Source organism: Culex pipiens, chromosome 3 (genome assembly GCF_016801865.2).
Source record: "Culex pipiens pallens isolate TS chromosome 3, TS_CPP_V2, whole genome shotgun sequence".
Taxonomy (NCBI): Eukaryota; Metazoa; Arthropoda; class Insecta; order Diptera; family Culicidae; genus Culex; species Culex pipiens.
This window is the reverse complement of record NC_068939.1, coordinates 165,969,224-166,091,119: the sequence shown is the minus strand read 5'-3', so window position 1 is coordinate 166,091,119 and position 121,896 is coordinate 165,969,224. Positions and strand designations below refer to the sequence as shown.

Sequence of the window (121,896 nt, the reverse complement as noted above, 5' to 3'; positions counted from 1 at the left end):
TGGAGCTTTGGTGTCTTCAGAAGAGTTGTTGTAAATGAAAAGGGGCAACTTTGGGGTTTTTTGTCTTCTTGAAAGTTGTTGGGCTTGCCAATCCAAGCAACATTGTCGAAGACACCAAAATTTTATCTCGTAATCTACGCCTTCTACGACCAAATTTATAGAAAGCATCTGAGCAAACCTTGAAAAATCAGTTTTTTGAACGTGGCAATTCAGGGTTAAGTTTGAGAGAAAAGTGATATTCGGGACTTTTAGAGCTCTAAAAAACAAACATTTTTTTTTTGACTTGTCAATTTGGTCTTAAGGGTCAAAAGTTACAGTCATTTTAAAGTAAAAAAGATGCAAATTTAAAACTCAAATATTTCGAAAAAGGGCAAGCCAAATTTTAAGCGCAATGTTGCGTTTAAAAGGGGAGATCCAGCGTATTCATTCTATGTAATTTTGCCCGTTGAATCTGAATCTGCCCTCACAATTGAGCTAAAGTGTCGAAAAATCGATTTTTGGTCATATTTTGGGTTTCCATGTAAAATTATCATTTAAATCATTTTTTTTTCTTTTCTCTCAAACTTAACTGATTTTTAAGGTTTGCTCAGATGCTTTCTATAAATTTGGTCGTAGAAGGCGTAGATTACGACATTTTTTTCGGATTAAAATGAAAACCTTCACCACCAATTTCGTTTATTACTCCACTTTATTGCAGTCACTCTCTATTGTTTCACCCTTATCTGTCTAGCAAATGTACAAATAAATACGAATGGTTTGTTCCTATAATTTACCTATGTACACAAGAAATCACTGCTAAATTCGCCACAAAAGAAAAAAACACTGGTTTGAAATTCTAAAGTCGTTGATTTTCGTTGAGGTTCGCTTACTTTCGTCTTCTTCTTATTCTCTACCCTAACGCCTAAGGTTACCAGACCCACACTGTTTTTATTTTTATTCGTTCGTTCGACTATCACTACACAGACCCTACCCTAAACGATGTTTAAATTGTTCGCATTGGCAGCACGATTCTCTCGGAATTCGATTCGAGACATTTCAGGATATTAAGTTACGTTTAAAAAATGCCAAGGTTTTTCGCTCCTCTCACGCAAATCCTCATTCTTACGGCACACTGACCGGCAGGAACCGGCTCGGATCGCCGGCCTGGGGCCGGAAGTTGATGACGACCTTGTTGGGGTCTTCGCCCACCTCGAGGAACGAGTTCCAGTCGGCGAGGAAGTAGAACCCGTTGCGGCGGGGCTGGGGCAGGGGTTCTTGGGCGACCGGGTCGACGCCGCCACCGCCGAAGGAGTCCTCGAGGGCGGAGAGGCGCGCCGATTGCTCGGTGGTTGTTGTGGTGGAGGTTGTGGTTGTGGAGGTCGTGCTTGAGGGGGGGTCGGCTGGGGATTCAACGTCGACGATTGGGGTGCGCGGTTCGGTGTTGGTCGTTGAGATGATCTCGAAGGAGACGTTTTTGGCGTCGGAGGTCACTCCGAGGTCCAGGGAGATGCGGGTTGGGGTGTCGGTTGTGGATTTTTCCGGTTGTTGGCGCTTCTTCTTGACTTCGTTGGCTCGGGTGAGGTCTAGGCTTTCGAGGGGGTTGGGGCCTTGGGCGAGGAGGGACTCGCTGAGGTTGAAGTTCTTGAGGTTGAGCGCGTCCAGGGAATCGTCCGTGAGGGTCGTGTTGAGCTTCTCCAGCTCGCGGATCGTCTCCCAGAGCTGCTCCAGCTTGCGGTAGTCTTCGTTTTCGACCTTCTTTTTGGATTTGGCCGCGCCGACTCCGTTGGATTTCATCTCGGTGGACTCCTTCTTGGATTCGTACTTGCGACCGCTGCGTTCCTTCTTGGTGTTCATGGTTTGGATTCCGAGCGTGTCCAGAATGGACGCCATCTGCGGGATTTGAACCAGATCCTGGTCGATCATGGGCATTTGGGCCATTTCGGTAGCTGCCTCGGTTGCGGTCTGTTGATCCATCGACTTCTTGTTGCGGCCACTGTTGTCGAGCAGTCCGAAGGACTTGAGCAGTTCGTCCAGGTCATCGTTCAGCTTGCTGGAGTCACTTGGCAGTGGTTTGAACGCAACGAAATCGTCTGGTCTGATGTCCGGCTTTGCCATAACTGGAACCTCCGGTTCCGCCTCTTCAACCTTCAACCCATCCGTCTGAACGAGGTGCGACGGCTGAATCTCCGTCAGCTGTTCCGGAATATCAAGCTGCGGCAACGGAGCGATTCCCACCGTTTCTTCGTCATCACCCAACAACCCAAACGACCTCAACAGCATCTTCAACTCGTCATTCATCTCTCCAGGCCCTTCCGTCACTCCCATCTCCTTCGGAGTGGTCATCTCCACCGGAAGTGGCTTGAACGTGGGCGGAACGCCATCCCCGAACCCAATCGAAGCCAGAATGTCATTAATCTCCTGCTGCTTAACCTCCTCCGTCGCCACGGACTCCACCTCAAGCGGTTCCGTAACGATCTCCACCACCTCCGTCGGTTCCACATTCTGCACCAATTCTTCCGCGATCGTAGCAGGCTTCACCTCCTCCCTCATCTTGCTGGGCAACGCCGGGTGGAACGTAGTAGGCTTCGGCGTCGTAAACCGGATCGTCGTTATCGGGACAGCCGTAGTGCTAACCTTCTCCGTGGTCGTACTACGCTGCCGGAACACCGGTCGACCGGTTGTCGTACCCCCTGGCTTTGCCACCTCCTCCCCAGCCACGATCTTCGTCACCGGCGGCGTGTTATAAATGGTCTGCAAATTGTCCGGATTCATGTTGTTCGTGTGGTACGGCAACACCAGCATCAACGCCCTCATGTGCTGCGCCCGCGCGTGATCTCCCTCACGCAGCGACTTGTTCAACTCCTCCTTGGTAACGTTCTCAAACAGCTCCTCAATTTCTCCCCTAAAAAAAAAATTCAAAAAAGATCAATCAAATCACCTGTCAAAAACCCCTGAAAAAACGAACTTAGTAAGCCGTGGCAGCGACGGGTCCAGTGACAGCAGCCGCTGCACCTCGGCGATCGTCTGCCGCACGTCCAGCATGGCCTTCTGCGCCGCGTTCTGGTCCAGCGCGTTGACGTCGCGCGCCCGGAACGTCTTGTGCACGTTGTACGCCACCGGGTAGGGCGTGTCGCGGCGGGGGAAGCGCGGCCGCGCCGCCATGTCCGCGGGCATCCGCATCGGCATCTTGGCGGCGTCGACGAGGACCGTCAGTAGCAGCAGGAGCAGCGGCGTCGATCGTGCCATCTTGATCGATTTCAGCGTCTGAAAGAAAAAGCGAGAGAAAAGCATACTTTTAGGCGCTTTCAACACTATTCGCCAGTTCGTGATGAACTGCGCTGTGCGATCATCTTCATGTGAAAGCTTTTCGAAAGAAGCAACGACCGTCCTTGACTTGGATGCGTTGTGTCTCTTGCCCCCGTTCCTCTCTTTCCCCGCTGGGGTCACACGTTCGCCGGCGGCGACGTGACGGAACTGAGACGCTTGTTGCATAATCGAAGCAGGCCTTTGAGTTGTTTATGCAGGTTCGTCGCTGGGTGGTGAGTTGATGTCTCTTGGCGTTTCTTTGAATGGAGAGCGTCGTGCGCGAGCGCAAGTGCTCGGTTGGAGCAAGTGTGACAAGGGTGCAACGTTTGCGTTGTTCTTGCGCTTTACTTTTTTTAACTTGAGCTTATGTATCCCTTAAAATACAAACATATCGTAATTAAAAAATTACAACTTATGCCACGAAATAGTTTCAACGGAATATTTTAAAGGGAAATTTCCATTTCCATTTTCCATTTCAAAGCAACGGAAAATATAATTCTGAGGTTATATTGATCCAGCAAGTTGTTTGTTGGAGGTAAGAGTTTAATTTACGCTTTTAGAAGTCATTTTTGAAACGTGTTAAACAGCAAAAAATTGTGTAAATTTGGAAGGTTTAATTTTAGAAGGTTGAATATTACCTCTTTTATGATGTAATTTTACCTCAATTTAGAATGAAAAAGCGACATTACACCAGAATAGTGGTAAAATTACATATTTTCAGAGGTAAAATTACATATTTTTTCTGACATAAAATATGTACCCCTTCCCAGATGTAATATTAGCATGATTTTTTTCTGTGTAGTTACAGTGTTTTTAATTTAATCAAAAAATCACCAGGTTTAGGTTGTCAATACAAATTCCTTTGAATGAAATTTACTTCGAACAATCAAATCTTTGTATAACCGAAACACAAAAAAAACGTTGAGTTGTTCTCAATCACTATAGTTTTTAAAAAACTAACGAAAACAAAAAGTTTAGTTGATAAAAAAGTTTTTACGTTACAGTTCCTCGAAAATTTTCAAAAATTCAGAAGATTTTAATAAACCCATTTAATAAACCAAAATATATTGAAAATGATTCTAAACGCAGGGGATTGCATTTCAAATTAAATTTCCATTGAAATTTTGAATTTTTTTTGAAAACATATTTGATTTCTAGTGCCGATTTTGAGGGGGGGGGGGGCGGTGCAAAAGCTTTTTAAAGTATTTGTACAAGCCTTATAATGAAACATAAAACAATATAAGTAAAGATTTATCCAAAGTCCCATACAAACTTCTGATATTCGAAATTCGGATAATATGTTATACTATTAATTGTCATAATTTTTCTAGACTGGATTATTTTATGAAAATTCTCGTTCAAACAAATAAAAGTGATCAAATTGAATTGATTCAAATCATTTTTACACAGTTATTTGGATCTTTTTTTTTCAGCAACCAAGTTCCATGATTATGATTATGATTATTTTTAATTCTGAAAAGGAGTACATCTTTTACATCAGAAAATGTGTAATTTGACCACCATATTACAACGGCCTTATCATTAAAATGTATATTGGAATAGAAGTGAAATCATCTTTAAACAACACATTTTTTGTTTTTTTAAATTTAATTTATTTTGAAAAATATTTTTTTCAGTATACTAAATATATGGTGTATAACACAGTACACAGTAAAAAATGTGTAAAGTTGGAGGATTTAATTTTGACAGGTTGAACCTCTTTTATGATGTAATTTTACCTCAATTTAAACTGAAAAAGTGATATTACACCAGAAAAGTAGTAAAAATACACTTTTTCAGAGGTAAAATTACACATTTTCAGATGTAATGTTACCATGAATTTTTTAACTGTGTAGTACAAAATTTTTACCATTCAAGAAGACCAGCTTTGGCTAATTAAAAACCTAAGAAAAAGCTCCAAGTTTGTTTTTGGATTTTGATGAGTTTTATTAACAAATTCAAGAACTATAAAAAAAAAATTATTTGGTATGGACAGGTGTCCACGAAGGGCCCCCAGGTGGGGGTAATAACAGATTCCCAAAATAGTGTCAACGTGGTTTATGGATGGGCCCATGAGATTTGAGACCATAGATTGGAAAAAAAAAACGGAAAGTTCAAGAAATTTTTTAATAAATTATTTGATATTTTAATTTTTGTTCACAGTAACATAACTATAATGAAGTATAAACGGTTTCTGTTAAAGTTCTTCTTCATAATTTAAAAAACTATGCTCAAAATTTGAACTTTTTTTTTTGCTCCTGAAATTGTTGTGCATGTTAAGATAACACAACAAGTCTCTAATTGAAGCAAAACATCAGCTCAAAATTGCTGCACAAATTTAATCTCATCGCAAGGGAAGCGTATCAGGTGACCTACTGACACAGGTGGCATTTTTCGTTGTGTCTTTCAAACTGTTGGATTCCTCTGCCAAGCTAATCGGAGTGGAACGACCACCAAGGGTCAGCCAAGTTGTGTTTTTAAGTCAGTCAGTTTTATACATATTCAGAAGGTATGGGGAAAATGTGAGAAAAAAAAACAACTTTTCAAAATTGTCAGATTTTTCAAGCTGTTCCGAGCTTTCTTGAGACAAGTGTTAAATATGTATCAGAGACATCAGACGACAGCAGGTGGTCATCTCGTGATCGCCCAATTGATCTGCGAAGTGATTCTGCAAAATATTTGATATTCTACTTGAAGCGTCCAGCTTGATGACGCAAAGCGATTCGCTCAAAAAATGTCTTGAGTTCGTCGCTTCAGGCATTGGAGTCTCTCTTAAAAAATGTTCTTTAAAGTTATTGTCAATTCAAATTATACTTTCGAAATCAACTGCTACTTCATAATTATGCAATTTCCGTTACGCAACACGATAATCCCTCATCATCGACGGTGTTTAACCCCACAAGTGATTGCAATTACCATGATACACGTTTGATTTCTAAACGAGGCACAGCCCAACCGTTACGCGCAGTTAGTTCTAAACTTTCCAGCAAACAAAAAATCAAACAAGAAAACCGGCAACTTCTTATGCGAAATTCTATATGCTAGCGCAGCAAACCGGCTGATTTAACGCTGTTTTTCCACTTCAATAAAGCGGAAAGTGCGATTAAATCACCTGCCGAAGGCTGCCGTTGGCCCGAAAATCGTTACCAAAACCGCTATAAAACGCTATAAAACGCGCGTAACGCAATTGCTTCTGTGCGCGGGAGCTTCGGTTGCGAAAAAGTGACCACAACCACTAGCGATTCTCCGTTTTTTTTTCATTTTCGTTCAGCCGTTCAATAACTGTGGGTTATTGCAACTTGTGTGCAGTTTGAGTGTGATAATTTGAAGAAGAAATTGAACTGGCAACCTTGGGATTTATTGAACAGGGTAGTTGGTCAAATTATTAAAAAGAAATGGTTTTCTAAAAATATTACATTTTGTCAAAAGCACAATATATTAAAAACAATTAAGATATTTTATAATTTTTACAGTTTGGGGGTGAAATTAAATCATAAAAAATTTGAAAATTTGTATGTCGAAAAAAAACATTTTTCGATACTGTACATCGGAAACTAACAAAAATTCAAAATATTTTAACCCTCTACTGCCTGATTTGTTTTCGATTTTATTTTTTATTTTTCCCGTGTTCAGGAGGTCATTTTGAGCAACTTTTGTTCTACGAAAAACTTTACTTCTCTTGTTTTATGTTTTTCTTGTTTCATTTTTAATATTTTAATTTGCATTTATCTTGTTTAGTTAATGTTTGATTTTGGTAGTTTTAGGCCTATTCTACCACCTCCTAAGATTATATTTTGCCTGTCTATTTTTTCATGTTTTTATAGTCACTTTTTCTATTTTTTGCTTGTTTTTCACATTTTCTGCTATTAAATGGCACCAAAAAAAATAAATTTTTAAAAACATTGGCAAAGTCACATAAAACAATTAAAATCTCCAACCCATAAATTTTCTAAATTTTTAAAAGTTCTTCTCTCCAATGCTTTTAAAGATCAAAAATTGGTTGAAAAATTGATTTTTGGCGTTTTTTTTCAAATCGAAGCCCGTCTAAAGGCTTAGAGGGTTAAAATCGTTTCCTGTCATGTTAAATATATGTTGACTTCACTTTCCATTAAAATTTAGGATGCTTTTGAAAAAAATATATTTTACACCTTATTTTAAGCCGATTTTGGAGGGATGGGGGCAAACCAAAGTTTGAAAATATTTGCATCGGCCTCAAGTTACTTAAATAAACAAAAAAAACTCAAGATCCGTATTTTTTTATTACATTTTTTTTAATAGATTTTAGTATAATATTTAGTTTTAGTATAATATTTGATATATGGTAATTTTTTAAATGTTAGTTAGATTTCAAAATTTCCCTGATTTTTTTTCATAATTTTGGACAAAAAGGTTAATTTTTGGCCTTCAGTGTAAGACCGAGGAATAGTCAAGTTATGGAAAAAACTAACTTAATCCACCTATGTGGTTGATGCCTTCCTCACTTTTTACCAACAATGGGTAATATGCGTGGTTTGGACAAATATTTCAGCTATTTTTTTAGATCTAGAAAAATACTGGACTCGTTGGAAAGGTCTTTCAATTACCTAACCAACGATGGGTTGGATGATGGATCCGGACATCGTTTACATACATTTAAGTGAGATCCGGCTTCAAAAAAGTACATAAATATCACTTAAGTGGTCATAACTCGAGACAGGGTTGCCAGATCTTCAATGTTGTGGACTCGTTGGAAAGGTCTTTCAATTACCTGACCAACGATGGGTCGGATGATGGATCCGGACATCGTTTACATACATTTAAGTGAGATCCGGCTTCAAAAAAGTTCATAAATATCACTTAAGTGGTCATAACTCGAGACAGGGTTGCCAGATCTTCAATGTTGTGGACTCGTTGGAAAGGTCTTTCAATTTCCTAACCAACGATGGGTCGGATGATGGACCCGAACATAGTTTACATACATTTAAGTGAGATCCGGCTTCAAAAAAGTACATAAATATCTCTTAGGTGGTCATAACTCGAGACAGGGTTGCCAGATCTTCAATGTTGTGGACTCGTTGGAAAGGTCTTTCAATTACCTGACCAACGATGGGTCGGATGATGGATCCGGACATCGTTTACATACATTTAAGTGAGATCCGGCTTCAAAAAAGTTCATAAATATCACTTAAGTGGTCATAACTCGAGACAGGGTTGCCAGATCTTCAATGTTGTGGACTCGTTGGAAAGGACTTTCAATTACCTAACGAACGATGGGTTGGATGTTGGATCCAGACATCGTGTACATACATTTAAGTGAGATCCGGCTTCAAAAAAGTACATAAATATCTCTTAGGTGGTCATAACTCGAGACAGGGTTGCCAGATCTTCAATGTTGTGGACTCGTTGGAAAGGTCTTTCAATTACCTGACCAACGATGGGTCGGATGATGGATCCGGACATCGTTTACATACATTTAAGTGAGATCCGGCTTCAAAAAAGTTCATAAATATCACTTAAGTGGTCATAACTCGAGACAGGGTTGCCAGATCTTCAATGTTGTGGACTCGTTGGAAAGGTCTTTCAATTTCCTAACCAACGATGGGTCGGATGATGGACCCGAACATAGTTTACATACATTTAAGTGAGATCCGGCTTCAAAAAAGTACATAAATATCTCTTAGGTGGTCATAACTCGAGACAGGGTTGCCAGATCTTCAATGTTGTGGACTCGTTGGAAAGGTCTTTCAATTACCTGACCAACGATGGGTCGGATGATGGATCCGGACATCGTTTACATACATTTAAATGAGATCCGGCTTCAAAAAAGTACATAAATGTCACTTAAGTGGTCATAACTCGAGACAGGGTTGCCAGATCTTCAATGTTGTGGACTCGTTGGAAAGGTCTTTCAATTTCCTAACCAACGATGGGTCGGATGATGGATCCGGACATAGTTTACATACATTTAAGTGAGATCCGGCTTCAAAAAAGTACATAAATATCTCTTAGGTGGTCATAACTCGAGACAGGGTTGCCAGATCTTCAATGTTGTGGACTCGTTGGAAAGGTCTTTCAATTACCTGACCAACGATGGGTCGGATGATGGATCCGGACATCGTTTACATACATTTAAATGAGATCCGGCTTCAAAAAAGTACATAAATGTCACTTAAGTGGTCATAACTCGAGACAGGGTTGCCAGATCTTCAATGTTGTGGACTCGTTGGAAAGGTCTTTCAATTTCCTAACCAACGATGGGTCGGATGATGGATCCGGACATAGTTTACATACATTTAAGTGAGATCCGGCTTCAAAAAAGTACATAAATATCACTTAAGTGGTCATAACTCGAGACAGGGTTGCCAGATCTTCAATGTTGTGGACTCGTTGGAAAGGTCTTTCAATTACCTGACCAACGATGGGTCGGATGATGGATCCGGACATCGTTTACATACATTTAAGTGAGATCCGGCTTCAAAAAAGTTCATAAATATCACTTAAGTGGTCATAACTCGAGACAGGGTTGCCAGATCTTCAATGTTGTGGACTCGTTGGAAAGGATTTTCAATTACCTAACGAACGATGGGTTGGATGTTGGATCCAGACATCGTGTACATACATTTAAGTGAGATCCGGCTTCAAAAAAGTACATAAATATCTCTTAGGTGGTCATAACTCGAGACAGGGTTGCCAGATCTTCAATGTTGTGGACTCGTTGGAAAGGTCTTTCAATTACCTGACCAACGATGGGTCGGATGATGGATCCGGACATCGTTTACATACATTTAAGTGAGATCCGGCTTCAAAAAAGTTCATAAATATCACTTAAGTGGTCATAACTCGAGACAGGGTTGCCAGATCTTCAATGTTGTGGACTCGTTGGAAAGGTCTTTCAATTTCCTAACCAACGATGGGTCGGATGATGGACCCGAACATAGTTTACATACATTTAAGTGAGATCCGGCTTCAAAAAAGTACATAAATATCTCTTAGGTGGTCATAACTCGAGACAGGGTTGCCAGATCTTCAATGTTGTGGACTCGTTGGAAAGGTCTTTCAATTACCTGACCAACGATGGGTCGGATGATGGATCCGGACATCGTTTACATACATTTAAGTGAGATCCGGCTTCAAAAAAGTTCATAAATATCACTTAAGTGGTCATAACTCGAGACAGGGTTGCCAGATCTTCAATGTTGTGGACTCGTTGGAAAGGTCTTTCAATTTCCTAACCAACGATGGGTCGGATGATGGATCCGGACATAGTTTACATACATTTAAGTGAGATCCGGCTTCAAAAAAGTACATAAATATCTCTTAGGTGGTCATAACTCGAGACAGGGTTGCCAGATCTTCAATGTTGTGGACTCGTTGGAAAGGTCTTTCAATTACCTGACCAACGATGGGTCGGATGATGGATCCGGACATCGTTTACATACATTTAAGTGAGATCCGGCTTCAAAAAAGTTCATAAATATCACTTAAGTGGTCATAACTCGAGACAGGGTTGCCAGATCTTCAATGTTGTGGACTCGTTGGAAAGGTCTTTCAATTTCCTAACCAACGATGGGTTGGATGATGGATCCGGACATCGTTTACATACATTTAAGTGAGATCCGGCTTCAAAAAAGTACATAAATATCACTTAAGTGGTCATAACTCGAGACAGGGTTGCCAGATCTTCAATGTTGTGGACTCGTTGGAAAGGTCTTTCAATTTCCTAACCAACGATGGGTTGGAAGATGGATCCGGACATCGTTTACATACATTTAAATGAGATCCGGCTTCAAAAAAGTACATAAATGTCACTTAAGTGGTCATAACTCGAGAAAGGGTTGCCAGATCTTCAATGTTGTGGACTCGTTGGAAAGGACTTTCAATTACCTAACGAATGATGGGTTGGATGTTGGATCCAGACATCGTGTACATACATTTAAGTGAGATCCGGCTTCAAAAAAGTACATAAATATCTCTTAGGTGGTCATAACTCGAGACAGGGTTGCCAGATCTTCAATGTTGTGGACTCGTTGGAAAGGTCTTTCAATTTCCTAACCAACGATGGGTTGGATGATGGATCCGGACATCGTTTACATACATTTAAGTGAGATCCGGCTTCAAAAAAGTACATAAATATCTCTTAAGTGGTCATAACTCAAGACAGGGTTGCCAGATCTTCAATGTTGTGGACTCGTTGGAAAGGTCTTTCAATTACCTGACCAACGATGGGTTGGATGTTGGATCCAGACATCGTGTACATACATTTAAGTGAGATCCGGCTTCAAAAAAGTACATAAATATCTCTTAGGTGGTCATAACTCGAGACAGGGTTGCCAGATCTTCAATGTTGTGGACTCGTTGGAAAGGTCTTTCAATTTCCTAACCAACGATGGGTCGGATGATGGACCCGAACATAGTTTACATACATTTAAGTGAGATCCGGCTTCAAAAAAGTACATAAATATCTCTTAAGTGGTCATAACTCGAGACAGGGTTGCCAGATCTTCAATGTTGTGGACTCGTTGGAAAGGTCTTTCAATTACCTGACCAACGATGGGTCGGATGATGGATCCGGACATCGTTTACATACATTAAAATGAGATCCGGCTTCAAAAAAGTACATAAATATCTCTTAGGTGGTCATAACTCGAGACAGGGTTGCCAGATCTTCAATGTTGTGGACTCGTTGGATAGGTCTTTCAATTACCTGACCAACGATGGGTCGGATGATGGATCCGGACATCGTTTACATACATTTAAGTGAGATCCGGCTTCAAAAAAGTTCATAAATATCACTTAAGTGGTCATAACTCGAGACAGGGTTGCCAGATCTTCAATGTTGTGGACTCGTTGGAAAGGTCTTTCAATTTCCTAACCAACAATGGGTTGGATGATGGATCCGGACATCGTTTACATACATTTAAGTGAGATCCGGCTTCAAAAAAGTACATAAATATCTCTTTAGTGGTCATAACTCAAGACAGGGTTGCCAGATCTTCAATGTTGTGGACTCGTTGGAAAGGTCTTTCAATTTCCTAACCAACAATGGGTTGGATGATGGATCCGGACATCGTTTACATACATTTAAGTGAGATCCGGCTTCAAAAAAGTTCATAAATATCACTTAAGTGGTCATAACTCGAGACAGGGTTGCCAGATCTTCAATGTTGTGGACTCGTTGGAAAGGTCTTTCAATTTCCTAACCAACGATGGGTTGGATGATGGATCCGGACATCGTTTACATACATTTAAGTGAGATCCGGCTTCAAAAAAGTACATAAATATCTCTTAAGTGGTCATAACTCAAGACAGGGTTGCCAGATCTTCAATGTTGTGGACTCGTTGGAAAGGTCTTTCAATTACCTGACCAACGATGGGTCGGATGATGGATCCAGACATCGTGTACATACATTTAAGTGAGATCCGGCTTCAAAAAAGTACATAAATATCTCTTAGGTGGTCATAACTCGAGACAGGGTTGCCAGATCTTCAATGTTGTGGACTCGTTGGAAAGGTCTTTCAATTTCCTAACCAACGATGGGTCGGATGATGGACCCGAACATAGTTTACATACATTTAAGTGAGATCCGGCTTCAAAAAAGTACATAAATATCTCTTAAGTGGTCATAACTCGAGACAGGGTTGCCAGATCTTCAATGTTGTGGACTCGTTGGAAAGGTCTTTCAATTACCTGACCAACGATGGGTCGGATGATGGATCCGGACATCGTTTACATACATTAAAATGAGATCCGGCTTCAAAAAAGTACATAAATATCTCTTAGGTGGTCATAACTCGAGACAGGGTTGCCAGATCTTCAATGTTGTGGACTCGTTGGATAGGTCTTTCAATTACCTGACCAACGATGGGTCGGATGATGGATCCGGACATCGTTTACATACATTTAAGTGAGATCCGGCTTCAAAAAAGTTCATAAATATCACTTAAGTGGTCATAACTCGAGACAGGGTTGCCAGATCTTCAATGTTGTGGACTCGTTGGAAAGGTCTTTCAATTTCCTAACCAACAATGGGTTGGATGATGGATCCGGACATCGTTTACATACATTTAAGTGAGATCCGGCTTCAAAAAAGTACATAAATATCTCTTTAGTGGTCATAACTCAAGACAGGGTTGCCAGATCTTCAATGTTGTGGACTCGTTGGAAAGGTCTTTCAATTACCTGACCAACGATGGGTCGGATGATGGATCCGGACATCGTTTACATACATTTAAGTGAGATCCGGCTTCAAAAAAGTTCATAAATATCACTTAAGTGGTCATAACTCGAGACAGGGTTGCCAGATCTTCAATGTTGTGGACTCGTTGGAAAGGTCTTTCAATTTCCTAACCAACGATGGGTTGGATGATGGATCCGGACATCGTTTACATACATTTAAGTGAGATCCGGCTTCAAAAAAGTACATAAATATCTCTTAAGTGGTCATAACTCAAGACAGGGTTGCCAGATCTTCAATGTTGTGGACTCGTTGGAAAGGTCTTTCAATTAACTAACCAACGATGGGTCGGATGATGGATCCGGACATCGTTTACATACATTTAAGTGAGATCCGGCTTCAAAAAAGTACATAAATATCACTTAAGTGGTCATAACTCGAGACAGGGTTGCCAGATCTTCAATGTTGTGGACTCGTTGGAAAGGACTTTCAATTACCTAACCAACGATGGGTTGGATGTTGGATCCAGACATCGTGTACATACATTTAAGTGAGATCCGGCTTCAAAAAAGTACATAAATATCACTTAAGTGGTCATAACTCGAGACAGGGTTGCCAGATCTTCAATGTTGTGGACTCGTTGGATAGGTCTTTCAATTACCTAACCAACGGTGGGTTGGATGATGGATCCGGACATCGTTTACATACATTTAAGTGAGATCCGGCTTCAAAAAAGTGCATAAATATCACTTAAGTGGTCATAACTCGAGACAGGGTTGCCAGATCTTCAATGTTGTGGACTCGTTGGATAGGTCTTTCAATTACCTAACCAACGGTGGGTTGGATGATGGATCCGGACATCGTTTACATACATTTAAGTGAGATCCGGCTTCAAAAAAGTTCATAAATATCACCTAAGTGGTCATAACTCGAGACAGGGTTGCCAGATCTTCAATGTTGTGGACTCGTTGGAAAGGACTTTCAATTACCTAACCAACGATGGGTCGGATGATGGATCCGGACATCGTTTACATGCATTTAAGTGAGATCCGGTTTCAAAAAAGTACATAAATATCACTTAAGTGGTCATAACTCGAGACAGGGTTGCCAGATCTTCAATGTTGTGGACTCGTTGGAAAGGTCTTTCAATTTCCTAACCAACGATGGGTTGGATGATGGATCCGGACATCGTTTACATACATTTAAGTGAGATCCGGCTTCAAAAAAGTACATAAATATCACTTAAGTGGTCATAACTCGAGACAGGGTTGCCAGATCTTCAATGTTGTGGACTCGTTGGAAAGGTCTTTCAATTTCCTAACCAACGATGGGTTGGAAGATGGATCCGGACATCGTTTACATACATTTAAATGAGATCCGGCTTCAAAAAAGTACATAAATGTCACTTAAGTGGTCATAACTCGAGAAAGGGTTGCCAGATCTTCAATGTTGTGGACTCGTTGGAAAGGACTTTCAATTACCTAACCAACGATGGGTTGGATGTTGGATCCAGACATCGTGTACATACATTTAAGTGAGATCCGGCTTCAAAAAAGTACATAAATATCTCTTAGGTGGTCATAACTCGAGACAGGGTTGCCAGATCTTCAATGTTGTGGACTCGTTGGAAAGGTCTTTCAATTTCCTAACCAACGATGGGTTGGATGATGGATCCGGACATCGTTTACATACATTTAAGTGAGATCCGGCTTCAAAAAAGTACATAAATATCTCTTAAGTGGTCATAACTCAAGACAGGGTTGCCAGATCTTCAATGTTGTGGACTCGTTGGAAAGGTCTTTCAATTAACTAACCAACGATGGGTCGGATGATGGATCCGGACATCGTTTACATACATTAAAATGAGATCCGGCTTCAAAAAAGTACATAAATATCACTTAAGTGGTCATAACTCGAGACAGGGTTGCCAGATCTTCAATGTTGTGGACTCGTTGGAAAGGTCTTTCAATTTCCTAACCAACGATGGGTTGGATGATGGATCCGGACATCGTTTACATACATTTAAGTGAGATCCGGCTTCAAAAAAGTACATAAATATCTCTTAAGTGGTCATAACTCAAGACAGGGTTGCCAGATCTTCAATGTTGTGGACTCGTTGGAAAGGTCTTTCAATTAACTAACCAACGATGGGTCGGATGATGGATCCGGACATCGTTTACATACATTAAAATGAGATCCGGCTTCAAAAAAGTACATAAATATCACTTAAGTGGTCATAACTCGAGACAGGGTTGCCAGATCTTCAATGTTGTGGACTCGTTGGAAAGGACTTTCAATTACCTAACCAACGATGGGTTGGATGATGGATCCGGACATCGTTTACATACATTTAAGTGAGATCCGGCTTCAAAAAAGTTCATAAATATCACTTAAGTGGTCATAACTCGAGACAGGGTTGCCAGATCTTCAATGTTGTGGACTCGGTGGAAAGGTCTTTCAATTTCCTAACCAACGATGGGTTGGATGATGGATCCGGACATCGTTTACATACATTTAAGTGAGATCCGGCTTCAAAAAAGTACATAAATATCTCTTAAGTGGTCATAACTCAAGACAGGGTTGCCAGATCTTCAATGTTGTGGACTCGTTGGAAAGGTCTTTCAATTACCTGACCAACGATGGGTCGGATGATGGATCCGGACATCGTTTACATACATTTAAGTGAGATCCGGCTTCAAAAAAGTTCATAAATATCACTTAAGTGGTCATAACTCGAGACAGGGTTGCCAGATCTTCAATGTTGTGGACTCGTTGGAAAGGTCTTTCAATTTCCTAACCAACAATGGGTTGGATGATGGATCCGGACATCGTTTACATACATTTAAGTGAGATCCGGCTTCAAAAAAGTACATAAATATCTCTTAAGTGGTCATAACTCAAGACAGGGTTGCCAGATCTTCAATGTTGTGGACTCGTTGGAAAGGTCTTTCAATTAACTAACCAACGATGGGTCGGATGATGGATCCGGACATCGTTTACATACATTAAAATGAGATCCGGCTTCAAAAAAGTACATAAATATCACTTAAGTGGTCATAACTCGAGACAGGGTTGCCAGATCTTCAATGTTGTGGACTCGTTGGAAAGGACTTTCAATTACCTAACCAACGATGGGTTGGATGTTGGATCCAGACATCGTGTACATACATTTAAGTGAGATCCGGCTTCAAAAAAGTGCATAAATATCACTTAAGTGGTCATAACTCGAGACAGGGTTGCCAGATCTTCAATGTTGTGGACTCGTTGGATAGGTCTTTCAATTACCTAACCAACGGTGGGTTGGATGATGGATCCGGACATCGTTTACATACATTTAAGTGAGATCCGGCTTCAAAAAAGTTCATAAATATCACCTAAGTGGTCATAACTCGAGACAGGGTTGCCAGATCTTCAATGTTGTGGACTCGTTGGAAAGGACTTTCAATTACCTAACCAACGATGGGTCGGATGATGGATCCGGACATCGTTTACATGCATTTAAGTGAGATCCGGTTTCAAAAAAGTACATAAATATCACTTAAGTGGTCATAACTCGAGACAGGGTTGCCAGATCTTCAATGTTGTGGACTCGTTGGAAAGGTCTTTCAATTACCTGACCAACGATGGGTCGGATGATGGATCCGGACATCGTTTACATACATTTAAGTGAGATCCGGCTTCAAAAAAGTTCATAAATATCACTTAAGTGGTCATAACTCGAGACAGGGTTGCCAGATCTTCAATGTTGTGGACTCGTTGGAAAGGTCTTTCAATTTCCTAACCAACAATGGGTTGGATGATGGATCCGGACATCGTTTACATACATTTAAGTGAGATCCGGCTTCAAAAAAGTACATAAATATCTCTTAAGTGGTCATAACTCAAGACAGGGTTGCCAGATCTTCAATGTTGTGGACTCGTTGGAAAGGTCTTTCAATTAACTAACCAACGATGGGTCGGATGATGGATCCGGACATCGTTTACATACATTAAAATGAGATCCGGCTTCAAAAAAGTACATAAATATCACTTAAGTGGTCATAACTCGAGACAGGGTTGCCAGATCTTCAATGTTGTGGACTCGTTGGAAAGGACTTTCAATTACCTAACCAACGATGGGTTGGATGTTGGATCCAGACATCGTGTACATACATTTAAGTGAGATCCGGCTTCAAAAAAGTGCATAAATATCACTTAAGTGGTCATAACTCGAGACAGGGTTGCCAGATCTTCAATGTTGTGGACTCGTTGGATAGGTCTTTCAATTACCTAACCAACGGTGGGTTGGATGATGGATCCGGACATCGTTTACATACATTTAAGTGAGATCCGGCTTCAAAAAAGTTCATAAATATCACCTAAGTGGTCATAACTCGAGACAGGGTTGCCAGATCTTCAATGTTGTGGACTCGTTGGAAAGGACTTTCAATTACCTAACCAACGATGGGTCGGATGATGGATCCGGACATCGTTTACATGCATTTAAGTGAGATCCGGTTTCAAAAAAGTACATAAATATCACTTAAGTGGTCATAACTCGAGACAGGGTTGCCAGATCTTCAATGTTGTGGACTCGTTGGATAGGTCTTTCAATTACCTAACCAACGGTGGGTTGGATGATGGATCCGGACATCGTTTACATGCATATAATTGAGATCCGAATATTTGTGAAAACACATTTTTATACATAACTTTTGAACTAGTTATCGAAACTTCAAACAATTCAATAGCGATGTATGGGACCCTAAACCAAGTCGATTGCAACTGGTTTGATCAAAATCGGTTCAGCCAGTGCTGAGAAAACTCAGTGAGAATTTTAGTCACATACATACATACACACACATACACACACACATACACACACACATACACACACACATACACACACACATACACACCCCGTGAACCGTGGGGACAGGTGAGGGTCCCTGCGGAGCTTAGCTGCCAGCTACCGGGCGGGTTGCAGTAGGCGGATAGCTGTCGGCGATTGCATACATTCATTGCATCGCCCCCGGACCAGCAGCGGGAGGATGTCTAGGACGTGGCGGAATTGAACAAGGGCTCTGTTTAATTTCTTCGAAAAAACCACATGGGTCCGTAAACACCTCTGTCAAGCGATCGAACGCCGCTATAAGTGTTTTAGCCCAAAACCTCACCAAACCCCGAATCCAAGATGTGACGCGACCCGTGTCGAGGGATGCATGGCTGGGGGGGTTCAACAAATTCCCAGTCGATAACGGAGCCTGTGGGGCACAGGGGCGCACCCCACACGTAATTTGCCCTTACTGCGTCACGGCAGGGCACTGGCGCAGCGGACCGTATTTCCCTAGCGACTCGTGGGATTCAAAATGAAGACAAGTGAAACAAACCAACAAAAGGGTCCCGATGCGCCCCAAGCATCGGAAAACACGGAGGTAGAGGAGGACGCAAACGTCGAAATGGCAGGAGGCGAGTCAAACGGCGGCGACACAGCAAGCGGAGGGGCGAGCGCGTTCCGTGGAAGCGGGAAGGTGATGAGATCCCCAGTGTTGAACCAGGCGGCTGCTTCGAGTCAGCAGATAGGAGTTATTGGAGGGGAAACTCCCAAGTCTTCCGTATTGAACTTCGCCGGCGGTACCCCTCAGGATGGAGTCCTGCTCGCAAGGACCGCGTTGCAGGAGGTCAGGAGGAGGGTCAACGAACTCTTTGATTTCATCAAAGACAAAAACAACGTCCACACCAGAATCAAGCAGATGGTGAATGGAGTCAAGGCAGCCATGATTGCCGCAGAGCGCGAAAACAGTTCGCTTGTGGTGACGAGAACTTCACTGAAGCTGAGAGCTGAAAAAGCCGAAAAAGCGCTGGAGGCTAAACTGGAGGAGGAAGCGCTACGGGAGAAAGCACCTAAAACGCCGCCCGGCCCAAGCACAAAAAGGGACAGGGAAACGCCTGGAGAGGAGGAGGATGCAAAGAAGCAGAAGCAGGGGAATGGAGACAGTCCGGACCCAGCGAAGGAGCCAGAACCAGACCCAGGGAAGGAGGAGGAATGGGAGAAGGTCAAGAAAAAGAAGCGGAAGAAAAAAGGGAAGCAGAACGAGGACACCCAAAAACCCAAGTTTCGCAGGGAGCGTAACAAAGGCGAGGCTTTGGTGGTCGAGGTGAAGGAAGGTGTTTCGTACGCAGACCTCCTCCGGAAAGTACGAACAGATCCAGAACTCAAGGAGCTTGGCGAGAAAGTGGTTAAAACCAGGCGCACCCAGACCGGCGCGATGCTTTTTGAGCTGAAGAATGATCCCGCGGTCAAGAGCTCAGCTTTTAAGTCCCTCGTCGAGAAAGCCGTAGGCTACGAGTCGAAGGTAAGGGCGCTATCGCCGGAGACAACGATTGAGTGCAGGAACCTGGACGAGATCACGACGGAGGAAGAGCTAGAAGATGCGCTGATCGTTCTTCTGGATGACCGTACGACACCGATGGCAATCCGGTTGAGGAAAGCCTACGGCGGCACGCAAATTGCGTCGATCCGACTATCGACGCCTTCGGCGTCTATGCTGCTGGAAACCGGCAAGGTCAAAGTAGGGTGGTCGGTATGCCCACTGAGGCCTGTTCCTCGAGTGACCCAGCAGATGACGAGGTGTTTCCGCTGTATGGGCTTCGGCCACCAGGCGAGAAATTGCGACGGTCCCGATCGATCCAGCAGTTGCAGAAGGTGTGGTAGAGAAGGCCACATGGCAAGAGACTGCAAAAATAAGCCGAAGTGCATGCTCTGTAAAGAAGGAGATGGCAATAGTCACACGACGGGTGGCTTTAATTGCCCGGTATATCAGAAGCTGGCCTCGGGCAAAAAGTAATGGAGGTGTCCCAGGTGAACCTCAATCACTGCGACACTGCACAGCAACTGCTGGGGCAGTCGACCGCGGAGACGGGTTGCGACGTGGCAATTATTGCAGAACCGTACCGAGTTCCCCACGACAATGGAAACTGGGTAGCGGATACAGCAAGAATGGCGGCGATACACGTAATGGGGCGGTACCCCATACAGGAAGTGGTCTCGAGAGCATTTGAAGGGTTCGTGATCGCCAAAGTAAGCGGAACCTTCTTCTGTAGCTGCTATGCTCCCCCAAGATGGACCTTGGAGCAGTTTCAGCAGATGCTGGATAGTCTGACCGACGAACTGATCGGACGAAGCCCGATCGTCATCGGAGGTGACTTCAACGCGTGGGCAGTCGAGTGGGGTAGCAGATGCACCAATGCTAGGGGGCATAGCCTAATGGAAGCTCTGGCAAAGCTGGACGTTAGGCTGGCGAATCGCGGAACCAGCAGTACCTTCCGCAAAGACGGTCGTGAGTCCATTATCGACGTTACGTTCTGTAGCCCGCGGTTGGCGGCCGACATGAACTGGAGGGTAAGTGAAGACTATACCCATAGCGATCACCAAGCGATCCGGTACAGCATCGGGAGACGAGCCCCTGTACCAGAAAGGAGCAGCCGGTCCTACGGGAGGAAATGGAAGCTGCAGTACTTCGACGAGGGCCTCTTCGTGGAAGCGCTCCATTGGTGTGAAGGTCCCCAAAACTTGAGTGCCGACGTGCTAACAGCACAACTAGTGACAGCATGCGACACAACCATGCCGCGGAGACTGGAGCCAAGGAACTGTCGTCGTCCAGCCTACTGGTGGAATGAAAAACTCGGTACCCTTCGGGCAAGTTGCCTTAGCGCCAGAAGAAGAGTCCATAGAGCAAGATCCGAAGCAACTAGAGAGGAGTGCAGAGAGGAGTACCGGTCTGCAAAAGCCGCGCTCAAGAAAGCGATCAAATGCAGCAAGACAAACTGCTTCAAGGAGTTATGCCAAGACGCTGATGCAAACCCTTGGGGGAGCGCATATCGTGTCGCGATGGCGAAGATCAGAGGCCCATCGATGGTGGCTGAAACGTGTCCCGACAAGCTGAAGGTCATTGTGGAAGGGCTCTTCCCAAGACATGACCCAACGACATGGCCTCCTACACCGTACAACGACGAAGGGGGTAGCAACGCCGAAGGTCATCTGATCACCAACGAAGAACTTGTGGCAGTAGCGAAGAGATTGAAGGTGAAGAAAGCTCCCGGCCCGGATGGAATCCCGAATTTTGCCCTGAAATCGGCGGTTCAAGCATTCCCGGACAGGTTTCGAACAGTCCTGCAGAAATGCCTGGACGAAGGACACTTCCCCGACCCGTGGAAGGTTCAAAAGCTCGTGTTGCTGCCAAAGCCAGGCAAACCACCGGGGGACCCATCATCCTATAGGCCTATATGTTTGCTGGACACCCTCGGAAAGCTTCTGGAACGGATCATCCTTAACCGGCTGACCAAGTACACGGAGAGCGAGCATGGCTTAGCAGCGAGGCAGTTCGGCTTCCGTAAAGGGAGATCCACGGTGGACGCCATCCGGAAAGTGGTCGAGAAAGCCGACGAAGCGCGGAAGAAAAAACGCAGAGGGGACCGTTGCTGCGCAATAGTCACGATTGACGTCAAGAACGCGTTCAACAGTGCGAGCTGGGCGGCCATAGCAGCAGCGCTGCACAAAATGAAGGTGCCTGACTATTTGTGCATGATCTTGAAGAGCTACTTCGAGAACCGCGTGCTGGTCTACGACACTGCCGATGGACAAAAAACCGTTGTTGTTACCGCGGGAGTTCCGCAGGGATCCATTCTGGGTTCAGCACTGTGGAACGGAATGTATGACGGAGTGTTGACACTGGGGCTACCCAACGGCGTAAAGATTGTTGGCTTTGCAGACGACATAGTGCTGACGGTAACCGGCGAAAATGTCGAGGAGGTCGAAGTACTGGCTATGGAGGCAATCGCAATGATCGAGAACTGGATGCTCGAGATGAAGCTGCGGATCGCTCACCACAAGACGGAGATGATACTGGTTAGTAACCACAAAAAGGTGCAGCAGGCCCAGATACACGTTGGGGAACACGTAGTGCACTCGAAGAGAGCGCTCAAGTACCTCGGTGTGATGGTGGATGACCGGCTGAACTTCAACAGCCACGTCGATTACGCCTGCGAGAAGGCGGCTAAGGCGATCATGGCACTGTCGAGGATTATGCCGAACAACGCTGGACCCAGGAGCAGCAGGCGCCGCCTCTTGGCAAGTGTCGCGACGTCCATACTTAGGTACGGCGGACCGGTATGGTGGACGGCGCTGGGGACGAAGCGAAATCGGGCGCTGCTCGACAGAACGCAGAGACTGATGGCCATGCGGGTTGCAAGCGCGTACAGGACCATCTCATCGGAAGCAGTTGGTGTCATAGCCGGAATGATCCCCATCGGAATCACACTAGAAGAGGACACCGTGTGCTACACCCGAAGAGGCACGAGAGGTATCCGGGAAGCCGCGAGAGCCGAATCGCTGACAAGGTGGCAACGCGAGTGGGACACTACGGAGAAAGGCAGATGGACGCATCGGCTGATCCCGTCTGTATCCGCGTGGGTGAACAGAAGGCACGGAGAGGTCACCTTCCACCTCACACAGTTCCTGTCGGGCCATGGCTGCTTCAGGAAGTACCTGCACAGGTTCGGACATGCAGAGTCTCCGCTCTGTCCGGACTGCGTCGATTGCGAGGAAACACCGGAGCACGTGGTGTTCGGCTGCCCTCGTTTCGAGGCAGCGCGAAGCGAAATGCTGGCCATTATCGGAGCAGACACCAGCCCGGATAATGTGGTGCGAAGAATGTGCAGCGACATCGCCAAGTGGAATGCGGTCGTCGGAGCGGTAACGCAGATCACTTCGGCTCTCCAGCGGAGATGGAGAGACGATCAGAGGAGGAACGACTAGGAGTCTAGTCGAAAAACCACGAGTGTGGCTGTGAAGGAGAGCACGTTATGATGGCCGGCTCTACCAAATCGGTACACGTCTCGATGGTCACAGGAGTCGAGAACCCACGAGTGTGGCTGTGAAGGAGAGCACGTTATGACGGTTGGCTCTACCAAATCGGTACACGTCTCGATGGTCCAAGGAGAGGGCTGCATATGACTAGCCGATCAAAAGCAACGCGATTCTTGGGCGCGGTTAAACCCTCGCATGGACTCATATGTATGTGGAACAGGAAATGGTTCTAGTACCCGGCATGGATCCTGTAAGTAGACTAGTGCAGAAAATGCAACGCCTCCCCCCGAAGTTATACCGAAAGGTGGTCCCGGGGGGAAAAGGGCACGGCGTTCAAGGACTGGTTTAGTGGGTCGGGAAATCTTTTTTTGATTTCCCAACCCCACACTACCTGAGAAATGAATTCTCAGGTGTCTGGTAGCAGATTCCGACCTTGTAAAAAAAACACATACACACACACAGACATTTGTTCAGTTTTCGATTCTGAGTCGATATGTATACATGAAGGTGGGTCTTTGAGCTTTTAATAAAAAGTTCATTTTTAGAGCAGGATTATAGCCTTACCTCAGTGAGGAAGGCAAAATAAATCATAAAAACTAACTTAATCCACCTATGTGGTTGATGCCTTCCTCACTTTTTACCAACAATGGATAATATGAGTGGTTCGGACACATATTTCAGCTATTTTTTTAGATCCAGAAAAATAAGTACACAGATATAACTTAAGAGGTCATAATTCGAGACAGGGTTGCCAGATCTTCAATGTTGTGGACTCGTTGGAAAGGTCTCTTGATTACCTAACCAACGATGATTCGGATGATGGATCCGGACATCGTTGACATACATTTAAGTGAGATCCGGCTTAAAAAAAGTACATAAATATCACTTAAGTGGTCATAACTCGAGACAGGGTTGCCAGATATTCAATGATGTGGACTTGTTGGAAAGGTCTCTTGATTACCTAACCAACGATGGGTCGGATGATGGATCCGGACATCGTTTACATACATTTAAGTGAGATCCGGCTTCAAAAAAGTACATAAATATTACTTAAGTGGTCATAACTCGAGACAGGGTTGCCAGATATTCAATGATGTGGACTTGTTGGAAAGGTCTCTTGATTACCTAACCAACGATGGGTCGGATGATGGATCCGGACATCGTTTACATACATTTAAGTGAGATCCGGCTTCAAAAAAGTACATAAATATCACTTAAGTGGTCATAACTCGAGACAGGGTTGCCAGATATTCAATGTTGTGGACTCGTTGGAAAGGTCTCTTGATTACCTTACCAACGATGGGTCGGATGATGGATCCGGACATCGTTGACATACATTTAAGTGAGATCCGGCTTCAAAAAAGTACATAAATATCACTTAAGTGGTCATAACTCGAGACAGGGTTGCCAGATCTTCAATGTTTTGGACTCGTTGGAAAGGTCTCTTGATTACCTAACCAACGATGGGTCGGATGATGGATCCGGACATCGTTGACATACATTTAAGTGAGACCCGGCTTCAAAAAAGTACATAAATATCACTTAAGTGGTCATAACTCGAGACAGGGTTGCCAGATCTTCAATGATGTGGACTGGTTGGAAAGGTCTCTTGATTACCTAACCAACGATGGGTCGGATGATGGATCCGGACATCGTTTACATACATTTAAGTGAGATCCGGCTTCAAAAAAGTACATAAATATTACTTAAGTGGTCATAACTCGAGACAGGGTTGCCAGATATTCAATGATGTGGACTTGTTGGAAAGGTCTCTTGATTACCTAACCAACGATGGGTCGGATGATGGATCCGGACATCGTTTACATACATTTAAGTGAGATCCGGCTTCAAAAAAGTTCATAAATATTACTTAAGTGGTCATAACTCGAGACAGGGTTGCCAGATCTTCAATGTTTTGGACTCGTTGGAAAGGTCTCTTGATTACCTAACCAACGATGGGTCGGATGATGGATCCGGACATCGTTGACATACATTTAAGTGAGATCCGGCTTCAAAAAAGTACATAAATATTACTTAAGTGGTCATAACTCGAGACAGGGTTGCCAGATCTTCAATGATGTGGACTTGTTGGAAAGGTCTCTTGATTACCTAACCAACGATTGGTCGGATGATGGATCCGGACATCGTTTACATACATTTAAGTGAGATCCGGCTTCAAAAAAGTACATAAATATCTCTTAAGTGGTCATAACTCGAGACAGGGTTGCCAGATCTTCAATGATGTGGACTTGTTGGAACGGTCTCTTGATTACCTTACCAACGATGGGTCGGATGATGGATCCGGACATCGTTTACATACATTTAAGTGAGATCCGGCATCAAAAAAGTACATAGATATCATTTAAGTGGTCATAACTCGAGACAGGGTTGCCAGATCTTCAATGTTTTGGACTTGTTGGAAAGGTCTCTTGATTACCTAACCAACGATGGGTCGAATGATGGATCCGGACATCGTTGACATACATTTAAGTGAGATCCGGCATCAAAAAAGTACATAAATATCACTTAAGTGGTCATAACTCGAGACAGGGTTGCCAGATCTTCAATGTTTTGGACTTGTTGGAAAAGTCTCTTGATTACCTAACCAACGATGGGTCGGATGATGGATCCGGACATCGTTTACATACATTTAAGTGAGATCCGGCATCAAAAAAGTACATAAATATCACTTAAGTGGTCATAACTCGAGACAGGGTTGCCAGATATTCAATGTTTTGGACTCGCTGGAAAGGTCTCTTGATTACTTAACCAACGATGGGTCGGATGATGGATTCGGACATCGTTGACATACATTTAAGTGAGATCCGGCTTCAAAAAAGTACATAAATATCTCTTAAGTGGTCATAACTCGAGACAGGGTTGCCAGATCTTCAATGTTGTGGACTCGTTAGAAAGGTCTCTTGATTACCTAACCAACGATGAGTCGGATGATGGATCCGGACATCGTTGACATACATTTAAGTGAGATCCGGCTCCAAAAAAGTACATAAATATTACTTAAGTGGTCATAACTCGAGACAGGGTTGCCAGATATTCAATGTTGTGGACTCGTTGGAAAGGACTCTTGATTACCTAACCAACGATGGGTCGGATGATGGATCCGGACATCGTTTACATGCATATAAATGAGATCCGGATATATGTGAAAACACATTTTTATACATAACTTTTGAACTAGTTATCGAAACTTCAAACAATTCAATAGCGATGTATGGGACCCTAAACCAAATCGAATGCACCTGGTTTGGTCAAAATTGGTTCAGCCAGTGCTGAGAAAACTCAGTGAGAATTTTGGTCACATACATACATACACACACATACACACACACATACACACACACATACACACACACATACACACACACAGACATTTGTTCAGTTTTCGATTCTGAGTCGATATGTATACATGAAGGTGGGTCTTTGAGCTTTTATTAAAAAGTTCATTTTTAGAGCAGGATTATAGCCTTACCTCAGTGAGGAAGGCAAAATTGTGTTTTTTCATGTAATATTTTCAGAACAGTTTTTTATAGACGGACTCTTAAAAATAATGGCATGCTTCTCTAGTAGAGTGATAAACAAAATTAAAAAATAGTATTAGAGAGAGAGAGTGACAAAAGATTTTCAATTTTTAACCTTTTCCAAAACAATTACATTTATGGCTTTCAAACTAAATTGCTTTTATCAAACAAAGTGTCAAAAAGTAAAAATAACAAGTAACTTCAATGCCAACAAGGAAACGTACCTAAGTGAAGTTGGAATCATAGAAGTGCTATAGTTTTTTGATCAATTTGATTTATAATTAAGTGAAATTATATTTTAAAATGTCATTTTCCGATCTACACAATCTTCTTAATCTACAAAAGCATTAAAATTTTTTGGAGCGAATAATTGCACAATATTTGCTGAATATTGCTCAATCGATTTTTTCGAAACTTATGTTCTAGTTTTCCATGTGACGCGAGTAGAACCAATAACGTCATGATTCGAAATCCGGACACTTAGTAGCATATAATTTTTGTTGTAGCTGGAAAAAAAATCATGTAATAAGTTGGAAATGTAGATATATCATCAGGGTGTAGTATAAACAGTCAGTTTCAAGAAAATGCATGCAAATTATGTCTTTTCTAACAATTTTTCATCAGAATTTTAAAACTAAACTGACTTGTTGTGCTTCGAATCCCGGATACTGATAAAAGCTGATTCGAAATCCGGACACTTTTGCTTCGAATTCCAGACACTCGATTTTACTTATGAATCGCACAAAGTAAATGGCATTCTTTAGGTCTCAAATAAGCTGTTAACATCAAAACAATTGATAGTTTATATAAAAATTTGTTAGGAAATCGAAACCATAAATTTCTGCTTTTCCTTCCCGGTACTTCGAACGCCTATGACATATTTCAAGTGAAATGTTTCGCATTTTTGGTAAACTTATAATTTTATTGTATTTAATTATTTTGGCATTAACAACAGCGTTTAAACAAACTTTAAATGAAAGTTGATGTTGGAATTCATCAAATAACACAGTTTTGACATTCGTAATGCAAACTTATATCCAAATAATTGATAAAACAAGATGAAGTGTCCGGGTTTCGAAGCGTCCGGGAATTCGAATCATGACGTTATGGGTTCTCGCAAAGGTGTGAAAATTAACATTATTACGCTGCTGATAAATCTTCAGCGAACGTTAAATTTTCTCCACAGTGTTTACTTATTTAGATATAAAATTTAACGTTTTCTCAGTATTCCATTTTCAAATTTGAGATAATATTACTTTTATATTCGATATACACAAAAATCATTTATTGTTCAGAAATTGTGGCATTTTTTTAATAAAACTGTTCATTTCAAAAGTTTGATAATAGAGCAGTTCTCTAGGATTTCGGTCATTCGATTTTTTTTTGTATTTTTTAATCCGACTGAAACTTTTTTGGTGCCCTTGGTATGCCCAAAGAAGCCATTTTGCATCATTAGTTTGTCCATATAATTTTCCATACAAATTTGGCAGCTGTCCATACAAAAATGATGTATGAAAATTCAAAAATCTGTATCTTTAGAAGGAATTTTTTGATCGATTTGGTGTCTTCGGCAAAGTTGTAGGTATGGATACGGACTACACTGGAAAAAAAATGATACACGGTAAAAAAAATTTTGGTGATTTTTTATTTAACTTTTTATCACTAAAACTTGATTTGCAAAAAAACACTATTTTTAATTTTTTTCGTTTTTTGATATGTTTTAGAGGACATTAAATGCCAACTTTTCAGAAATTTCCAGGTTGTGCAAAAAATCATTGACCGAGTTATGAATTTTTGAATCAATACTGATTTTTTCAAAAAATCGAAATATTGGTCGTACTATACGTACTATAAGTTCATTATTAGAGCAGGATTATAGCCTTACCTCAGTGAGGAAGGCAAAATTGTGTTTTTTCATGTAATATTTTCAGAACAGTTTTTTATAGACGGACTCTTAAAAATAATGGCATGCTTCTCTAGTAGAGTGATAAACAAAATTAAAAAATAGTATTAGATAGAGAGAGTGACAAAAGATTTTCAATTTTTAACCTTTTCCAAAACAATTACATTTATGGCTTTCAAACTAAATTGCTTTTATCAAACAAAGTGTCAAAAAGTAAAAATAACAAGTAACTTCAATGCCAACAAGGAAACGTACCTAAGTGAAGTTGGAATCATAGAAGTGCTATAGTTTTTTGATCAATTTGATTTATAATTAAGTGAAATTATATTTTAAAATGTCATTTTCCGATCTACACAATTTTCTTAATCTACAAAAGCATTAAAATTTTTTGGAGCGAATAATTGCACAATATTTGCTGAATATTGCTCAATCGATTTTTTCGAAACTTATGTTCTAGTTTTCCATGTGACGCGAGTAGAACCAATAACGTCATGATTCGAAATCCGGACACTTAGTAGCATATAATTTTTGTTGTAGCTGGAAAAAAAATCATGTAATAAGTTGGAAATGTAGATATATCATCAGGGTGTAGTATAAACAGTCAGTTTCAAGAAAATGCATGCAAATTATGTCTTTTCTAACAATTTTTCATCAGAATTTTAAAACTAAACTGACTTGTTGTGCTTCGAATCCCGGATACTGATAAAAGCTGATTCGAAATCCGGACACTTTTGCTTCGAATTCCAGACACTCGATTTTACTTATGAATCGCACAAAGTAAATGGCATTCTTTAGGTCTCAAATAAGCTGTTAACATCAAAACAATTGATAGTTTATATAAAAATTTGTTAGGAAATCGAAACCATAAATTTCTGCTTTTCCTTCCCGGTACTTCGAACGCCTATGAAATATTTCAAGTGAAATGTTTCGCATTTTTGGTAAACTTATAATTTTATTGCATTTAATTATTTTGGCATTAACAACAGCGTTTAAACAAACTTTAAATGAAAGTTGATGTTGGAATTCATCAAATAACACAGTTTTGACATTCGTAATGCAAACTTATATCCAAATAATTGATAAAACAAGATGAAGTGTCCGGGTTTCGAAGCGTCCGGGAATTCGAATCATGACGTTATGGGTTCTCGCAAAGGTGTGAAAATTAACATTATTACGCTGCTGATAAATCTTCAGCGAACGTTAAATTTTCTCCACAGTGTTTACTTATTTAGATATAAAATTTAACGTTTTCTCAGTATTCCATTTTCAAATTTGAGATAATATTACTTTTATATTCGATATACACAAAAATCATTTATTGTTCAGAAATTGTGGCATTTTTTTAATAAAACTGTTCATTTCAAAAGTTTGATAATAGAGCAGTTCTCTAGGATTTCGGTCATTCGATTTTTTTTTGTATTTTTTAATCCGACTGAAACTTTTTTGGTGCCCTTGGTATGCCCAAAGAAGCCATTTTGCATCATTAGTTTGTCCATATAATTTTCCATACAAATTTGGCAGCTGTCCATACAAAAATGATGTATGAAAATTCAAAAATCTGTATCTTTAGAAGGAATTTTTTGATCGATTTGGTGTCTTCGGCAAAGTTGTAGGTATGGATACGGACTACACTGGAAAAAAAATGATACACGGTAAAAAAAATTTTGGTGATTTTTTATTTAACTTTTTATCACTAAAACTTGATTTGCAAAAAAACACTATTTTTAATTTTTTTCGTTTTTTGATATGTTTTAGAGGACATTAAATGCCAACTTTTCAGAAATTTCCAGGTTGTGCAAAAAATCATTGACCGAGTTATGAATTTTTGAATCAATACTGATTTTTTCAAAAAATCGAAATATTGGTCGCAAAAAAAGGGCGTAATATTGAATGTTTGGTCCTTTTGAAATGTTAGTCTTGATTTGAAAATTTTGAAAATATTATTTTCGAAAAGATCGAAAAATTTCACAAATGTTTCATATTTTAACATTGAAAATCGGACCATTAGTTGCTGAGATATCGACATTGAAAAATGGTGGGTTGTTTGGGTGAGACTTAGAAAACATAAATTTTCTTGTTTTCAAACCTTTGCATTGCAATATCTCAGCAACTAAAGGTCGTATCAACAAAGTCCGAAGAAGCAAAATATAGAGAATTTTCTCAGCTTTTCAAAAATACAGAAAAACTGCGACTATTTTCAAAAAAGTCACCTAAATATGGATTTAACTTGAAAACGGTGCACTTTATCAAAATTTCACTAAGGTACTTTTTGATTGCAAATTTGATTTTACATCAAAAAATGAAGTTGAAATTTTTTTGCGACCGATTTTTCGATTTTTTGAAAAAATCAGTATTGATTCAAAAATTCATAACTCGGTCAATGATTTTTTGCACAACCTGGAAATTTTTGAAAAGTTGGCATTTGATGTCCTCTAAAACATATCAAAAAATAAAAAAAAATTAAAAATAGTGTTTTTTTGCAAATCAAGTTTTAGTGATAAAAAGTTAAATAAAAAAATCACCAAATTTTTTTTTACCCTGTATCATTTTTTTCCAGTGTAGTCCGTATCCATACCTACAACTTTGCCGAAGACACCAAATCGATCAAAAAATTCCTTCAAAAGATACAGATTTTTGAATTTTCATACATCATTGTTGTATGGACAGCTGCCAAATTTGTATGGAAAATTATATGGACAAACTAATGATGCAAAATGGCTTCTTTGGGCATACCAAAGGCACCAAAAAAGTTTCAGCCGGATTAAAAAATACAAAAATTAAAATTGAAGAAAAATGACCGATTTCGTAGAGAATTACTCAATATACAATGCTATGGAAGTTCCACTTTTTTGCAACAAGGTGTAATTAATTGGAGTATCATCTCAAAATACCTCAAATGTTTATTCTTTTAATCATCAAATTAGCCAACTTTCAGCCGACTTTGGCATGAATTCTAGCAACTCAATAATATTTTGGATCGATTGGATTGATGTCACACATAACTTTAGACGAAGTTGACTTTATAGCTGTCGGCCACCATTGCTAGTACAACCACTAGTGTCTTCCTTTTTATCTACAAGGACGGCGCCGAATACCCATATTTACACAAATAATTTTAGAGCGCCCGCCGCGGGATTCGAACCAGCGACCTCCGGATTGTGTAACTTTAGACACTTCTGGGAATCTTCTAGAAAAGCTATCATTGAAAAGTAGAAAGCCAATCCAAGTTGAGTCTATGTCTAGTTCAAGGTGATCTGCATTCGCTTTCAGCAGCTGCTCGGCTGCTCCCTTTGAGGGCCAATTGCCATTCATAACGTGCAAAAGTGCATGACGGTGGACCAGTCACGCAAAGTTGGCCATGACCACCAGGGTGTGTGCTGAGGTTTGCGAAAGTGCGATCGGAGACGGGAAAAGTCGTTCACCGAGCGCCCCTCAGTAGGCCGTGCGCAGGTCATCGCAGAGTTTGCAGGGTGGGCGGAACAATGATTGTAATTGACTTTTCCTTGATGATAACGGACGGTTTTTTTTTCGCAAAGAAAGTAAATTTCACTGTGATGTGTGGTCTCTGGCTTGATTACGTATAGTACTTATCATTATAGTTACAGTTTTGATTTTTTTTCTTTTTTTTCTATAAAACAATTATCGGAAACATTGAACCGAAGAGGAAGGAAAAAACAACAAAAACCCCACAAGACCCCACATATGTAATTTGATTGGGGAGAGGAAAAGTGTGCAAGATTCCATAATTGTACACCTAAATTTGATTATGATGTTTGTCTGGCCGATTATTTCCACTGGCTGTGAATGTATGTCTCACAGCACCGGGCGGTGGTGCTGTAATTTGATTCGGCTCGTTACGGGGTTGCTCAATTGAACGGGGTGAAAAGTAGGCTACGACTGCCGTTGATCATCTTTTTCGTTGGTTTGTTTCCAGTTGCTTCTGAATTTTTCATCAAGTTATCACTTCACGAAAATAAATCTTGATTGTTGTCAAAATTGATCAAAAAAGTTGGTATTAAATTTATAAATGATGTAAAATATATAATGATCGTATAATTTTTGTACAGTTGTTTTGAAAATGAAAAACGAAGATTTTGCTTCCTGGATCAACCAATTTCGTAAAATTTTGTTGATTTGACAGGTACTTCTTTTCGTGACTGGACAACGCAGATATTTTGAAAAAGAGGGTTTTGCTCGCGTTGTCCCGTCACGAAATGAAGCAATTGTGAGAATCTCTACTGACTAGTCAACTTTAACTAATTTGGGTTCACTGAGCTCGAATATACTCCAAAGTATTCAGGGAATGTGCAATCCAAGATGGCGGTGCTAGAATATTCGATAGTTTTAAACAGACATGTAACCGGCAATGAACAGGCCAAACACAACTAAGGGTTGCTGAACTCGAATATGAGCCCTAGAATACTCCAAAATACTCAGGGAATGTGCAATCCAAGATGGCGGCTAATATGGCGAAGCAAGAAATTTTAATTTTTTTCAGAGGTGTAACAAAAATATGGAAATTTGCAAAGAAAAAATCTATTGCTGGTATTTTGGTTTTATTGGATTTATTGGAATTTTTATTTTGAACTAAATTTAAAAATAACACAATGGAATTTAAATTGTGGAAATTTTCTACAACTATATGGTATGGTGCTATCTTGCTCCAGTCAAAAGATACAACCTGTTCAAAACTGGTCTTAAAAGTGATTATTGCATTTTAAAATTTGAAACGAGTCGAAAACTGTTACCAAAAAATTATTAATTTTGTTTTATTACGCCCTTTTGAAATTTCCAAAATTCTCAAAATACTTTTTTCAAAGGGATTAGAAAATTTCAAATTGTTTCATTTTATAACGTTGAAAATCAGACCCGAGATATCGTCGATCAAAAAAGAGGGCAGATAGAAAAACACTTAGAAAATCTAATTTTCCTGTTTTTTTTTAATTTTTTAATTTTGCTTGGTCATAACTTAGCAACCAAAAACCGTTTCAACAAAGTTCTAAAGAGGAAAGAAAAAAAAAACAAAAAAATTATAAAATTGTATAAATATTTTGGTCAAAACGGTCAAAAAAGTTACCTTAAAAATTGCTACAAATTGAAACGTAATAAAAAATGAGGAGATTTTTTGGGGATTTTTTTTTTTTTGATAGATGGCTTTTTGCGCCCCCTAAATCATATATATTTTTTTATTTTGGCAATAGATTTATTAGTGTCAAAAAGTGATTTTTAAGCCAGCATAAAATCTTTTTTTTTCAGTGTAGTCCTCAACAATACTTATAATTTGGCCCAAGACAGTTTCTGCAATAGATAAAGATTTTTAAATTTTAGCTATTTTTTTTGTGTGGAAGGCCACCAAATTTGTATAGAAATTTATATGGACAAACTTTTGATGCAAAATGGTGCAAAACATTGACTTGCGCTTAAGTTTAAAAATTGCATCATTTCTACCTTAGTATGGCCGTACGTTTGACCAATAAGTCCAAATTCAAATTAAAAAAAACTGAAATGTTAGTTTTTCAGAGCTCTCAAAGTGTTCCAAACATGAGATGAAACTTATGGGAAATTGGACGAGCTTTCCGGTAAAAATATTTACGAGATTGAAAAATCAAGTCTGTCATATAGCAGCAATTCCCCACGAAAACAGCATGATTCGAAAAAAAAGTTCTCCGATCGGGCTCAAAATTTTTCTGGGGGTTCCTTGGCCGAAAAAATTAGACCCGTATTTTTTTGTTTGACCATTAGGGTGACCTACGCCGTGTTAGGGTGGTCCGAAAAATCGCAATTTTCGTCGATTTTCGCAAAAACCACTTTTTTCAAAAAATCATATCTCCGCGCCATTTCATCCGATTTCAGCTGTTTTAGACGCAGAAGAAAGGAGATAAGTTTGGTTATTTGGGGAAAATAGTAAGAAGTTTCAAAAATCTAGATTAACATTTGAAATGGTCGTATGAAAACTTAAAATGCTGCTTTGAAGGTCTCGGGACCAAAGAGTCTACGTCTGAAAATATTTTTATCGGATTCCTCGGAAAGTTTCACATAATATATAAAAAAAAATGGTGGAGTTATGTTTTCGATACTCTGAGATATGATTTTCTTTAAATGAAAACTGGGTTTTTCGACGCGCCACGCGCAAAAATAGGAAAATGGCAAAAACGGGAAAAATCGACCTTTTTCACTAAAACTGCGATAACTTGAAAATTTCAGAGATGACCTATATATGTAAGGGTACCAAAATTTTCGTAATAGAAATACGCAACTATTATATCGAAATAATGTTATTCCCAAGTTATTTCCGTCTGCTCGGGCTGTATCTTCACAAGAATTGAACTTGTGACAGTGGTCAATATGGAGACTTTTATATAAAATTGTCTGGGAAATCGATTCCCACTATCGGTTTTTAAAAATTTTGACGTTTAGACCACTTTTCAAAAAAACAGTTTCAGTAAATGTATTTTTCGTCAGTTTTTTTGTAACATTTTCGGCTATTTCCTCAAACATTTTGAACGAAAAAGAATCGTGACATCACCTTGAAAATTAATTTTTTAACATAAAAGTAAAAAAATCTTATAGAAGTGGCGTGTATTTTTGTTTCAGTGTATTTTTTTTTCAGAAGGCCCGTCCAATTTCCTACAAGTTTGTGTTTGACCCTTTTTTGATACGATGCAACGGCTTCGAGATACAGTGATTTTTAAATGCAAAATACAAAAATATTTGAATACCTTACGCCCTTCTCAAATGTTATTTTCGAGTATTATTGGCTCCATATACACAAAAATGGCTTATATAGGTCTAGGATAACATGTCTACAAAGTTTCATTGAAATCGGAGAGGGTCGGGTACAAAAGTACCAGAAAAAATCCTGATTTGAGCTGGAATTGCTCATTAAATTAAAAAAATGCATTTTTTCAATATTTCATCACCGCCATTTTGGCCGCCATCTTGGATTTAAAAATTCTAAATCATTTCAGAGCGGTTTAGAGATCATTTTTCGTAAAAAAAGAGGATATTTTGCTTTTTTTTTTTTTTGAAAGATGGCGTTTACGCCCCCTAAATCACATGAAATTTTTTTTAAAAAAATGCTCAAGCTCAACAATCAATTATCACAAAACAAAACAAAAATCGTGATTCGATTATCCGGACTGAATTTTTGCCAAGGCCTTCGGATAATCGAGCCTGGACTGTACTCTGTCTTCAATGACGAAATCATTCAATCAAACAAACTAAATGCTGTGTTTAAAACTGCCATGCCATGATTGATAGTAAGTTATCAGTTTGAAGTTTGTTTGAATACTCTTTTTAAATGTAGTTTTGTTAAAAAAAAATGGATTTTTATTAATATACTCGTTAATTTTCGATTTTTTTCCTTTGTTTGGACTGAAAAGACTAAATTTTGTAACAATAATTATATAAACTTCAAACTGATAACTTTCTATCAAAAAAACAACCGAATGTTACATCATTAATGATGTAACACTTTTGCACTTTTTAAACATTTAAATTTAAATGCAATTTGATGTAAATTTGCAACAAATTATACGTTCAAACATACCTTCACAGCACGAGTACGAATTTACATGTGATTCATTTATTCTGTGTCGAGTAAATTCACTTTTTTTTCTGTGTAGCTAATACCGTAAGTCTACAATTTTAAAGTCGATTTTTTCTGTTAGTATTTCGTCACATTCATTAAGAATTGGGCTCCCGGATAACGATTGAATCCATTTCTAGATAACCAAGCGCTTCCATTGGATATAATTATTTTAGAATAGATCTATCGAGCCGTAACATGTTACAATCAATACCCTTTCTTTTAATAAAAATGGTGCCAAAAATATTCAAAACGCAATATCCTTGTCTATAGAATCAATTTTTCGACGCCATTCCGTGAAAGTTTTATCGCCGCACGTTTTACGATCGTTTGGAATTCCTTTCAAATTTATTACAGTTCCCACCGGCCCTTTTACGAAAAAAAAAATCGATGCACGCACAAACTATTAACATTTTTTATGATTTAATTTAGAATATTTTATGGCACATGTAAATCAAGTAATAAATGAGAAGAATTCGCCTTTTAGAAATATTTGGCTTTAATTAATTAATAATAATATTAAGAATTTCTCGTGCTGAAGCAATCATGTTTTTTTTTAAATGGAATTCTTTTATACAAAAAATCGGTTTGATTTATTTATAGACCACCACTCAAGAGTGTGATTGGCAGTTTCGCTATTAGGTTTTATCAATCAGTGTTCAGCACACCTCAAGCTAGAACTATGGGTTCATACCTTTGCTAAGTACGTGACGCGATATCTAAGTAATTTTAAAACGCTCTGTAAAATAGGGTTGAACCGTCGTAAAAACCATCAAATTCCACCCTAAAACAATTTTATTGCCCTACCTGATTGGTTTTGTCAACGGTATAATAATGATATTTAAATTGGCAAATTCTATACCATTTTATGTACTACGCAAGAATTTTATCTAATTTGAGGAAGAGCTTGGCTCTGTGATGTCACATGGCGCCATAAAATCAATTATTTCTGCTTTTTTTTGGAATGCCATCTGGACAAGGCGTCTGATTCTTGGACTTATTCCTCCCAATACGAATTTAAAATTTTATAAATGTTTTCACATCACATCATTGAGAAGAAATTCACAAATTACAAAGAGAAAAATAAATCATATGAAGGGAAGAAGTTTCCAAACATTTCCCATCTCTTTTCGTCGAACACTGAGCTACTGAATGTGGCTACTAGCTACTCTCGAGGCTAGGTTCCTCAAGATTTCCAAGAACCACAAGTACTGTAACCCGATGACAGCATCGGGCGCCACACCTCATTCCGTATTCCGTCAGGTTGACAGGTTCCAACTCAGATAAGGCACTTTGCACGGTGGTGGGGGGCAATTTCCTGGTGGCCAGCAGCAGCAGCTTGATGCTTCGCACCTTATAAAATCTTTTTTTTTAATGGTTCCATTTGGAGATTTTTACGACACCTCTAAAAGAAGCGCGACGGCGTTGACCTGCAACCTAGAATGCTAATTTTTCCGATCGGTACTCAATCATTACCCTATCGCTTTGGTGGGGCGATTAAAATTGGGCTTAAAATCGGGTTGAAGTCGGTCGCGAGTGGTTTAGGAATCGACCAAGCAGGCGAGCAATTCCTGGAATCTTTACTAGGGTTGTTCATTTTAGGACACTGAAATTTGAAAAAAAAAAATCATAAAAATGTTCACATAAAACACAAAATTCATCAATTTCTTCGACTTACTCACACTTTAAATCGAAATTGGTTAGTTGAATTGATCGTTAGTGTGCAGAACTGTCAGCAAATATTCGGACAATTTGTCACTCTTCACACTACGAAAAAAACGTGTAATTTTGGGTCAAATTAGATGCACATAACGGGAGCATCAAATTAGACGTAAAGCTGGGTCAAATTAAACGTAATGTTACACGACTCAATCAATATCGATGGTCGTGTAAAATTACAGTAATCGTAATTTTGGTGGCAAAATATTCTAATTGGAATCATACCATTCTTATTGGGTGACATAAAACATGTTTTTTTTAAAGTCAATTCGTTTTTATTTTATCACTTCATAATTAATCACTAAATTTTCACTCATGGTCCCAAATTGTCTTCCTTGTAGCTTTTCTACGATTTTCACCGAAATTCCTCCACTATCCTCACAACCTTTGTTGTTCCACGAGCAATCTTCCGGCATGCAAATTGTTCCGTGTTTGCCATCCCGCTGAAGATGGCCGATTTGGTTCACTCCGGGAACATCTCATCTCAACATTTTCAGTAAGCATCCAGCCAGCTACATCGAAGCGGCTTGAACCGTATTTTGCCTCACGTTCCATGATGTCCGCTACCCAAACAAAAACAAAACGGGAAATGACAAACAATATTTGCGATCTGTTTCACATCACTTAAGAAAGATTAAACTTACCTTTATCGGAAATGTGATTGCTTTTATCCAAAATGTAGCAGATTCAGATCAGTAAGGAGGAAAAATTGAACAAAATCTGGACAAACATTATTTTCTCAGCGACGTTTAACCTGGCTGACGTTTTGACGTTTCCTCATTCTGACAAACGTGTAGCGGCCAAGGTGCGTGAAATCGGGTGTTATTTGATGTAACATTACATTAAATTTGACGCTCCAATTATGTGCATCAGATAAGGCGTAAAATTAGACGATTTTTGATGTAATGTTGGGTTTAGCGCGATGAAATAGAATACCAATGGGAATTCCATCGATTTACGTCAAAATAAACCCAATTTTACATTGAAAATACGTTTACATGATTTAATAATAGGTTTTATCAAAGATTAAGTCAAATGTAATATTCCAAATTTTTTAGTGTGTTGGGTCAAATTGGATGTACAAACTGGGTACAAAATTGTACTGATTTTATGTGTCAACATCAACGCATGGATTCTTGAGGTATAAAAAATCTATTTGCTTGATGAATGAGGTAAATAGCAACATACATAAATTTAACAAAAAATAGGTTGGAGGCAAATGATCTATTTTCAGCTACCTGAACTCCGATTAGCTCCGATAGCTAAAAGTGAAATTTTAATATTGGTCAATGCATCAATTAAATGAAATAAAATTTCATCAAATTTACAGCATTTTTTACTTAAAATCGAATTACAATCGAAAAGTATAATAATATTTTTAACTCACAAACAGAGTTAAGTTCAATCTCGATATAAAAAAAAATATCATTCTTTTATTTAAAAAAACAGTGCCCATAGGTACTCATTTCTAAAACATATAATTTTACACCCTTCTCATATGTTAGTAATGGCTTGGCATTTGAAAACTGGGTAATATTTGGGTGACATTTAAGAAACTTCAATTTTAATAATTCCTAATTTTTGAGCACTTTTTTGAAAAATAATAAAATATGATTTTGAAAATTAATCTAAAAGTTGTTTTTTAATCTCATTTTTTACTCAGCAATTAAGAGTTCACTGAACTCTGAAAGTTTATTTATAGGGGCAGGGGGGGGGGGGGGCAGAATGGACCAGGGGGGCAGAAAGGGCCACCCTTGGTTTTGGGCTTTAGAATGGATTTAGACCAATTGTAAGGCAAGGGTCTTATAAAGGACGTCAAAACACATCACCATACCGAAAACGACGTTTGAATTCATTGTATTTTTCGAATTATGAGCAAAAATGTAAATTTATTGAAAAACCACGCAAATGTTGTTTATTTCGAGGTTTTTAAATAAGCTTTCTGAAAAGTTGGATTATTTGAAAAAGTTTGCTCAATGCTTATAACGTTACAAGATGTTACTACCAAGGTATACAAACAACAACGGAACCTTGAAATCATTTAGAGCCTTGGTGGTGGAAGTGTTAAATTAAAATCCACTTGGGGGCAGAATGGACCACCCTTATCCTGCCTTATAAAAACAATCAAAAGTTATGAAAATTGGATTAAATGGATTATTTCACTCCAGTTAGCTTCACAAATCAATTTTCATGCAACAATAGTTGATTTTTCTGTTGTTTTGACTTTTATTTGTAAAAATAGTGTCTTATTTCAACATATGAACACTATTTTCAAAAATGTTTGTTTTGGTAAGTGACTATTTTTATAAAAGTGGTCTAACTTCATGAAAACTATGTTAGAAAGGTACCTCAAGTCATTTCTTATCTCCCTTCAACTCCCTTGTTTTCTAAGGTAGCCAATTCTGCCCCACAGGGTGGGCCATTCTTCCCCGTACCCTGGAAAAGTAGTCGAAAAAACATGTTTTTTTTTTAAAGTAGCTCAAAAATAGTTTTAAGCTAAAAATTTTCATCAACCAAGTATACAACATTGAAGGGAACATCCCAAAGCATAAGCCTACTACACTGATTTCATAAGTTTTCATGGTTTTCTATGGTTTTTGGCGCATTTTACTTAGGCGGGCCATTCTGCCCCCCCTGCCCCTCTTTGTATTTTTGACAGATGATTGTCTGAATTTTCAGTACATAAATGGATTGTCAAAACAACTGAAATTTCAGCAATAAAAATGTCAGTTATGTTTTGCTGAAATTCAGCAAAATTCTTTTGCCAGTTTGACAGATCAAGGAGCGTTCTTTTATTACGTAACGCAAAAAAATGATTGGGGGACGTAGTCCCTCGTAACAAAATTTTCATACAAATTTATCAAAATTTTGTATGGAGTGTAACACGGCCTTCCCCCCCCCCTCCCCCCTAACTGCATTACGTAATAAAAGAACGCTCCCTTATTTGCTGAATATTCAGCAATCGTTGCTGCACGCACGTTCAAAATCACTCAGTTTTCTTCAAAACCGAACCTACTCAGAAATGAGTAAAGGGGGCATCTGTCAGATTTGAGTGAATTTCGGTGTTAGTTTCGTTAAATAATAAAATATGAATTTTGTAAATTCAAAAAAGTGAAAATGCAAGTTTCCCCATAGTCATTACCATGCAAATTTCATTCGATTTGCGCCAATAGTGTGCTTAACCAATCACTCCCAAATTTTGGGGGGTTGTTTGGGACCCTAACTCGATTCCACCCTAATGGGACATAAACTTCGAAAAATGTATGAAACGGCCTTATTTGGCCTTTTCCAAAAAAAATCCTGATAAAATATTTCAAATCAAACACAACGCAATTAAAAAGTTGAGCAGGATCCAAATCCGAAATCCGAATTCAAAAATGATAATTAATGAATTTTCAGTTTTTTATTTTGCTAAAATTACAATAAAACATTTGGTGTGTAAACATCAACTGGCGTGAGCAGGAAAGACTCTTTGTTTACACTTCAACATTGGCCCATTTACATTGTTTTGTTTGGTTTGTATCTATGGTTTTAAAATTCCATTATATTGTAATTGAATTAAAAACGGTACTAAATATATTGTTTACAGATTACAATCAATTGTGGGAAATAATTTTCCTTGAAAAAAGGCTCAAACTCGAGCCAAAACGTCAAACAAAAAGATCGTTTCTGGAGGTTTTTTTTTTCAAAGGTCCAATAAACTTTTTTTTTCTTTTTGGCTGTTTTGAACACCTCTGGCTCAATGCGGTTACGAAAACACCCAAAAAGCTAAAATAAAAATTTTGTTTATTGGACCTTTAAAAAAACTCCAGGTTTTATCTCATATAAATAGATTTAAGAGATATAAATCAACCGGAAAAGGTGCACTCCCCCTTATGCGTGTAAATTGATAACATTCGAGATGTATTAATCATCACTGTGGCAAAAAAAAATAGGCTGATAATATGTTGTTTGCTAAAGTTCTTCGAGCCTCAGAAATATTTTTCCCATACTGCTTGACGCCAATCTTGGCAGTCAAGTTTATTTGCCGTACAGTAAAACTGAAATTCTTGTTGATCTCACCAGTAAATATCGTGCTTTACATCATTCGCAATTGCGAAATAAATCAGGTGACAGTCGAACCCTGACCGCATTACTGACATACCTTCTTGAATTTTCTCACCAAACAAAAATGAAGAATACGTCATTCCAGAGCTCGCTATAACAATTCGCCATAATGGCGGCGTCGGCCGCTGTCATCCCTGTTTGAAAAATGTCGCACGTCGTACGAGTTGTCGCACGGTTGTGATTTTACCGTTTTGATATCGATTGGTCGAAAGGACGACAAACGGACGACAAACACTCGACATGCTCGACATGGTTTTTTCAATCGATTTACCTTCAATTCGACGTCGATTATCGTCGACGCAAACAGTTTGACAGTTCTCTTCTGTTGATCTTGTTCGGACTTGATTACAACCGAGTCGAACCAGTTGTTGTTGCTTTTAGGCTTTTGGAGGATTTTGGACAGTTAATAGGTAAGTTGTTTACTAGGTTCAATTACTTTTTCTGCCAGAAAGTTCCGGCCGGAGTGGGCGAGTGACCGAATCAAAGTGTCTTGTATTCCAGATTTCGGTCTTCGTGGCGGGGAGGAGGAGGACGGGAAATATGGTTTACTCGGCGGGCCATTCCGGAAGACGGGACGGGAAGGAACCAGTTTGCGATCGTGGAAGCGGTTGGTGTTTGGTGTTTTACCGTCCGCGGGATGTTGCGACGCATACCTAATGGAACTGGTGAGTCATGTTTTAGAAACGATGGAGGTGTGCTGGAAGTGCGATTGGACGATCGAAATTAAAAATAGGATGAATGGAACAAAACAAATTCTCAACTTATCAATCCAATAATTCCAAACTGAAAAATAAAAAAATCAAAAATACTAAAATTTTTAAAAAACTTAAACGCTGAAATTGTAAAGTTGTAAAATTCTAGCATTTCAGAACTTAAAAATGTAAGAATTTGAAAATTCTAAATTTATTGAATATCTTGATATTGTGCAAATTGTTAGTATTCTTTTCTTAAATTCTAGAATTTATTATTTCTTAAATTCTAAAATTTATTAATTCTTCAAATTCTCAAAGTCTTCAAATATTTTTGAAAAAAATTGAAATTCAAAAATAAGATTTTTTTTTAATTGACAAAAACTTAAACACTAAAATTCCTTAATTCTTAAGTACTAAAATTCTTCAATTTATAAATACAAAAAATCTAACATTATAAAGTTCTTGAATTCCCAAAACGTTGGACGCACGAGTTGGAATTTTGAATTCTAATATTCAAAAAATTATGAGTTCTAAAATTCAAAAATTGTAAATTCTGTAAATTCTAAAATTGAAATAATTTATATTTTTAAATTCTAAAATTTCAAAGATCATTATTTTTTAATTCTACGCATTTGAAAACTTATTAAGCTTCTTAAAATTTTAAAAATAAAGAAAAACTGATTTTTTAGATCTTAATTTTTTTTAAATTTTCAATAAAATACAAATTTAAAAAACTTTAACAAACTAAAATAAAAAAAAATATTACAAAATTAAAAAAAATACAAGTTCAAGTTTTGTTTTAAGTTTTAAAAATTGTTTTTTTTTATATTTAAAAGTTTTAAAAAATTTTAAATAGTAAAAAAAACTTTCAACTTTTGAAAGTTTTCAAGGATTTTACAAAGTCAAAATTTAAAAAATATCACGAATTGAAATAAATGATTTTGGTATTGAGGCACCCTAAAATTCAAAAATTTTATAATTCAGAAAATTTTCATTTTTAAAAATTTCGAATTTCGGAACTTAAATTTTTTAAGAATTTCAGAATTTTAGAATTTTAGAATTTTAGAATTTTAGAATTTTAGAATTTTAGAATTTTAGAATTTTAAAATTTTAGAATTTTAGAATTTTAGAATTTTAGAATTTTAGAATTTTAGAATTTTAGAATTTTAGAATTTTAGAATTTTAGAATTTTAGAATTTTAGAATTTTAGAATTTTAGAATTTTAGAATTTTAGAATTTTAGAATTTTAGAATTTTAGAATTTTAGAATTTTAGAATTTTAGAATTTTAGAATTTTAGAATTTTAGAATTTTAGAATTTTAGAATTTTAGAATTTTAGAATTTTAGAATTTTAGAATTTTAGAATTTTAGAATTTTAGAATTTTAGAATTTTAGAATTTTAGAATTTTAGAATTTTAGAATTTTAGAATTTTAGAATTTTAGAATTTTAGAATTTTAGAATTTTAGAATTTTAGAATTTTAGAATTTTAGAATTTTAGAATTTTAGAATTTTAGAATTTTAGAATTTTAGAATTTTAGAATTTTAGAATTTTAGAATTTTAGAATTTTAGAATTTTAGAATTTTAGAATTTTAGAATTTTAGAATTTTAGAATTTTAGAATTTTAGAATTTTAGAATTTTAGAATTTTAGAATTTTAGAATTTTAGAATTTTAGAATTTTAGAATTTTAGAATTTTAGAATTTTAGAATTTTAGAATTTTAGAATTTTAGAATTTTAGAATTTTAGAATTTTAGAATTTTAGAATTTTAGAATTTTAGAATTTTAGAATTTTAGAATTTTAGAATTTTAGAATTTTAGAATTTTAGAATTTTAGAATTTTAGAATTTTAGAATTTTAGAATTTTAGAATTTTAGAATTTTAGAATTTTAGAATTTTAGAATTTTAGAATTTTAGAATTTTAGAATTTTAGAATTTTAGAATTTTAGAATTTTAGAATTTTAGAATTTTAGAATTTTAGAATTTTAGAATTTTAGAATTTTAGAATTTTAGAATTTTAGAATTTTAGAATTTTAGAATTTTAGAATTTTAGAATTTTAGAATTTTAGAATTTTAGAATTTTAGAATTTTAGAATTTTAGAATTTTAGAATTTTAGAATTTTAGAATTTTAGAATTTTAGAATTTTAGAATTTTAGAATTTTAGAATTTTAGAATTTTAGAATTTTAGAATTTTAGAATTTTAGAATTTTAGAATTTTAGAATTTTAGAATTTTAGAATTTTAGAATTTTAGAATTTTAGAATTTTAGAATTTTAGAATTTTAGAATTTTAGAATTTTAGAATTTTAGAATTTTAGAATTTTAGAATTTTAGAATTTTAGAATTTTAGAATTTTAGAATTTTAGAATTTTAGAATTTTAGAATTTTAGAATTTTAGAATTTTAGAATTTTAGAATTTTAGAATTTTAGAATTTTAGAATTTTAGAATTTTAGAATTTTAGAATTTTAGAATTTTAGAATTTTAGAATTTTAGAATTTTAGAATTTTAGAATTTTAGAATTTTAGAATTTTAGAATTTTAGAATTTTAGAATTTTAGAATTTTAGAATTTTAGAATTTTAGAATTTTAGAATTTTAGAATTTTAGAATTTTAGAGTTTTAGAATTTTAGAATTTTAGAATTTGAGATTTTTTTCGCATTCTTAAATCAGGTACAATTTTCAAATAATAATTTGATAATAATATTCTCGGATTTCAAAACTAATTGCAATAATTTTAAATTTAAATCTATCATCTATCTAGGCATCTATTATTTATAATTCTTTTTTAAATGTTTAAATTGAAGGTTCATAAATTTAGTTTTTCTTTCATAGTTCAAAAAAACATATTTGAAATTTTATTGAATTGAAATTTTATAATTATTATTATTATTGAAATCTGAATTTAATTTATAAATTCTTGCCAATTGTTGATTGATGATATATTTTTTTCAGGCAACAAACATTTTCCAATCTGATTCTGCCGGAAACCGGAATGCGTTCCCGTGTGGTCACTCGTGGCTTCCGTAGAATCCACGGAAGCAGCCTCGTTTTTTCGTACTCATACTCCACAAAACCCACGTTTCCTCGTACTCCGGTAAACATTAATCCGTCGGAGATCCAAGATCGTCGCCAAGGCGTCGCATCCGGGTTTTGATCAGCTCGTCGAGGAACAAAAGTCCAACACGACCAAGATGCTGCCACGGCCGCCTCAGAAGAACACCAACACCCAAGCCGGAAGCTGCGGTCAAGGCAAATCCAGAAGGAAGCCAAGTTGGGGAAGAATCGGCGATACGCAAGTGAAATTAAGTGTACAATAAATATTTTTGTGAAATTTTGACAGCTGGAATAAAAAAAAAATCAATAAAAACAAAACAACAGTTTTTTCAACTGCAACATAACCCAAAAACCCGAAATGACAGCACACGACAATAGCACGACATTCTAAATAACAAAACCGTGCGACGTCGGTCGAATGTCGTACGACAATGTCGTACAATTTCGATCATCGATCGCACGACAAATACGACATTTTGGTGCAAAAACGTATGACATTCGTGCGAAAGTCGCACGACATTGTCGAGCGACGTCGTACGATTGCACGGACGACAAACGACGGACGTCCGACGGACTTTTCAGTCAGGATCGCGCGTCGCGGTGTAAGCAAATCTTGCGGCGTTTATCTCCGTTCAACGATCACGCTCATCATCGGCCTCCTCAATGAGAGTGGTTATTATCGCGATAAGTCTTCGTCACACGACAATTTCTTATCAAAGCAAACCCGTGGGGAAGTGCCCCTCCCCCTCCCCCAAGCATGCCATAAAACCGGTAAGATGTAATGGAAAGTATTATGACATCGTCGGGGCAGTGCAACTTGCATCATAGCGTCGCCTACTTCGTCTCCGTTGCATAGAATTAGCTAACGATCTTCGTTTTGCACAAAAAAAGGCAACCCTCATCCAAAGCCAACTTTGGTGCATGCAAAACCGGAATGGTTGACGGAATTTGTCGGAACGATAAAACCGGTGCTGGGTAATTACATGGCGAACCGGAGCAAACCTGCTTGGGGTGGTGATCATGACCACGAACAAGTGTTTAAGGATTCAGACGTGTTGACATTGAGTTTCCTTATACCTAATAGTTGAGATTTTGAAAATTGTGACAATTTTCATTTTTTAATTTTATAATAAAATACCTTTTTAATGATTAGACAGAGGGTAAATTAAGGGGTTCCATACCTGAAAATAAACGAAAAATAATTATTAAAAATTATGTAAAAATTGAGAAAAACTAATTTATTTAAAAAAAGTCATTGAACTGTATATCAGCTGCCATAATGGCTGCCTCAACGATCGACAGAAATATCATTTTTCCTTACTCATCTTTGCATCCTCATTGTGGAATGTGGCCAATCATGGTTCACGAGACCTGACAACTCGAGTTTTTTTTTCTAAAGAATCGATCAGACGAAGGAAGAATTTACGTACTTTTTCTTCATTAATCATTATGAATTCCATAAACTTAATTTTTATCATATCTGTTGGCAACCGCATAAAATCTGCACGTGCAAAAAAAACATGACAACCAACAATACTTCCCTTTAATTTAACGGAATCATGTTGAGCCAGCTGATGGTTGCTATCTGTGTCAGTGGAACAGGACACTCAGTTTTTATAGCAAACTTCTGTCAGGAATTTTCTATATGCCTTCGCAAATTTGTGCCAGCTGGTTGCACTGCCAGTTAAGATTAAACTTTTGGCAACCATATTTTAATGTAAAACGGGTTTCACTGTCAAAAAAATTAAGTCTCTAGCTTTTTTGGAGTTGCATAAACAAGAAAATATGTTTTAACAGAAGCCATAAAAATATTGAAGTCCCACAATAAAATTGTAAACAGCTTGACACTCACAAACCCACATTCCGTAGAAGGGTTTCCAGAATCAACCTCTCAAACTTGCTTCCCTCGGGAGGTGGAGCAGTAGGGTCAGGAGTCAGATTTCCACACACAAAAAAGAACCACGACTGAAATGATGAACGTGTTTGGCACGAGTCGGAAGGCGTCGTCTCCACGCCAGACCGGGATGTTGTTACCGGTCAAAGAAACGCGCGCGCGAGGAGGAGGTGGAGTGTGATTCTCTGGAAGATTGACGATACACTCAACCCCCGGTGGTTGGTCACTTTTTCGTTTGACACTTTTTTAGTTTGTACCCCGTTGGTTGGTCAAAGTCAAACCAAAAAGTGACGAACTGTCACTTTTTACACGGCGTTCACGCACACTATTAAAACAAAAGATTGATAGTGTTTGTGAACTCCGCGTAAAAAGGGTGTCAAACTAAAAAGTGACCCCGTCCGTTTGACATCAGTTGGTGTCAAACCATCGGGGTTTGAGTGTATTTTTGTTTTTTTTTTTCGTTTATATGTGCATCTGGGTGATGAATAGAGAGAATGCGTAACGTGATTTTCGAATGATCTAACTTTGTTTACATCTACAAAGTAAGAGGCTGTTCAAGCACAAGCATGACTTTATTTTATTGGTAAATGTTTTATAATCAGTAGTATGTGTTATATTTTGTCTAGTTTTTGTCATTTTTTGCTGGAAAATTGCCACGTTTTAATGGGTTAGAAATGATTTTTGTTTTCTACGAAGAACTGCGGCGAGGGTTTCTGCGATGTCGCAGATAAATTCCCTGGCTGATTTTGGAATCCTGGTCCAGCAAAAAAACATCGCTAATTCTAGCGAAGCTGATCCAACAAACAGAGAAGATTTTCACTAAACCAGGTTTTCAAATGGAATCAAACAATAAAGACAGCTTCTGGATGGATACAACCGCATCGATTCCATAAACAACTTCCATTCATAATTATTAAAAATTACGATCTCGCCTTCAACATTCTTATGATTTCTTGACTCCAACTCCAGATCCTCAAAAGCCACACATTTTTCATTCTTGCAAAAAAACAAAAACAATTTTTATTGATCAATATCAATACTCTCTACTTTTGGCGAACAGTAAATTGGTTCGACTTTGACAGTTCAAAATTGAGGCCGTTTTGCGAACCACTATCCAGCACCCAGATGTGCATGGTTTATTTTTATTCTGGTTTTACTTAAAAGATATGATCATTTTTTTTATTTGATTTTTAATTAAAGCTTATCGATTTTTTGATTCAGTTGGGCCAATGCAAATTTCATTCCAAGTAATTGTCTCTGCCTTTCAGTATTTCACCAAAGAATCAAGGGGGCAAAAAAATATGATTTCCTCAAGTAATAATTTTCATTGAAAACATGAGTGTAATGGATTGTGAACTATTATGACTACATTGTAAATATAACGTTGGTCTGTATTTTAAATCAAATCTAGAGTTTTTTTTTTAAATAGGTCCAATAAACATGTGAAAGACAATAGTTTAAAGGTTACCTTTTCAAAAAAACTCTGGAAATAGTGTGCTTTTGGGTTTTCTTTTTAAATATAACAAAGACGGACAACCTCAGAAAAAATACCGGAAAACGGAATCGACGTAACACCTTATAATGTGGCCCTCTTAAACCATGCGGTTTCGTCTACGGATCCACAGGCGTGTATCGTTCTTTTTGCGACAAGACTCCGCCTCCCGGGTCTCCTAAGTGTGAAGGTATGGCACGGGGAGAGGGCGCCGAACACCTATATTTACTCTTAGAATGTTTTGTGTCCGCCTCGGGATTCGAACCGGCGACCTCTGGATTGTAAGTCCAGTGCGCGGTCCGATTGATCCACACAGGCAGACCATTAATTAAATTTTAAAGGTGAAATTTTGTTATTTTTGACAGTAGTTGAACTGTAATAATTAAAGAAACAATTTTTGATACTTTTGGTCCCCCTCCCCATCTTTCGACCTTGATCAGATCCGAGGGACAAGCGCCGAGCCAAGACCAAATCGATAGTTGAAAAAAGATCTAAATTTCACAATTTTGAGCATTGCCCTTTTAGGAATACAGTTCAGACTCGATTATCCGAAGGTTTTTTTTTTATTTCACTTCGGATAATAAAATCACAAAAAAAAATTGTCTTATTATCGATTGTCGAGCTTAAGCATGACCCCTAAACCACTCTAAAGTGATTTCCAGAGTGACGACTCAAATGCCAAATTTTGTAAAAATTTAAAAATAATAAATACATTTCTGAATAAATACTTTAAAAAAGAAGCACTCATAATTTTGATTCAGAAAAAAAAACAAAAACAATCAGTGTTAAAACATATAATTTCAATATTTATTTGGAAAGTTGCCAAACAATAAGTTTTTGTAATTCAGTTACAACTAAAAATAAAACAGAATATGAAAAGAGGAAAGTAAAAGTGTTACAAATAACTGATTTTTGAATTTTATTTTTTTTTGCAAAGAATGCTTTAATTATAATAGCAGTTATTATTTTTTTGAAAAAATCTTAAATAACTAAGAATTTGTTTAAAAACATGTTTTACCTTGTGTTTTACCATGTTTCCTTTTACCAATTCTTTCCCAGTTCCTGAGGGGAACACCCTTGAAGAGTATCGGGGCCGGCATTTACAAAGCGGATTCAGTGGCAGTTTCATTCTCAACTTAATGTTAACATGTTAAGGTTAATGTTAACATTCCATAGGTCGCCTCGCTAAGGTGTCGTGATAAGGTCCAGTTTGTGACGATACACTACCTACCCTTTACTAAGCAATCGATTCCAGAAGGGAAAAGATCACCAGTTGTGTTGGTCCGAGCCGGGATTTGAACCCCGATCTACCGCTTACGAGGCGGAAGCGTTACCACTGGGCTACGTGGCTCGGTCAACCCCATTTTAGTCAAATTTGAATAGTTGATTGCCTACTAAATAATAAAATGCATTTTTTCAATCTTTCAACACCGCGAAATTGGCCGCCATCTTGGATTAAAAAGTTTTAAATCACTTTAACGTAGTTAAGGGGTCATACCCAAGTAACAAGCAAAATGCCTTTACTTCTTAACAGGTTTTATGAAAGGTTTGAAATTTGCTTTTCTGTTTTATGAAAACATTGATCAAAACCTTCTGGATTTATGATAGGAAAGTTTTGAAAATATCTTTAAGAATACTTTAAGAGCATGGAACATAGTTTTATATCACACTTCATTGTTTCTCTTAAAGCTATCCCAGAGAGGTTATTTATAAGACTATTAAGCATTGTCAAAACTGCTTCGAAACTAAATTAAAACTACTCTGTTCTATGAAAGCATATTTCCAGATTATTTGAACTTGATCTGTCAAATCACATTTTTTTGTACAGTCGGTCGGTTTAGTGTCAAAGAAACTTTTACCAAAATTTGTAATCCCGGTAAACAAGTGATACTTTTCGTCCATTTCTGGCTCCAGCGCGGATGTAACGGGGTACACCTATCCGAGGGTGATCGAGTACACGCCGATTTTTTGTCCATTGGCATGCATAGGCAGTAGATGTTTTTTTCCGGCACGTGGTGATCGAGTAACACGAGAATCATCATGGGCGCAGATTCCGTAGCTACCGTGAAGCTCTCTCCGACGCGCAGAATCGACAAGCTACAAATCATCTGTTAAGCCATCCGTTTGTCCGTCAGAGCCTTTCGAGGACAAGCTGTGGCGTTCCGAGAAGCAGATAAATTCGTCGCGGAGTGCTAGTGTTTTAACGTTGGTCTAGTGTTGTTTATTAAAATCAGTGTTGTTGTGCCCACGGTAAATTCCTTCATGCGAGGAAAACTTATGATGATCCCAATCGAATAAATGAATAAATAATATGAAAAAATATTGATATTTTGTTTTTATTCAACGATGAAAAAATAACCAAAAAAAAAACGTTTTGGATCTACCTCCTGCTAACTAAAATTCGCATGCTCAACGGTCGCAGTACTACGCCTTTTGCTCTTGGTTAAAATCGCCTTAAAGCTCACTGCAGTCTACATGTTCTTGCTTAATCTCGACCAAGAGCTTCGCAAGAAACATAGCTCTTAAAGTTTCTTGTACAAGAGCTTCTTAAGAAAAATGGCCCTTATAACTGCTTTGAGTAAGAGAGAATAGTTTTTATGAGATCAGCCATATTAACACGAAAAAGCAACGGCCAAAAATGGAAGCCATGTTGATTTTTCAGAAAAAAAAGAATTAATCGGTAAATCAAAATAAAAAAATCGATGCAATTTTGAACGATTCATGCCTTCGATGCATATTTTTTCGAGGTATCTAAGAAAACTGACCAGTGAAATTTTGATGGCAAGAACTTTCGGTTAGATCGGCTGCGTAAAGTCACAGTAATTTATTATTTTGATATTATTTAATGTTATCTTTTTCCATTGGCCATTTGTGATTTATTTCATAAAGAATGATTGAATTTAACGAGATTATAATTAGAACTGATTTTCCTTAGACAAATCAATTTTATCTTCAACGAGAGAAAACATCTTTAAGGAAAGTTTATTTCAGTCTTGAAGATCTCTTCTGTTTGGTTATAAATTTAAGAAGCTTCCGCATAAGTTTTATTTTAGCAATTAAATACACTTGCAGAGTGTTTTAAAAATCAATGTCAAAGCTGATGAGTTTTAGATAACTCCTAATAAAAGGTCTTGATAACCTCCTAAAATGGTCCACTTTGCTCTTAACTCAGGTTTAATGCTGATTTATTGTTATCCTGGAGATAAAATGGCTTTATGATCATTTTTAGCTAAGATAACTTGAATCTCTCCTCAAGATAGGTACAAAACTGAAAATGTTAGTTGGGTACTTAAGCTCGTCATTAAAAAAATTAGGCATCGAAAAAAATGTTTTTTTCGTGATTCGATGTTGGAAAATTCTCAATAAAAAGTTTGCTTATTATTTAACTTGAATTATTTTTTTAGAGAGATTTTGAATGAAACTGCAGATTAAAAAAAGTTTAAAAGTTTCTGGATTTTGAATTATCACATAAAGCCAATAAAATTTGTATATCAAATTTTTGAGATTTTTCCGCAAAATGGTATGAAATCATACTGAACGTGGTAGGATACTTCAAGAAGAAGTTTTCATAAAATTTTGAAAATTTTATGAAGTTATTTAGTTAAGGAAATGTTGATGAATTATGATCATAATAGAAATATTCTCAAAATGTCATGATTTTTTCAAAGAAAATGAGTTTGAATCGGAAAATGGAATGCGGATTCTTTAGCTAATTTTCCAGAAGATAAATTTAGTTTGCAAATAAAAAATTCTATGTGTTTTTGGAACACAATTCGAAAGAATCTCCAAATTTATAGGTATTTATTTCATTAGAACAAATTTCATATTAAATGTGAAAACATTTGATTTGTGCTTCAAATTCATTTTTAAATGCAACATGAATCGATAATTTTAAAATCAAAACTAGTTTCAAAGAATTTTACCTAAAATGTATTTGTATTTTGTTTAAAAAATATATAAACTCAGCTGACTAAAAAAAGGATTTTTTTTCTTTAAGACTATAGCAGCAACCTTAGTGAGGGTACATTTTACGAAAAAAATTAAGTTTGAACACTTTAAATCGGATTTTAACAAGAAAAACTATGACTATCACCCCGTAATTCAAAATAAGAATTTTCAACACTGCTTTTTAATAAACACTAATGAAAAAACATATTTTCAAAAAATAATGAATGGACCTAGGACCAGTACATGTTTAAGAAATAGTAATCTTTAGACAAACCTTACCAGTTGGAAAATATTCCAAACCTAAATTGAAACCCTATCAATGTCACCCCGGTTTACGGTATTTGTTTTCAGTTAATGCTGTAATAGAACCTCAAAGTACTGATATGCCAACACGATGGAACTACATAACGTTTTCCCTATATTCTAATTTCCCAGAGAACTTCCCGGCAGTTAATCTTGAATTTAAGGCATCGCCAGCTCTGTGGCCCACCAAAAGCAAGAACGACAACGGATGAATGACGAATGGGCCGATTCGATTGACGGCCAAACTCTGTATAAAACACTATCAACGAACCCGTTGCGAAATCAGTTATCAGCCGGTAATTGTCCGAGGTGGACGGCGTAAGGTCGTGCCGGGGTTGACTCTGTGTTAAGGACCTGCACAGGACTCAAGTGATGTCTTCTGACGACTAGGTGGTGCTAGTTTTTTTTTGTCAGCCAGGAAGATAGCAGTGAGGAACAGTTTGTTCTTAAACGGTGCCCGGAAACGACCTTGGATTACGCGCGGTTTTTTTTTTTTTTTTTTTGCACGTGGAAGAGGATCTGTGAACTGTGGCTGTCGTCAGCAAACATCGCCAATAGGTGCTAATTAGTGGAACGCGTGAGCTAATTTTGATCATCGCAGTAGGCACAGGTGCCAATTGGAAGGAGCTTTCGTTGGACGAGGGTAGCGACTGCTACGATCAGTTCCAGTTGATCCAGGGTGGCATCGAGAACACGGGTCCCCAAGGATTTAGGATGAAGCGGTTCGCGGCAGAGGTTGCTAGGATGGCTTGGGTGATGTTGGCTGTCCTGGTTGTGGTTCAAGGTGAGAAGTGATTGAAGATTCAGGAAAAGTTGTGAAAGCAAAGAAGCTTTTGTAGTGAGACATGAAGAGTCAGCGTGAATTTTGTGTCAACAGTTGTGCACTTGAGAAAAACAGCTGTAGTGAATGAAGATTGCTATAGAGAGGGGGGTTTGAAATTTATGACACTCGAATGAGGTGCTGTGTTGATGAAGAAATCAACCGTCAAGTGTGCCATCAATCTGATTATCTCTGGTTATTTGTAATCGTGCGATGGCGATTGGCAAAAGAGTGTGAAATAGATTGGAGAGCTCAAACAACGATGACGGAATTAATGCTAGATATAAAAATAATTATTTATTTTACTTTTGCGAAGCACTGTTTAAAATTTATTTTTGAAAATTAGTTGTAAAAAAAGCTTACAACATTCGCAAAAATGCTGAATTTTAGAATTGGGTGAATTTCAAACCTTGAGAATATTTCCAACAAATTTATTTAAGATGAAGCTGAGTTATTATTACCACAGAGCAGTTCTCTACGGAATCGGTATTTTTTCTTTAATTTTAATTTTTGTATTTTTAATCCGGCTGAAACTTTTTTGGTGCCTTCGGTATGCCCAAAGAAGCCATTTTGCATCATTAGTTCGTTCATATAATTTTCCATACAAATTTGGCAGCCGTTCATACAAAAATGATATGTGAAAATTAAAAAATCTGTATCTTTTTAAGGAATTTTCTAATCGATTTGGTGTCCTTGGCAAAGTTATAGGTATGGATATGGACTACACTGAAAAAAAATGATACACTGTAAAAAAAATTTGGTGATTTTTTATTTCACTTTTTGTCACTAAAACATGATTTGCAAAAAAAAACACTATTTTTATTTTTTTATTTTCTGATATGTTTTAGAAAACATAAAATGCCAACTTTTCAGAAATTTTCAGGATGGGCAAAAAATCTTTGACCGAGTTATGATTTTTTGAATCAATACAATTTTTTTTTTTTTTCAATACAAAAATCGAAATATTGGACGCAAAAATTTGTCAACCACATTTTTCGAATCTGCAATCAAAAAGTTGGATTGTTTGGGTGAGACTAGGAAAACATCAATTTTCCTGTTTTTAAACCTTAAAAATCACCATTTTTTTACCGTGTATAATTTTTTTTCAGTGTAATCCATACCCATACCTACAACTTTGCCGAAGACACCAAATCGATCAAAAAATTCCTTCAAAAGATACAGAAAAGAAAATCACTTCAAAAATCTGTTTTTTAAATGTCATAAATTCTGTCAACTGATTTTTGTCATGTAAATTAATGATGATTTGCATTTTTTTTAATTGATGACAAAAACCAAAGTCTCTTATATAATTGCAAGCCTAGGCAAACAATTTTTAGTACTAATTTTCAAACGGTTTTTAAAAATGTTGAACAGTTATGATAAAAACCATGATCTAATTTAAGAAGTAAAATTCAAACAAAAAGCGTCGAATGATATAACTGAGTAATTCTAAAATTTCACAATTTTTTTCGAGATTTTATTTTTTTGTTCGAATGAAATTTTGTTCATGCGTTTTGTCCATTTTACAACTTCAGATTTTCCATACAATTTTCATTCTATCATATACAAAATGTGCATGTGAATATTTCGAAAATTTGTATCTTGCTTTTCTGATTGTTTTCTGATTGATTCGGCAAAGTTGTAGGTTATAATTGGGACTTTTCAGAAAAAAATTGTATTCAGAAAAATCCCGATTTTTTATTCGACTTTTTATCATTAAAATTGGGATGGTGTTGATTGTAGTACAAGAGTTATGAACAAATTCGATTTAAAAAAAAAAACATTTTTTGAATTCAAAAATCATTTTTAGATGTGAAATTAAATTTCCAATTAAAGTTGACTTTACACATTTTGGATAAAATGCACCGTTTTCAAGTTGTAAGCACATTTAGCTGATATTTTTTCGATGTTTTTTTAGTTTTTTTCCATTTAAAAATATTTCTTGAAGGGAAAGCACCTCTGAAAAAAATGTTTTTCGAAGAGCTGAAAAAGTTTCCTACAATTTTGCTTTTTTGACTTTGTTGTTCAGACTGCTGAGATTAGCCTCTTTAAGCTTAAATTTTGTGAAAAAAATAGATTTTTGTCAGTGTCATCTAAAGGAGCCATTACACTACCGCAAACAAACTCGCACTTTTTTGACAGTTTGAGAGTTTGCCAAACTCGCAAACAAGGCAAAATGTATGCAGGCTGACATTTGTACAAACAAATCCAGGCAAACTAACAAAGCAGTCAAACTGTCAAAAAGTGCGAGTTTGTTTGTTTGCCGTAGTGTAATAGCTCCTTAACTAGCCCTTATTTTTCAACATGCGATGTCTCGGAAACTATTGATTAGATTTTTCAGTTGAAAAGTGAAAATTTTGTGAGTTGTTTTTTTGCTCTTTTCAATAAAAAATATTTATCATTTTTTAATCTAGCCAAACATTTGATAATGTTGAACAATGTGTTTCAACCCGTTCAGAAAGTTATTTTTTAAGAATACAAAGAGACGAGTTGTTCCTTTTAATTCCGCTATATATAATTAAAAGAAACAACTCGTCTCTTTGTATTCATAGTAATGCATTCTGCTAAAACGCTCAACCAAACCACAATTATTTTTTAAGTATATAAAATTTCAAAATAATTTTTATTGAAAATAACAGATAGTTTTACTGAAGTTTCACTTTTTAACATTAAAAATCAAACCAAGAGCACCCCAAAAGTTTCCGAGATATCGCGAATTGAAAAGTTAGCCCTATGATGGATTTTAATTTTCTATCCGCAAAACTTGTGTTTTTCAAAACAAATATGTATTTTTTTTTATTTTTTGTACGGATTTTTTACTGGCTTGGCCTTATAGGTAGATCGATCTTTAAAAACTTTTGCTATAAGAGATTTGTAGAGAATAATTTTACCTTAAAATCCCTTTTCAAAATTTGTAAATCCATTTCACTTTGAAATATCCATTTTATGCGAACTTTGAGCTGAATTAAAACCTTGATCTCTGAAAACATATAACGTCATGTTTCGAAATCCGAACACTTAGCATCATATCATTTTTGTTATAGCTTGCAAAAAATCTAGTAACAAGTTGGCAATGTAGAAATATCATCAGGATGTAGTATAAACAGTCAGTTTTAAGAGAATGCATGAAAAATTTGTCTTTTCTAACAATTATTCAACAGAATTTTAAAAATTGAAATGACTTGTTGTGCTTCGAATCCTGAGGGCTTTTGTTAATTTGATTTGGTTAACCGCGGTGGATTTTCTTGAAATAATTCGAACTGTCAAAAATCCACCAAAGGATCTACCGGTGGATAATTTTTTACCACAGTTTTTTGTGTGATCAATGTGGTAGATGTTTTGGTGGATTTTTGACAGTTCGAATTATTTAAAGAAAATCCACCGCGGTTAACCAAATCAAATTAACAAAAGCCCTCTGGACACTGATAAAAGCTGATTCGAAATCCGGACACTTTTGCTTCGAATTCCGGACACTCGATTTTGCTTATGAACAGCACAAATTTGGACTGAAATGTTAGTGAATGGCATTCTTTAGATCTCAAATAGGTTGTTAACATCAAAACAATCGATATTTTTATAAAAATTTGCTAAAATTAAAGGAAATCAAAACCATAAATTTCTGCTTTGCCTTTCCGGTGCATCGGACACCTTTGAAATATTTCATTGAAATTTTTCACATTTTTGGTAAACTTTTATTTTTATTTTATATAATTGTTTTGTCATTCACTACAGCGTTCAAACAAACTTTAAATGAAAGTTGATATTAGAATTCATCAAATAACACAGATTTGATTCATAATGCGAACTTATACCCAAATAATTGATAAAACAAAATGAGGTGTCCGGGTTTCGAAGCGTCCGGGAATTCGAATCATGACGATATGTCACTCAAAAGTCAGAATAAATATTGTTTTGTTAGAATTGGAATATTCTTTGACAATCACGCAGTCAAAAAAAGTTGAAAATTTGGTTGGTTGAATATTACCGTTTTTTGAGTAAATTTACCAAAATTATGTTTAAAAAAGTGAAATTCAACAGAAATTGATGAAACTTTCCAAAGTTTCTGTAATAAAGTTACACATTTTTAAACAAAAAAAAACTGTCATTTCCAGATGTAATAAAACTATCACTTTTATCTGTACATTACGAGATTTGCAAATTTAGTGAGAATTTATCTACAAAACTGTTAAAACAATATTTTTAAAGGTCGATCCACCTAGTAGGCCAGGTTAGTTAAAATCTGTACCAAAAAATCAAAAATCTATTATTTACACTCAATTTTCAACGAAAAAATATAGTTGGGTTTAAATGTACAGAAAAACACACGCTGAAAGCTTCATCCAAATCGGGTAACCTCGATACGACCTCTAGACCAAATCGAGCAAATTTTAAAAACTGCCGCTCAATTTTGACCCATTAATTAGCGTCAATTGATTAAAACCAACACGTCTTCGCTAAATAAAAGCAGTTATGAGAAAACTTAATCTAAGATTAGCCTAATGACCAATGGAGAGACATTTTCGCGATGATGCAACTACCCTCATCCGATTTCCATAACGCATAATTTCCAACATCCACTAATTTGACATCCCCTTAATTTCCCCCCCTAACTTCATTAGTCGCCACCGTTTCCGGTGCGGGCCACCACCGTTTCGGGTACACCAAACCGGAACAGCGCCGCTGGTCGAAAGCCCACGAAAGCTGCGCCGGGAAGCACCAGTCGCCGATCGCCATCTCCAGTGGCAGGGTAAATATTATATAGAAAAAGATGAGATGCATCAGCTCTTGAACTTTAGTTATTTTTTTCCCATCCATTTCATAGGCCATTTCGCTGAACATTCCGGCGATTGAGTTCGTCGGCTACAACAACCTGCTGCCGGGGCCGATCACGATGCACAATAACGGTCACTCGGGTAATTTATTCGATATTTTTTCAATCCTAATTTGTTGAATCATTTCTAAATGTCAACTCTTTTTTTCTTTAGTGTCTTTCTCCATTCCGAAAACGGATCCGTCCAAGGGGCGCCATCCGTACATTTTCGGCGGGAAAATGGAAAACGAGTACGAACTGGAGGGACTGCACTTCCACTGGGGTGACAAGAACAATCGGGGGGCCGAACACGTGCTCAACGATGTCAGGTTAGTTGAATTTATAATTGAATAATTTAATAGCATAGCATAGCATAGCATAGCATAACGGGTCTGCACCACGCTGTAGGGGGTGCCACAATGGTCAATTCAATATTCTTAGACAATTTAATTGCTGCCCGGTACAACCAAGAATATCTAAGAACGTAAATTTCCACACTGTGCTCCAAGGCTACGCCCATACAGTCCCGTGGGGATTTGGGAGGGGATGTTTTTGTTGTTCACTAGTGGCAAAAGTGCAGGGAACCCATGCGACTTTTAAAAGTGAACGGAATATTTTTGGGAGGTTCGGAATGGGGGTTAGGGGAATTTCATCGGGCCGATGAAAATAGTTGAGTGCATAATGTATTTAATGATTTGAATGTGTGTAAGTGTAAATGTGAGTCTGTAGTGTATTATCTAATTAGCATATAGTTTTGTAATAATGATAAATAATAAATATAATAAATATGGTAAATAAAATAAATATAATAAATATAATAAATACAATCAAGATGATTCCAGGAAGCTGTAAAAAAACAGTTATTTAAAATATAAATGCTCCAGATGGTTCCCATGCTGTTTTAGAAGGTTTCGTTAATTTAAGCAATTTGATCATATATGGTATGAGGAGATGATATATTACAGGAAAGGAATAGGATAAGGAATAATATGAAAATTTAAATGAATCATATAGTGAGTAGATAAATTTACATGTAGACATTTAATTTAAAATAATTCCAGGAAGCTGAAAAAATGAAAATAATTTTAAAACTAATACTCCAGATGGAAACACAAATAAAACAACAAAGACACAAGAATTCTAACACGCGGCTTCGCACCTTCCACATAATTCAACATGAACACGATCACGAATACAGCACAAAAAGAACGCCACAAAAATCCATCTTCCCGGCGCTGCTGCTCACACGACACTCAATTTATAATTGAATAATTTAATAATTAAAAAAAAAGAAATTGAAATTGCAAATCATGATTTTAACTTTCAAAATCTAAATTTGTTCAATAATTTCAAAATTTCTATTATTTTTTTCTCTCTATTTGGATAGCTCGTTTCAAGGGGCCCATAGTTGATTCGTAAAAAATCCTCTTGACAATTTAGTTTTTTGCATTGAATACCAGAAATGTTTTTATGCCTGCTTCTACATTTGTATACAAAAATATACATAGGAGTTTTTTACCATATTTAGTGTCAATTTTATATTTTTCGTCAACATCTTATATTTGAGTAAATTTTATTATATTTTTTTCTTATTGAGAAGAACGATGGTTGGTGCCTTCCTCTCATTTCTACACGCACGTTCAAAATCACTCAGTTTTCGTCAAAACCGAACCTACTCAGAAATGAGTAAAGGGGGCATCTGTCAGATTTGAGTGAATTTTACTCAGAATTCCACGAAAACTGAGTGATATTCACTCAGATCTGAGTGAAATTCACTCAAATTTGACAGATACCCTCTTTACTAATTTCTGAGTAGGTTCGGTTTTGTCGAAAACTGAGTCATTTTTAACGTGTGTGTATAGTAATTTCGACTGAAAGAGAAATTCTCCGCCTTCAAAAAAGTACAGATTTTTTGTCAAGAGAATACAGACATCGTTTTTTCAAGAAAGTGGCAACTCTGTACACGGCGTGGCGATCAAACCCGGCCATTTGAGGTTATGTTGAAAATCACCTCTATTTTAATTCGTCTAAGTCAGGCCTGCCCAACGTCCGGCCCGCGGGCCGGATCCGGCCCGTGAAGCCAGGTCATCCGGCCCGCGACGGCTTTGCAGAATAGTTCTACGATCGATAAAATTTATTTTTTCTTTATTTTGTTTTGCAATAAAATGATATTAAAAAAACGTATTGTTTGGATTTTGCCTTTAAATCTTTTTAATGTTTTTTCTTTTAAATTCAAAAATTCTTATTATTTCTTATATCATTTCTATAATGATTGTTTCAGAATCAATCAATAAACTGTAAAATGGCGTAATATAACACAATCACCCATTTCGTAAAAATAAAGAACGAAATATAAACTTGGATTGCTGTCTAGAAACGGACAACAAGACACAAAATTTAAACTTTTTACAGTTTTTACTTAACATTTATGCTTTTCTTTTTGAGGAACTTGATTACAATGATTTTTTTTTAAATAAGTGAGAAAGCAAAACATAATGTAATTTTTTAGTACAACATTGCAGTGATAAAGATTTCTTTAAAAAAAGCAAATAAATAGCAAATTTGTCATACTGAAAATAAAGATCGCTGCAGAAAATTTTAAAACATTCAAAAAGTTCTCAAAATGAGTCAAGCTACCAAGAAGCAAAAAATATATTTTGTCATAGACCATTACAAAACATTTTTATAGCAAATCAAAATAAAAATAAATCAAATCAAATTTTTGAAAGTTATCTTTGTTTTTTTTTTTCTTAAAATTAAAAGGTATTTGCAATACTCGTTTATTAATTTCTTTGATTTTTATTTTAAAAAAATATGAAAAAAAATTATCGAGCATTAGTCCCGGCCCGTCACTGCTTCAGAAAAAATAGATCTGGCCCGCAGGGCCAAAAGGTTGGGCACCCCTGGTCTAAGTAGTATTTTAAACAACTAAATGAAACTTTACAACTTTCTATTCCAAGCTGTGTGATCCAAAACTGGACCGTGTAGACCACATTCGGATATAATTGGTTCAGCCAAAGCTGAGTAAATCACGTACAGAATTTGATTCTTAGTCGATAAGTATAAATAAAAGTCAAATTGAAAACTTTATTTTTTAGTGATTTAACAGCCTCTCCTAAGTGAGGCAAAAAGTATCAAATAAAAATTGAGATGCAAAATAATCCTATAATTATTTGATTGAAATAAAATTTAAAAAAATCAACATAAAAAATATTCCAAGACCCTGACAAATTTCAAACCAGTTTCAGTTGTGAGTTGAAAATTTGGGAAATTTGGGATTGCCTCAAAAGGCCGAAACTCAAAAGGCAGAACCTCGGAAGGCCGAAATTCAAAAGGCCGAATTTTGTCTTTTGCTCAGAAGGCAAAATGTCTCAAAAGGCCGAATGTCTCGAAAGGCAGAATGATTGTGGAATTCAGAATGTTGTTCATATTTTCACGATTTTAATTGATTATGATGTTCAAAGATACAGTAAACTAATGAACTGTGTTCTTTTTTATAATTTTAAGCGAAATAAGTACATAATGAGTACATTCTGTTTATCTTTACCGATCATATTGTTACCATGCATACAAATGAGTAGAGTAGAATTAATTAAAGCATTTCAAAAGTGTTTCAATCTTGTTGTTGATTGAATTATGATGACGATAACCGAAATTTGATCATTCACCAAGTACTTAAATTAATTCAAATAATTACAGAATTAATTTTTTGCGGCAAATAAATAGAATATTTTAAAATTTAGTTAGCAGCAATGCTAGAAAGTTATGCCTTCTTTTTTCGAGACCAATGTTTATTACATAACCATGGTTTAAAATAATAATAATAGCAAACCGCGCCCAAAAAGGCGGAAACGCATTACAAACGAAGTTTGGAATGCGTTTACGCCTTTTTGGGCGCGGTTTGCCTTATGAGATTCAGCCTTTTGAGCATTCGGCCTTTTGGGATTCGGCCTTATGAGAATTCTGCCTTTCGAGTAATTTTGCCTTTTGAATTTCGGCCTTACGGGATTCGGCCTTTTGAGATTCTGCCTTTCGTAGGAGACCCGAAAATTTGTGTGTTAAAAAGAAAACAAAAAGTGTCAAACGTACGAAGAGCAATTCCCTGAGACTTCAGACCACGTTTGTTATTGTATTTTTTTAATTGGATTAAAGTTTGTGTGTACTTTTCATATGAACAAAGGAGTCAATTGCCATAATTAGTTCGTCCATACAAGTTTTCAGACTTTTCAGACAAAATCTGTTTCTTGAGAGCAGAAAAAATATGTAAAAAATACATCTTTTTATTGAACTTTCACACACAAAAAATGCACAAAATATCTGTTTTTGAAAAATCTTACCAAATCCTGTTTTGGATATCTTCTATATGACAAAAATGCCATATTTTGAGCTATGGCACAAGTTGGTTTAAATTCATTTGGCAGTGTTGCCAGTTTTTCAAAAAAATAATGATTTTTGAAAAAAAGGGGGTTGGGAAAATATCGGAAAAATTACCTTATTTTTGGTTTAATCCGAGCCGAACCAGCGTTTATGGCTGAAAGGCTCGTTAATAAAGACAACTAACTAACTAACCTTATTTTTGGATGTAACATTAAATTTTAATTGAAAAGAAAACTACATAAATTTCGATCTCTCGAATATAAATATTAAAAAAATAAGTCAGATAAAATAAAATTAGAGAAGGCCCAACAACATTTATTTAAAACCAATTTAAATTCCAGCCCAAAAACAGGAATTCTTCAGGTACTTTTTTCTCGACCCTCTCACATTTCAATGAAGCTTTGTAGACATGTAATTCTAGGCGTGCACTCTATAATAACATTTGAGAAGAGCGTAAGGGTTTTAAATATTTTTGTATTTCCGTATTTCGTAATTGACATATTGCTGTATCTCGAAGCCGTCGCATCGTATAAAAAGGGGGCATAGACAAACTTGTAGGAAATTTGACGAGCATTATATGAAAAAAAAATAGTCTGAAAAAAAACACGCCAATTTAATGAGAATTTTTTATTTTTAGGTTTAAAAGTCAAATTTGAACGTGACCCCTCGATTTTTTTTTGTTGAAATTTTTTGTGGAAATAGTAATACTAAAAGACACACAAAAAATTTAGGACGGAGCCTCTCTCCTAAAAAAACTACAACGCAACATTGCGTCTTTCAATTACGATAATTTTAGTACCCAAACATGTAAAGTTATCGCGGTTCTAGTGAAAAAAGTCGATTTTTTCCCGTTTTCGTCATTTTCTTGTTTTTATTTTTTTTTAAATCGTGTCACGAAACCCTGTAATAACAACTTCACAATTTTTTGATATGCTATGTAAATTTTTTCGAGGTATTCGATAAAAATATTTTCAGACATAGGCTTTTTGGTCCCGAGACCTTGAAAACAGCATTTTAAGTTTTCATTTGACCTTTTCAAATGATAGGCTAGATTTTTAAAACTTCTAAAAAAAGTTCATTAAAAGTCCTTTCCTTTGTGTCCAAGGGAGCTAAAATCGGTTGAAATGGTGCGGAATTACGATTTTGTGAAAAAAATGATTTTTGAGAAAATCGACGAAAATGGACCACCCCAGCACGGCGTAGGTCACCCTTATGGCCAAACAAAAAAAACATGAGCCCGACCGGAGAATTTTTTTTTCGAATCGAATGCTGTTTTCCTTTTAAGCTTTCAAAAAGAAGGTTGGGAACACAGATCGCAAAATATTGTAAATTCTAAGGGAAAAATGTTTTTTTTTTTAATTTTTTTAAAACTAAAAAAAAAGAATAACCTTAATCATTAGGGTGGTCCAAATCCGGGCTTTTTTGGGGCTACCCCCTGAAATCATAGATTGACCCATGACTAAGCTAAACTCCAAATTTGAGCTCATTCTGACCACGGGAGCCCCTCCCTCTAATCGCTTGAAGTTTTAATGGGAAAAATCGACAAAATGTATGGAGATAAGCAACTTTTTTAGTTTTTCAATCATTATCAATTCATAGATGTAGGGTCTTAATTAAATTTTGAACAACTTTCCCGAAGACACCGTATTTTTAGGATTTTTTGCTGAAAAGTTATTAGCTTTAATATAAAGGTTGAAATTTGATTTGTTTTTTTAGAATCACTAGAAAAAACCTAAAATTTTCATGTTTCATCCTTGTTTCCAAGCATCAATTTAAATTTCTGGTTTGTACACCTCCATTCCCTGATAAAAAGTCTGACTAACAGTAATCGTAGACAAACAAAATTACAATTACAAAATAACAAAAACATATCTATTTGCCAAATAGACAAATATAATTACAATTACCAAATTAACAGAAACATATCTATTTGCTCTTTTTTTTCTATTCTTTTCAAATTCCAGAACAAAACATATCGGCAAATTTTTAAATTTTTGTATTTTGCTACAGATAATTCTACCCAACATATTTAAAGATTGTTTCTAACTGTCTTTCCCCCTCCCCAGATACCCAATGGAGATGCACATCATCCACCGCAACAAAAAGTACAAAAACGTCGCCGAAGCGCTCGGGTATTCGGACGGCCTAACCGTGCTCGGGTTCTTCTACCAGGTGGTCGAGCAGGAAAGTTCCGAAATCGGCTACCTGCTGCGTTCGTTCCCCCTGATCGAGGAGTACGACCAGAAGGCGTCCCTTAACTTTACCTTCACGCTCAACTCGCTGCTCGGCCAGCTCGACCGGACCCGGTTCTACACGTACAAGGGTTCGCTGACGACGCCACCCTGCTCCGAGGCCGTCACGTGGGTGCTCTTCCCCGACCTGCTGACCATTTCGCTCACGCAAATTCGACGCTTCCGCGTGGTAAGTGGCGCTGATGATTGGACCAATTAGTTGGAGACTAAAAATTTCGTTTTCTTGCAGCTCGACACCGGCATGCACGGATCGCCGATGGTGGACAACTACCGGGCCCTGCAACCGATCGGCAACCGGCGGGTCTTTGTCCGGAAGGTGAACTCACGCAACACCGCAATCGACGTGGTTCGGAACGAAATTGACCATACCAAGTGGGATTGGACCTTCTAGTACCAGGACGAGTATTGATGATTGGGGAGACATTGTTACCAAAAAGATAATTACGGACGGCGGCAAGCGAGTTATTTTTAAATCAAAATTTTCACTACAAGTATAAGAGAAGCAATGCAGAGACACGACACAAGGATTCATTCAATCTACCTTTATTTTAAGAAATATTATTTACATGTGTTCCACCTAGCAATATAGAATAAGAATTGTATAAGTTATTCTTAGTGACAGACCGAATTGTGCAATGCTGGTGCAGTTGATTTACACTGAGCGGGTTTAGTAGTAGAAACGAAAAGTTTTAAAATTTAAGGCATGTATTTCAACAACAAAATTTAAATAAAAACGAATATGGCGCTCGGTATTACTTGTTTTGGTTTTTTTATGCAGAATAGTTTTAAAATATGTTTGGTCTTGCTATAATAAGGCAATTACACATTTTATTTAAGAACCTGGGTGGTATCATTCCTTTTTGGTGCTAAGAAAAAAACAACTGAAACAAAGGAGAATGGGCGAATTTGGTCCAAGAATGTACACGAACGGGACCAACTTTTTTCGAAAGATCTCGCCGAGACATGAAAAAAAATCTTCTGGACCAACTCTCTAAACCCCGGGGTTCAAAAGTTACATGCTGTTGAAGTTTGAGCATTTTGAGTAAAAATAGGGAGTCCTAGGATGACCAAAGACATCCCAACACATTAACAAAGCAGTCTACCATACTGACTGAAGCTATGCGGGTATATTCCGGGGTCAAAAACCGTCGACCTCTTGCTTGTTAAGGCTGTAGCTCCACAGATCTTAACTCCAGGGAGTCCTTGGATGACCCAGGACATCCTAACACATTAGCAAAGTAGTCTACCACACTCACTGAAGCTATGTGGGTAAGATCAGTGGTCAAAAACCGCCGACATCTTGCTTGTTACGGCGGTAGACTCGCCGGTCTTAACTCCAAGGAGTTCTCGGATGACTCAGACCATCCCAATAAGTTGTTACAACATTGCACTGAAGCCTTCCATACTCACTGAAGCAGTCTGGGTCGGATCCGGTTTCAATACCTTGAAGTTTCGACTTGTTTCTATGGGATGCCTCTTGCACAAACGGTTCAAACGGATAAAAACAAGTGAAATCATGTTTCAATCATGCTAAGATATATCAGAATTCATAGTTTTTGCTGATACGCGTCGAATGAAGTCAAGAAAATCGAAATCCATAATGAAACAGAGATTTTATAAATGATTTTAGAATTAGCAAAAATCCGATTTTTTGTATATTTTTACTCAAAATGCTCAAACTTCAACAGCTTGTAACCTTTGACCCCCGGGGTTTAGAGAGTTGGTCCGGAAGACTTTTTTTCATGTCTCGGCGAGATCTTTCGAAAAAAGTTGGTCCCGTTCGTGTACATCCTTGGACCAGCTCCCATACAAATTTGCCCATTCTCCTTTGCAGGCCAAGGATTGATACCTAAGAGCATGCAATGGCACTGACCTTGTTGCGTGCTTTTCGGTTGACGTCCACGTAAGGAACATCCTGGAAGGAGCGTAACTAACTACATCCGTAGTTCTGTTAGATCATCCGAATTATCTTGATCAGAACAGTATAGCTCTGGTTCCTTGCGAGTGTCCTATTTTCTTACCTCCACGTTGGCTTGGTTTTCATGATGACCTAGCTGGTGGCCTGTGGAAACGGATCGTAAACCTTTGACCAGCGAGGGTCAGAGTCGAGACGGCTAAAAGAAAGGGGCGCAACAATGTGGGAAAGGGAAGTAATTTGTGATTGTAGACGGTATTGTTTCGATTCGCAGTATGTTGAGTCAACTGCTGTGGATGTACCTGAAGCATCGCACAACGGGGTTTCTCTTCTTTTGATTCTTTTGCTACCACCTATCTCCTATTTTTATTTTGCTCTACTGATTCTCACTTCTTCATTCATTCTTCTATATTAATCATTTGATTTTGATTTTACTAACTTTTGATTCTCTTATCTCTCAAAGCTTTTCCACTCTTTTTTTTACCAATTGATACTGCTGTAACAAACTTTGGTTTTTCCTTAAAAATATACTTTTCCTTAATGTACTAGTAGTATCAAGTCTATTTATCATTCGCCTAATCTTTTTTGATTTTATTGCGAACTTATTTATTTGAATAATTCTTTATCTGTCCTATAAATTATCATTACTATAATCCTAGCTTGTTTTGTATCTCTTTTTATTAACTATTGTTTGATTTTACATCTAATACATCTAGCTTCTCATTTTTATTCTTTAAAACACGCTCATCATTCTCTTACAATTGATACTTGATTTTTATAAAATAAATAGTCTTTTACTGTCTATTGTTTTCAATCTTCACCCTTTTTTTCAAACAAGTGAGGTTTGAGCCCTTACTCAATTTATGGAATGGTTAAAGGATTAACACAAATATTACTATTGTATTTTTGGTGAACTTTTATAACATGCTTAGGACCAAAATATTGTAACAAAACACCGCGACAAAAGAAATAGCAACATATAAACACGACTTAACACTAGGAAAGATTTCACACAGTAAAATAACAACAAGTTTTTGAATTCAAACTAAAAATAAAACAGTTTTTGCTTCAATGAAAGTTGGTAGGCACACTATAAATGGTTAGGCGCTTATACTTACATCAAACCCTACGTAATGTACCACCCCCGGCCGAGTTAAAATGCGTAACCGGAAAAGAAGGTGTGCATGCCTGGCACGAACACTCAAAGCGTGTTCTAGCGTGTTGCTCGTACTGACTCAGAGTAAGGGTGAGATGTAGGTGTAAGGGCAGTGCGTGTTCGTCGGGAACCTGGTGCATAAGATCGGTCAAGGCCCGTTCTTACACTGAAAATTGCGAATTGCGAATTGCGAAGAAAAAAACAACTGAAACAAATTTGCAAAATGTTTATGAAATTATAAACCCATTTTTCCGTGCCCTCAAAAATTTTAGTTTGTAATAAAACCCAAATTGTACTATTTGATGGTTCTATCCCATTCCCCAGAATCCCGTTCCCCAGAATTCCATTCCCCAGAATCCCACTCCCCAGAATGGTCCATTCCCCAGAATGATCCATTCCCCATAATGACCCATTCTCCAGAAATATTTATTACCTTGAAAAACATGTTATGTTTCCCATTTGATATAATGCCATTTAGTATAGCGCCGTTTGGCATAACATAATTTGGCATAATGGCGCATAATGGTCAATTGGCATAATGATATTAAACTTTCAACATTAATTCAATATAAGAATCGGTTCAAAGAAGACATCGCGACTTGTGATATCTGCTGACACTAATTTATTTTTTTCATTCTTTAAAAAAGGGAAAATTTTCTTTACTAGGGATAACTGCTAAATGAAAATTCAACGTGTGTCAGCATGCTGCAGTTACCACAAGTCAACAGAGTTTTCTACTTCTAAATTCTACTTTAAAGGGAAAATTAAACTTTTGTCAGCAGTAATGACAGTCATGCAAGTTTTCCCTTCTTTAAAGAAGGCAAAAATCAACTTTAAAAGGAAAATTAAACTGTTGTCAGCAGTAATGACAGTCATGCAAGTTTTCCCTTCTTTAAAGAAGGAAACATTTAACTTTTAAGGGGAAATTTCATCTTTTGTCAGCAGTAATGACAGTCAGGAGAGTTTTCCCTTTTTTAAAGAAGGGAACATTTAACTTTTAAGGGAAATTTCAACTTTTGTTAGCAGTAATGCTAGTCCATAGAGTTTAGCCTTCTTTAAAGCAGTTATGACAGTTCAGAGAGTTTTCCCTTCTTTAAAGAAAGGAAAATTCCACTTTAAAGGGAAAATTCCGATTTAAAGAAGGGAACATTTAACTTTAAAGGGAAAATTTCAACTTTTTTAGCAGTAATGACAGTCAGGAGAGTTTTCCCTTCATTAAAGAAGGGAACATTTAACTTTTTAGGGAAATTTCAACTTTTGTCAACAATTATCACAAGTCAAGAGAGTTTTCCTTTCTTTAAATAAGGAAACATTAAACTTTTGTCAGCATTTATCACAAAAAGGCGAAATCTAAACACTTCACACTTTGAAACTGATCACTTTTTGAAATAAATTACCTTCGTAATAAAAAATAAACTTTTCTGGGGAATGGGTCATTCTGGGGAATGAGTTTCTGGGGAATGGACCATTCTGGGGAATGGCATTCTGGGGAATGGAATTCTGGGGAATGGCTATTTGATCACAAATAGTTTACAATCGATTGTACAAGTTATTCCTAGAAAATTTATGATTTCAGCAGTTATTATATCTCAAATTGTTCTAAAAACAAATTAACTTCTTTTGTATGTCATCTAAAAAGAAAAGCGTAGCCTCAAAAATATTAGTTTTTACATTTTATTTCAAAAACAAAAAATAATTAAATTTAAAAAATCTTATGTGGAAAAATTTAAACATTCAGAGAATCAATCATTGAAACTTAAAAAAAAACCTTGAAAAAACAACGATAAAAAGAATGAAAATCTGACTATTTTCATCTATTTTGGAGCATTTTTTGAGTCACGTTTTAGGTTATCTGCATTTTTTTATCGTTATCTTTTTTTTTTAAAAAAAAAAAGGTATGATAACCACATTGTTTTTTCCTTTTTGGGTGTTTTTGAATATTTATGCTTTTTCATTTTGAAATTTAGATTTTTTGTTTGTTTGAATTTCCGAAATGATTTTTGTAATCTTTTTTTTTAGGCATTTCAATTTAGAATTTTGATTTTAAAAATTTAAATTTTGATTTTAAAATTTTAAATTTTTATTTAGTTAAAATTTTTTAGTAAATGTTTTTGAATTTCTAAACTTTCCAATTTTAAAATTTCAGAATTTTAAAATCTCAGATTTTTTAAACTGAAAAAATATGTATTGAATTTATTTAATGTTTGTGTTTAGAATTTCTTATTTTTAATTTTAATATTTTAGTTTGAAATATTTCATTCTTTGATTTTTTTTAATTTTGTTGCTTGTATTATTATATCTAGATTAAATTTTCAAAACAACCTATCCCTCATGGGTTTCCTATGCAGATAGGGCCTTTTGAAAATTTAATCGAGATATCTTTATTTTTGTATTTTTGAAGTTTTATACTTCCGTTTTTGTGTATTTGATGGTTATTATTTTTTAATCTTAGATTTTTAATGATTCAAACAGTTAACTTTTTAATTTTTTTTTAACTGAATTTGATGTTGTTTTTAACCTAAAACAAAACGATTATTTTTAAGGTTTGCATCAATTTGAGCAAACAAAAACGAAAGCCGTCATATCAATTTTCGGAATTTTAAGATTCTGCGTTTAATGATTCGGCCTTATGAGGCAATAGCATATTATTACCATTTCCAATCACTTTTTTTTTCATTTTATCGCAAAAAATAAATTGACAAGACAACATTTTTTTCGATGGATCAACTATGGTCCCCTTGGAACGACTGTCAAGTAGGACCTTTTCTGTCAAGAAAGGCCGCGAAGATAATTTACAAAAATTGAAATTAAAAATCCATTTTAAATCCTTTGCGGTCGTACAAAGGTTCATTGTATTCAGAAAAATAAGCTTTATCGTTGTGAACAATAATATCACAAATTCAAGCTTATTTTTGGGACTACTACTACTTTTTTTCTTATTTAGCCAGTTAAATGAGAAGAGAACTTTTTTTAACATTCCAGTTTTCTATTTTTTAGCAAGCAGTGAAAGATAAAAAAATATAATTGAAGCCGTCAATCATTTTCGAAGAAAATTGATCATCACACTAAAATGTTCTGTATTAAATTGAATTTAACGAATTTTTGCCTTCTTGATGCCACTGAAGGAATTTTTGGTCTAAACCAAATGTGTTTCAAAATTTATATAATTTGGTCCTAAAATGAAGCTTAGATTGCTGATATTATTGTTTACAGCGATAAAGCTTATTTTTCTGAGTACCCTTTGTACGACCACAAAGAGTTTAAAATGGATTTTTAAATCAATTTTGAAAAATTAACCTCGCGATCCTTCTTGACAGAAAAGGTCCTACTTGACAGCTCTTTCCAAGGGGACCATAGTTGATCCATCGACAAAATGTTGTTTTGTCAACTTTTTAATTTGCATTAAAATAAAAATAAATGATCAGAAATTGTTTTAAAGCGTGTTTTCAATCGTTGTACATCAAAATTTACATAGAGCTTTAGGCGAGGCTTTAGGACCCTATTGCTCATGTGAACAAAATATTATTGTTCATCTGACAACTAGATTTTAAAGCTCTATATTTCATAATTTTCAATCAACGATTAGAATACCAGAACAATATTAAAATTTGAGTTGAAGAAAATTTAACGATAACATGCAATTTTTATTTCATTAAGTTCATTTATTTAGTTTTTTTTAATTGGCTTGTGATTGGATCCCATTTTTGTGATGTTATTCTAATTTTAATTCGATTTACTTCGAATTTTGTTTTGCATATGTATAAAAAATCAAATAACACTTTTTATAAATATGTAAAAAAAATATCTTATTTTGGCTCAATATTAGTTTCGTGAATTTTCCCATGAGAAATGAACCAGTTCTCTTGGCACATAACTTTATTTATTTATTTCACCACGCAGAAAAATATTTTGTAGAATCAGCCTGTACGAGGTTTGATTCAACAAAATTTTTGTTGAATATAATCAACGCCGATTTTGCGTTGAAACAAACCTTGATTTTCTCAATTCCAAAAAAATCTTTTGTTGTTTTGAAAAATTATAGCTTTGACGTTTAGCGTTGAGTCAACAAAAATCTTGAGTTTCAAATCAGCAAAACGTTTTGTTGATTCAAATACGACTTATTTTTCTGCGTGACGTAAAACTGGTATTGGTTCTACGCGTTCTACATGATTTTTCATGTAGCATCAACGTGATGACTTTTTCGAGTGTTTTTACATGATTAAAATTTCATTTTTGTAAACGCCGGTTGGTAGGCAACTGTTTTAATGTCACGGGTGTTTCGAGTGCTCGCCACCAGTCGAAGATCATTTCTAGTACAGACACAAACCATAATTTTTCGAAATACCACAGTGGAATCCCGCTAGAAAAAATGAAAGCTTTCTTGTAGCAAAGGCAAAACCCTCGTTGTTCGAAACAACTTTTAACTTTTTTTAATGAGTGTGTGCGTAATTGTTTGACAGTTGCCCTCCGAAACAAAAACAGAAACAGACCGCCTCGTGATCGCGTGGTTTTTCCTCCGGCAGGAAGCCGGAACTTTTGTTGTAGTGACGGAAGGTAACCGTGGTAACTGGAACCGAAAAGATGCTGCCCGACGCCCGGCTCCACCCTTCTTCCTTCGTTCCGCCGTACCACCACCAGTTCGCGACGGAACCACCTCCGCTGGCCTTCAGCCAGCAGCAGCCGGCGATTTTCAACGGCCCGTTCCAGATCATCGAACCGGGCAGCGACCTGTACATCGAGACGGAGCCCAACTTTTGCCTGGAGCTGATGCCGGAGGAGGGGTTGGACACGAGTGGGCTGTACCTGTCGGAGAATGGCATTCCGGCGGATGTGCTGGACGACGTGTTCCGGCTGGATGATGAGTTGAGCACGGCGGGGGGCTGTTTTCGTGGTCCGGTTCCGGAGGGGGTCGGTATGGGCCAGTATGAAGCGCAGTTGGTGGCGGAAATTGAGCGGCTCTTTCCGGATGTGACGGGAGGTGGCGGGGTGGTGAAGAAGAAGTCGAGTGGGGCAAGTCGGCTGGCGGAGGAGCTGACCCGGAAGGTTTCGGCTGGCACGATGATTCCGGTCGTTTCGGGGAGTCCCTGCTACATGAACGTGTTTTTGAAGGGAGGTGGCCGCTTGCAGAACAATTTGGTCAAGGTAAGATCATAGAGGGAATTGATAGTATAAATTCAAGATTTGTCTATTTATACAGCCGGAATCTACGCCAGAGCGTGGCTACCGGTGTGTCGAAATGGTCGACGGAACCGGTACCATGTTCAAGGCCAAATACTACGCGGAACAGATGACGGCCATCACCACGCCAGCAAGGCCATCAACGCCAACTCCCAGGGTCATGTCGTTGAGCAAATTCTCCCCGATGGTCACCACAGCCACAACACCCACCAGAATGCCCCAGCTAAAGAACATGACCCCGGCGATGGCCAGCAAGATCGAGTCCCTGGCCAACGGGATGAACCGCAACGTAACTCTAACCCCGGTCCGAACTCCCAGCCGCAACAGTCTCCTCCCATCCTCCTCCTCCACCATCGTCATCAAGGCTCCCAAGCGGACAATCGCTTCCGGTGGAACCACCACCATCTTCCCCGATCCGTTCTTCCCGATGCCCATGATCAAGCAGGAACCCCTCGACGACCCCCCACCCCAGGAAGACCCCCTTAACCTTCCAACCGTCCCACAACCACCGGTCAACCCGAGCAAGCAACCGCGCAAGCAAAAGCTCATCAAGCTGTCCCAGAACGGGGAGCTGGTGTTCAGCGATACGACGAACGTCAGGGAGAGAAAGATTGTTCCGAAGGTGGTGCAGGCACCGCCGCCGAACAACGAGTACGTCCCGACAAGGGGTGAGTACACGCGAGCCGTGACGGTGAGCGAAATTATTGCCAGCGTCGTCGAGCGCAAGTTTGAGCGTTAGTTTGAGTAGACAGTAGAGACAGTAGCAGTAGAATTGTGATTTTCATTCTTTACTATTTTTTTTTATGTTCTTTTGACTATATTTTATATGAATATATTTTTGCTTTTGTTGACTATCTAGATCTCTTCTGTTGCATTATTTTTTTGGTATCTCAGTCTCTAATAGCAATAATAATAATAATAATAATATTTTCACAACTGATGGCACTGATGAGTGAATGAACACCGAGACTAAGATTTGATTTCCGTCGGATTTGCCCCCGATTCTTGATATCATGTTCATCCTTAGAAGAAAAAATTCTAAATGTTTTTCGGAGATTTTTTGATGAAAGCTGAAAGCAAACATGAACAAAAAATTTAAAAATAGATCCATAATTCCAAAATTAAAATTTTCCATTTATTTTAATTTCTAAAATTGTAGAATTATATTGTTATAAAATTTGAAAATTTCTTAAATTTTAATGTTATTAAATTGTAGAATTATAAAATTCAAAAATTATAAAATTGCAAAATACATACACAAATTCTGAAATTTAAAAAAAATAAGATTCAAAAATACTAAATTTGCATAATTCTTAAATTTAAAATGTTTAAAGTTATAAAATTTAAAAAACCGTAGAATATAAAAATTTAACAACTAAAAATAAAGTATTCAAAAATTAAAAGGATCTGAAAATTCCAGCATTAAAAATAAATAAATAAATAATTGCAGTTCGTTCGCGATTATCCAAAACTCCGATTTTCCGAAGAGATTGGATTACTCATAATTTGATTCAAAGGTTTCTATAGAGATTTGAAAGATCAAACCAGTAAAAATAATATTTGTGATTTTTGTTTTAGAGTAAAATTTAACTCCAGCGACCGCAAACTAGTTTGATTCGCCTTGTGTTTACCATTAAAAATTAAAATGTTAAAGTTATAGTCAAGCAAAAATAAGACAACACCAAAAAAAAATCGTGATTCGATTAATTGAAGTGAAATTACTTTAAGGGCTTCGGATAATCAAGTTTTGACTGTATTTGAGTTTCAATATTGTAACTTTTTTAATTTTAGTGTTTCATTGTTGTTAATTTGTGAATCACGCAGAAAAATAAGGCTTATTTGAATCAACAAAACGTTTTGTTGATTTGAAAATCATGATTTTTGTTGAATCAACGCTAAACGTCAAAGCAGCTTTTTCAAAACAACAAAAGAATTTTGTGGAATTGAGAAAATCAAGGTTTGTTTCACGCAATTTTTTCGTTGATTATATTCAACAAAAAAATTGTTGATTCAAACCTCGTACAGGCTGATTCTACAAAACATTTTTCTGCGTGATTGATCTATTCTAATTCAACACAAACGCAGCCAGTTTGATGAAAGCATGCTGGAAATAACACCACAAGCACTTTCTTGTCATTATAAATAATTGCAGTATGTACATCCGAGCAAACTCGAAAATGTATTTTTTTAAATAAAGCTACTACGTTGTGTTGACCGCAGAGAGGATTCTGTGAACGGGTCACATTTCACATAATCTACAGGGGAGGAAGGATGTGGACATACCGTATACCAAACGTTCCAGTTTACAGTTTAATATGTGCTTTGTTGGTTGTTATTAAATATAATGATGCAAAATAATGTTCATTTCATAAATTCCCTACACCTTTTTTTAATGATCACCCATGCACACGCACAGAAACATAAAAGAAATAAATAAAACATAAAGAAATAAGACTGCGCGTCCCTACTGCCAGCGCACAAAAAAACCAAAAATAAAATAAAACAAGTACAAACATCCATATTACTAAATTCAATTCAATTTAATCATTGTTTCATTAGAATCTAACAGTTTTGCTCCAGGATGTTAAATGTGCAATTCAGAGATTTGGAGAACTTTCCAACTGAGATCAATTCAAAAGTCTTTGCAGGGAGGATACGTATTTCAATGTTTAGATGACAAAAAAAAACAAAAAATACAAAAATACAAAAATACAAAAACACAAAAAATACAAAAATACAAAAAAACAAAAATACAAAAATACTAAAATACAAAAATACTAAAATACTAAAATACAAGTATACAAAATACAAAAATACCAAAATCAAAATTAAAAAAAAAACATAAAACTTAAAAAAAATCAAAAATAAGATTATACAAAAATACCTAAATTACAAATTTAAATCGCATTCAAATTAGCAAATTTGAATTATTTGATTTTGTTTCATCAAGACATATTGCCAACAAACACCACGCGAAGAAGCGTCAAAAACATTCCGTTACTGTTCATTTTAAGCTTCGTACCAGTTACAAAAAAAAAATAAAAAAATGCGTGGCCCATTTCTTGACAGATTTCATGACCGTTTCTTGCCTTTTTTTTTGTTGCCTTCTTCACCTCAACGAGGAAAAACTTAAAATCACTCGAAAAATTACCTTCTAAATTTGACCTTCTAGATCCACCTTCACGTATAAATATTAGGGTGGCTCGAAGTAGCATGGGAAAATTTCAAAAAGGACTAATTCAATCAAACAGACATTTTCCGGTTTCATTTGGGCCCCCAAAAAACCCCCCAAAATTTTAAAGCAATTCAAATTTGCAGGGGAAAACCATATTTTTTACATTTAGATTTTTATAATTTTCATTTTTCACTAAATTTAAAAACTAACATCGCAGAAGTATAGTCCTGAATGTCCTCTAAAACGTTTCCAAAGAAAGTATGGTCATATCTTGCTTCTGAAAAAAGATACAGAGTTTTTAAAAAAAGCATTTCAAAATAAGTGCTGAAATAGTAGTTTATGCAACTAGGTGCAAAAAGAGGATTTTTTCAGCACGAGTCGTACTCGGTGAACCCTTTGAACAGAATTATAGTACAAATGTTCATGCATTGAGTCAATGAATCGTTTAAATCAAAAAATGTTGAAAAGTATAACTTTTCCTAACAAGTGCTGAAAAGTTCAACTTTTCAACACTGAAATAGTGCTCAAAAGTAGAACTTTTCAGCATTTGTTTTGAAAAGGGTTACTATTCGATTCTGTGATTTTTGGAACAGAAAAGTAGGCTGTTTCGTCGTTCAAGATCGACAGTAAATGGAAGTGCTTTCACAACGGAATTGCAAAAATTATATTTCTTGCCAACACTGCACAGTGGTTCAGATCCTTCAGATCGCAAAATTGAGTGGAAATGGATTTCCCGAAAAAAATGTGAAGTTGTGGAGCTTTGGTGTCTTTAGAAGAGTTGGAAAAGGTTAACTTTTGGGTTGGTTCAAAATCAGAGTGATTTTGAAATCTGAACTTTTCAGGAATATTATTGGGAATTTTTTTGTCTTGTACAAAGTTGTTGGACTTGCCAATCCAAGCAACTTTATCGAAGACACCAAAATTTTAACTCGCAATCTTCGCCTTCTACGACCAAATTCAGACAAAGCATCTGAGCAAACCTTCGAAAATCAGTTTTTTGAACGTAGCAATTCAGGGTTAAGTTTTAGAGAAAAGTGATGTTCGAGGCACTTTTAGAGCTCTGAAAAACAAACATTTTTATTTTTTGACAAGTCAATTTGGACTTATCGTTTTAGAGGACATTCAGGACTATACTTCTACGATGTTAGTTTGTAAATTTATGAAAATTATAAAAACCTAAATGTAAAAAAGATGGTTTTCCCATACAAATTTCCATACAAATTTGAATCGCTTTGCGGAAAGCCGGGTCAAAACCAATCGCTTCCACATTTTGGAGGGTTTTTTCTGGGGTACAAATGGAACTGAAAAATGCCTGTTATGAAAAATCCATCATGTCGAGCCACCCTAATAAATATAAGAAAGGCATCAACCACCTGAAGTTGTATTAAGTATTATTTTATATGGAGTTTAACGTTCCTTCCGAGCTGCGTAATAGCCGTATACCAAAATTTACGCAAGGATCACGCCTACACGCCACTGATGTTCAAAATAATCGCATTACTGGCCGAAGTGCCTAAATAAATCATGACATCTTCTATCAATTATATTGTGTTTTCTGTTTTTTTTTTTAATGTATATTTGTAGTAGATTTGTATACATAACAAATATGAAATAGACAAACTACAACCCCACCACAGATCTTTCAGAACCGAAAACGCATCCCCAACGCACTCCGACTCCAAACCGCCTACCGAACACCCTGCGTTCGTTCAAGATATTGCCCTCGCCGACTTCGCAGAGCATCCCACCCTCACATTCAATCCAACAACGGCCGGTCGTCCCAGCACCAGCCCCCAAACGCACCCGCTACCGCGTCCACATGACCCAAACCCAGCTGCCTCCACAGCAGCAACATCGCCCCGGCGTTAGCAAGCGCGTTCCGATCAACCAAACCATCGAGTCGATCGAAATCCTCGACAGCTCCGAAGAGGACGACGAGGAAGAAACGACCACCGCACCGGAATCGTCCGAACCGGAGGACTCGCTCCCAAAGCTACCCGGCAACACCGAGTCGATCCAGTGTCCGTACTGCTGCCGCATCTTCCGCTCCTCCCAGGCGGTCCTCGAGCACGCCCAGAACTGCGCCGACGCCAGCCTCTTTCGGCAGATTAGCAAGCAGAAGCCGCCGCAACGCAGCCAAGGGCAATCGCTGCTCAAGGGCAACTTCCCGGCGACGATTGCGACACGGCGTCGATCGCCGGAACCGCCGGCAAGCAGCAGCAGCAGCAGCAAGACTAGCAAGAAGAACCGATCGACGCCGTCTTCGGCGACCAAACGCAGCGAACGGTTGAGCATCGAGATTCTGCCTTCGGCGTTCAACATCACCAACCTTCTTCAGTGTCCGGAGTGTAAGAAGTCGTTCCGTACGGTGGAACACCTGGAGCAGCACCAGCGAATCCATCAGGCACCGGTCGTGTGCGAGTTTTGCCAGAAGAAGTTCTACGAGACGCCCCCGCCGAAGCACGTCTGCCAGGAGAAGAAGCGATCGGTGAGTTTGGAGGAGGGGTTCAAATACTTTTCGAATGTGAATATTCTTGTTTCTTGTTTTGCAGATGAAGCTCAAGCGTGCTTGCACCAAGCTTTGAAATGTTGGGAAGCGTGTCGAATGAGTTCAAAGATTCCTTCAAGAACAGGAACATTTTACGTGAAATTTACTTATTTTATTTACGTTATCATTTGAAATATCATCCATGTTGAATTCATACAGCTTACTAAATTTGAATTCAATTTGTTCCATTTAAATTTTAAACTGTTGTGAAATGTCAATTTCATATAAGTTCAACAATGCTAAGAAGAATAAAAATAGTTCCTTCAAACGTTAGATTACGATTTGTTTTTTTTTATTTGTCTTGAGAAATGTTTTTTCGTTGTCTTATTTTTGATTGTGTAGTTTGAGTATGACCCCTACAAAAACTACTTCAAAGTGATTTCGAATTTTGACAGTAGTAAAATATTGGAAAATCAATTTTCTAATATAATAGATTGCCTATTATTAACTTTTAAGAACTGACTAAAATGGAGTCGCAGAACTCGAATTTGATGTTAGAAGTAAGAAAATAAAATAATTCAAACCATTGGATAATCGAACTTCGGATAATCGAGGCTTTGGATGATCGAGACTGGACTGTAAAAAAAAAAAAAGACTGGACTGTGAATCATTTAAAATGTTTGATTTTTTTGTATACTCCAATTCGTAAAAATTTTAAGTTTTTAGACATTTTAAGATTTATTTTTTTTAATTTTAAGTTATTTCGAATTTTGCAATTTGTGGATTTTTCATTTTTTGAATTTGACCATTTTACAACCTGTATTGTACAAATTTCAATTCTAGAAATTTGTTTTAAATGTCTACTGAATTTTTTTTTCCTTTTTGCTTTTTTTTTTTCAAATTTTGTTTTATTGTTCATTAGAGAAAAAAAAATCCGCTTTTTTACAATTTTCTAGCTTTGGCGAAGTTTGGGAATTTGGAAAATAAAAAAAAATGGGAATTGTGAGAATTTTACTTTGTTTACAATTTTGAAAGCTTTGAGAATTTTATTAAAAATTGAATATTTTTAATTTTTTTTAGAGAATTGTGTGAAATTACAGATTAAAAAAATTGAGAGTTGTGAGGGTTTTGAATTCTTTTGACAATTTTGAGAATTTTTAAAATTGTGAGAATTAAAAAAATAGAATTTTGAAAAGTTTGAGAATTGTGTGAATTAAGAGAATTTGGAGATTTTACATATTTTTGAATATTGTCAATTTTTAAAATTACAATTTTTTTTAGTTTTAAGATTTTGAATATTTTGAGGTTTGAAATTTTTTAGAATTGTTAGGATTTTGACAAAATTAAAAAAAAAGAATTTTGAATTGTGGTAATTTATAACATTTTGAGGATTTTGAAAATTTTAGGATTTTTAATATTTTGAAATTCTTGAAAATTTTGAGAATTTTGATTTTTTTCAGAATTTTAAAAGTTGTGAGAATTAAAAAATAGATTTTTTTTTCGAAAATTTTGAGATATTTTTGAACTAAGAAAATTTTAAGAATTTACAGAATATGAAAAATTTAAAAAATGAGATTTTTTTAAATTTTATGTAATTTTGAAGATTTTGAAAACATTTAGATATTTTTGAATTTTAGGAATTTAGAAAATTACAAAATTTTGATTTTTTTTCAATTTTAAGATTTTTAAAAAAATTTGAGAATTGTTAGGATTTTAAAATTTTGAAGTATTTTGCAATTTAAAAAAAATATTGGAATGTTGAGAATTTGGAATTTTTTCAGAATTGTCAATATAAAAAAAAATGAATATTGAATAGTGAGAATTTATCGTATTTTGAGGATTTTGAAAATTTTAAGATTTTTGAAAATTTTGAGAATCTTGAAATATTTTTGAATTTTGAAAAATGTGAAAATATAAAAAAAAAGAATTTGAAAATTTTTGAGATATTTCATTTCTAAATTAAGAGAATTTTGAGAATTTACAGAATTTTGAAAATTTTGAGAATTTAAAAAAAATGAATTTTTGAAATGCAATGTAATTTTGAAAATTTTGAGAACTCATAGAAATTTTAGTTTTTTAAGAATTTTGAATATTACAAAATTCTGATTTTTTTTCAATTTTAAGATTTTTATTTTTTTTTGTGTTGTTAGGATTTTGAACTATTTTGAAATTTGAAAAACAGTTAGAATTTTGAGAATTCGGATTTTTTTTGAATTGTCAAAATAAAAAAAAATGAGAATTTATCGCATTTTGAGGGTTTTGAAAATTTCAAGATTTTTGATATTTTGAGATTTTTGAAAAATATTGAGAATCTTGAAATTTTTTAGAATTTTGAAAATTGTGAGAATAAAAAAAAGAATTTGAATTTTTTTTAGATATTTCATTTTTGAATTTAAATTTTTTTGGGAATTTACAGAATTATGAAAATTTTGGGAATTTAAAAAAAATAAGTTTTATGTAATTTTGAAAATTTTATTTTTTTTAAATAGATTTTTTTAAAATTTCATCTAATTTTGAAAATATTAAGAATTAAAAAAATAGAATTTTTGAAATTTTATGTAATTTTGAGAACTTTTTGATATTTTTAAATGTTAAGAAAATTGAAAATTACAAAATTTTGATTTTTTTCTCAATTTTAATATTTAAAAAAAAAATTAGAATTGCAAGGATTGTGAAATTTTGAAGTATTTTAAAATTTAAAAAAAAATTGGAATTTTGAGAATTTGGAAAATTTTTAGAATTGTCAAAATAAAAAAAAAATATTGAAGTGTGGGAATGTATCGCATTTTGAGATTTTTAAAAATTTTGAGAATCTTGAATTTTTTTAGAATTTTGAAAATTGTGACAATTAAAAATAAGAATTTGAATTTTTTTATAGATATTTCAATTTTGAATAAAGAGAATTTTGAGAATTTACAGAATTTTGAAATTTTTTAAAATATTAAAAATAATAGAATTTTTGAAATTTTATGTAATTTTGAAAATTTTGAGAACTTTGAGAACTTTTAGTTTTTTTTTTGAATTTTAAAATTATAAAATTTTGAAAAATTACTTAATTTTCTTTTTTTTATTTTGATTTTATTAAGTTTTTCTTAAAAATTACGAAAAATAATTTTTGTACTGTTTTCTTTTTCAAAATTTCACAATTCAAAGTTTTGGTTGGCCTAACAATAATTTATCCCTTTTCTTCTTATCCAAAATTTCAGATGCAATAAACCGTCCAGGTTGACCGATTTAGTTCGAGGCATGTTTAAATACGAAGTCATGGATTTTTGCTCGGTAAAAATGCTTATTTTTGACTTAGCATGTAAGAACAACTTACGAAGTTTACCGTTATTATTAAGAAAATGAATTCACTGTTATGAAAATAAAAAAAACTGTTATGATTTGCAAATTGTTGCAATTATTCTTAATTCTAAGTTTGCTGATTTGTTCTGAACAGCACAATAAAGCACAAAACTTCGCTAGGCGTTTAGCAAATCGTTAGTTTTCTTTATGAAAAGAAACCGGGCCAGTCTCAAATTAGCAAATCAAATCAAGGGGAAACCCGTTTCCAGAACAGGGTATAAATATTAACTGTACAACACCGAAACATAGAAATAGAACAAGTTTGCGATTGGCGAAAGCTGCAATCTTCTAACCAGTCAATTATCGTGTTGCAGAAAAAATAATAAACTCGTGATGATTAGGGGCGCGCCAAATTGCCAACCTTCAGTCTTGAATCAGATATCTCTGAGATGCGCAACGAGCAGTTGAACAATGTCAGCCAGTTTGGTGGTGGTGAGATTTTAACTTTCCATTGTCGAAGATGAAGTTGGTAGCGGCGCCAAGTGGGTCAAGAATGAAGCTTGTGCCTCATTATAATTTCACATCTTCAAAGTGCGATCGAGTCCGCGCGCGCACGTTAGATTTGTTCGAAATTGATAATTTAGGGGTGTGTGGAGTTTGTGCGAGAGGAAGGTTTTTTGTGCTTCGATCACTCAACTCTTTAATTATGGCTCGTTTGATTGAATTGGAAGAAAGTCAAGATCAACCGTTTTACTTTTGCGATGTTGGATTTTTTTCAACGTGGTCACTTTATGTTGAGTTTTTTTTTCTTGTACTTGGTCACATTATATAGAAATTTAAAGTAGCCTACATATTATGCAGGAAATTTTTATTTGTATCAACTTTTTCAACGGTACGAAGTGATAAGTATTTTTTATTACATATTTGATTTTTCCTAAATTAATGCGTTATTTATTTTTAGAGTGTATCTATTTTTACTGACTTATCATACATACCATTTTTGTATAGACATCCGCCAAAATTGTATGAGGACTTGTATGGCAGAAAAAAACAATGCTAAAAGTCTTCTGTGGTCATAGGATCTTTAGGACCTTAGGTCCAAATAAGCTATTTTGCATGTATTTTGTAATACAGTTCAGACTCGGTTATCCGAAGGCCTTGGCAAAATTTCACTTCGGATAATCGAATCATAAAAAAAATATTTTTTTCAATGTCTTATTTTTTATTGTCAAGTTTAAGTAAAAAAAAAAATAAAAAAAATAAAAAAAAAGTATGACCCCTTAACTACTCTAAAGTCATTTAGAATTTTTGAATCCAATATGGCGGTGACGATAAAAAAAAAATTTTGCTCATGATGCGATTATCCGAAGTTCCATAAAAACCTTCGGATAATCGAACATAGGATAATCGAAATTTCGGATAATCGAGTCTGGACTGTACTGAAATTGGAATCAAAAATTACTTGCGTGAAGTTTTGATGAAATGTACAGTTTTCGAGTAAATGGTATTTTGAAATTGAAAAAGTGTCTAACCTCGTACATGTCTGAAAAAATATATTTGACCTGAGAAAATATTAGGGTAATTTGGGTAGCACTTATAAAACTATTTTTTCGGAATTTTAAATCTCAGCAACCACGGATCAACAATGTCCATTAAAGAAAATTGCAGAGAATTTTCTCAGCTTGTACAAGGTACATACATTTTGGCTGATTTTAACGTGACGTACTTTATGGATGAAGCCAAATAAGAGTTACAGGTACGTTAAACAAATATAATTTTGAAAAAATTACAAGCAAAGGTTTTAATATAGAAGGGATCATAAATATATGTTTTGATAGCAGAATATTTGAAAGATTATTTATTCAGGATAGCATAAATAAATTATGACTGAATGTCACTTGGAAGAACAACGGTGACGCAGCAAAATTGGAAAATTTAAAGAAATAAATTCATTTGTTGTTGTTGTAAACTCATTTATTTCTGGCAGCTTCAACCTTCTTGGTCATTCGCTGCCAAAGAAAATAAAATAAAATTTGAAAGCACATAAATTTAGAAATTCGGAAATTAAGAAATTCAATTAAAAATGCTTCTTTCTTGACTTGATATAAAGTGTTATGATAACAAGTTAACGTGCCCAATAAAACAAATTAAAAATGACAAATAAAAATATAAAAAAACTTTTTTTTTCAAATTGAGAAACTTGAAAAAAAAATTAAATCCGGTATTTGAGAAACTTAAAAATGGTCGAATAGTCGAGAAAAGTCGGGAATTCTGAGCATACTTGTTTGAAAATTATTTTTTAAGTCTTGAATAATTTTTTAATATTTTGTACAATTTTCAAATAGAATTCACTCATTTCTGCTATAGTAACTTACTTTAAATTTAAGGTTCTTTTCACTATTTCAATATATTTAATAATAAAAAAAAATAATCCAAGAAATTTTGAGTTATTGCATAATTGTTTAAAAAAATGTCTCTTTAAAACATAAAATCATATCAAACTGAATTTTCATTGAAAAAAAAGTTAAATACAGCATACCATACCGATAAATTAACATTGATTAAAAAAATCAATATCAAAAATTACAAAATTAAAAAGGGAACTTGGCAAAAACTTTTTCTTTTATGAATTCCTTGACATTTTCTAAATCCTTTTAATGAATAATAACAGCAATTATGTTTTAATCATTTTTTGATATCAAAAACTATACGTTTGCCAATTTAAAAAATACCATGGAAGTTATAAGTATTGTTGAACTTTCCATTATTTTTTCAAAGACTAATTGTTTGTGTTTCTACTCTGAATCATAATAATGAAATTACATTTTTGAAGTTTTCTTTATTTGTTGTTTAGTTTCTGTATTTACAAAAAATACCTACATTTAGGTTTTTTTTTAAATTCATTGAGATTTTTTTTTTTGGTGGCTAATATTGACTTTTCTTATAGAAAGTTTTTTGTTTGAAATCATTTTTTAAATAAGAAATGCCTATTTTTTTATCATTCTGGAAAAGTCTGGAAACAAGTCGGGAAAAAGTCGGGAATTTGAAAATGGAATTTGAGTGGTCACCCTGCTAATTGTATGTTTGAAACGCTAAACAACAATGGAATTCAATTAATCAGATAACAATAAGTGTATTCTACCAAAGCGAAGCATGCTTGAGCCCCGTTTATTGAGTTACGAGGTGCAAAATACTCTACCAAAACCCCTCATTAAACTTAATCTCCATTAGCCTATCACCATAATCACCTTTGATAGCCCGCTGAGCTCAAACACATCCATCAACGAGAGGTGAACATTTAGTTGCATAATTTTTAAGCCAACTAAGCTCAAGTACTGGCATCTTTTGCGAACGACTCAGTTTTTGGGGCCATCGTTAAAACGTTTATCTTTGTACACGCGTTTTACGGGTATGGACTCGGTCGGTAAAGCACACCACAGCACAGTTGGCACAGTTTCGCCACGATTGCATAAAGATTTGTTTTCATCGCGGTTGATGATGCTGAATGATGCTTGCGATGCAATTTTCTAACCTCGTTACTTTATTGACAGTCACTTAGCGTGTTGTGTGCAATAGGTGAAGTGTGTTGAGCGCCATTTTCATTCTGTACTTGACGCCATTATGGCAAACGCTGCCATAAAGTGTTGAACTGTCAAAGTTCCAGGAGACCCCATTATGGCACATATGTTGAAGTTAAAAATGACCTTTTTCCGGTAGAAGCAGCCACATTTTACAAATCAACCGTTCTACCAAGTAAATTTAGCTTCAATCAACGTTTCCGGACAAATTGCGGAACAGTTACGTTAATCATCTCGCGTGGGGCCAATCAACGTGCCCCACCAAAAGTGGGTCATCCATAATTGGCACCCCCGAGGTTGCCTCCCAGACAAAAAGAGAACCCACACGCATCTACAGCCTAATTTACCGCCTCAAGAAACAACTTCAAATTTCATTACATTTGAGATGCATTATTTTCGGCTCACGGGTCATAAACCTTCGGCCGAAATCCACTCCAAATTAAATCGCCGCATAAATGGCCAATTAATTCCGGCTCGGCGCTCTCTCTAGGACAACCCGTCATCTAGTTGGCCACGCTGCTGACCTTGGGCAGTCGCGCTCTCGAATCTGCTTTTTTGAATTGTCACTTTTGTGCCATAACCTCAAACCGGTGTATGTGTGTTGGTGCTATAAAAAGCCCGCTTCGCCTACTAGATCACACTACTGAACTGGAAAATTACATAAACTTTTCGATTCGGTTCGCGCCCCGGATTCGATCCACGCGCGGCTCGGTGTTGGTGCCGTGGCTTGGCTATTCCATTTTATATATTGTTCAATCGAACAAAACTTCCGCGGTGTTGCTCACCGCAGTGCTGCCATAAATGCCGGCTGGCTCCTTCGTCTGTGTGGCGTAAAGAAAACAACATTGTGAGTATACGAAGAGAAGAAGCAGAAAAAATAAACAACCCGCGCACGTGACGCGATCGACCTGGATCTACCACAGGTAACGAGCGCCGCGAACAGTGAAGAAGAATCAATGTGTTGTGTGTACATACAGGTGGCAAAAAAATGCACTAAAACTGCTGCGCCTACTTTGCGAGCTGTAAACGATGCCGTAATCGCTGCACCCAGAACAACAGACGTCCCGTTGTCTGTGGGGCGAGCCAACTTCGGGACGCGCCATTATGGCGATTTGACGTTTGCGCTATAAAAACGGCTGACGCGCTTTAGTGATTAAGCTGCGCGTCCGTTGTTCTGTGACATGCAATAGCTCGTTGCGTTGGAGGAGGGTCTAAAAGTGCAAGTAAAATAGTGGAAGCGAAAGGAACTAACTGGAAGTGCTAGACGCTTCTGTGGTCGCGGTGGAAAAACACTTTCAATTTCGTTCGGCGGGAAACGGGTCTGTCTGTGCGGTGGTCAAAAGCAGGAAGCAAGTTCGACGGAATTGAGGTTGCCATTTGAGTCAATAAAAGGCATGCTGGTGCCAAGATGACATTTTGTGCGGTAATGGATGCTGCCAATTGACCACGGTTGGTTGATGATTATTAAAAATTTGAGTCTTTTTTAGAATTCTTCTTCCTATTTTTGTGTAAATACGAACTCAATCCGTTGCAAATTCTGTTGTAGACAATACCTTATTTTACAAATCGTTCGCTTTGTAAGCGAATGGTTCTAGGTTGGGTGCGGGACATTTCGTCGAATGTCGTTTCGCCGAATGGACATTCCGCCGAATTAAAAAAAAAACAGAAAACGAAATAGGAAAAAATATAAAGAAAATGATAAAAAGAAAGTAAAAAAAGTACTAAAAAAGGGTTTGACTTCTGTGAGTTTTTGAGTCAAGAAAAAATCAAATGGGCAGCAGCGTCAGCGCAAGCAAGTCAGAGAGGGTGAAGAAAAGCCCCAAGAAATCGCTCCCTCTCCTTTGTTCTGCTGTTCGTAAAGCTGTTTCTTGACCCCTTTCCTTCCGATCTGCACACAGAAAAAAATATGTAAATTTACACAGCACGTAATTGCTGTTTCTGATGTAAACTCACTCAATGTAATGTTGAGATATGATGTAAAGCGCAAAAAGTCATGGAAATTACTCTAATGTAAATCTAAATCTAATGTAAATCATGAATCTAATGGAAACGTTGAGCATGGAAACTCAAATCTGATGAATTTCTACCCGAACGCGGTTCCTGTAAATTCCTATTTAATGTAAATTATATATCCAATGTATTTCTGCCAAACTTTGACTTCAAAACTACCCGAACTAAAAATAGTTATGTTTGGTTCTCTTTCTATCGCTCTCATACTTCTCTGGCTCACTGCCTGTGCCTCGACCTGAACAAGTTGATGCTTTAGCCGCTCGTTTATAAAATGCGAAGATGGCTCAGTCGGCAGCGGGTAGCAGCAGTAACACCGAACATCCTACCCGTCGTCTGTTCGATTCCAGTCCAGCATTATTCCACTTGACCGTCGACGAGAAAGCGTCCCCTACCTGTGAAACAACTTTTTAAAATCAGAATTTCCTTTTGCTGCCCGCTTCAATCGTTTTAAAATAGAACATAGGCCACACCCTTTTCCTACTGCAATCCAAGTCGAGCTTCTCATTCTCATTGGCCAATCAGAATTAGTTGATTTGAACTAATGTAAATTCCAAAACTAATGTAAATTTTCAAAACTAATGTAAATTTCCAATGAATCTAATGTAAATTTCCAATGGACCTAATGGAAATATACATCATTTATCATGATACCTTTTGGTACATGATAAATAATGTAAATTTACAGAAATATTTTTTTCTGTGTACTAGCCTTCAAACATGAATCGTTCTTTGTTTTAGCTTTTCGTAATTTTGGTGTTTTTATATTTTGTTTACCTTTAATTTTAATCTTTTTTTTAAATTCGGCGAAATTTCCATTCGGAGAAACGACCTTCGGCGAAACGACCTTCGGCGAAATGTCCATTCGGCCAAACGTACCAGATTCTCTGAGTTCGATTCCCCTCTACTCTCAACGAGAAAGTTAACAATTGAACTACCAAGCGCGCGAAAAATTCAAATCAAATCAAATTCAAATGTTTTGTCTGTGTTCAATGAAAAAAATGAGATTTATTTGATTTTTGTGTAAATAATTGGAAACTTTTTCTAATATGATCTAGAGTTTTTTTTAAAGGTCCTTAAACATATAAAACACAATTATGGCAGGGTGGCCACTCAAGTCGGGAATGTCGGGAAAAAGTCGAGAATTCGCCGAAAACCACCAAAAATCGGGAAAAAGTCTGGAATTTGTGATTTTTTGTCAAAAAAAAAAAAAAAAAACGAGAAAAGTCGGGAATACGAAGCATACTTGTTTGAAAATTACATTTGAATAATTTTCTAATATTTTGTAAAATTTCCAAATAAAATTCTTTCTATTCTTCTTTAGTAGGTTACTTACTAAAAAATCAAGATTCCTTTCACTATTTTAATGTATTTAAGAATGAAAAGGCTTTTTAAGACATTAAAATTATATTGAGTATTGGATGGATTTGACACAAATTTTTGCAATTTTTTATAAATCATGAGATTTTTACTTATTTTTGATTATCAAACAAGAAGTAACATCTAACTTAAAACAACAAAAAAGCTAATGAAAAACTAGATTCCAACTTGAGTTCTAAATTCATTAAGTCATTATGTTCAACAAATTTTGATTTAAGTTATTGCAAATATGTTCAAAGAAATTGTTCAAGACATTGAATTCAATATCAAAATCTTTAACTTTTTGCCATTTCCAGTGAATAAAAGTATCAAAAACTAAACGTTTGTCAATTTTAAAAATAACCTTTGAAATTATAAAAAAATTAAGCTTTCGGTTATTTTTCAAAGACTAATTGTTTATGTTTCTGCTCTGAATCAAAATAATGGGTGCTTCCTTTTTTGATGTATTTTTTAGTAATTTGTTGTTCAGTTTCTGTTTTTACAAAAATTGACAATTTTTTTTTAATTCATTTAGAATTTTTTTATTGTTGATTTTGATGTTTTTGTAAGAGATTTTTGTTTGAAATCATTCTTTAGTGATAAAAAATTCCAATTATTTGTGTTTCTGGAAAAGTCGGGAAAAAGTCGGGAATTTTAAAACGGAATTTGAGTGGTCACCCTGACAATAGCTTGCAGGACACTTTAAAAAAAAAAACTAGAAATGTTTAAAGAATTTGTCCCCATAACATTTCGCGTAAAATGGGTGGTAAAGCAAAACTCTTTGAAAAAAATGATTTTTCATTGAAATATTAAAAATGAAATAATAAATACACAGAAAACTCTATTATTCAACAATGATTGTTTGTTGAATAAAATATCAGCGCCAAAAATTAAATGGCAATTTGATAAACATATTTTGTTTCAAATTTCTTGACTATTTTGATTTTTTGTGAGACAAGCGTTCACTGCCAAAAATTAAATCAAGAATAAATTTAAAATTTTGTTATTTTTAACTTTTTCAACTTTTTTCTTTTCGAGTATCAAGCTGAGTAATAAAAAAACGAAGATTAAAGATTGTATAGCTTTTGATTTTCTGAATCGAAATTATGATTGTTAATATTGTTGGCGTTCATCTTCTCGTTTTTTTGTTATTTAAGTTTCTATTTTTACTAAAGGAGGTATTAGACTATGAAAAACAAACAAACTCGCACTTTTTGACAGTTTGACCGCATTTGTTTCGCAGAAATTTCAGCCTGTATACATTTTGCAGTTTGCAACTGTCAAACACGAAAAAGTCTAATACATCCTCAAATCACCGTGGTCGATATTCGGGTTCAGCGATCCCAATTTTGTTGAATCGACTCGTCGACATATAAAAATTAAATTAACAAGCCATAGTTTCCACATTTGGATGAAAAAAAAAGTGTTTTCAAATGCATTTTACACTAGTTCAGTTGTTTTGCAATCATTTGTTTTCAAAAAATTTTAGATTTGACAAACACAAAAATGTTAGCAAAAAAAAAACTTTTTGCGAACTGTTCATCATTTTTTTTTAATCACAAGATTCTTAAACAACCCAAATATGCTATAAATTATTCTAAACGCAGAGAAATGCCTTTTAAATCGATTTCAGCTGATTGCACTTGAATTTTTATTGAAATTTTGATTTTTTTTAACAGATACAGTCCAGACTCGATTATCCGAAAGCCTCATAAAAATTTCACTTCGGATAATCGAATCATAAACTAATCTAAAATGATTAAGAATTTTTAAAACCAAGATGGCGGTCAAAATGACCGGGCATGCATTTTTGATTTCAAAGGCAATCAAATATTCAAATTTGACTTAAATGGGGTCGCAGAACTCGAATTTAATGCTTAAAATAAAAAAATAAAAAAAAATGTTGTCATGATTCGATTATCCGAAGTCCCATACAGACCTACGGATAATCGAAGCATCGGATAATCGAGTGAGGACTGTATTTAAATATAATATAATGTTTATTAAATTCATTACATGTTAACAGTTATGTCTGACTTCCCTAATGAATATAATTCTTTTAAAGGGATGTATTTAAGTCAAAACAGAGCACTTTGCTTCAGATTCTACTGGTTTGACACGGAATTGCTGCATAGTTCTTTAACAACCTATTTGTAAGTTTTTGTAGATACAGGTTTTCGCAAACACTAAAGTGAGATTTACGTCACAAAACCAATAGGAAGGTATAAATTAAATGCGGATTGATTTTATTTTAATTCGCTAGTTATCCTTGAGAATAGAATGTCCAGTGGACCGTTTCGAATGAGTCTGCTCTTTTGAATAAAAAGCTCATGAGGTGTGTCACTTTCAAGGTTTTGCAAGCATAAATTATCATGACTTCAAAGATCACTTCAATACTGCTGTTTGTCTTCAAATCACAGTAATTCAATGCTTAAAAGATGTACAAAACATTGCAAAACACTCACCATTCAATCATCTGACACCTGAGCCAGGCCGTTCAGTTCCAAGTTCTGCTCCGTTGCGGGTCCCAAGTTGAAGGTCGTGTCGCCACGCGCGTCGCAGTCGTTGACAGGTTTCCTTCACGAGGTTTACAAATAAAATCAAGATACTTCTCTATTAAACACTTGTTTCCTACACAAATACACACACACAGATTTGGTCGTTAAAAATAGAAGTGAAAAAGCGACTCGACACACTAATTAAGGTAAGCAAACAGAGAGAAGAAAAAACTCGAATTCAATCGAAAGTTAAGTAATTTGTCGCAGCACAAGCCACCGTCTTCTTCCTCTTTCAGCAAGTGTAACCAGTTAGTGCACACGCTCTCTGTGTGCTTTGCACTTGAACACGCGTTGCGCCTCAAGCTTGCGCGTAAAGCCCCTTCGAAACACCCCGCTTAATACGCGCAGACGAAATACCAGTTTCCCAACGACTTCGACCACGACCACTAAGGTAAGACAACAAACACCACACTTGTTTCGCACCAACACACTCTCATTCGAGCATATGAATATTATTTTGATTTTTTTCTCTGCTTCTTATTATGAAAATATCATTTTTTTTCCTGCCCAAGTTGATTCACAAAGTTGGCTGGGTGTCTCGAAAGGCTACGACATCACGAGGGTCCCCCAGCACACACGTCACCGATTACGCGATCGTGCGCGGCCTGCTTTGACGACGCGGATACTGCTGGCTTATTAGCCTTAAGTCGGCACTAGCTTGGCACGGCTGATGCGCGCGAAATTTGCTTATGAAATTCCAGCGAAATGTCAGCCCGATGACAAAACAAACAATTCACACCAAGCAGGCGAGGACTTTCTCTTGGGCTACCAAAAAAAATAATGAAAAATAAAATTGAAATGATAAATAATGACACAGTCAACCGTTAACGCTGCGCTGGAATGTTCACGCGTGTACGCCGTTTTAGGTTAGGTTTCTTCTTCTTTTTTTCAAAATTAATGATTCACTGCCGTTTCCGTTCAACTAATTTCAAAATCACTCGAAATGTCAAACGATCCCCTCCTTGACATTTAATCACGAGTTCCGTTTTATCCAACCCAAAAAAAATAAAGTCACGTGTTCAACATTCAGAACCGACTTAAACTAAATAACTCAAATAACCTGAACTTTTGATGTAATCGACGCGATCACGCAGAGCAAGAAAGAAGAAAACAAAAGTTCCACACAATTATTTCCACGTCCGAATGCGTTGCTGGCTCACCGAAGACTGAACCCTCCAACCACCCAATGGAAGGGGTCCGAAAAGCGCTGAGAAGTTGCAGGTCTAGAGACCGCGTGGAGTTGGGAAAGAGCACGTTGCGGCGTTGGGCGTCGCGACGCCTTGGGGTTTGTGAGCGCGCGCTGCTCTCCGAAGAGTGCATAGACAAGTTTTCTCGGGTGGAAATAGTGCAGTTCGGTGGGTGGATTTGTTTGAGTAGTGCCTACTTTTAGGCGTTTTTGAACGGTGGTGGAAAATGTCGAGGAAAACGTGATCGATCAATTTGTAGAAAGACAATCTGACGCGCAGATTCCGCGTTTTTCAGGCTGGTACAAAGTTTATTTAAACTCCCGTCCAATTTCCCATAAGTTTGTCTTTGACAGCATTTCAATTGAATGTAAGGGCTTACAGATATAAGCTTAATTACATTGCTCATAACTGAAAATAGAATATTTTTTTCAGTGTGGTAGAAACCTGGATAGTAAATAAACTTATGTAAATATTTAAACGAGTAAAATTAAAAAGCTGTCAAAGACAAACTTATGGGAAACAAGCCTTACCCCAAAAACTTCGTCTTTTCCTTTTTTTCGTTTGTTGAAGTTTTTAACTTTTTTCCTTATTCAGCCTCCTATGATCAAAATTTGATTTTACGCAACTTTTTCCATACAATCTGTAGATTTTCCGGAATCGGTTCCAGAGTGGCCAAAGTTGGCACTTTTTGGCGTAAGAACCTTCCTTGGGCTTATACAAACCCAACGCAACAAAGAGCACCTCGATCCGACGCTCCGTATTGAACTGATTCGTGTTCGAACAAAACCATCGAAATCTATCTATATATGGGTCATTCCATCTCAACTGTGCACGAAAAAGTGCAAATTTGAAAATTACCCTCTCCGATCCTGCTCAAATTTGGCTGAGCTGTTGATACTATCAAAACATGCAAGAATCCCGAATTTCATCCAGATCGGACCACCCCCTCCATTTTTGTACCTCCCCAAAAAATTGACTTTTTGGCGATTTTTGGCCAAACCTCCTAGTTTCAAACGGCGATAGCTCAGGAACCACAAATCTCAGAAGGTCGTTCTTGGACTCAATTTTGAAGGAAATTGGACGTAGAATCCATTTCCGTGATCATAACGTTGATTAATTTATTTTTTCTACCTGTATTGCGCAATTGAAAACATTAAACGGCCGTATCTCAAAACACCCCAACTTATTTTTTTTATTTGACCTCACCATCGTGTTCTCCGGCCAATTTTACATAAGAATCACCTATCGACAGAAATGAATATGTTTCGTTCCAGAGATATCGAATTTTAAAGTTTTGTGTTTTCGAGATTACCTGCATCAGCTTCATTCGCCGCATCTGCTAGAAGCACACAGGCGGGCTGATCAATAACTGCTACCTGGCCATTTATTGAAATAATATTTCATCATAAATAATCTTCATCAAATTGAGCAAAAATTAACTGTATAATACTGTAGGAAACTGAAGTTTAATCGCAAATGTTTATCTGCTCAAAAAAATTAATGAAGTGGAGCAAAATAGTGCCATTCAGCAAAAACCCCAAAACCTGCTTTATTATTATTATTATTATAGTTTATTATTGACACTTTACCATAATTCTGATTTATGGTTTAGATTGATCATATTAAATCAATTTTTATATAGTGAGCCAGCTCCATTTCATTAAAATATGATTTTGGTCAAGGTACATTTAATTAAAAAAATCCTTATACGTGAGGACAGCAGCCGTATTGTGTTCCAAGAATCCAAGAATGATAGATGAAAAAAACACTGTTGTTCGGACGGTGTCGAAATCATCGCAACTAAATTTGGAGAATTAGCCGCTTTGCAGCAGATCAAACTTTGTGATTTTCTTACATTTTTCAGTTTTATACATTCCAGAAATCCTTTTCCTACTCCTTGTGATCGTCCTTCACTAGAGTACAACGTATCAACAAATTTTATTCATTTTAATTCATATTTTTACTCAATAATGTATCGTGCACTTATTTTTCAGTGTTACTAACAAGATTAATTCTCGGGTGAGTTTTTAAAAAGCCGTAAGAGCCATTGTGACCTCTGACACTAATTTTCGTTTTTCTAGAAAATGAAACAAAATTTCATTTATTTTAAGTTTGGGGCACTTGAAGGACGTGTAGATGAACAATCTCGAGCATTTTGATATTGGTTTTTCGTAAGTAGGTCGAATACCGATGCAAAAAGGACTTTGTTTAACAATGGCTCTTACGGCTTTTTGAAAACTAATCCGAGAATTGCATTTTCCTCTCGCTCCGTCGGAATCCAATTCTGCCCTTTACTGTGTGTCGTCATTGCTCTGTCCAGTGGGTTAACACAGAAATTCACTTCATTAATTTTTTTGAGCAGATAAACATTTGCGATTAAACTTCAGTTTCCTACAGTATTATACAGTTAATTTTTGCTCAATTTGATGAAGATTATTTATGATGAAATATTATTTCAATAAATGGCCAGGTAGCAGTTATTGATCAGCCCGCCTGTGTGCTTCTAGCAGATGCGGCGAATGAAGCTGATGCAGGTAATCTCGAAAACACAAAACTTTAAAATTCGATATCTCTGGAACGAAACATATTCATTTCTGTCGATAGGTGATTCTTATGTAAAATTGGCCGGGGAACACGATGGTGAGGTCAAATAAAAAAAATAAGTTGGGGTGTTTTGAGATACGGCCGTTTAAAGTTTTCAATTGCGCAATACAGGTAGAAAAAATAAATTAATCAACATTTTGATCACGGAAATGGATTCTACGTCCAATTTCCTTCAAAATTGAGTCTAAGACCGACCTTCTGAGATTTGTGGTTCCTGAGCTATCGCCGTTTGAAACTAGGAGGTTTGGCCAAAAATCGCCAAAAAGTCGATTTTTTGGGGAGGTACAAAAATGGAGGGGGTGTTCCGATTTGGATGAAATTCGGTATTCTTGCATGTTTTGATAGTATCAACAGCTCTGCCAAATTTGAGCAGGATCGGAGAGGGTAATTTTCAAATGCTGTTCCGCTTCAGATGGAATGACCCATATATAAAAAATTTCGACGGTTTTGTTCGAACGCGAATCAGTTCAATACGGAGCGTCGGATCGAGGTGCTCTTTGTTGCGTTGGGTTCGTATAAGCCCAAGGAAGGTTCTTACGCCAAAAAGTTACAACTTTGGCCACTCTGGAACCGATTCCGGAAAATCTGCAGATTGTATGGGAAAAGTTTCGTAAAATCAAATTTTGATCACAGGAGGCTGAGGAAAAAAAATTAAAAACGTCAAACGAAAAAAGGCAGAACGAAGTTTGTCGGGTAAGGCTTGTTTTTTATATATATAGATTGGACGGACTCACCGGTGAAAATATTTTAGAGACTAAAAATCAAGTCTGAATTATAGAAAGTGCCACCAAAAACCCTATTTTTTAACATTTTTATTTTTAAAACCGCTGTAACTTCACAAGGATTGGACTTTGGACAATGGTCAATATAGAGACTTTTATGTAAAATTGTCTGGAAAATCGATACACACGTTCGGTTTTGAAAATTTTGACGTTTAGAGCACTTTTCAAAAAAAAAACAGTTTTAGTAAATGAATTTTGTAATTTTTTAGGAGGGTTTTTCCATCCTAAATTTTTCGTGAGTCTTTTTGTTACATCTTATCCTATTTCCACAAAAAAATCTGAACGAAAAAAAAGTGGGCTACCTTCAAATTTGACTTTTAAACTTAAAAATCAAAAAATCTCATAAAAGTGGCGTGTTTTTTTCTTTCAGTGTATTTTTTTTCGAAAAGCCCGTCAAATTTCCTACAAGTTTATCTTTGACCACTTTTTGATACGATGCAACCGCTTCGATATACAGCAATATTGAAATTGCGAAATACAAAAATATTTAAAACACTTGCGCCCTTCTCAAATGTCATTATCGAGTATAACTGGCTCCATATACACAAAAACACAAATACACACATCGGAGAGGATCGAGAAAAAACAGAACCTGAATTGCTCTTAAATTAGTAAAGTTGCGTTATGGGTATCGAACGAGCCAAATGACGACTGCATTACAATTTTTAGTGCATTTTTTCAGTTTATTTAAAAATAGTTATTTTTTGCAAACTACAACAAATATTGTAAATTTTCGCTACGTTTAATTTTTGACTGTTGTAAGTACTAAAATTTTCACAAAATATCAATTAAAAAAAATGCTTTATTATTGTATTTCACCTCAACCTCTAATAAAGTAACAAGCCTTGCAAAAGTCACATAATAATGATTTTTGTTAAGGTCGTTGCAAATATTTTTTGAAGTTTATGTCCCTTGGCTCTGACCAAAGTCGAGGGGGGACAAAAAAATAAAAAATATAAAAATTGAAATTACAAGCCTAGGTTTCAACATTTGGATGAAAAAAATGTTTTAAAATGCATTTTACAGGTGTACAGTTGCTTTCCAATCATTAGTTTTGAAAATATCGAGGTATTGACGGAATTTTTTTAAGCGCAAAAAAAAAAAACTTTTCGTACCAACCACTAGTGTCTTCCTTTTTATCTACAAGGACTTCGCCGCCCTGGGCTCCTAAGTGTATGAAAGTATGGCACGGAGCGACGGCGCCGAATACCCATATTTACACAAAGAATTTTAGAGCGCCCGCCGCGGGATTCGAACCGGCTACCTCTGGATTGGAGTCCAGTGCGCGGTCCGATTGATCCACACGGGCGGGACAAACATGCTAAATATTATTATAAACGCGGGAAAATGCATTTTAACTGGTTTTCAGTTGATTATACTTTAATTTTCATTAAATTTTTGAAGTTTTTCTAAAAAATATTTTTTTTGCCCCCTGATTATTTAGGCCAACTTTGAAGGGGGGGGGGTAAACTTAAATTTTGAAAAATATTTACAACGGCCTAAGTATTTTTCATAAAATATGACATTATAAAAATTGAATTTGCTCTAGTTTGTACCCCGTTGGTTGGTCAAAGTCAAACTAAAAAGTGGCGAACTGTCACTTTTTACACGGCGCGTACGCGTACATTATCAAAACAAACGTTTGGTAGTGTGTGTGAACTCCGCGTGAAAAGGGTGTCAAACTAAAAAGTGACTCCGTTCGTTTGACAACAGTTGGTGTCAAACCATCGGAGTTTAAGTGTACAGGATTTGGTTATAATTTTAGCTTTTCTAAAATCTACAGTATTTTTGAGTAATTTGAAGAGGAGGAGGAGGAGGAGAGGAGGAAAATTTGAGTAATTCTAAAATTTGAAAAAGTTAAAAACTTCAAAACGGAATTTTAAGTTATCATACGACCTTTTCAATCATAAGACTAGATTGTCAGGGTGGCCACTCAAGTCGGAAAATTGGGAAAGTCGGGAATTCGCCAAAATCCACAAAAAATCGGAAAAAAGACTGGAATTTGTGATTTTTTGTCAAAAAATCGGAGAAGTTTGTTAGTAAATATATTTTCACTTGTTTTACATAGTTCATTAATTACTTAATGAATTAAGTAAAACAATTGCAATTTTTTTTTCCAAATGTTGCCCTTGATCTTTTTTGTGAATATGGGTAATTTAGGAACTATATATATAACTTGATTTTCAATTACCGGTAAACTTAAATATTGAATAAAATCCAATCGTTGTTCGTTCTGAATGAAAAAAAGTAAAAACTTTTTAACGTTTAGAAAACATAAAACATTGAAATTGGAACAAAAATAAATCCAATAAATTTTCAGTAATTCCAAAATTGTTTAAAGAATTTGACTCTTCAAACATATCGCTTAAAATAAGTTGTAAATCAAGGAATTTTATCTAACTGAATTTTTCAATGAAAAAAAAAAAATAAAGCAGTTTATTACTGACCACTAGATAAATCAACATAAATTCAAAAATGTAATATCAAAATTTACAAAATTGAAAAGCGAACTTGGCAGAAACATTTTTTGTAACAAATTCCTTGATATTTTTCTAAATTCTTTGAAAATATCATGTTTTAAGCGTTCTTTGATTTAAAGTAAAATAAAATTAGAAATTAAATTTTAAATTCAGTTTTCACAATAGTTTGATTTTTTTTAATGCGTTCAGAATTGTTTTTCGAATGTTGATATTGACTTTTCTCATAAAGAGTTTTTTGTTTAAAATCATTCTTCAAATAAGGAATGCCAATTATTTGAGCTTTCTGGAAAAGTCGGGAAAAAGTCGGGAATCAATATCAATAAATGCATAAAGTACTTTTCGATTGCAAATTTGTTTTTAAGTTTAAAAATGAAGTCAAAACAATAAATCAAGTAATATAAAAAATAAAACATACGGGTTTTTATATTAATTTGTGTGAAACAAAATCATAAAAAAATATTTTTTTTCCCAAGTACCATTTTTATTCTGAATAGTCTTCACCAACACTTAGAACTTTGTCGAAAACACCAAACCGATCAGGAAATTCTTTCAAAAGGTTCAGATTTTCGAATATTTACTAACCATTTTGGTATAGACAGTAGGGTGAAAAGGAAAATTAAAAATTTTGGAATTTTTTTAGAAATACCCCTGGTTCGATTCTTTAAGCTAAAATATGTAACTGTGCCAATTTTGAGCTAATTTGGTTAAGGGTCGCTTTTTTATCGCTGAAGTTTGTATGGGAAAATTCGCTAAAAAAATTAAGAGGAAAAGCAAAAGTTTCAAAATTCCACTAAAAGGTGGCGTTAAATGTGTCGGATCATTGTCAAGTGTGAGATTCTTAGGCGTCATCCATGAAGTATGTCACGCTAAAATAAGCAAAAATACCAATTAAAAAAAAAGTTTATATGCAAAGAAAATAATACACCTGGTTAGGTCAGCTTTTCCAATCTGAAGCATGAACAATTAACCGAAACAATACTCTATCAACAGTTGAATTACTGTGCCTCGGTTGATATGAGTAAGAACGATTAAATCTGTACTTGGGTCATCGTGTCAGTGTGACTATCTGAGTTCAGTATAAAAACCTGGTGACAATGTCCACTCAGCATCAGTCCCACAGATCTAATCTTCCAGTAAAGTTCTGAAAACATCTTGAAAAATCTTTCAACATGAAACTCACACTTGCCCTGCTGGTTGTTTGCTGCCTGGCCGCTCTGGCTACTGCTGGTAAGTTAATCATTATTTAATTTTTTAACTGAAACACAATCTTAAAAATATTTCAAATTCCATCAGCTCCTCACGCCGGCCAGGAAGAGGAAGGTGCTCCCGAACCGGCACCACCGGCCGGAACTGACGCTCCGGTTGAGCCCCCGGCGACCGAACCAGCAGCCACCGAGGAACCATGTGACCACGGTCCCGAAGACGCTCCCCAACCGGACGCACCAGCTGCCCTTGTTTCGTTTTGATGTGTTATTCGAAAAATGTGAATGGATTTTTAATATAAATGTAGAATAAATTCAGCAATCAATCAAAATTTAGGGACTTTTTTAAAATTTCAACATTTTTCTTGTATATTACCAACAAAACTTATACAATTTGAACACATTGTACACTAACAACAGTATAAAGAAAAAGAAGAAACACTAATCCAACGTGCAATCCACGTCCACCTCGAGTCCGCAGTCGCCCTGCGTTTTGGCCTTCAGGAAGACCAGCTCGTGACCTGCGGTAGCGATCGCCAGGTAGTGCGATCGACACTTGAGCAGCGAAGGCTGCGGCAACGAAACGGCCCTCATCTGGACGACCGGCGCCGCCAGGTGGAAGCTGGTCAGCTTGACGAAGCCCAGCATGCCCCGGTAGATGTACACCTGGACGTTGCGGCGATCCTCCAGGAAAACCAAGATCGTCTCGTCACGCAGCTCGAGCGAGGTCAGCTGCGACGGCCGGTGGCAGTGCAGCACCTGGTACAGCAGTCCCGTCTGGATGTCCACGAAGATCTGCGAGTAGGGAGTTGGGTTGAGTTCATAGGTTAGAAGTTTTACCTCGGCGGTCTTACCTTGATGACGTCGTTATTGCCGTGGATAACCGAGTCTACCACGGTGGACACCGCTACCAAATTTCGCTTGCGATCGTGAGGTCCGGCGCGGAACGCGATCATTTCACCGCGCGAATACTCCGGGAAGTTGAGGTTTTCGGCCGTGAAGATCCCACCGAGTGGGATCTCCCGCGCGATTGTAGCCTCCGGGAGCGAGACTTCGTCTTGCAGCGATCGAACGGGTGGGTCATCGCCAACGTTGACGTGCACCAAAGTGTCGTTGATAAGCCTATCCGGATGGGGTATTGGCTGAAGATCGTCCGCCTCGATCACTTCGGTCGTCTCCCATTGAGCGGGGAACGCCGCGCCAACTTGTTCCGAGGTGAGGTTCTTCGACGCGATGCGATCGTACATGGATTGCGAGGAAAACAGGGCCATTTGAATCAGTTCATCTGGGGATCGCTTAGGTCTAGCAGTTGACGATCGGTTGACACTGGTCAGTACAACCAGCATCTTTCCGTCACTAACGGCAAGTCCCAGTCCAACATCGTTCGGCACAAATTTGTAACCCGTTTCGCTCATTGGAAGGTTCCACTGCTCTACCACGTTTCCATCAACGGTGTACTCGTACATCTTGCCCCCCTTCAGCACGTAGAAGCTGTCCGGCTTGGAAGGATCCGATCCGATCGCTTGCACCAGTTCCGGTTCCGCAGCGTTCCAAACCAGCCTCAGTTGAACGGCGCTGAACAGCCACACGCCAACGCCCAAAATTTTACACTTGGTGATCTCGCTCGACGATCGCGTCACCAGATAAACCCCGCGATCCCCGTTGACCACCGTTTGCCACTCCTCCACCACCCCGGTGTAAAACTTGAACATCGGAACAAACACCCGTCCAACCGGATCCCACTGGTAGAACTGACTCTCGCAGCCAACGTTGATCGCCAAGAAGTGATAACCCAAGTGATCGAAGAAATGGAACGACTCAATCGCCTCTCCACCGTTGATGACCTGCCGCTGCACAAAGTACTTGAAGTAGTAAACCTGCTTCTGACTCGACCCCACCAACTTCTTCGCCGTCGAGCACATCGATCGCAGCTCGGCCCGGTAGTCCAGCAGCTGATCCTCGACGTTCTGCTTGGCCGCCTTCATCCGTTGGATCACGTCTTTGATGTCCACCCCGTTGATCTTACCATTCCCCTCAACATCCGCCCCGAACCTCACGTTTCTTGCAATCACCGGCCCCTCAATCAGCTGATGCTTCCGTCCGGCCGTCCACAGACTGTTGTGGTACCAGGAGTCGAAGTCAACGCCGGAAAGCATGTCCTCGGTGACGAGCGACTTGACGCGCAGCTTGCGGAACGAAATGGGCGACTCGATGGTCATCTGTGGACCCAGCAGAACAGGCTTCCCGAACGGCCGTCCGTTTATGATCGGCGGTAGGGTGAGCGAGTTGAGCACCCGTACCGAGTTGAAGATCGTCGGGACGCGAATGTGCTGGTTACCGTAGGTCTGAAACGATCGGGGTTCATGAAGCGATTCTTCAATTGGTGTTTTCAACACTCACCATCAACGTGTTCTGCCGTTCGTACATGAAGTTGACTCCGTTGATCAATCCAGCCACGTCCATAGGTTGGGTGATCGTGATCTCGTTCAGGAACACGGGCGCCTTAATGGTTTGCGGAGTCGTCAGTGTGATTATATCGGCCGTTGGTAGCCCGTTCAAGAACTGCGCGTTGATGTGTTCCGCTATGAACGTTCCTGGTTCGAAAACGACCTTGGCTGGAAGTTTAAACAAATTAGTATAAATCTCTTGATCAGACTACGACAAACCTACCGAAGATCTCCGCGTTCTGATTGGTCATGATTCCCTTCTTCAACCAGCTATCCGGATTGATACCGTTGACGTTCGGTGCGATAAGATCCCCTTGAACCTTCAGATATTCCACACGAACCTCGTCCTTAAACACCACCTCGGCGTACAGTTCGACCGGATTCGGGTCATTGATCCTCACAATTTCATTCTGGACATTCGAGATGTCAGCTCCGTTCAAAGTCCCGATCGTCACCCCCTTCTCGAAAATCACCTCGTTCTTGAACTCCATCGGCTGGGTGAAGTTGTAGTCCTGATCTTTCCGAATCAACGACGCCAGGAAGGCGTCAACGTCGGGGATTTGATTCAGCGATCCCTGCACGTTCAGCGACTTGATCGCGGCATGCTGGAAGTACAGATCACCCTTGACCACGTGCACGTCCCGCGCGCTGTCGTACCTATAGCGATCGAGCAGGTTGCGCATCGGTTCTCCGTTCAAGCGTTCGTCCACCAGCAGATGATTCACGTACACGTCGCCGACTATCTCCACATCGCCGCGCAGGTAGACCGTTTGGTTCTTCAAAGCAAGGTCGCTAACGAGAATGTTGTTGATGCTCTCGGTTGTGACGTTACCCTCGACGACCAGCCCGTTGACGAACACCTTGGGCGCGTAGAACTCCGCCACTTCGTCGGTTTTCAGCACCAAATCGGATAGAAATTCGTTGAACACCACGTCGTTCACCAGCCCACGAACCGTTAGGTTCTCCTTGACGATCAGCGGGTCCAAGAAGTGCACCGTGCCCGGAATCCGGTTCGTTCGGTCTAACCAGATGACCTCCTGCAGCAGGCCGTCAAAGTTCACGTCGTTGAGCATGTTCACCTGCAGGTCACCTCCAATGTACAAATTCTCAATCGGGATGTGGCCCATCAGCAGGTGGTTCTTGAAGTTGTCCAACTTTTCCAAATCCGCTTTCAAGCTGCGTAAGTCGTGCCCGTTTATGCTGGTGGTCAGAAGTTGGCCATTGACGAACAGTTTGTCGATCAAGAACGGGGCCAAGATTTGCTGCGGGCGTGTCAAGCTGAATCGCAAGTCGTCGAACGTCGGCAAGTGTACGTTACCGATCGTTTTGGACGGACCGTCCAGCGGAGATCGGACTAGCTCCAGGTGCTTCACATCGAGATGATTGACCACGATGTCCCCGGTTAGAACAATTTCTTCCTGCTCAATGTCCAAGTACTGCGATCGCGCCTTAGAATTCAACGTTTTCTCGACCCTCAACTCTCTGACGTCAATATCCGGGAAGGGTGCGTCCGGCGGGTTCTTGAACACCAACGACGCCTCCGTGTACTGATCCCCGAACAGCTTGATCGAGTTCAAGTCCAGCTCGGTCACGTTAATCCCGTCAAACAACCCACCCACGGTCAGATCTTGGAAAAACACATCCCCAACAATCTCCGACACGTCAAACTCCTGCTCCGTGCTCCGCGTCACAAACTCCTCCAGCCGGAACTCGTTGATCATGCGCGATTCCAGCGTGACCTTACCCAAAAACTCCGCCGACTGAATCCGCTTCGTAGCCGCGATCTCAACGTTGTGCTCCGTGTCGTACACCACGTCCGCCAGCACCGCGTCCAACTCGGCACCCCCGTTCAGCGAGCCCTTCACGATCACTGGTCCGTCAACGTGCAGCCGCTTGAACTGACAGGCCGCCTTCACCAGTGTCGTCTGAAGCAAGGTCGGATTGTCCAGGAACTCGTCGATGTGCTTGCCGCGGACCGCTCCCTTCACCTCGAGCCGCTCGGACACGTGCAGTTCGGCGAACGTTACGTTGCCGGGAATGTGCTGGTCGTCCTGCAGGGTCACGATCTCTTTCAGGTCGATGCCGTTGACGGTTTGGTCGATGTCCAGGATGTTTATGTCTGAGGGGAAATTTTGAGTTATTGAGATATCGAAGCAACTCTACGAAGATACTTACGCGTTGTGTTGACAAAGTGCTTGTACCCGGTGACTATCGCCTCTCGAGGGCTGCTGGACAACAGGTAATCACTTGGGAACGCCAACTCGTTCAGGTGGTACACCGTCGTGTTGGGGTGCTCCAGAATCAGACTTCCGTCGATGCGCAGCTCGCGCAGCCGGTTCGGTCGATTCTTCAGCACGATTCGCTGGATAAAGTCCATCCACGGAATCCCGTTGATGGTTTCGAAGTACACGCTGCCGTCCAGGACGAGATTGTCCGTGACCAGTACATCGGGCTTTTCAGCGCTCGCTTCGCGGATTGCCGACCGGAACTGCTTCACGTCCAGCTTGAGCCCGTTGATCGTGTCCTGCACGGCAACGTTTTCAGCTACCTCAAGGTGCTCAAAGTGCAGCTCTGTCCAGCGACGATTCTTGCAGTTGAAGTAGACGGTCGACTCGCTGAGGTCGACTCCGTTCACGGTTCCACCTTTCGGAAGGATGATGTTGTTCGCAGTCAACGATTCATCTATCACCAGTTTGTTCGTCAGCTCGATCTTGTCTCCAGTGTTGAAAACCAGATCGGTAGCTGGAACTCCGTTCAGGTTATCAAAGTTCAGATAGCGCACCTTGAGGTCTTTGACGTGCAGTTCCTTCAGCGAATCCTCCGTCTGTCTCGGGGTGCGAATCGTGAAGGGTTCCTCTTCCAATCGCCGCACGTACAGATCATCCGTGACTAGCGAACCTCCGATCTCCACCTTCCCGTGCACGCGCAGTGGTTGTTCCAGGTCCAACGAGAAACTATCGTTGTTACGCCGGACGGTGAACTTGAGCTGGTGTTCCAGCTGTACCAGCTGAGACCTTTCATATTCCATCGCTTGAGCGATCGCTGGGACGTCGATCGCGGTGTCCTCGTACTTCCAGGTAGCGTTCCCGATGTTGATCCCACTCTCTGGCCACCGGAAGTTGGCGTGCAGCACGGCTACGTTGGATTGGATGGTGTCAAACGAGCAGTTCTCGAACGTTACCAACTTCTTGTCGAGTTGACCCGCTTCGGCGATTAGTTCCATGGCTTGCATGATCACCGAGTCCTGGTTCTGAATGATTTTGGTAAAGGCATCTATGGTATCGCGCATCTCCTGGATCTTCTGCGTGATTGGATGCGATCCGGAAAGCATGCCAACGTTCAAGTGGAACAGACTGGAGTGAGCTTGATACCTGGGAATGATCATCGACACCTGGTTGCCGCGTTGGATCATGGTCGACCCGACAATACCCGACGCCCGATACAGATCCAACATGCACGAAACTTCATTCCCAGTGATGTCATTCTCCACGTAGCACGGAATATTGCTGCGAATGTCAAAGGACTCCCCGTTCCACACCAGTATCTCCAGCCGTTGAAGCTCGTGCGTCGAAAAGGTCATTTTGTGCTGAACCAGCAAGATCATGTCGTCACGATAGGTCCGGGTTGGGATCACAAAGAACGCTTCCACCGTTTCGAAGGCCTCCGCTGGGATGTTCTGCGAAGTGAAGTTACCGTTGATGTAGCGCAGAATTTGGGGAGACTTCCCGCCGATCGCGATGTACAGGTAGCGTCCAATTTGGAATGCCCCGACCGCGTTGACTTCTTCCGAGGTAAAGTTAGCGATCAGATCAAATTTTCCGCGGTATTTTTGTCCCGTTTTCAGCGAATAGATGCGAGCGGTGTCATTCTGGGGGATCGCAACCAGGTATTCATTACCGTCGTTGACAACCCCGATCGAACGACAGGGAAAGTCCAGATCGAGCATCTGCATAAGCCAAAACTGTTGCCGCTCGAAGTTGAACTCGTACAGCGTCGCCGAGACTGATTGCTGGGCGTTCGGGTGAGTTCCAACCATCAACAGCATGTCGTTGTCCTTCTGGCGGATGTGCTTGATCAGCGTCGTCGTCTTGTACACCGGCCAACGCCACTCCTCAGTCAGCGCAAAGTTGGTCTTTGATCGCATGGTGTACCACACCAGAATCTGTTCGGTAGCCACGACCAAGCAACTCACCGCCGTATCGTCCGTACTGTCCCAAACCGTAATAACCTCAAACGCCGTCGGTACCGTGACCATAGCGATCTCCTGCTCCAGCGAGTACTCACCAAAGTGCTCGTACAGAATGACAATCTTCTCGCGGCTAAACCCCACAATCACGTGATGATCCTTGTTCTTGTGCTCCAGCGTTTTCCACGCAAACACATTATCCCCAAAGGTAAAGTTCACGTCCTCCTTAATGTTGTTCACCAGCAGCATGTCCCGGGTGTAGTCCTTGATCAACGGCGGCTCTCCAACCGACGCCAGCGTCCGGATGAAGCTCTGGTCGACGATCTTCTCGTCGATCGCTTCGTGCAGTGCGTTGTGCATCTGGCTGTCCCGTACCATCTGGACCATTTCGTCCTGCTTGTGGTGGGTGGACTGCAGCAATTGCTCGCGAAGAACCTTCAGCGCCCCTTTGTTGTCCCCGGGCTTCGATTGGATCTCCTGAGCCAAACTGCGTGCCGCCGCCGCATTCTGAGCGTTGTTGGGACCCCGCGCAGCTTGGACTCTAGGCCGAACGGCGTGCACGACTGTTCGATGCGGGTGCTGTAAAATCAAAGGTCCTCCTTAAAAATTTTTCAGTTTCACAAATTTTACAATAAATTACCTCAAATATCGCCACAGAAGCAACCGTTAAAATTAGTACGATCAACGTGTTCATTGTGGAGTCATGCCGCTTTTCTGATGGATCGCGAGCAAGGTCAAGGGAGAACAAAGGAAGGCCAACCGATGGGGATCAAGCTGGTACAGCGAGGTTGCAAGATTGACTGGACAATAGATGGGCACTGGATACTGGGTAAAGGAAACTTATCGCGAACTGTGATCGATCGGACGATGGGAAATGACGGCCAAATTGGGCATTATTATAAAAAGAAAAAAGAGTCGGGTACAAAATCTGATACAAAATCGCTTGCAATAAAATTTATAAATAAAAATGAAATTGTGTTAACAATGTTAACTTGTGTTCGAAACCTTTTATAAAATTTGCTGTTTTGGCGTAGTTTGTTGCAATTGCTGCTAATAAATTAATTTCGAAGTAAATAAAGAGCAACATTGTTAAAACAATCATTATTTCAAGTTCCTGAAAAAAAAAATCAAAGCTCTATTTATTTTAAATCAAATTTTAATTTTATTTTAATGTTTTGTCTCCCTCCCGGAATGAAAAAAAAACCCTAGAGTATATAAAAAAAATATTTTTACTTAAAAAAAACATTTTTAGAAGTGTGCATCCATTAAATACGAACACTTTATTTTTAGGAATTATTCTTAAAAATAAATTATTTTTCAAAAATAAATATTTTTTTTAATCCTGCGTTTTTCAATTTTATCACAGAACTGTCTCCATACTTTATAGATTATGAGATACGATTTTAGGTTTTTCAATTTTCTCTTAGACAACTTAATAGAAAATTTTCTGAACATTAAAAAAAAGTTTTTAGAAATGGTTACTCATGGTAATTATTTTAAAAAATCGAAAAACGGCAAATCAAGAGTTTTTTTAGAAGGTCCTATAAACTATCGTTTTTTTTTCAATATATTTATAGGACCTATACAACAAAACTTTAGAAATATTCCGCTAAAATGAAACTTTCACTGGCTTTATCTTGAAAATTCAATTTTAAATTAAAAATTGGTAAAAAAAATTCTATGAAATTTTGATTTTTTTCAAAGATTACTATTTAAAAAAAATCCTAACTCAGCCGCAGAACTTTTTACCTTACTTTTAACACTTCTAATCTATGCACAGTGGTCGGAAACGCAAATTTAGCAGGAATAATTTATTTCCGCTTCAGGGATGCATTTTCGAGCTTCGGTGTCTAAGAAGCATTTGATAAAAATGAAATTTTACATCTTTTGGTCAAAACGATATTGAGGTGGTCCAACAATTTCTAATAATTTCAAAAACTATCTTCGCTTCTAGATGAGATAGAGGTATACTTTCTTCAACAGTATTGTAGTACTAGCCATTTCAAACAACTTTGTCGAAGACAAAAAAAATTAAAAAAATGTTTTTTTTTTCTTTCCATGCGAATTTAAAAAAAATCATATCTTATAAGAATGAACGAATATGAACCACCCTAGGTCATCTAAAGCCACTCTAGTTGCCACAAAAACCAGGTTCGACCACGTTTGTCCCCAAACCAATTTTACCTGCATTTGAGCTCACTAAGAGCAGTTTTGATACTGATTAATGCGATATTCATGTAAATTTTCTCATAGAGCATGGTACAAAATCTCATAAAATGACCATTTTTAAATCGCTGTAACTTGGGTATAAGAAAAACCCTTTTGAGATGTTATATTCATATTAAAGACGAAGTTTTGAACTTTCAGATGCACCGCGGAGCGTATTTTTTTTGTGTCCCTCTCGAAAAGATACAAACATTTGAAAAAGGCCTATTAAAAACTTTAAAAACGCTGTAACTTTTTACCAAAATGACCTAGTGACTTCGTTGACATTTCAAAAGACGCGTATTTTTATGCTTTCAATATGTCCCGAAGACACCAAAATTGCCAAAAATAATACAAAAAAGATACGCAATAAAAACACTTTTTTGATGGGCCACCCTACTGCTTTTCATATAAAATGCTGTAGAATGATCAGATTAAGAGATAGAGATTTGGTGTCTTCGACAAAGTTGTTTGAAATGGCTAGTACTACAATACTGTTGAAGAAAGTATACTTCTATCTCATCTAGAAGCGAAGATAGTTTTTGAAAATATTAGAAATTGTTGGACCACCCTAATATCGTTTTGACCAAAAGATGTAGAATTTCATTTTTATCAAATGCTTCTTAGACACCGAAGCTCGAAAATGCATCCCAGAAGCGGAAATAAATTATTCCTGCTAAATTTGCGTTTCCGACCACTGTGCTATGGCTCAAAAGTTGCGGGTTTTGATCCCCTTAAACATATAAAAATATCTTGAAAAAAATACGGATTTTGGGAATTGAGTTTTTTTTGTGAAATAAAGGTAATTAAAAAATCGGAATAAAAATCCGTGTACCTTTTTTTCTCATTTGAATAAGTCGTGAAATCCTGTAAAATTTACTAATTTGCTCAAATCAATTATTAAAAAGCATAACATAAAGCCTGTTAAAAATCATTTTATCCGTTTTCTATTTGATTGAAAATCGTGATATTAATTTTGTAAGAAAAACATACATTAACATAAAATTGTAACAACAAAAAATCAGTCAATATAAAAATCATATTCTCGGAATCATCAAGTTTGATGTTTTAATTTAAAAAAAAATGAGAAGATTCATGCTGCTTATTCAAGATTAAATGAATAGTCATCATTTTTTTCAGTGTAGTCCGTATCCATACCTACAACTTTGCCGAAGACACCAAATCGATCAAAAAATTCCTTCCAAAGATACAGATATTTGAGTTTTCATACATCGTTTATGTATGGACAGCTGCCAAATTTGTATGGAAAATTATAGGGACACTAACTAATGACGCACAATGGCTTCTTTGGGCATACCGAAGGCACCTTCTTCATTATTAATTTAGTTTTTGAAAAGGGAGATGAAATCTCAAACAAATATATGTACTGGGAAACAAATATATGTACTGGGAAAGTATAGAGATCATCCATGAAACACGTGAAACTTTTTGAAGACTAGGAATAGTTTTGTTCTGTGTCTCGTTCAAACTTTGCGATTTTTTGAAGTTTATTGAATAAAATTACATTAAAAAAGCATAAAAAGCAGTTTTTGTATTTTTAACACATGTTTTTCAAGGTTATTTTAGCATTTTTACGTTCCACGAAATTTACGTGAAATTTGGTGTTTTTAAATTAAGATCCCCGTGACATTTGCAGATTTTTAGCGTGATAATCACTAAGCCGATTTCGTAGAGAAGTGGCCAAGTAACTTATTAACAACAATACACTCATAGTAAAAAGTATCCTTTTTTCAAGTTCACCCGTCGTCACCCTTTAAAAGGGTATCGAAAATGTACACTCAAAGTCAGAAGTATCCCTCAAAAGGGTACTTTCATTCCTCAAAAAGGATACTTTCTATCCTTTTTTAAAGTTCACCCGGCGTCACCCTTTTTTTTAAAAGGGTATGTCAAATTCAGTACATTTTCGATACCCTTTTAAAGGGTGACGCCGGGTGAAGTTTAAAAAAGGATAGAAAGTATCCTTTTTGAGGATTGAAAGTACCCTTTTGAGGGATACTTCTGACTTTGAGTGTACAACTCCGATTTCAAAATTTGAAATTTGTTTTCCCCTAGACACCCCTACCCAATTTTCGCTCTCTCACGAATTTCCATCACCAAGAGGGACCTCCACTCCACGCGAGAGAGAGCGAGAGCGTAAAAGGACGCCTTTTTCGTTTTTTTCCGCGGATGCAAATTTTGACAGTTCTCTCTCGGGTGCGACGCGCGTCGGTCGTGTTTTTGTTTACTCCGTCGTCTTCGTTCATGGGTGTGATTGCAAATTTTGTGCGTGAAAATTTTGCAGAAAATGTGAAAAGGGGCGGTTATTTTGGGGGAGATTTGAAGTGATTAGTGTTTAGCCGATTGGATAGCGGATTAACGATACGAACGAATTGCAGCAAGGTAATGTTTTCAGTTATAAATGGGAGAGAATCGCTTATCAATGATAACAGCATGAGAACAAAGGATTCGCTTGTCTACCAAGAAAAACGGTTGACAGGAACCACCCACTTCGTCAACGAAGGTGCCAATCCGTTGAACCTAAGCTGTGCGTGACCACCACCTTCCAGAAGTGGAAATCCTTTTTCCGAAAAGACCATCACGGAGTGTCATCCTCCGTTTTCGTGTCCCTCGCCAGCCAGACGGAATTCGATCAATATTTTTTTCTGCCCAACCCCCGCCAGTTCGGCAGTGTTGTTTTTCAAAAGGACCAACCGAAGACGGAGTCAAGGATTAAGGAGTCGGGATGAGGCCGGAGGGGGCGAGGAGTTGGTAAACACTTGACGAGGTGGTGGTGGCTTCTTGACATGCCAGCACGAAAGGATTGAGGAAAATGCTATCCTGTCGCAGACCTGGATTTTCCCCCCATCGTAAAGAAGGGACATTTATGACGATGGGGGTTTGGAAGTTTTCCTGGAAGAGATTAAAACAGTAGGGGGACGATTGGATTTCAAAAGAATTCACCGTCAGTGGAAAAAGGGTTTGCACATTGTTGTGACGAATGGTTTGTTACACACTTGTAAGAGGAGGATTTCCACGGAATGCATTGCGGAAGGATGGTTTTCCTCGCTTTTGCTCCTTTCAATTTGACACGAAGTGATGGTTAGTGCGCATGAGTCGGGTTGTGTCCCAGCTAGTGATGGTATTTCTGGCTGGAAATCGTCCTGCTGTTGACGCGATGGGAATTGAAACTGGGGACCGTTGGGAATAACTGAAGCTTTTTAAATGATTTAAAAATGTAATGAACGCCTTGTAGTATCTTTAAATGTCATGAGATGTAAAATATATTACACTTGAATGAATTTTTTTTTTATTTGAGTATGAGCATGAGCATGGTTGACTGTCAATGAGCTGCGTCTCCGTTATTGACAGATCAGCTGAATATTACGTCCTTTTGAAATGTTAGTCTTGATTTAAAAAATTTGAAAATATTGTTTTGGAAAAGATCGGAAAATTTCACGAATGTTTCATATTCGGAAATCGGACCATTAGTTACTGAGATATCGACATTAGAAAATGGTGGGTTGTTTGGGTGAGACTTAGAAAACATCAATTTTCCTGTTTTTTAATCTTTGCATGGCAATATCTCAGCAACTAAGGGTCGTATCAACAAAGTTAAAAAAAGCATTTTTTTTTCAAAAGTGGCCAAACATGTGCACTAATTTAAAAAATTTAAAAAACTTCGACTTTTCTCAAAAAAGTTACCTATAAATGGCTTTAACTTGAAAACGGTGCACTTTATCAAAATTTCACTAAAGTACTTTTTGATTGCTAATTTGATTTTACATCGGAAAATGAAGATGAAAAATTTTTGCGACCAATATTTCGATTTAAAAAAAAATCAGTTTCGATTAAAAAAATCATAACTCGGTCAACGATTTTTTGCACAGTCCGGAAATTTCTGAAAAGTTGAGTTTTGGTGTCCCCTGAAACATATCAAAAAATAAAAAAATTAAAATAGTGTTTTTTTGCAAATCAAGTTTTAGTGTAAAAAAGTTAAATAAAAAATCACATTTTTTTACCGTTTATCATTTTTTTTCAGTGTAGTCCTTTTCCATGCCTACAACTTTGCCCAAGACACCAAATCGATCGAAAAATTCTTCGTAAGATACAGATTTTTGAATTTTTATACATCATTTTTGTATGGACAGCTGCCAAATTTGTATTGAATATTATATGGACAAACTAATGATGCAAAATGGCTTCTTTGTGCATACCGAAGGCACCAAAAAAGTTTCAGTCGGATTAAAAAATAAAAAAAAATGTTACTTAATCCACCCTTAGGTGGTTGGCGCCTTCCTCACATTTAAAGGGTGCTATCAGGGATGCCACTTGGTTTTCTAAAATGTCTGTGAAAAAGTCTGTGTATGTCTGTGCACTTGCCTAAAATTCAAATATATCACTTTATAGCCATGGAATTCTATCAGAAATTGTGTTTTCAGGCATTTTAAGACTAACGAAATAAGTTTCGGTTGATATTTTTTCAAAATATTAATTTAATGAAGTTTTTTAAAATTCTGTGCACCTCAAAAAATGTCTGGCACAAGCTCAAATGTCTGTGAAACACAGACAAATCTGTGTATCTGGCATCATTGGGTGCTATGCAAAATGCAAAAAGTGCGGGTTGTCAGATCATCAATGTTTTGGACGCGTTAGAAAGGTCTTTTGAATACCCATCCTACGATAGGTCGCGTGAGAGATCCGGTCAACGTTTTAATCAACATATTTGAGATCCGGCCTAAAAAAGTCGTATAAATAACACTTAAGTGCTTATAACTTTTGATAGGGTTGTCAGATGTTCAATGTTTTGGACGCGTTGGAAAGGTCTTTTAAATACCTTTCTGAAAATGTATAGCATGACGGATTTTCTTACAAAAACCACCCTTTTTACAATTTTTCGGACTTTTGTTAAAATTGTTTTTTAGCAGAACTTTTGAAGTACTAACTAAACTGCATAATTTTTAATAGCGACTTATGGGACCCCAAGACCGATCGAATGAGATCAATATGGTCCAAATCGGTTCAGCCAGTGCCGAGATAATCCAGTGCAAAATTTTTTGATCAACATCCCACCACACACACAGACATTTGCTCAGAATTTGATTCTGAGTCGATAGGTATACATGAAGGTGGGCCTAGGAGGTTTAATTGAGAAGTTCATTTTTCGAGTGATTTTATAGCCTTTCCTCAGTAACGTGAGGAAGGCAAAACCAAATAACTGAAATCTGAGAGAACTGTTCAATTATTATGTGGCGAAATATAAATTTACGTTTTTAGATATTTAGGGGAAATTCTCGTATGTTTGGCAGGTTAAGCACTCGCTCCTAACTCCATCCAATTTGCTGATTTTCACTATTTAAACAACTAATTTAGCAAAACTTTTGATAGAAACTTGCTTACTCACTTCTTATTGAGCTATTTATCACTCGATTTCAGTTGAAAACGCTTTTAATTAGCTTTAATTGAATGTCAAAGTTCTGACCTGCCAACATTAGAGGCACGCTGGAATTAGATGCTGTTCCCCTAGCATGACTTTGTTATTTATTTCCGTTTAAAGACAAACCACACTCGTTTTTCACCCCTAGTGGTAACAGTTTCTTTTTTATTTTCACCGCATACATTCACCACACAACAGAATTTCACCCCCTATTTTGCGGCACAGACAATTGTACAGACAAACAACTGACAGCCCAAAAACACTTTCTCTCCCTTCTGTTCTATCCAGAACTGAGGAGAGCCAAACTCCTCAACGCGTGCCATGTGCACATTGCACTCTCTCTCTCTCTCTTTCTTGTTTCCTCACTTTTCTCTCTCCAACTAGTTCAACAGAGTGAGCAAAACAAAAGTAGAGTCTCTCTCGGTGCAATATTGGTCCCATCTGTACGCGGGGAAACCGGCTCAGCAGTTTGTACGTTTGCTCCGATCGATCCAAACACCCCGCAGACCGGAGTTGGCTGGCTGCTCCGATAGTAGTGATAAGCCGCCGCCGCGAATAGAGCAAATAATTGGGCTCAACATTTTGGCCGTGACGAAGACGACGTGAAAGTGACACGAATTTTGACTCTGTGTGTGTTGTGTGTTTGTTTTTTGGGGAGATTTTTTGTTTTTGTGCAGTGTAATAAAATGAAAAGTTTGTGCAACTGTGGCATCGACGAAAATGAATGTGTTAGCGAATTGTCGTAATTGGTTGATCCAGATTTGGCGAGTTGCATTGTGTGAGCCTCTGTACGAAATGCATCTGTGGCCGTTGCAGTAAATAATGCGCTGTCAAATTGGTTAAGAGTCAGTTCATCAGAAAGAAACTAGTTTATATGGTGAAAACCATACGGATTGACAGTTCCGGAAGATATTCACTGGGATTTCCTGCAGCATCCCAGTCATCGAAGTAGGCGTTTGTGTGCGTGTCAAGGAGCAAGGTAGGTCCTGCAAACTTGCGTTGGTATAAGTACTACCCCGGCATGTATGCAACTGTGTACGACGCATGCCCTATCCTGTCCCAACAGGATGCTATAGTTTTCAAAATACACACAGAAGAGGGATGTCGTCGTCCTGAAGTCTGGTCTGAAGTGTGCGATGCACCACACCAACAGGCAGAAACGGTTCTCTACCAGAAGGGGGCGGCGAGTGTGACAAAGTTTAACGTTTTTAAAGGGCTGCGTTGAGGTGATTCTACCCGGGTTAGTAACAGATGGCACTTGGTAGGGGACGACGGCTGTGTTGACGGAGTTGATGAAGGGAATTTCAGTGGACCTTTGAAGGTTTTATGTTGAGGACTGCCTGCCTGGATGGTGGCGCCTATGGGGGAAGGCATGTGGGAGGGTTCTAGTTTTGAGTTTGACGACCTACTTAGAAAATAGTTGTTACTTTAACCCTAATCTTTTAAAAATATTTTTGCAATTCCGTCGTGAAACTACTTACTTTTCCTGTCATTCTTGAACGACGAAATAGCCTACTTTTCTGTACCAAAAATAACAGAATCGAATAGCAACACTTTTCAAAATAAATGCTGAAAAGTTCTACTTTTCAGCACTCAAATGGGTGCTGAAAAGTTGAACTTTTTAGCACTTGTTTCGAAAAGTAAAACTTTTCAACATTTTTTTGATTTAAAGGATTTATTGACAAAATACATGAAAATTTGACATAAAATTTCACTCAGTGTGTGTTTTTTGGAATTGCAAAAAATGTTGTATGGAACTCGTTGCAAAACTTGATTTTTTCAGCACTCTTCGTATTTATCCAACTCGGTGAACCTCGTTGGATAAATGTACGACTCGTGCTGAAAAAATCCTCTTTTTGCAACTTGTGGCATAAACTACTATTGTCAAAGCATATGTCCATCTGGAAATTCATATTAAGTCAGAAGTAGTCAGAATTATTGTAACTTCATATGAATAGTTACGGAAAATTTACTTCAAAAAATATAAAAATAATGGAATAGTATCGTCTTAACTATTAGAAATTATGTTTTGAAATTATAAAGATTGTGAAGGCGTTGAAGCATCTACAATTATTTTGTCCGCTCATGTTACTCAATTGTAATTTAATAAATATTTTTGCATTTTTTGGAAACTTAAACATAATTTCACATTGGATGACCTTTCCAAACGATAGCGTTTCTCTAACGATCTTTCTTTACATGCGTTTAAATGGGACGAAGGCCGTAAGAGCAATGTCGAACCGCCCCTTTCAAATGTTGCTCTAGATTAGACAAGTTATTAGGAATTTGCTTGAACCTATCGAAAAAAATATTTTCAGGTTTGAGCTATCAAGAAATCGAAAAAATCGAAAAAAATGTGAAAAAAGTATCTCAAAACGAACATTTTGCGGAATTATCTTGAAAACCGTGTTCTTCGTCGAAAATGTACGCTTTTTCGAAATCCACTTTTCGTATTCCAAATCTGATTTTACACCTAAAATGATGTAAAACAATTAAACATGGTCGATTTTTTTACATGATTTTAGGTGTAAGTTCTCAAAAATCGAATAATTGGCAACACTGCCAAATAATGCTTAACTTTTATAACTTTTAAGTTAGCTTTTTTAATCCTCTACAACAGACAACAAAATCTAAAATGGTGTTTTTTTTTGCATTTTTTAAGAGTGCTATATCTGTTTTCCCCCTAATTATGAATACCTAAAGATACGAATTTGCCGAAGCCACTACATTGATCAGAAATACCATTTTATAGGGGCAACGGTCAAATTTGTATGGGTTAAAGGTGAGTTCCGAATATCGCTTTTTTTTCGATAATTCTATCGGCGATAATCTTACCGCCGATAATGGACGATAACTCATTTTTAAAATCTTTCTAAAGTGGACTTAATCCAACCAAATCATGTTAAATTGTCATTGCTTTGAATGCTAAGAATATATTTTTTGAAAATCTAGTAAGGCCGTTGCAAATATTTTTCAAAATTTATGTCGCGCCCCCTTCAAAGTTGGCCTGAATAATCAGGGGGCAAAAAAAATATTTTTTCGAAAAACTTCAAAATTTTAATGAAAATTTAAGTTTAATCAACTGAAAATCAGTTGAAATGCATTTTCCCGCGTTTATAGTCATATTCAGCATGTTTAAACTCCTTTGTAAACATTTAAAATTTTCATGAAATACCTATCTACAGTCCCACGAAAAGTTTTTTTTTGCAAAAAAAATCCATCAATACCTCTATATTTTCAAAACTAATGATTGGAAAGCAACTTTACGGCTGTAAAATGCATTTTAAAACATTTTTTTCATCCAAATGTTGAAACCTAGGCTTGTAATTTCAATTTTTATATTTTTTATGTCACCCCCCCCCCCCCTCGACTTTGGTCAGAGCCGAGGGACATAAACTTCAAAAAATATTTGCAACGGCCTAAGTTTCAAGGTAAAATATGAACTCAAAATTGTTGCCGAAATACCGTACTTTTTCGAAAGTACTCAAATTTTTATAATTTGCAATATGGGTTCAAACGAAGCAAAATTGTGTATGCTGTTTCACTTTAAAAAAATAAATAATAAAATTTTCACATAATACCGAATTTAATTCGAAAATACTCAACATTTCAATATTTTCAATGTGGGTATCCAACGGAGCGAAATTTGTTTGCTTTTTTAATTCATTACAGTTTTTTTTTGTAAAAAACATTTTTTTCACAAAATATCGTATTTTTTTTTCGAAAATACTCAAATTTTAAATAATTGCAATGTGGGTATCGAGAAGCTAAATTTGTTATGCATTTTCAGTTTATTATAAAATTTTGCTTCGTTTAACACCCAAATTGCAAATGTATACAAATTTAACTACTCGATTATCTGAAGGCCTCGGAAAATAATCACTCCGGATAATCGAATCACGAAAATTTTTTTTTTTTCGCTGTCTTATTTTTGATTGGCGACCTTAAGTATGACACCTAAACTACGCTAAAGTGGTTTAAAATTTTAAATCCGAGATGACGGCCAATATGGCGATGAACAAATATTGAAAAAAAATCATTTTATTATTGAATAGGCAATCAGCTATTCAAATTTGTCTAAAATGGGGTCGCAGATCTCAAATTGGATGTTTAAAACAAGAAAAGAAAAAAAAAACGATTTTTTTTTGTTCGTGATTCGACTATCCGAAGTCCCATACAAACCTTCAGATAATCGAACTTCGGATAATTGAAACTTCGGTTGTTCGAGGCTTTGGATAATCGAGTCTGGACTGTATTTTCGAAAAAAATACGGCATTTTGTAAAAAAAAGTTTCTAACAAAAAAAAACTCTAATGAAGCGAAAAAGCATACAAAATTTCGCTTCGTTTGATACTCAGAGTGTTAATTTTAAAATTTTGAGTATTTTCGAAAAAATACGGTATTTTATGAAAATGTAAGCATTGAAAATTCAACACGATTTGGTTGAATTGAGGCGATTTTAGCAAGATTTTAAAAATGAGTTATCGTTTATTATTATTTTTTTTTTCATAAATTTCGCGACGAATGGCTAATTTTTGCGATGCTGTCACAATGCAATGTTGAGAAAATTCGAAAAAAATACGAACATTATTCTCAAAAATTTTGCAATTTGTTCGTTTTTGTTGAGTTTCAGAGTGGAATTATTTTTTTTTATTTCAAAAAAAGTCTGCAACAGTTGTCATTTTTGGAATGCAGATCAAATTACTTGCAAAGCTGAAACATTTCAGAGAGTTTTATATGAAGACATTTGTTATTTAGCTCTCAAACACGCTCCAATTGACAGAACTGGTGATTGCTTAAGTTAATTCCATACACCCAAAGTTAAAGAACGAGGGGATAGTCCTCACGAAAAGAAACGTGAGGAAAGTGATATTTTGTGGGAGAGTATAGTCCTCTCTCGTGTTCATTCGTTCATTGGAACAGTTCATCCTATTGAGTGGCTTATATGACCGCCACTTAGTCACCGAACCATGGTGGCCCATACGGCAAAGGCACGGTTCAATATGCCGAAGGTCTTGGGTTCGAGTCTCGGTACCGGTACTTTTTATTTTTTGATAGATGAACCCATGAGTACTCTCGGGAATTTCGGAATTTATCCTCTCAGTCCGCACACAGTACCATTTTACTACCGAATCGTGCTCTTTATCCACTCGTATGCCGATGTCCAGTTCTGGGTGTAGCATTTATGTTTGTTAGTTTGTTTATTTCTTGTAGCGTAAAGGAAACCTTTTTTTAATTTATATCCGAAATTTACAATTTTATGTATTAACAGAGAATACACTCCAATTCAATTCTGTTGATTGGAGCATGTCCAGAGAACCCAAATCTATCATAGGGGAAATATGCCCATTTAAAGCCTAATAAGCGGTCGTGTTTGAATGATGCTGGATAATCTGGATTGTTCCTTGAAATTCACTAAAACCAAGTACACCAACGAGTAGAGCAACTTTTTGTGAACATTTCTGTTTATTTTCACTTTTATTAAAAGTTATGCTATTCCTTTTACAAGCATTTAAAAAAATATTTCAAAAATGCATTCTAATCAGTCGGGTGCATCTTCGTTCTTTTTTTCTTCCAGCGCTCTTTTGGGTCTGCTTAGTGCTGCCAAAATTGATGAAATTTTAAGCGAAAGTTTCCTGCAGCACTTGCTCACTCTAACAGGCGCTACACCAGCATGTTGGTGGTGTTGGTGGCCACCCTCTATTCTTTATTTGCCTTCGCTTGTCGCTCGGTTTTCTTCAGCCTTCGATTGGAATGGGTAGTCAAAATTGAAACGTCAAAAGACTTAGCGCGTTTGTTTTTTTGATGGTGCTTGCTAATTATTTACATTTTTCGGGATTATTTTTCAAGTGAGTGACTAAGTAATGGTCAAAAGAACATGTTGCCGGTAGTTGGAAGCAATTTTATATCTTAAGCGCTTTGAAATCGTTAGCGCAAGTGAAAAGATGTTGATGGCGAATTTCGTTAAGCAGTTAACCCCCTATCTTGCGTGTGGATGTGTGTGCCACCAAAATGATGAGGAATGGTCTTGCAAAATAGAAATTATGATCAAAAGTGCATCAAATTTGATCTTTTTGGTCAGTAAATGACATAAATTTGCGTGCTTACTCGAGGCGGCGCTGTTGCTGGTAAGTTTATAGCCTAAATAGTATTTTTGGAGCTTAAATCGAGCATCAAACTCTCCATATGACGAAGATAGGTGTTTGATTAGAAGGGTATATTTCCCCTACCTTGACGAAACTGAATCGTTTACTCACATTAACTTCAAAATTGTCGAGTTGTGTTATCGAAAATACGGCTAGATCAATACGAGAAAATTAAAATATATTTAGCTACAAATTGAAAGGCATAAATTTCTAGACAGAACTAAAATAATTCAGCAACAAAATGGACTTTAAACAACGTAAACTTTATCCGTTACGCTTGGGTTGTAGAAAATACACAAACGCCTGCGGGGATTTCCCTCCAAAGTAATTACCGTGCAGTCTAGCAAAAATTCAAAACAATTCCCCAACAGCAGCTGTGCCCTCTCCATCTGGGATCGTTCTAAGACGGTTCAACTATTGATTAGTTGACCATCTGTGCCACCTACGCACGAATAACAAAAACACAAAATTGCAGACGTTAATATCCGCTCTTTCCACATGTTGGCACAGACAATTGTGCAGCTTTTTTGCAAACCAATTGATTTGTAGAATCTTGAATACGATGACAGAAATATACAAAAATATTCTAAAAAAATACCTGTTTTTTTGTTGTTACAAAAAAAGCAATACCTCCACTTGTCTGTGCTCTTCCTGAGTGGCAAAATGGTCGGCTCTTATCGAAGATTTTTAAGCATTTTTGCTTGCCGCGGCTTATCCAGACAGCAGCACATACGTGAGCAAA

General features: G+C 37.0%; 5 protein-coding genes across 7 annotated transcripts; 3 read left to right on the top strand and 2 right to left on the bottom strand.

Moving 5' to 3' along the window:
* Positions 1-669: 669 nt before the first annotated feature.
* LOC120418982 (DNA ligase 1) lies at positions 670-93,652 on the bottom strand. Of its 2 annotated transcripts, none has more exons than XM_052710872.1 (4): positions 93,543-93,652; positions 92,390-92,501; positions 2,945-3,243; positions 670-2,881 (listed from the first exon to the last, which is right to left on the bottom strand). In XM_052710872.1, exons 2-4 carry the CDS (start codon positions 92,390-92,392, stop codon positions 1,102-1,104), a joined length of 2,082 nt encoding a protein of 693 aa, XP_052566832.1. In that variant the 5' UTR covers positions 92,393-92,501; positions 93,543-93,652; the 3' UTR covers positions 670-1,101. The 2 variants fall into 2 exon arrangements, with proteins under 2 accessions (XP_052566832.1, XP_052566833.1); XM_052710873.1 differs by having other exon boundaries at positions 92,390-92,555; positions 93,543-93,642.
* On the top strand, positions 53,814-66,532 carry LOC120418992 (carbonic anhydrase 7). Its single transcript, XM_039581545.2, has 6 exons — positions 53,814-54,305; positions 58,961-59,088; positions 59,164-59,254; positions 59,327-59,480; positions 65,595-65,949; positions 66,010-66,532. Exons 1-6 carry the CDS (start codon positions 54,236-54,238, stop codon positions 66,169-66,171), a joined length of 960 nt encoding a protein of 319 aa, XP_039437479.1. The 5' UTR covers positions 53,814-54,235; the 3' UTR covers positions 66,172-66,532.
* On the top strand, positions 73,331-83,166 carry LOC120418966 (uncharacterized). Of its 2 annotated transcripts, none has more exons than XM_039581523.2 (4): positions 73,331-73,993; positions 74,049-74,697; positions 78,842-79,692; positions 82,899-83,166. In XM_039581523.2, the coding sequence occupies exons 1-4, from the start codon at positions 73,433-73,435 to the stop codon at positions 82,905-82,907; spliced, it is 2,070 nt and encodes a 689-aa protein (XP_039437457.1). In that variant the 5' UTR covers positions 73,331-73,432; the 3' UTR covers positions 82,908-83,166. The 2 variants fall into 2 exon arrangements, with proteins under 2 accessions (XP_039437457.1, XP_039437449.1); XM_039581515.2 differs by lacking the exon at positions 82,899-83,166 and adding an exon at positions 79,757-80,025.
* Positions 93,653-100,607: 6,955 nt separating the features above from the next.
* LOC120418876 (uncharacterized protein TP_0966-like) lies at positions 100,608-101,069 on the top strand. Its single transcript, XM_039581413.2, has 2 exons — positions 100,608-100,762; positions 100,829-101,069. Exons 1-2 carry the CDS (start codon positions 100,705-100,707, stop codon positions 100,999-101,001), a joined length of 231 nt encoding a protein of 76 aa, XP_039437347.1. The 5' UTR covers positions 100,608-100,704; the 3' UTR covers positions 101,002-101,069.
* A 19-nt stretch (positions 101,070-101,088) lies between these two features.
* Positions 101,089-108,173, bottom strand: LOC120418887 (uncharacterized). The gene is made up of 6 exons (XM_039581422.2): positions 108,011-108,173; positions 105,360-107,949; positions 103,408-105,303; positions 103,138-103,352; positions 101,592-103,082; positions 101,089-101,532 (listed from the first exon to the last, which is right to left on the bottom strand). The coding sequence occupies exons 1-6, from the start codon at positions 108,062-108,064 to the stop codon at positions 101,179-101,181; spliced, it is 6,600 nt and encodes a 2,199-aa protein (XP_039437356.1). The 5' UTR covers positions 108,065-108,173; the 3' UTR covers positions 101,089-101,178.
* Positions 108,174-121,896: the final 13,723 nt, after the last annotated feature.

Bases quoted from the DNA above. Each gene is read 5' to 3' on its own strand.
- LOC120418876 (XM_039581413.2), top strand. From the start codon at position 100,705: ATGAAACTCACACTTGCCCTGCTGGTTGTTTGCTGCCTGGCCGCTCTG. The intron at 100,763-100,828 runs GTAAGTTAATCA...AAATTCCATCAG, and splicing joins GGCCGCTCTGGCTACTGCTG to CTCCTCACGCCGGCCAGGAA.
- LOC120418887 (XM_039581422.2), bottom strand. From the start codon at position 108,064: ATGAACACGTTGATCGTACTAATTTTAACGGTTGCTTCTGTGGCGATA. The intron at 107,950-108,010 runs GTAATTTATTGT...TTGATTTTACAG, and splicing joins CTTCTGTGGCGATATTTGAG to CACCCGCATCGAACAGTCGT. The intron at 101,533-101,591 runs GTAAGACCGCCG...CCCTACTCGCAG, and splicing joins GCAATAACGACGTCATCAAG to ATCTTCGTGGACATCCAGAC.
- LOC120418982 (XM_052710872.1), bottom strand. The intron at 2,882-2,944 runs GTTCGTTTTTTC...TTTTTTTTTTAG, and splicing joins TCGCTGCCACGGCTTACTAA to GGGAGAAATTGAGGAGCTGT.
- LOC120418992 (XM_039581545.2), top strand. From the start codon at position 54,236: ATGAAGCGGTTCGCGGCAGAGGTTGCTAGGATGGCTTGGGTGATGTTG. The intron at 54,306-58,960 runs GTGAGAAGTGAT...TAACTTCATTAG, and splicing joins TGTCCTGGTTGTGGTTCAAG to TCGCCACCGTTTCCGGTGCG. The intron at 59,255-59,326 runs GTAATTTATTCG...TTTTTTCTTTAG, and splicing joins GCACAATAACGGTCACTCGG to TGTCTTTCTCCATTCCGAAA.
- LOC120418966 (XM_039581515.2), top strand. From the start codon at position 73,433: ATGCTGCCCGACGCCCGGCTCCACCCTTCTTCCTTCGTTCCGCCGTAC. The intron at 73,994-74,048 runs GTAAGATCATAG...CTATTTATACAG, and splicing joins TGCAGAACAATTTGGTCAAG to CCGGAATCTACGCCAGAGCG. The intron at 74,698-78,841 runs GTGAGTACACGC...ACCCCACCACAG, and splicing joins CGAGTACGTCCCGACAAGGG to ATCTTTCAGAACCGAAAACG.